The sequence below is a fragment of the Convolutriloba macropyga genome, chromosome 6 (genome assembly GCF_964194025.1).
Source record: "Convolutriloba macropyga chromosome 6, txConMacr16.3, whole genome shotgun sequence".
NCBI classification, from domain to species: Eukaryota; Metazoa; Xenacoelomorpha; order Acoela; family Convolutidae; genus Convolutriloba; species Convolutriloba macropyga.
The window spans coordinates 41887595-41992181 of record NC_134473.1 but is presented as its reverse complement, the minus strand read 5'-3'; the positions used below and the strand labels follow the sequence as shown (position 1 = coordinate 41992181).

General features: G+C 35.4%; 2 protein-coding genes and 1 non-coding gene across 3 annotated transcripts in view; 2 read left to right on the top strand and 1 right to left on the bottom strand.

The window, feature by feature from the left end:
- The window catches only part of LOC142341322 (uncharacterized), a 40128-nt gene extending 37562 nt beyond the window's left edge, over positions 1 to 2566 (bottom strand). Inside the window, exon 1 of the mRNA XM_075392247.1 lies at positions 2549 to 2566. Within this exon, the coding sequence (XP_075248362.1) occupies positions 2549 to 2566 (18 nt within the window). The remainder of the gene's footprint in view (positions 1 to 2548) is intronic.
- An 18413-nt stretch (positions 2567 to 20979) lies between these two features.
- Trnam-cau (transfer RNA methionine (anticodon CAU)) lies at positions 20980 to 21051 on the top strand. Its single transcript has one exon. It is a non-coding gene; the product is annotated as a tRNA-Met (tRNA).
- A 15527-nt stretch (positions 21052 to 36578) lies between these two features.
- On the top strand, positions 36579 to 102750 carry LOC142341321 (solute carrier family 23 member 1-like). Its single transcript, XM_075392246.1, has 15 exons — positions 36579 to 36811; positions 54252 to 54659; positions 62550 to 62710; positions 65535 to 65647; positions 66049 to 66052; positions 67486 to 67598; positions 82464 to 82495; positions 85125 to 85306; positions 85713 to 85815; positions 93043 to 93199; positions 94514 to 94767; positions 95379 to 95512; positions 99176 to 99315; positions 99966 to 100103; positions 102528 to 102750. Exons 2-15 carry the CDS (start codon positions 54432 to 54434, stop codon positions 102713 to 102715), a joined length of 1947 nt encoding a protein of 648 aa, XP_075248361.1. The 5' UTR covers positions 36579 to 36811; positions 54252 to 54431; the 3' UTR covers positions 102716 to 102750.
- The last annotated feature ends 1837 nt before the right edge of the window (positions 102751 to 104587 follow it).

Genomic DNA, 104587 nt, shown 5'->3' with positions numbered 1-104587 from the left:
GAAGGCGAACGCTATTTTTTGCAGAAATCGTGGTGCGGATATCTTAAAAAAAAATCTGTATAATAAAATTTAAAAATATTTTTTGTTGGCGAACAAGACAAGCAACATGACATGCCTCTAGAAAAGTTCAAAAACAATTTGAAACTTATTGCGGTTGAATAGAAAACACGATAAGTTGAAACCGTCAGCCCCTTCCTTTCAATTAATGTTAGGAAAGATCAATACCAGTACTCGTTTTCACCGAGTGAGGATATGAAAAAAACTAACTGCGAAGCAATTGAGGAATTGCAGATTTAAGAAAAACGAGATTCAGAAAATGCACCGAAGTTTTCAAATAAAAAAAAAGTGGCTACATTTTCATTAAAAATGACAACAAATTGGAATCAGCAAACAATTTGACGAATTTGAATGATTTTCCATCAGAAGGTTGATTAGGCTTGTTTTCATTGAGCATATGAAAGATAAAAGGAAATAAAATTTAATTGCAGATGGTAAGTAACAATGTCAGTAACAAAGCTTCAAAGTAACAATGTCAGTAACACTAAACCAGCTAAATTTTTAATATTTCTTTCAGTGTTAAGCTGCTAGATTTTAATGATATTTTGATTATATCGGAAATTGTCAAATGAACAAAAAAATTCACACCAAATAAGATTAACTCGACAGAAAAACAAAAGCAAAACTATTTTAACAATATTTAAACATTCTTAATGTTTTTAATACCCTGTTTGACAATCATCAGCTGTCAAATGAATAAAGTCAAAAGCTTCTCTTATGTTTTCGCAGAAAGCCAATCGGATTTGTTACAAATCAGGCGAAGTGACAAGACTGTAAGAGAAAAGATGAGTAAAGTCAGAATTCAGAATTTTTCAACAATTCACAAAATTGACTATACTAAGGTGCATATCTACCATCAGCAATAAAAAACTGATGCATAATTATATGTGCTTCAATTTCTTCTTGTTTTGCACTTTTGAGAATGAGTTAAAAATAAGGCAACTTAGGGAAAATACAACAAAAAAATTGCAAGAACTCAAAATTAAATTATATTATCTTGAAGCATATTAGTGTTTCTGTCAATAAAATTAATATTTATGAGCTCAAACAATTAATAAATTTCATATTTGACACGACAGCAGTTAAATACTTCTGTCATTACTTAGGTTTTGACAGGTCTCAAATTGCATTATTGTTGAAAATCAAAAACTTTATTTGATTTCAACCTTTATTATCAAAAACCTTTATCATCAATCTTTATCGAAAACATATATTTTCCGAGCGATCAGAAACATATTAACTGAAAACCTTAAAAAGGCTCATATAATCATCGTTACCCTGTCAGTATTGGGTCAGCTACAGCAAGACACGAACAATTTTAAATAATTTGGTTAAAAATACGGTCTGGAAAAATCATGGGCTGCCAACAGACCAATTGAGACAAGAGTATCTATGAACACATGTCAATTAATTTTGTATATTTTGCCCGCATGAAAAGATTGAAGAAGCAATTAACAGCACGTGAATAACGAAGAAACGAAATAAAAGGAAGTCAAATGACCACACGTGCATTAAAATTGCCCTAATGAGCAAGAAAGCTCTATATCAACATTCATATCCAAATCATTCTTCTCTTGAAAACAACGATGAGAACAATACTAGTCACGTTATCATTGTATGACTGCCTATACACGGAAATAATGAAAACCGTAACACATTTGAGTAAATATTAACAAAATTTGATTGAAAATGTTCATAAATATGAACGAAATGTTAATGCAGTGCCAAATGTTCACAACATTTTTAACTCCACGAAAAGAGGACAATTAAAAAAACTGTTTAATTCTATACTCTATGCCTTACGGATTTCCTACCAAGGCAGACCCGATATGGGCTCCTTTTACAGCCTTAAGATAAAAAGAGTAAGGGCTACTTATTTCTGTGAGCTAAGTAGGCTTACCTAGTTCTCTCAGACTAACTGACTCTATAAAGCAGAGAAGATAAACCTTTATTAATGCGGTGGTAATATAATACAACAACGGAGTCAAAGGTGTACACATCGTGCAACTATCTATTAGACTGATTGTAGTCATTAGAGCTCTATATAAAAGCGAATATTGTCTTCTCAGTCTCTGATTGGTTGGAGGTGTACACTAGTATTTCAACTGCTACATCCATCCGGGGTTAAGCGTTGTTCATCCGAATTTGTAGATTGTAGCTGAAATACGTTGGATATGTCATCCTCGTTGTATGTTGGAGTTGGTGACTTGTGTCGTCGTCTGAGGTCCCTGTCAGGTGAAGTGTGTGACTAGAGTCTTCAGTAGGTGATCAGCATTTTTTCATGTATGCTAGTAAACTTGCCAGTTACAGGGTGTGCTGGACAGTAACGTCAGCCCTGTCAAAGTATCTAGCTGTCACCCACTGTCCTGTACTGAGGATTTGTTCCCAGCTGGATGGAAAGTTGTAGTGTGTAGTCTCTCGGTTATACAACGAAATTTCAATTCATCTCCATCTCGTACATAGTTTGTTACGATCGGATTTATCAGCTTACCTTCTGGTAGAAATCCATCATTAGCTACAATGTGAGCTCATTAACGTTTTTAACTTTATAAGTTTAACTCTTACTGAGTAAGCTCCGACCGGAGAAATGAAGAAAAGAAAAAGATCCTGATCTTCAATTTGAGAAAAAAGGATAAAGAATATTGTCATAATAAGTGAACAAGGAAAAAATAGAATAGAAATAAACCAAAAAATTATATTGTTTTCGAGTTCTGGAGAACAGCGTGTCTCCTTTTTAGTGGGACAGCGACCCTGCGGGTGGGACTTCGAATTCGAAGTCCGGGGACCGATTGTGAGGATCCCAGAAAAACCGTTTTCCCGTGTGCAACAAGTGACGAGAGCTCTAGGATATAACTCAGCATTGCAGTGTGGCTGCATTGCCAACAGATTAGTCAATATTCGCTAGTAGTAATATAGTGAGCTACACTCCCCGGGGTGGGTGAGGTCCCCCATGTATTAAGATAGGGTATAGCGTATTTTTCGGGATTTGGGACCTCCCTTACGTATTAAGATAGGGAATGAATTAGCATGTATTAAGATTAGGTATAGCGGCGTTAATGTATTAAGATAGGGTATAGCCGCCATGTATTAAGATTAGTTATAGCCGGCGACATGTATTAAGATTATGCGCCGACATGTATTAAGATTAGTAATAGCCGCCGACATGTATTAAGATTAGTAATAGCCGCCGACATGTATTAAGATTAGTAATAGCCGCCGACATGTATTAAGATTAGTAATAGCCGCCGACATGTATTGAGATTAGTTATAGCCGCGGACATGTATTGATTAGGTGCCGCCATGTATTAAGATAGGGTATAGGTTTTGTGTATGTATTTGTGCATGTACATTTTCTAGTAGTATAGTCGGTGCAAATGTGGGGGGTAGGTTCGGAGACGCTCCTGATAGGCTGAAATTTTGAGGGGAAAAAATCAATGTTTGTGTAGTTATTAAGTGTTTACTTGAGAACAATAGAATTGGCGTGGGTAATTAATTGCTGTAATTATGTGAGGGGTAATTATGTGACAGGTTGAATTTTGTTTACAACTTTTATGTTATTAAATTGTGAAATTAATTGGTGGGGGTTTTCAATTACCCTAGTTATCTGAGGGGTAATTATGTGACATGTTGAATTTTTGTTTACAAATTTTAGGTCAATTGCAAAGATTGTTCCCCTAATTGTTTGAATCAATTGTGCAACAAATGTCTTTTGCGCGCTCATTAATTGGAAAAAATTCAATGATAGAAAAAAAAATGAATTAAAATTGTATAAAATTACAGACACAGTATAAATGTAATAGAGAATACTAAAGAATTGTGCTATAGTAAAAGCAATTAAGTTATATGTTGAGTGGTGCTGTATGAATACCGTCAGACTGAACAATGCGCTTAGGGTAGAAATAGGACAGTCCCTTCTTTGTCTGCTCATACGTAGCAACACAATGGTTTATTGTTCTGAACCCTCTATTTGTTGAAGTAAGATTGATAATTTCATCCATCACACGTCGATACTTCTCCATCGGTCCATCTCCATTCTCTTCTAGTGTTCTTTTATTGAGACCTTTACTGCTGAACTTGTATTTGTCAGACTGTGCATCGTAGCAACAATAAGTTTTGCTACAAAGACAAATCATTTCCGTACATCTGAATTCTTCCTTGAAAAGTCCTGGTTCCCGTTTATCATGCTTCTTATGCTTAGAACAACATGTTCTAGGGAAGAAATTTTGAATAGCATCTGCTTGGAAAGAGTCGTTACAGTCCTGCTTTCTCAATGCTTCCCATTCTTGTTTTTTAGCAGGTCGAATACAATCATACAAATTCTCATGAGCTAAGGCTAAATAGAGGGAATCTGTATCCATCTCTAACTCCTCGAATTTATCCACGTCGCAAAATCTGTCAAAGAAGTTATAGTAGAGCTCCAACATACGTAATTTAGCGTACTGAAGTATGAAGAATCCAACTATTATAGGTTCGCGGTGTTCAATTTTTGATTTTGCTAGCTCAACTTCGTAAAGCTCTTTTGAGACATTGTTCAACCGCTTAAACATTTTCCCATTGATTGCTTTGTGCGTCTTCTCATCGTTCAAATATTTGGTTTCTGTATGTTTGCTTCTGTCCATAATCTGATAACCGTAAGAGCTATTACCCAATAATTTCATAGTCTCAGCAACAACGCTGGAATCAGGATTTTCATCTCCACCTCTTCTAGCGTCTACCACTGACTGTACAAAGGTGTTGAAACATTTGCGCGGCGTGTACTGTACAAATCTATAAATTCTTGTACATTTCAGACCGAGGCTGATATAGAAATTTAGTAGGGGAGTAATAATTGTTCCATTTTCCAGATTGAAACTTGAAATTAGCATTCGCTGAGGTTGCTTCAGTAAGTTGTTTTCGACAGCGTAATCTCTCATATAATCCCCAATATCAGCTCGACTAACGTTGAAATTTTTAAAAATAGGCGGGAAATTCGAAAACTTGTACTTCAAACCTGTGGGAACTTCCAAATCACATTGTACGTATCCAAACATCTCCCCATCTCTTATTTTAGCTAGTAAAGACTCTTGCTTCAAAGGTAATTTGAAAGGAAAGTTCTTTCTCACGTGATTTCTGACATTTTCTTCTTCTTTAACACTTTCCCACCATTTACACTCCCAGATTTCAACAATCTTATATCCTTTACTTTTTAAGTAATCTCTTCTCAATTCATCATTGAAATGAAAGTAACAACCCATGGCTTCAAACAATGTGTGCAAAATCCGTCTACGCTAAAACAATCAATCTTCTTCTGTTTTCCGGTTGTGTAGTAGCTCTCAATTTTACATTCGGCACGTTGTGATTGAAGATATGACATAACCATGTTCTCAAATGTTCGAGATCTGTTTGTTCGAGCCCTGAATTTTTGAGAATCTGTATCAAATTCCCATCGAGTGCAAAGTCCAGTGGGCATTTCTTGACACATTGAAAAGGGATAGAGTTGGCTAGCGTCAATACCTATGATAGACTTGCAAAGGTTTTCAGAGTTTCGTATGAAGGTCTGATCAACTACTGCTTTTCTAGTAAAAACAATAGATGGACCACCAGTCATATCCTCACGTATTTTGTTATGTAAATCTTTGTCAGCTTCAACAAATGGAAAAAACTTGTGGTTTGTTGACTTGTGAAGACAGATATTAGCCAAGTTCGGAAGTGTACATCCAAGTTTTAACATATCGATACCCTTGTTGTGATAAAACTCCATCATTTTTTGCATTGCCTCCAGTGTTGGAACAACATCCTTGTTGTTGTACCACTTGACAAAATCTCTGAATGTAGCCATTTTTTCTTGCTCCCAGACCACTTTCAGGTAATTGTAATTGTCAATTCCAGATGGAGGAACATTTTTCAACCTCAACTTTTTTAATGACTGTTGTTGAGAAAATCCACTGTTAAGCAATTTAGTGAAATCAGTAAATTCCTTCTCCAGTGGATTATAGTTTCTCAGTTTGCTAAAGAAACGGTCGTAAGGGGGAGAAAAGTTGCATCGAGCTTTTCGGGAGAGTCAAACCACTCATAGGGGAAGAATCCTTTGGTCTCATTTGTCTTGTATGCTTTAAGGAAAGAATCAAGTGATGTAGCTCCACCGAGAAGGTTGAGGATATCGAGAAATTGTACATCACCAAACTTAAGAGAAACAAAGTGATTTGCTTTTTTAATAACAGTAGGTTGAATGTCGCGCTCATGAATAAGATAGGGTAGGAGATAGGACTTAATGAGATTTAAATCATAATTTCCACTATTGAATCCGAACACAGGTAAAGTGTTCACATAACGCTCAAAGTGCTGCTGTAAGTCCAAAAGCTGGTTTTTCTGCATTTGGAGAAATTGCGTAGACATATCAGCTTCATCATCTTCTTCGGTACGTTCATCTTCACACTCAAATGCTGAAGCGTTTTGATCCTTTCTTTTAATTAAATTTTCGCCAATTGCGTTAACTCGTGCTCTGATTACTGCTTCAATAGAGGAAAACTTTGTCCACATTTCAGTTTTACTTTTGTTTGCTAAGTCTTCAATAGCTTCAACAAAAGATATAATGAGAGCTTTCGGATCTTTATCGCATAGGAAGACAGGTTCATCAATTAAATTGGAGGAAATAGAGACAGAGATTGGTTCATGCTTTCCAATCCAAGTGGTTGTGTTTGTATCTTTTAATTGGTCGGAGGGTACACATATCGATTCAAAGTCAAAAATAGCCAAGTTCTTGAACAATTTTTGATCATCGTTGTAGGAAATTCCAAATCCGTCAAGCTTATCAAATAAGGTCTCGCGCAATGTATACACACTCTTTGGGTAAATATGCTGTACTCTATCTTTACACGTTTTAACATGGCGGTTGAAATTTCCCGCTTTCTGAATGAACGTATCGCAACTGGGACAACGGAATCGTTTAAAGAATCTGTTGATATCATCTACATAGCATATGTGGTTGTTGTAACGTAATAAATTAATATTTTTCTCATACATTTCAATACTTCTCCTCGCAAGTTCACCAACAAAATCTCCATCTACAATGTCAATATCGTAAATAAATATGTTGTGCTTTATCGCATTTTCAACAAATACAAGATGATCGATCGATACCCCTCTGAAATTGATTGCGTCTTGTCCAGATTCGTGGAGGAATGCACAAAACAAATTTTTTGCATTGGTCTCAAGCTCCGATGATCCATATAAGTGAACAGCTATAGCTCGGAATAAGCAAAGATAATCTTTGTAAGTCTCACCATAACCATTCGATACGAGACAATTCACATCTGGTCGTCTGAGTAACTGTTCAGGAAGAACAGCATCGATACATCCCATTGGAATGGATTTTAGGAGAGCGCAAAATATTGTTACATTTGTAGTCAGAGCAAATCGCCATTTTGTATTCTCCCGCTCCTGAGCACACGTCTCCACTAAATCCATCTTTTCAATCCTGTCCTGAAGTGAGACTAAGTCTCCTTTGGAACAGAGTAGATGAGATTTCTCGAAGAAAGTGTTGTTCTCGTGAGCGTAGAAGTATCGATACTCGTCCGTATCCACATTTCTTAATATAAATCCTAGAGCTAAGTTGACTTTGGCTGCACAGTTGAGTTTTTCGAATACTTCTTTCAACTTTTTATTAATTTCATGAGGATCGAGCTTGGACAGCTTGAAGTTGAACACTTGATGTCTTCCATTTTCCATCTCAGTATCGTCAAAAAAGTGCTGGCAAGCACTAAGTTCTTGTTGTAGCTGCTCGTTGTCCTTTTCTAGCTCCTCTGATTCTAGAACTTCTTTAAGCTTTTCACTCGATTTTGTTCCAACTTTTGTTGAAGTTCCATGCTTTCTCCTCTTGTGTTGTTGAAGAGAATAGAAACTCGGAAACTCCTCCAAGCATACAGTACACATAGTGCTTAGCTTTGTATCCTTAGGAGCGTGATGCTTAGCAATGTGGTAATTCATGTCTTCTTTCTTCTTTGTACTGAAATGTGGACATTTGGGACAAAATAAAGTCCCACTATCACAAGACTGCTTGTGCCTTGCCATATTCTTCTTCACCACCATTTTGTTGCACTTTGTGCATTTCACTGGGAGATTTCTATCGAGAGAAGGCATTGTTTTGGTACAAGATGAAACAAATTCGGGTATTGTGACGAGCAACTAATTGTGACAATAACAAAGTGAGAATGAAAGAAATTATTTTTGTACATTTATGGAACGCAGCTATGACGCATCACTCCATATATGGAAATTTATCATTTCCATTTTAAGAAGCTTGTTGTCATAAACGAACATTCTAGAACATAATGAATCCGGTGCTTGCAAACAAATCTAGTCCTATTGAAAATTGAAATTAGCACATGAATGTGCTTTTACAAAAATGTTAAAGATGTCGAAAACAAATATTCATCCATACTTCACGAACAAATATTTACTTTACAACTTAACGTTATTGTCTTGGAACCTCTCAACCAATCAAAATCCCGTGTTAAAGAAATTATTCTGAAGATTAACGATTTTATTTTGTGTAATTGTTTCTTAATTTTAATTTTCTTTTACATAAACAGAGTATTGCGTGATATTTTGCTCATTTGCGAAAAATGTTAATCAAAAATCATTTACAGTTGTTGGAAAAAATATATAAGAGGAAAGAAGGAATTGCCGATGCTTACAAAGTTGACGAGATTGATGTTGATTCCTATTTTTTCTACAATTTCTTGGACATTTGCGTTCAGAATGACAGAATAATCCGATTTAGTAAAGGATTCGAATATTCAACATTTTCCATTAAAAAATTCAAATATGATGATTATAAAACGAAACAATCATTTGATTTATCGTCAGAGCTACACATTAACAAGTACGAAATTTTATTTATTTTGAATTCTGTTCCCGAAATTTTAGAACAGTACAGAAATCCAGCACAAGCGAACTGTATTCCAATTCCTGACCCCATAGCAATCACTTCATCTGTACAAAGCGCGTTGTTTTTTCATTATTATACAGATTACAATTCTGAAGGAGTAAAAATTCGATTGGGAATTCGGCTCCCAAATATATATATACAAAAGTTCTGTTCCAAAAATGGAATACTTTCCGAGATTGATTTAAAATTTAACGAAGTTGAACAAATTTATCAGAGCTTAACATTTTTGGTAAATTATGTCACTTCGTTCCCAATGAGCTATCCTTATTTAGTAAACAAGTAGTCATATCATGTGATACATGTATTATTCAAAAACCATATTTGGTTTCTATTCACGCATTGATGTTCCTGCTTCGTATACGAGCATCATTTTATAACAAATTCTTCCATATTTGGATACATTAAATGTTTTCCATTTCCTGTTTCGGTTACTAACGTCAGTTTTTCTACAAAATATTTCCTTCTTTGGTTACTTTGTTCTTATTGGACGGAATTCACTATAAATAGGAGCGACAAAGTTAGACTTCATCATTCTCTTTCATTTCCTCAAAATTAATTTCACCTCTGTTCCTCATCGTCCTGCTAACTATTCTTCAAAACTTTATACAATTGAGTTCCTACATTCACATTCTTCTTATCTACAGATCCTACTTCAGTTGTAACGTTTATCTGTTTCTAACTTAGATATTCTTTTTGTCCTACTATAAAGTGAATTTTGTTGTTTTCTAACTTACTCTCTACTTGACAGTTTTCAATACGTTCATTTACAAACTGCTTTTGTTCCTAAAAAATCCACTTCTATCAATTCATCTGAACAAAATGGAGTTTACTGTGCAAAACAACAGTCTTCTGTACTCATTTTCCTTCACTGAGGAGACTGCTCGGATAAGTATTAAAGACTTATCAAACGGATTATATGAGTCTGTAATGACTTTACCCATCACTGTGTGGCATATTATTGAACACCAGCGACAACAGTTCGACACCTATCATCAGGGTCAGGTTCCAATTACGGAGAATCAGCTTAGAACTCAAGCGATGGGACACGAAGTTGCTGTTATTAGTGGGCACCACTATCCCCACGTTGCTGGGACAGAATTTCCACCTACCTACGTCGCTGGCAACATTCAATATACTTTCCCTTGGGAAGAAGGGCAAATTCCCAACTCTTGGTTCTCTAGCCCGGATGTAAATCAAGTTTTGAGTTCAGTGGAGGAGTCAGGGAATTTGCTTCAAACTGTGTCAAGCTTTGATGGGAGCGAGCTAAGTGTTGATACTAGCACTTGGACATCAAATGAACAGCAGAACTTTGATCCGACAAAGTACTATGGTTCTACTGATATGTCGACTACTCCATCAATGACAACACCTTCCATAGAGGATGGAACGGCGCACAATCCAATTTTGCTGACTGATGAAAACTCAACAACTTCAATCAGCGTTCAACCAACTGATCCTCCAGTAATATTTGAACGTTCTAGACCTTTTGGGAATGAGATTCAAAACTTACCAGAGTATGTTGTGAGAACTCTGTTTGAATAGATTCGAGTTGGTACAATTTTGCAGCTTCATTTGTAATCGATCTTAACGGAAAAGTTGTATGTTGATTTATACATTTTCCTGGTGATTTATTTAAACATTCCTTATAATATAATTTTTCTCATGTGAGCTTTCTTTTCTAAACCAGTCCACAAGGATATAATCAAACAAAATTTTGAATTTTGAAACTTCGTTACAAAACTTGATATTTAACGGAAATAGCATTATCAAAACTCGACATTTAACAAAAGTTTTTGATCAAAAATTTGATATTTAAGAAAAAAAACTGAGCAGAAATTTGATTTCTAAGAAAAAAACCTGTATGAAAACTCGATTTTTAAGTTGTTATAGAAAAAAAAACTTGTCATTTTACAAATTAAAAAATCTCTTCCTTTTTTGCGTTGAATTATACCGTAAACTGGTGAAAATCAGGAAAAAATTTGCGCTTTATTGTATCCAATTGGAAACTGTTTTTTGATATTTAAACAAAAAGATTGAATGAAAACTCGACATTTAACAAAAATTTCGTTGAGAAAACTCGACTTTTATTAAAATAAATTGTTCCAAAACCCAACAGTTAACAAAAATTTTTGTGAGAAAACTCGACTTTTAAAAGAATAATTTGTTACAAAACTTGACATTTAACAGATTAGAGGTATCAATTTAAACATTTAAGAAAAAGATTGTATAAAATGAGAAATTGAATTTTCTTGATTTTTAAACCAAATATAAAACTGATATTATGTAAATAATTTTGCTGCAATTACAAATTTATTACTCTCTAATTTCAAGATATAACAGAGGATTATCAATTAAGCCATGGCCGTCTAACAAACAGTCAACAATTTTTATCAATTCACCCTCATATTTTGAGTTTTTAAGAGATTGAATTCTGTCCAGAAAAGAAGATCCCATTGTTTGTGTGCTTACATTTCTTTGTTCAGCGCGTAGTAGATGTCTCTTGAACTTCTTTCTACTCAATCTTTTTTTAGACACACTAGGTAACTTCTCAACATATTTGTTCTCATAATTGTGTTGTACTGCTCTGTCTAACTGAGTAAAGACAAGTCCCGATTCTTCCAAAATATTGCCAAAAAATTGATGTTTATATAATGTATATAAACAATCAACTGTCTGATATAAATAGGAGAGATCTTCCAGTTTTTGAAGCAAGTCTCCGATGGAGAAAGAAATGAGAACAATGTGATATCGACAGGTTTTCAGGGGACAGAAACTGTTGTGTGAAGCAACAACATATTCACTTGTAAGAATATATGGTCTATAATCTTTGACAGATACAGATATAAACAACGCCTTTTCACAGAATTTTTTGTAAAAGTGTGGTAAAACCTGACACATAACTGCTGCCATTCTGTAATATTATTTAGTTCTAAAGAAATTGATTTCCTTATTTGAACTTAAATTCCAAATAAGGAAACTAATTTATTTATTAAAAATAAAACGAAATTCCAAATAAGGAAATCAACTTATAAATTATAAAGGAATTCAAATTCCAAATAAGGAAACCAGTGAAATTGTTATGTGCAATTTAAAATCTCATTTGAACTATGAATCAATTCAAGAAACAGCGGATTAAGAAATTTCGATGTTTTACTTGTTCAAAATATTTTCGTCACTACTTCTCTCTAATGCAACACAGACGTGCTAAACACAAAGACTCTTTTTCTATAATGATTCAAAAGTTTTCTTTATTGAAAATTTCTGATTAGAAATCCTTCTAAGGAAGAATTCTAAATAGACACATTTTTCTCTTCCTTTTTAGGAAATTGTGCGAAAACAATGATGTCATTAGCATAAAAGGAAATTCTGCGTTGTAGAGGCCCTTAATTTTTTAAGCAAATCATTTAATCAACTTCTCGCAGCTTACTCAAGTTACGTAAATGTCTCTCTCCAAAGTATCTCCTTGTTACTCGAGCGCTCCATCAATGTTTACAGATTCACAACCTAAATTGGGTACTGATTCCGTCCCATTTTATATTGACTTTGGTTCTCATCCAAACAGATTTGGGAGATTTACTGTGTCCCAAATATTTAGAAATGGACAAAATTACTCGGAACCAACTTTTCAAGTCTTTAAAAAAGATAAATGTGGAACATTTGAAAAGTACCAACAACTGAGAATTGGAGATTACGAATTCAAGAAATTTTGTCTTCTGAAGAACGATCTGCTGAATGGAGACTGGGAAATTCGAGAAAATCCAGCTCAATTTGAGAAGAACCCAAAAATGGAAGACGTGCTGCAACAATGTCACAAAGCAAGAGAGATCAGCATTGGAAAAAATCGAAGACTCTACGTTACCTTTATACAGTACGTTCAGGACAATCCAGCTTCAGTTTATGTCCAGATCCGACTATTTTGTCGCAAAGAGAGCAATGAGTTCAAGCAAGTGACTTACGTCAGCTATAAAATGGAAGAATTCAAGGAACTCATTGAAAATCTTAAAGACTTCTCTAATATTGAACAATGTTCATTTCAATAACTACTGCTGCGCAATATTATGATGTGTTTTTTATATTGAATGATGAATATTTGGTGATTATATGTATTTGACTTTCAGTAAACATTTTTTCATTTGAAACTTTTTTCTTCTCGGAATGAATTGGGATATTGGATGCTCTAGAAACATTTTCTTAAGTCTCAGAGATAAATCAAAAGTTTTTCACGTCAGGTTACATCACGAGCTTAAAAGGTATTCATATACAGTTCTTGAAGCGCAAAATTTTCCCAATTTGGATAATTTAGACGTAGAGTCCCAAATTTCTGAATTCAAGTGGGTTATTCATAATGGGCTGCGCAGAACAACTCTAACATATCGTTCTGACAAACAAGAAGTTTCCATTTCTCAACATCGCTGGAACGGATATCAGTGGAGTTTTCTTACAAAGATTGATTTGAAAAAAGAGGAGTATAAAAATCTAGTAGATCATCTACCAACACTTCTTTCCTATATAGAAAATTACAAAAAGACTTGCATTATTTTGGACGAAACAACTCAGAGTTAATGAATATTGTTACTCTGGTAAACATTTTCAATTGTTACGGAAGCATACTTTCAATGTTCCCTACGAACGAAAAACGTAAAAACTGTTTTCTCGCAGCGTGTAAAATTTGGGACCGAAATGTCGATTTGGACGAAATTGATCAAAAGTTTCCTCACGGAGGAAGAATTGGATATGGAAACTCTCTTTTGGACTTTTTCTTAGCTAGATCAAAAATTTTTCATCTACATGCAATTTTACATGATTCTGCTGGAGCTGTGAAAACAAAAACAGACGAAGGACCAGGTTATTGTTACATGCTGCCGCAATTACCCAGCTCCTGTCTTCTAGGTCATATAACTGGATTATTCTTTTGTCTCTACATCAAAGTTTGTCATCCTCATATTTTTAAAATACTAGATTGTTAATCATTTGTCAATTATCTCAGCTAAAAAGAGGATGACTCTCGTTGTGTTTGATATTGAGTGCTTGGAGGGAACAGTTGTCAAGGAGCTGGGAATTTTCAAGGACGGAATTGTGTTAGGATATACATTCCTCCCACCGAATGACTACAAGCCAACATTTCAAGCAAAGTGGAACACAAAGAATTTACATGGAATAAACTGGAATAATGGAAAAGTTGATTACTCAGATCTTCCAACCATAATTCATCAACATTGTTCTCCTACAACCGAATACTTTGCCAAAGGATTGGAGAAATGTAAAATCCTATCCAATTATTTGTGTAAGGATGTGGAAAATTTGGACGATTTTGGATGTCCAAAAGCCTCTAAGTTGATTTCCAACGAAGATACAATCTGGGAATGTAGTAACTACCCCTAACGACACAAGAAAACATTACACTGTGCAGAGAAGAAAGCTTATGCTTATGGAACTTGGGTTCTTAATTTTTTTGACAAAATTTAATATTTGTAAAAATTTTTATATACTTTGATTGTAATGTATCATATTGTCTTTTAATTAATTTTTAAAATCATTTTTTTCGCCTACAAAACATAGAAAAGTTGCTTCAAAAATGAGAAAGTTGAACAAATTTTGTCCTAGCGTTACACAGTTATTCTTCATTTCAATTCTGTCGTTTTTCTTAATTTTGAATTTATTCTCCTTTTTTATGCTTTCTGTTATTAATTCCTCTGAAGAGACAGTGTTTTGGCTGTCGCTGTTGTTTGTTTCTTTTTTATGTTTAGAAGCTTATCTCATTTTTTTATTTATTTACATCACAATTCAGTTGAAACATTTTCTCTATCGTCTCAATGATTACGTTTAAATGACTGAGCATACAGATAAAGGATTAAATTTGGGTAATTTTGTCTTTGATGATAATAATCAGGAACGACAATCATGGAAATGTTTTGGACAGACTTGTAATAGGTCTCTAGTCGTTTTTCTGTCCCAATTTTTTGTTATACTCGTAATTCTGGTCTGTTGTATAGTACGAATAACATTGGCTACAACGTGTGAAGAAGCAACAGTTTGGATTGCAATCCTTTCTAGTACAGTTGGTTATATTTTACCTTCACCTAAATTATGAACAAGATAATTTCCACAAAAGAACGAATTTTTATTTCATTGGTTGGTCCAAGCGGATCTGGGAAATCTCATCTTATACATGAATGGTTAACAATTGGAACTTTTCAACCAGAGTTCGACAAAATTTACTACTTCTATCAACATTATCATTCTCTTTATGGTTTAATGTCTAAAGATGTTAAAAATATTGAGTTCATAGACGGAGTTGACTTTGAGTTTATTCAAAACCTCCCAAATAACGGAACAAAGTATCTGTTAATTTTTGACGACTCTTGTGAGGAGATTTCCAGCTCTAAAGATTTCGTTAAAATTGCAACAGCTGGAAGACATAAAGGACTCAGCACAATATACATCAAACACAATTTATTTCATCAGAGTAGATTAGGAAGAGATATAGAGTTACAAAATACTCATATCGTCTTGTTCAAATCTCCTAGAGATGTACTGCAAATAAACACTCTGAGCCAACAGTTGGGATTAGGTTCACAATTAAAAGATTGGTATACCAAAGCAACTTCTATTCCTTATGGTCATTTACTTATTGATTTAACTCCCAAAACAGTCGACTCTCTTCGATTTTGTACAAATAGTGGATCGATTCCTTCAATTTTTTTCCTTCCACAACATAAACAGCAGACCACATTTTTGAGTGATGAGCACACAACATCTCTCTACTCTGACAACGTTCCAAAGTTATTCCCGGAACTTCAAAAGAACTTACCTAAAAAATTGTCCGAAAGAATTTATTCAGTTCCTAAACGAGTGCATCGTAAACATGCTCAGAGGAGAACTGCAAGATATTCAAAAACGAGACGTAAAAAAGTATCAAGACGAAATTCATCAGCTTATTCTAAAACGAACTGGAATAAATAAAAGGAGAGCAATTTTAAGTTCAAGGAAAGGAATAGAACTTATATCAATTCTAACTCCATCTATCATTAACCGTCTTTCTTGAAATGGAACAGTTTGTTTTGATTCCTCAACAGCTTTACGAACAAAAATTCAAATTACATGTGTATAAATTGGACAAGAGTGAGGAAAAAGTTAACTTCGTTCCACAAAATTTAGATTCTCTTCACAAGGACATCACCACTAACACAAAATCATTCAAAAACGAGTCAGTTGTAGATCAAATACTCAAATGTCCTCGAATCAAGCTGTCCCTCAGTGACTCCATTTTACTGGATGGAAGAGATACAAATGTAGCATTTACCGATTTTATTTACGCATTGAAGAGAAAAAATATTGCATTTCCTGATATATATTACACAATACTTGATGCTACAGGGATAAGTCCGAGCAAAATTGTAAACAAGGATGCCAAAAGCAAAGACAGAGGGAGTTGGATCCCTTTCAAAATCTGAAAAAGCGAAACTTCAACGATTATACAAAGAAGGAAAAGCTGCATTTGGATCGGTTAGAAATCTTCAAAAAGCGAGCGGTTTATCAAGAGGCAAGGTTATTTCCTTTCTCCACACTAAAAATTCCTATACAAAATACCGTCAAGCAAATCGACATTTTAGACGATTACCTGCATTTGCAAAGCGGATAAATGAAATTTGGTGTCTTGATTTAGCTTTTATGGACAAATTGTCAGAGTTTAATAACGGAGTAAAGTATCTATTAATCTGCGTTGATGTATTTTCTCGTTTTGTCCGTGTTCAACCAATGAAATCAAAGTATTCTACAGATGCTGTAGCAGCTTTCAAAAAAATGCTACGAAAAAACAACATCCCACAAAAAGTATGGGTTGATCAAGGAACAGAGTTTGGTGGCGAATTTCGGAAATTTTGTGGAGAAAAGAAAATTAAAATTTATTCAACGAGAAGTGAAACAAAAGCTGCCGTAGCTGAGAGAGCTATCAGATCTTTGAAAAACATTATTTATCGCTTCATGGAAGAAAACGGGCATAAGTACCTTGTAAAAATGGGATCTTTCCTAAATACAATGAATAGTAGAGTAAATAGATCTACAGGTAAAGCTCCAAAAGAAGTAAAAAACAAAGACTTTTTATCAATTTTTTACAAAAATCCGATCAGACAATACAAAAAACCTCGGTTTAAAGTAGGGGATAAAGTACGAATTTCGAAATACGATATTCCTTTTAGAAAAGGATACAAGTCACAGTTCACGAGGGAAAATCTTTGAAATTGTTAAGATTGCTACGTACAAACCTCCAACATACAACCTCAAGGGAGAGCAGGGTGATGAAATACTAGGAAAATTTTATGAACAAGAGCTCTCAAAGTGTATCATTTAGTGATGAACTCTTTTACGGTAGAGCTGGTTTCCAACGCATCCTTTGATTGTTATCCAAATAATACATTGAGTTCTTTTACCAATTTCCTTCCCGAACAGATTAACCTTGAAGGAGAATGGGAGGTGGCAATAACCGAACTATCATATCCATCTTTGTACCAGAATATTACAGATGGAAAATTTTTCTATCTAGATGCTGCAACTCCAGATACAAAACCTTCCGATTATTATACAATTGATGCAGGACTATATCCATCAATATCTGATATTGTGAACGAAATGAACAAACAAATTCAGGAAAGAGAAAAGTATGAGAAAACCCCAATCAAATTAAAAGTCAACAGAATTACACAGAGAATATCCCTAAGCCTTCCTAATGAAAACTCGTTACTAGTTATCTTCAGTACTGATCTCTGTCACGTATTTGGGTGTGAGGAAGTTGTTTACGGAATGGGTGTTTTTATGAGTGGTGCTGGACCACATTTTCCTAAATTTCCCTATGATATTGTTCGAATTCATACTCTCATGATATACAGTGATATTGTTGAATACAATATTGTAGGTGATACAAAAGCCGCGCTTTTGAGATGTATTCCGTTTATTTCTAAAATTAAGAATGGAGACATAATATCTACTGGACAATATATGAATTATCAAAACTTCCCAAATCTACAATTTAAAAAAATTCTTAAAAATTCTTTCCACAGCATTAAACTTGAGCTCCGCGACTCATACGGTGAAAAAGTTCCCTTCAATTCAGTAGGTGTAACAAGAGCTGTATTGATGTTCAGAAGAGCTTCAGACAATCATTTTTAAAATTAAGTTTACAAAAAATGGTTGCAGACAGTGATTTACCGTATTTTCGTGGTTATTCAAGACAAAGGGGAAGAGGATTTGGAGCTTTAGCACAAACAATTGGGAGAACTGCAATTCCTTTTTTGAGACGATATGTTGTACCAGCAGCTAAAAGAGTTGGTGCTGACTTGATTGAATTAGCTGCGCCAGAAATCGGAAATGTATTAGCTGGAAGGAAAAAGTTCAAATCTGCAGCCACAGATGTTGGAAAGAAAACTTTACGTAAACAACTAGGAGGAGGAAAACCTAGAAAACGACGTATTATTCGAAAACGCTCGCCAAAAATCAGTCGACGTCGTCGAACTAGGAGGGATATTTTTACCAAACTAAAATGAATACCAGATCAACAAATGACAGTAATTTCCGTTATGGACACTTTACAAATTCTTGCTTGGAGATTTTTGACAAAATTCCGGTTTTGGAACCAATTGAATCATCCCATATTCAAGAAGTTTATCCCAGCACTTCATTGGATGAAAGCAGCATTGAATTTGAATTTGAAACAGATAGAAGTATTTATCTCGATATGAGAGATATTCATTTACAAATTAAAGTTGGATTACAAAAGGGAAGATTATTTGACGATTTCATGAAAAAAGAGGAGCATGGAAAACCAGATATGGGTATGACTTTCACTGATGATGATTTACAATATTTGACTCATGTCAACAACTTGTTACACTCTCTTTTCTCCAACTGCGAAGTGTATTTGAACAATCAACAAGTGTACAACTCTAACGGACTCTATGGCCACAAAGCTCTGATATCCAATGAATTCAATGCTTCTACAATGAATAATGAAGGAATTTTGGCTTGTCATGGATACGAATTTGAGAAAGATCCTAGTGATTATGAAAAAAGTCCGTTCATAGATAGGGAAGAAGAGCTTTTGTTGAAAGATGGGGTTACCTTATATGGTAAACTTGCAATCGACTTATTTCAATGTGAAAAATTATTACTTCCAAATACAAAAATTAGACTCAAATTGATTCGAGCGAGACCAAATTTTTACATGATTTCCTACAATCCACATGTTTCCCTTAGAGTTCTTGACTGTTCACTTTTTACGAGACGTGTTGTCGTTAATGAGGTCTATCACCAGACAATCAAGTATCAACTAACACATCAACCAGCTTGCTATAATTTTATGGAGACAATTGCGCGAACATTTATTATTCCTTCTGGACAAAATCAATTTATTCAGGAAAATGTTTTCAATAATGCCCCAATCAGACGAATTGCAATAGCAATGAACACTAATTCAGCATTCACCGGACATTTTCAAGAAAATCCTTTTCATTATCGAAAGTTTGGACTGCGGGAGCTGAGAATTGTTCGAGGGGGGAGAGCTGTTGTCTCAATTGATACAACCAACAATTGTAGAGCTTATGTTACAACAATGAAGGCAATGAACTTCAACGAAGAAATTCTTGCGTTACCGAATGATTTCTTCACAGATCATTATGTGCTTGTATTCGATCTCACATCACTTCAAGATGCTGGTGAAAATGTTCATTATCCTGAACTCAGTGGGGAAAGTCTTCGTTTAGAAATGTTCTTTGAACGTCCGCTAACCAATGTTACCGAGTTAATTGTTCTCGGAGAACGAATCTCAACAGTTAAAATTGATCAGTTTGGAACAGTTGCTAAGAATGTCTGAAGAACTCTGCATTAATCAAGATTTTTTAATTTTCTTCTCAATTTTTTATGGTTTTTATATTATTGCCTTCTGCGTTGGAACATTTGTTGGATATGTACTTTCATCGCCCAGTTGCAACCCTTTCCACACTATAATATCAAGATAGGGAATGGATGAAAATTGGGGTAGACCTACTCCAAACTTATATGTATACCTTATTTGTGCAGTATTCCTGGGACTTTTAATCATCATTATTATCTTTCATCCCGATGTCACAGGTAATAGTGAAGACAGAGTAAGTAAATCTACAGGAGATCTGATACGTAAAATTCCCCAATCTAAAGATTGTTGCTTTATTGAAAAGAACGAATCATTTCAACTTGATTGTAATGTGAGAAATCCCTGTTCAAACGGAGCTTGCGAATTGAAACAGAAGATTATTTGTCATGGATAATCAATCTCTTCAACAAATTATTGAACGCATTCCTGAGCTAAAATTCAAATACATTGGATCGTTTCCAGCAGATTTCATTCCAAAGTTACCCAAATTCAGCTTTGCAATCATTAACACTGCTTCGAGTAAAGAAGTCGGTGAACATTGGATATTGATTGCTCGACTCAACAGAAGTTACTATTATGCGGATTCTCTGGCTCGATCAGTAACACATTACAAATTTTAGGTAAAAAGTACCAAAAGATAATACATCGACCACTTCAGAAGATGCAAAATTTGTGTGGATTCTACGCAATTTTTGCAGCATTTCAACTATTTAAGTTTTTCCAAACCAACTTGAACAATATTCATGATATACACGTGTTAAATTTTATAAGTAACTATATGTAGTAGTGTTCATTTTGGTATTTAGTAAGCTGAAGTTAATAAAGTCGATAGTATATGTTTCTCGTAACTGTTTCTCGTGAGTTTTCTAAACTTTTTTTATCGAACTTTATTAACCACTCGGCTAAGTGTACCTTGATGTTCATTGAAATTTATACAGTTTATTGTAAATGATTGAATAATTTTGTATTTTGATGCTCATAATTTGTACTGTGTCTGTCATTTTATACTATTTTAATTCATTTTTTTTTCTTTTATTTAACATCTTTTTTCAAATAATGTACAAAAAATAATGCATATATGCATGTAATTAGCAAGATGGCGCAGTGGGAGCGCGCTGGGCCCATAACCCAGAGGACGGTAGATCAAAACTACCTCTTGCTATCTTGACTTTTTCCAATTAATGAGCGCGCAAAAGACATTTGTTACACAATTGATTCAAACAATTAGGGGAACAATCTTTGCAATTGACCTAAAATTTGTAAACAAAAATTCAACATGTCACATAATTACCCCTCAGATAACTAGGGTAATTGAAAACCCCCACCAATTAATTTCACAATTTAATAACATAAAAGTTGTAAACAAAATTCAACCTGTCACATAATTACCCCTCACATAATTACAGCAATTAATTACCCACGCCAATTCTATTGTTCTCAAGTAAACACTTAATAACTACACAAACATTGATTTTTTCCCCTCAAAATTTCAGCCTATCAGGAGCGTCTCCGAACCTACCCCCCACATTTGCACCGACTATACTACTAGAAAATGTACATGCACAAATACATACACAAAACCTATACCCTATCTTAATACATGGCGGCACCTAATCAATACATGTCCGCGGCTATAACTAATCTCAATACATGTCGGCGGCTATTACTAATCTTAATACATGTCGGCGGCTATTACTAATCTTAATACATGTCGGCGGCTATTACTAATCTTAATACATGTCGGCGGCTATTACTAATCTTAATACATGTCGGCGCATAATCTTAATACATGTCGCCGGCTATAACTAATCTTAATACATGGCGGCTATACCCTATCTTAATACATTAACGCCGCTATACCTAATCTTAATACATGCTAATTCATTCCCTATCTTAATACGTTAGGGAGGTCCCAAATCCCGAAAAATACGCTATACCCTACCTTAATACATGGGGGACCTCACCCACCCCGGGGAGTGTAGCTCACTATATTACTACTTTCGCTGTTCTTTTTCGTTTGGCTCTCGACTGGCTAACATGTCTGCAATCCAGTCTTTGTAGAAGAGGTTGAAGGTGTGTCCATACATGCACCTCATGGCGCCTCCTTCTATATTCGATAGAGACAAGGATTGGTTAGTGTGTTCTAGCGTAGATGGCGTAGAGGAAGTAGTTTTTGAATGGAGCAAATATCCCCTGGTAATAGCTAGAATTGATTATATAACTATAGTTAAGGTAATAGGGGTGGTGATTTTTGAGTTGCCAAATTGAAGCCTCTAGTTTATGTGCATCAGAGGATACGAACGTTGGAAGTTGTGCTGGACGAACACGTAGTTGTGGATTGTTTGAAGCATCTTCATACAATTCACCTTGTGAGTCTGATTGTTTATATTCAATTGTGTAGGATGCAAAGATCCAAACTGCAAGTAAACGGTCGTATTTTTGGTAATTACGATATAGAGGGACATCTCGTTTGAACATCGTAATAAGGTAGTAATTTTGACAATCTGTCAAAGAAAAAATTACTTTGATGTTTACCAAAGGCGTTCTTTGAACCGCGGGTTAATCGGAAAGCAGGCAATTCAAGAGGAAGGTTCTTATCAATCTTTCCTCTAAATACTAATTCTCTAACTGTCCAAGAGGACAGAAACTGGCTGTCGGCTTGAGACTGTGCTCAGGAGGCGCGGAGAGGCAATTAGTCATCTTTGGGACGTGGATTCCGTGCTCGGTATTAATCCCCAGAGGACTCGTGAAATGGTGAAATATAAAGCTAGGGCCTTGTGGTCTGTGGAATGTGCTCTGTGTTGGCACGAAATGGTTTGCCTTAGCATTTGATGATGAGGGCTGTGAGCGTTGTGATGGGCTGGCTGTGTATCGAGAAGTGGCTGGCAATGGTGGGGCTCGTACTGGTGACACTTGAACAGGGTAGATCTCGTGTGCGATTTACTGGGAGCGTCTTCTTGGAGAGGGGTCCGTACACAGAAAATTATCCGCGGAGGTGGGACTATCATATGGAGGAGGTCGTGGAAAAAACGATCTGATTGCGTTCTTGGTGCAGGTACTGTGGGAGCTCAATGTCCCGGCATTCAAGAATTTACTCTTTGTGATGACGGTGTAGGCATCTGTTGTGGAGAATACATAAGTGGTTGTGATCGAGGACGAGGGCCTCGCACTCTTCTCTAGTAGGCCCAATTTCGGACTACTGTCTCAGGCGTCGAGTGGTTGGATCGTTCTGCCGCTACCTCATCTGTCCAAGAAGAGCTTTGTTGTGGAAGCTGTGATAGCTGGCGCCTCAGCTGTTGAAGAAGCTAAAGCTGCTGTGGCTGCTGCTGCCCGTAGAGGAGCAGTTCTTGTGATGAGCTGATTGGTCTTGCAATTGCCGTGGGGGAGCTTGGATTGGTCCCAATGCATAATGGCAGTTCTCCCGACGAGGAAGACGAGGTTTTGAGGGAAAGCCGAGGGCTCACCCGCGAGTAGTTTGCAGCATCCACATACTGTGGCTGTAGTGATACCTGGCCATCGTGATAAAAGGCCGGTGTCTGCATCTTGAAAACTGTTTCCGGTACTGGAGGGGTCAGCACCAGCGGCTTAAAGGGTGAGGGGAGAACGTCGTCGACGTGCAGCATGATGAGGTCATACTCCGCCGGTTCGCCATCTGGAGGGATTGGTGAGCCTCCATCCTGGGAAGTTGGTGGGTTGACAGCTGTGGTGTCACTGAAATTGAAATAAATGTTCAAATACGAGTACTTGGTAAACTCAGAAGGACTCCTTCGGGAATCTCCTGAAAATCAGGATCATCCTCGAAACAATCTCTGGAAAGTGAAATAGCGTGTGAGCGTTTGAGTCTATTAGGATTAGAAGTTTGAAGATGTAGTGGTTTAAAATTTGGCTTTAGTTATGAGTCTGTTGGTAATTCATGGCAATCATAGATTGAAGTGGGCAGAGTTGAGACTTTATGTTTGATATATTTGTTGTGTACAGGAGATGAAAATTTTTTATAGACATTCCCAAATCTTTTGTGTAATAAATTCGATTCAGATGGAGAGTGTGGAGTACTACTATCTACAGAGTGCTTTTTTTCTTTTCTTCGATGATGGTGAATTGTAAATGTTTGATTCTGTTTGTAAGACAAGGAATTTGGTCTGTTATAAAATTTCAAAATGTCCTGTGGTGATTATTTTTGCTAATCTGATATTAGGTCTCAAAAGGGCTTTCAAGTCATAAGCTTGAAGAGCGCTACCAAATAAGCCAAGTAGACACTGTAAAAATTAAAAACTGTCTATTTTTTGGTTATTTCTTTTAATACGTACCATGGCTATCCAAAGATTCCGTTAAGTGAGTCTTTTAAATTGTTTCGTTAATAAGGTCTATCAAATCAAGGCAATAAAGTGTGAATTATTTGCCGTTAGAAGAAATTTTATTCTAGTAATTTGTGTAATGGGATTTTGGCTTTTAATTATGCTTGACGAGCTAAATCTGCAAAATTTACTGCTCGTACAACTTCAAATTTCTCCGCGGCATCATCTACTACTTGGTTAAATATCCAAATTATCTCATGAGTTAGTCCGATCTTTTTCTATTGATGCCAAGTTGTTGTGCTGTGAAGTTAATTTGTGCAATGCGGTGTTCAATTTTGTCAGGTGCGAAAATTTTTACGTGATTTCATGCTTTAATTGCGTAAGGCGTTAAGCAATATGATTCATCGCTATCCGCGTTTAACGTGATTTGCTGGTCGAAATTATCAGCTTTGGTGTTTTAACAGACCAGGGAAACATTTTCAGTGTGAATGGGTCTACAAATGGCAGTTTATTTTGGTAATAAATGGGTATGCCAAAATATTGGTTTTCGAGTACGTATTGTGGTAATGAGACAGTTTTACAATTGCAATACATCCAAGTCGAAAGAATGTCCGTGTTACTAGAATAAAAGCAGTGTGTTTTAAGTCGCGATCGAGATTGCAGAGCTTTTTGTAAATCGATAGACTAGTGTGGTCGATTTCCAACATTACTTAACTAATCACATAATCAATTTTAGAGTCTATTTTTGCGTTGGGGTCTACTGTGCGCAACCGGTTCGGTTCACTGAAAAAATTATACTATTCTGATTTTCTTTAAACTTGTGATTCTTGTGATATAACATAACCATTTCGAATATTTATTTTAGTGGGAGTTGTAACAGAAGGTGCTTTAATTAGTAGGATCCTGTGAACGTCAATAAATTCTGAAGAAGATTTGTCTGTGGCAAAGTTAAATTCTTCCTTGTATTGGATAAAAATATCCTGATGTTGTGTAGCGCAGTAAAGGCAATCCTCATTGCATTTATAGAGTGGATTAGTGATTAATTAAAAACGAGAGAGAGAGCCGATTAATCATAAAGACGATACTGAAAACAATCAGAGTATATTTGAGCAAAATGGAAATGTCCAGAGTTAGTTCCGTTATCTGTGAGTATTTTAATAAAATATCATTTTTGAAAATTTATCTTTCGCGAATTTGATCTACCAAAGTCAAAATTGGACAGCGATCAATTGGTTCCAATTGACTGTACCTTTAATGGCATGATTTGTGAGACAGTAATTTGTTTAAATATTGCATCTATTGCGTGTTCTATTGTAATTTTTGATGTTTGTTAATACAAGTGACCATCCTAGTGTATGGCTGACGTGATAATCATATGTGGAATTTTTTCCTGGACAAATTGACCAAGCGTTATTGTTGGCGTTCGGGATCCAAACATGGTCCCTTGAATTAGAAACAAGTTTTCCGTGTCTGAAAGCAAAAGGGATATAACGGACTAATTGAAAACGGCCTTGTTTGCTTCTATGATAGCTTGTCAGCGTGGGTCGTGGAGTAAGTCAAATTGTTTTAACTTTGGATGATAGTGGAGTTTATTTATAAGTCCAATCCTCGAAATTTCTCTAAGAGTTTCACTTTCTGTTGGAGAGGAAGGTCTTTCCACATTGTTAACATAAAAATTGCCATGATCAGAACTGTAGCTTTATTTAAAGGAGATTTTGTGGCAAAAACTTTCTTTGTCGATGAGTTTTGCATATAAAACAAATGCTCGTTTCTTAATTGCTCAATTTTGTGAAACGATTGCAACTTGGGCAGGTAGGAGTTAAAAATCTGCGGGTTTAAACTTGTTTCCACCAATTTTTTGGAGCCTATAATACTGCATATTTGCGGTATTTTGTGGAGAACACTCATAATTTGTGACAATTAGGTCTTTTACCTCAAATTTTGGAGTAGAAATATTACGTTTATTAATTGTGATTGCTTTTTTGGAGGTAGTGGGAAAAAGGAATGAACTAATCACGAGTTTGTTTAAATTTGCTATGAAAATTTGTCAGAAAGTCCGGAGAGGAATATAGAAGACAAAATATCCTGGTGTTTTTTGTGTAGCGATAAGATTATAGTGCATTTCTTGACAAGTAAATTTTAAAGGATTTTTTTAAACTGTAACGATAGCCGGAGCTTCTGCTTGTGGATAAAAGATTAGTTTGTCTTGTTCAAAAATGATTTCAGATGAGAGGGTGATTTTTGATTGTTTGAGTAAATCGTGCGCTTCTCTTTTGGTTACGATGTTATTTTATGCGATATTGTTGTTCTTTGTTTAGCCCAACTTTATAGTTACTCTCCGTTATTATGATCTCCGAAGAGTGCAGAAATGGGGGCACTACAATTACTGGGTTTTATTTTAGTGTAAAAGTAGGTCCGTGTGGTATCTGGTTGTTTTCCAGTACAGTGATGAGAAGGTTGTTCTGGTTCAGGGTTTGGGAATTTGAATTGAATGATGTTAATGTTGGCTTACCGTGAAAACTGAGTGGTAAAAAAACTTTGGAAAGATAGTGATTAGCTAACTATATTGAATGAGTGATACCAATGAACTTTTGAAAGTATTATCTCAAAACTACTTACCGATCTTTAAGTTGGATTGAAAGGATTATTGCAATTTGTGATGGAGTTGGCGAAAAAAAATTGCAATCTTTTTGACTCTCTATTTGAGTTTTCTGAAATGAGACTAATATTCAGGTTCGTTTATAATTGATACAATGTGTATTGGTTGTAGAGTTCTGAGCTTTGAGTTTTGCTTTTGTTTGCAAAACTTATTGGTTGAGTTGCGGTAGAATTGCGGAGTGTTGCGGTAGAATTGCGGAGTGTTAGAATAGTTGATTAAACCTGGTTGTGCTGCTTGCGGTGGGGCAGGCTTAAGTGGTGTTTGTGGCAAAATTGTGATTGCATTGATGCTTGAGTACGGCAATAATTTTTGTGCGTTTACTTGTGACTTTTTTGTTTGTGCTTGGTGTACTTGCGTTTGACTCTGGTGGTGGGTACGGTATTACTAAATCTGGAGTTAAGTGGGGGTGACCAGTATGACCTGGTCTATCTGCAAAATTGGCCGTGGTAAAGACCGAGTAAGGCTGTTCCTCGTTTTCTTGTGCTTGTGATTTTTTTAAAGAGTTCGTAGAGTTGCCTTAGTTTATTGCATTTATAGAGTGGTTGAGTGATTTTTTGAAACGATAGAGGGACTATTCATCATAAAGATTATTATGAAAGCAATTTGAGTACAGATATGCATTATGCTGATGTCCAGAGTTAGGTTCGTTATCTGTGAGCGTTTCAATAAAAAAGCTTTTTGAAATTTTATCAGTCGGGCAATTGATATACCAACTTTGAAAGTTCGACAGCGATCAATTGGGACCAATGGATTGTACCTATAATGGCTTGATTTGGAGGGCAGTACTTTTTTAAAAAATTGCATCTGAAACTTTTTTTGATGTAATTTGTGATGTTTGTTAATACAAGTGACCATCCTAGTGTATGGATGACGTGATAATCATATGTGGAATTTTTTCCTGGACAAATTGACCAAGCGTTATAGTTGGCGTTCGGGATCCAATCATGGTCCCTTGAACTAGAAACAAGTTTTCCGTGTTTTAAAGCAAAGGGATATAAAGGGCTAATTGAAAACGGCCTTGCTTGGCTTCAAGGTTAGCTGGTAAGCGTGGGTCGTTGAGTAAGTCAAATTGTTTTAATTTTGGATAATAGTGAAGTTAGTGAATAGTGGATAATAGTAAAAACCCAATCATCGCAACTTCACTAAGATTTTTAATTTCTGTTGGAACGTAAGGTCTTTCCATATTGTTAAAATAAAAATTACGGTGATCAAACCGATGAGTGGTTCCAATGAAGTTTGGAAAGTGTTCTCTCAAAATTATTTACCGATCTTTAAGGTGGATTGAAAGGATTATTGCAATTTGTGATGGAGTTGGCGAAAAAAATCGCAAGATTGTTGACACTGTTTTTGAGCTTCCTGAAATGAGACTAATGTTGAGGTTCGTTTATATTTGATACAATGTGTATTGGTTGTAGAATTTCTGAGCTTTGAGTTTTGCATGTGTTTGCAACACTTATTGTTTCAGTTGAGAATCGTGGAGTGTTAAAATAGTTTAATAATTTTGTTTGCGTTGGGGCATGTATAATTAGATTTTGTTTGCAATGAAGCCTGAGTACGCAATAATATATGTTTGTTGATTTTTAGCTCTTCTGTTTGCGCTTGCTACTTGCGTTTGACTCTGATATATGGGTACGGTATTACTGATAGTGGGTTAAAGGGGGGTTATCCAGTAGGACGAAGTCTAGGTGCAAATTTGGCTGTAGTATTTTCCGTGTAAGTGTTTTGCTCGGTTTTTTGTGCTTGTGATTTTGTATTAAATGTTTTAAATGATAACTTTTTGGGGTGGATTGTTTGGTAGAGTAACTGTAGGAGACGCCTGGTGATTCTTTAACCGGGGGAGGGCCGAGATTTGTGTTGGATTGTAAGTTAGCGGACTTAATTGTGAAGTTCATTGTTGTTCCAGTGTAGGGCAATTATCACAAAGAATACTTTAGAGTGATTAGACCAAGGACTTACTATTATTAAGAGACTCAAGTGAGGTAAACTAACTCTGATTGCTGCGAAGTGTGATTCTGGTGAGAGGACCTTATGTAGATAGATGAGATCTTAATGATCAGCAGAAAAATTTGTTAATAGTTCTTCTATTAGATGAGATCTAAATGATCAGCAGATAAATTTGTTAATAGTTCTTCTATTAACAAATGATTCTGGTGAGAGAACATTATGTAGATAGATGAGATCTAAATGATCAGCAGATAAATTTGTTAATAGTTCTTCTATTGTATAGTCCTGGCTTCAAAAAGAGAAAAATGTGTTAATTCAGTTCTATTTTGTGAAATATTGTTGTTCATTCAATTCTAGGAAGTCTTTGATTTGTTTAATATAATGAGAAACCGGGATAGCATCTAAGTTTATTGTGTATAATATATCAATATAGAGTAACTCTGAGATTTTTTTGTTGCTTGTGGAGGAAAGATTGGTAAATAGAAAAGTGCAAAGTGATCTTTGTTAAAATCTCTTATATAAACAAGTCACTCGCGACAACTGTGTGAGTAGAGCATGTGTTCAAGATTTTAAAAAAATATTGTGGAATCTTATCTCTTTAGCCTTAAAACTTTGTATATAACTGAACGTGTCAGCATAAGGAGTTCTTTGAAATAAAACTTCTAGTCCTTGTTGAGAGGTTATTTGCATACATGTTGAAGTATTTACAGTGAAGAATGTTCAATACATTAAACTGAAAATTGTTTTTGTCGAAGAGAAGACGCTGCTGTGAGCTGGTTAGTGATACCTTTTTGATTGCTACTGTGAGCAAGTTGAGTCAATGTTTTGCACAAGAGGACGAAGTGGGACAGTGCTCGTTGTAGCTGATGCTTCAAAAACTTGAAATTGAAGAACTCTTCAGTGAGACCATTCTTTGAGAATTTTTGGAAAGAAATAGAAAATAATAGTTCTTAGGTTTTGTGGAAGACACAAAGAAACAACATTTGAAAAAGAGATTTTAGAGAAGTTGAAGATTAAAAATAAGAGTTAAATGGAGAAGGCAAGAGAAGTTTTTTCGGAAGAAGAGAAAGAACAACGGAGTTGCAAGCGAGAAGGGCTGTGAAGTGATTTCAGACAATGCTATTTGGTGTTACTGCGACTTTCTCTCAGGAAACAGAAATTTACCATGTCATACCTCGTTAAGTTAATTAGATTGGGGGGTTTCCTATACCGATCTGTGGGTTGGTTGTTAGTTTGATTTTTGTTTAATTGATTTTCTTTCGTAGTCTTGTTGAATGTGTTCTTTCCCCCTATTTTTCATTTCCTGATAAAGGGGATTTTATGGTTATGCTAATATAGCAGGTGAGAAATTAGTCCTGTAGAGTGTATATCGTTGGGTAATTGCTTTGTACTTATTTCCCAGTAAAATTAATTGCACTAAGGGGGAGAGGTATGATAGAACTATCCGAATTTTCCCTCTCGTTATGTAGAAATACACTTCATGTATTTTTATGAAGGTTTTATTTATGGAGTATTTTTTATGTTATGCTAAAATAGATTCGTTTAAGTAAAGCAAGAGGCGAAAATTTAAAAGCATCTATTTTGCTGTATATGTAGATTAAACGTTTGCTGTTTGTGAAGCCAAAGTTTTAGACTGTGGTTAAAAGACTCTGTAGTCTATTGTTGGACGTTTTCACAAGGGGCACCTCTAGTAGTGTAGTTTTGCGATTCAGTATCGAATATTCTAGACTGGTTATATGATGGTTGGGGGGATGGTTCATTTGTGTCTGACGGTTGAATAAGGCCGTCTGGATTGAACGAGACAGATTTCGACTTGGTGACAGTCGGTTTCTGTGAATGAAGTCGTAAAAGAGTGTTATCGGAAAAATATTTCACCATTTGTTTATCAAAAAAAATTCTTTTGAATAATATGGAACAAAATTACTGCGACACGAACAATTTGTTTGCCTGAAAAGTCTTCTAGCTTATATGTTACAATAATAAGGGGTATCTATTATTCTGTAAGGGCCAAAATTTTGTGATTGGATTTTCTTTGTACACCTAATTGTGGAGTTTTACTATCAATTAATACATAAGAGTTACTTTGAGTGATTGAGCCGTACCAAAAAGGCGGTTTATAAAAGATCTAAGGTATTTACTCTGATTTAAATCATTGTGTACTTCGGCATAGACATCTGAATGTGTCTTTTTGCTATTAATGAACCAATTTGTAATAAGTCCTATCTGTAATTTTTTATGCTGAGAATAGTGTCTGTATCAGTGGGTTCCGGTAGCGAATTACACTGAGACTGTTGCGTAGAGTTTTTACTTTTTGACCATGTGTCAAACTGAGTCTCAAAAAAAAGCAAAGAAAAAATGTTATGTTGGCTATTAATATATACTACCAGGCCATTTGACTGTGGTGCATAAAGTGTTCGTATTTTAAATTGTACGTTGTAAACGCGACAATAGTGTGTGAATTCGCTGCTATTTTTTTCATTTCCATTATGTTAGGCTAAGATATCTGGCATTCCGAACTTAACAATCCAATGTGTAATTAAAACAGAGATGGCATTTACTGCATCGTTTCTTAGTAAAGGGTGAATAGCTACATATTGTAAAAAGGCATCTACGATAACGTAAATGTATGAATTTCTATCTGAAGATGGAATAATAGGACATTTTGTATCCATTGAGATGCGGTGATTGAAATAACATTACTATAGCCGTTTTCGGCATTTAAGCATGAATGAAACGAGCCACATTTTATAATACATTCATGACACAAAACCACCCAAAGTTTTTTTACCACTTTCCTCAATTTTAACAATATTTCATAACCCACACAATCTTTCAGTTCACCCTGTTTGTGGAAAAACCCACGCCAGAGTCACAGAAGAAAACTATTTTCCTAATATTAGATCTTGGATAGCAATTCTTACTCAAGATTGCTTAGATTGCCAAACAAGCACATCCATGCCAACCTCTTAATGGCCCCTCAACAGCCACTCTTAGAAGTTTCACCAAGGAGTCCCGTGTTCGCTCTCATTGTTAGTGTGGGAGTTGCAGGACGATTTTTATATTGTTTGCAGAGAAAAAGTTGTCCTAAAACTCAATCTTGTTGTAGTGTTCCTCATAGAAAAGGTACAGTTATTTCCGTTTTTTTCTATTTGAAAAAAAATAAATAAATTTCTTGTGATTTGGGTATAAATTCTTCCATTGCTGGATGTAAGCATTTTTGCTATTGATTAATTCTGCATTTTGTGAGTGAGACCTAATTGGTTCAGTTTTGTTCAAATTTTATGTTACATCTGTATGTTGTACTATTGGGTATGTTTCTGTGTGGATTTCATTTTGTTGAGATTGTTTAGAATTTAGTGAGACTTTAGTGGATTGTGAATGTGTTCTAAAGAATGTGCTTTTGTTGAGTATTCAGCATAAGAGACAGGAATAAAAAAAGTTTTTTCAATCTGTACGTTAAAAGAATTGTTTTTTATTCGAAGATATTTAGGGAAGTGTGCTGGTTCTTCAGTTAATTCTGTAATTATGATTGTAATTTATTGTTTTGATACGGCGTAGTGATACTGTATTGGTGCAGTTTGTTGATTATATGTCAGAAAGAATTTGAGTGGCTCTTGTATTTCTAACGTTCTAGACTTTTCAGTGTTGTGTTGTTGATGTTAGTGAGCAACTTAATAAATCTGGAATTGAGAGATTTCTACCTTCTGTCCCAACGATCTGTAAGTTTGGAAATTTCATTAAATTTGTCTGAAACTTGGAAATTAGTCTGAGTAGAGTATATTAGGGCGATGTGACCTTTGTATAAGAAATTCATATTCTGAAAATGCGTAAGTCATTGCAGAGCATTCACAAAATAATGGTAGAGAGTCGAAGCTCTGCTGTTGAGAAAAGACGTGAACTTTATTTTCCGTAATTGGATTTTTTGGAGCAATTCAGTGCCTATACGATAAATTGTCGTATCGCATAAGATATAAATTGGTTTTTCTGCGTTATGGATAGCAAGACATAGTGTGCCGTCCGCGTGTTCTTTCTGACTTTATCAATAATCTATTTGGAGATAAAATGGTTGTAAAATTACCTGTATGTATTATGTATACTTACTTGAAGTTAAATTTGAGAACTCCAACATAATTTTGTATGTCATTTTTGTATATTTGTTGGTTGTAGTTTTTGGAATCTGTTTATTTTTTACTTCAGTGGATAAATGTTTTTAATTTTTATCTGATGTCCTGAATATTTAACTGATTTTAAAAAGAAGAAATATTCATTTGGTGCAGCTTTGAGATTTCCCAATTTCAGGTTCTGATGATATTTGTCAAGAATTTGTTTTATTGTGTTTGTTGTGGAGTCTTGTATAAAAATATTGTCTGAGTATGTGTGATTTCACTTTGGCATATGAGGGGGTTTAAATATATTGATCATAGAGGATCAGAATGAGGATAGACCGATAGAAATACCACTAAAAATGTTGTTTGAAGCATTATTGTGTACTGCGTTGACAAAGCTTTGATATACTGTGAGAAAATACGTTAAAATACGACGTTCAAACGGTAGGATATATAAAGAGTGATCTCAAAGGACCGGAAAAAATCGTGAATATTATTGATTTTTTGTTGAATCAAAACATTTCAATAAATTTTTTCGAAGTTGTGTTTTATCTCTAATGTATAAGATAAACATAAAGATTCAACATAATTTTCTAGTAAGTGCGCGTTCCAAGAATAATAAATTTTGTGTTCGAGGCATGAAATGTTGGTGTGAACTCTGTTTTTTGGTGCTTTCGGTGTTCGGTTAAATCTGGACATAAATCAAATTTCACCATTCCATGCGATTGTAGTTTAGTAGAACAAATATTGACGTTTTTATTTGAAACTTGTAATATTCTCTAATTTCATTCCAATCTCCGTTTTAAGTATATTTAGTGTGATCCCATAAGCAATTGTCAAGTCATATTGAATATATATATATATATATATATATATATATATATATATATATATATATGGTGGATATATTTTTCTAGTATGGTCACTTGACTGTTGTATATATAGTGTAATGGGTAGGACCCAATTATTGCTGTTGTTTCAGCAGTTGTTCTTCTGAAACTCTTTGGGATTCAGTACGTTCTGTATGAGACGTGGTGTAATCTGTTTTTTCTTGGTCTAATAGTGAGTTAATATAATTTTGCACTTTTCTAAGGCGACTTCTTGATATTGGACGTCTAGAACGATTTCCATCTCTAGAACGATTGTAATTAGGTGATTGTGTTTTTGAGTTATTAATGTTTTTATTATTATAAAGTGTTTAATGTTCTGAAAATTTTGTGGTCTTGGGTATGGTGTACCCGATCTGCTTGATGGTTTAAAAATATAATTCCCATGATATAGTTTTGAGTTACAGTTGGAAGTTCTCTTAGGGCTTTGATGTCGAGAAGTGTCTTGGTTATCCCTGCAGATAATTCTCTAACGATAGATGAAAGGTAACGATTTACCAATTATATTATTTGAAATGAATTGTTTCTGAGGTAGATTTTGGTTTCCCTTCTTAATTTGATCAAAAGTCTGCTTTTGGAGGTTGGGTTTATCAAGCAGCTTCGTGTACCTTTTATCAAATCAAGTAGATATACTATGCCCTGATTGTGAGCACTTCATACAAAATAATGAAAATATTGCTTTTTTACAAATTGGGTCATTTGAGTACTACGTTGATCCGATGAGCTATGTCCTGTTCCATAGTTTTGATAGTATCGATTTTGAGATAATTTATATCCGCAGAAATACTTTTTATTGATGATCAAAGCCAAGTTTATGCAATGATAAATGTGTAAGGGCATCAAATACTTCGTCGTCTGGTAAGTCTGCATCTTTTGGCGAGCTTAAATAAGTTTTCATAAGCCAATCAAATCCTTCTATTTCTTGTCCAGCTTTTTTTGTACGCCTTCTGCTCGTGATTGTACAGCAGGAGTGTTTAGTGTTGATGCTAATTATTTCAGAAATTCAAACTATGATTTCCTAAACGCGCATCTTAGGTAAGTGTTGTGTATTTCTTTATATACTCTTTTTAGGAATTCAAATAGTGTGGCTAATAGTGGGCTAAATAAAGTGTCCTAGATAATCAAAGTGAGGTATGCCTGTCTTTAATGGGATCACCAATAAATAAAATTGTGCCTTTTGTGAGCTGTGTTCCATATATATCTCTATGAGATATGAAAAATAAGCTGTTCGAGAAACTTGTGATGCCTTTTCCGGTCGAGGAGAAGAGGCTGTTGCTCAACGTTAAAGTAGTGGTTTTTTAGTTGCAATGCTGTGTTTTGTAATGGATTTAACTTGTCTGCGCTTTGAAATTTTGTGATCTCAAAGAGTTTTATATCAGCTATGAGGCGTCTGTTTTGTTGTTTAAGAATTTTAATTGTAGTTCATCGGAATATTTATCCAACTGAGATATTGTTTGGCCAGTGTGGGGGCTCATTTTGATAAATATTAGTGTTTTATATGTGAATTATTTTAATTGGTCATTTGTCAGAGTTGCAATTCCCGTTTTGTAAATTTGGGTATGTATTTAATAAAAAAATATAAAAAACTAGCTCTCAGCTTCTCTTCGAGAGAAAAGATTGTGCTTTATGTGAGCTTTTTTTATGGTTAGAATTTGCTAACTCACTGGTTGCACCAGTTAAGGCAGACCCGATATGGGCTCCTTTTACGGCCTTAAGGTATTAAGAGTTGGGGCTACTTATTTCTGCGCGCGAAGTAGGCTACCTAGTTCTTTCAGACTAACCGATTCTATAAAGCAGAGAAGATAAACCTTTATTAATACGGTGGTAATATAATACAACAACGGAGTCAAAGGTGTATACATCGCGCAACTATCTAATAGACTGATTGTAGTCATTAGAGCTCTATATAAGAGAGTATAGTGTCTTCTCAGTCTCTGATTGGTTGGAGGTGTACATCCAGTTTTTCAACTGCTACACTAGTGATACAACTCATAACTCTCTGCGATAAATATATTGATCGGCCAAAATTGATCGCACAAAAAAAATTTGAGAAAATAGTTCCTTCCTCTCCTGCTAAAAGTGTGGTCGGTACAATGAACCTTTGAATCTTTTCCATTTGTGCCCCCCCCCCCTCCAGTACGTACGTTATGCACACCCCGTTACAGAGCGCGTGCCAGTACATAGTAAATCTTTATGTTAAATTATGGCGCGTGCGTTGGGGGTGCAAATAATATGCACCCACCAAGGGTGGGGGGCTCAAACGTACCTGCGACTTGCTTTAGGTAAATTACTTTTTGTCTTTGTAACTTGCCTTTGAGGGCTACTACAAGCACATTCCAATTAAATTTACCTGAAATTGCGGGTCATGCGCAAAAGCGCTAAAATTCATGATCAGTTCAGGTAAATTTAATGCATTTTCATGTTTTTAAGAATGAACGCCAGTTAGTATAATTCTCCTTGAAAGAAATAGATTTTGTATATTTTCTTGGACCATATGGCCTTCCAGTACAAACTTTCATTATTCATGCTTGGATCGGGATGCTCAGTGTTTCAAACTGGCGTCATCTATGATAGTTCCGAACACCATTGCGACAGATACTTGGTTCGTTTGTAGACAATGAAGAATAATCAAATAACAGGTCGCGTCAAACACCCTTTGAAAGCAAAATTTGAACAGATTTGTTTTACTCAAACGACAATCGGGCTAGTGGCCTTCAAGTTAGGTGTAAATTCTGGTGTTGATTTAAAAGATTTACCCATATTTCAAACAACGATTTACCTGATAAAGTCTTAATTTAAAGTTAGTTTTACGTGGCTTCTAATCAACTTCGTATTTGTACTTGTAGCCTCCATCTCTACACATTACGCTAGAAAAGTGTTATTTAGTCACTTCATTTCAATAACTTATTTAAATTTGTGCATTTTGAACAGAAAATCAAAATAAAGTTTCCTGTTACATGATAACTTTTTCAAAGAACGCGAAAACTTCTTTCTGCCAGCTTTCCGCGCTCTGTGAAAATACACTAAATAAGTATAATCGAAGCAAGGATCTTTTCACCCCCCTCCCCCCACCCCCACCACCTCGAATTCCCAACCATTATTTTCGCAAGCGTTGACATTTTGGCGCCAGTTGCAACAAATTTTGCCAAATTATGATAAAAAATTAATTTCAAAATATGAAGATAGTGGGAGGATTGTTTTCAACTATTCATCGAGAGCTGTTGACGTGCACATATTTATAGAAATTTTGCTTCTTTACAAACTTTTTCGGCCAATTTCTTGAGGTTATACTCTTTCTCCAGCTTTTCTGTAGTTGTTTCAATAGTTGTTTCTGTAGTTTGAAATTGAAGTCTGAAAAGCAACAATACGCTCTTAAAATTTGACGTCTTTTTTCTTAGCATAGTAAATTATAATTGTGATGTTGATCACAGACCTTTAGTCTTATGGCAACAGCGTGCGGAAAATTTTTTGGCAGCTTTCAACAGAAACCGGTTGCAATCTTTTGAAAAAGAAGCAAAGCATAACAGAAGATTATTACGTCCTTCAATTTTTAATCTAATATCACACTTTAACAAGAAGGCTCGGTAATGTGCGTTTGCACCTAATGTTCCGACTTTGCTCATGCATTTTTTTATTTAATTGTCTAACAAATGAGGAAGAAATTGAAAACTTTCAAAAATTAACATATCATTCAACAAACAATTAAGTGAAAAAATCATGCTGAGTTAGTGGGCCGATGAAGCCTGCCACTGATAAGAGTAATGGAGAAAACAAACACAAAAATCAAAAGACAGCAAACATTAGTACAACCAAAAATCAATGTCTGTATTAAAAACAACACTTAATAACAAATTGAAAACTGAATCAGATGAAGAGATCTGTCCATAAAGAAACTCCGTAACAAGTCAACAAAAAGAGCAAAAAGGGGCCAAGTTCAAAAAAAACGTCTCTATTTTTGAAAACAAACAATCTCAAATTGATTAAATCCAATGAGCAAAAAATCAACTCATCAAATGTAATTTACTTCTCATTGGAAACAATTAAGACCTGTCATTGTCCAGAACATGTAAGGCGACTACAAAAAAAGACAAACACGAATAAGAAACGATTAAATTTAACAAGAAAACAATGTCGGAGCTGTTGTCGCAACACCACAAGTTATTCATTGAGAGCACTAATTATCTTCAATAGCACATTTTACGCCAATTGGGCTAACCCATTAGTGTGATAATGTGGCAAGGAATCGAAAAAACTAAAAAAAAAGCAAATATCGACAAACCACACGTTTGTTATGCAAAAGCGGAATGCGAAGTATCAGAACCAAGAAACCATTGGCTGATTATAGAACCGTTACAAAGATTCGATTTTGGTTCGCTAAAAAGACAATGCGTTCTGTAGCTGCAGAGACCAAACTACAAAATTGACGGAAAATGACAGCAGGGCTAAAATGATGGCAGGGCTAAACAGCCAAAATTTTTAGTAAACCAAAGTTTGCTTTTTAAAAAAATGATTTACAAGCAGCTGCTCGGGAAACGAGTTGTGCTTGTTAATATTGAGATTGAATCATAAGACGACAGAAAACAACGAATATGGACATACAATAAAACAATCAATTTTTCGAAACCACAGTTTTCAAGCCAGTAAAATTATAATAATTTTAAAACCATTAAAACTACTGATTAGCGAATAAGGATTAAATATATTGCTTGGGTCTTTTTTGATTTTAAATGGATCCACACTGTAAATTTTTCTGTGGAAAAACACAGATTTTGACTCTCATCAAAAATTCACCAAAATCCTGTGAAAGCTATTTTCTAAGCCTTAAAGACATCAGTCAAAACATTAAATTTTGACCAATAGCAAAAGTTTTGTTTGGACGGAGAGTTGATTAAACTTGTCAGTAATAACACTAAATTACTAGTTGACGGTAATAAGAACAAAAACTGGGAAGTTCAAAATTAATTAAATTCAAGAGAAATTTATTTGAAAATGATTACAATCGTTAACAGTTAACAAAAACTACTAAAAAAATTCATTTACGCTTTGACAGTAAGTAATTGTTTCATTTTGTTGTCAAGAATATACAGTACGACAACAAACAGATCATCATTTAGGGTCTTAATTAAGAGATCATTAAGGGTGAAAAAAAATTCATTTACGCTTTGACAGGAAGTAATTGTTTCATTTTGTTGTCAAGAATATAGAGTACGACAACAAAAAGATCATCATTTAGGGTCAAAAAAAATGTATTAAATTTTTGTCAGAGGATGGTTTCGCAGTCGTTAAAGCCATAATTTAATCAATGAAGTCTTTCCTTCAAAATATTGTTTTTGCTTTACATCAATGCTAATTGAACCCGTCCTTAAGGTGACAAATTTAAAAAGAATATAGAAGAAACCCAAATACAAGCAAACAATCAAAAAATCACAAATATTTGCGAAATTTTGCAGTGAGAAAAACAAGAAAAATTGTTTAAAGATTAAGAAAAAGTGTATTAGGAATAAGTTTTGCTTTGATTATATTGAGAGGAGGCGACAAAATTCAGAGAAAAAAAATGCAAACTTCAAAATATCACCGATATTTTCTTAAAAGAAATTTATTGAAAGTCGCAGAAGGCAATGGATAATAACTAAAAGTAGTAATGGCCCACAGGTTTATAGGTTCACTTATAACTCGAAAAGAACCATAACAAAAGAATTCAATTATTGTTTACGAAAACATTTTGTCAAAAGACCAAAAATTATGAGCTTTTCTCTGCAGACTTTATATACTCTTCTTTGGGCTCATTTTGTTGTGAATAGAATCTGTCATTAATTGGGCTTTGATTTCAAGTAATATCACCAGTCATTGGGACATAATGGAAAAAATACGAAAAATTTTTGAAAGATTCCGCGCCCCAACATAATCGGACTAGATGATTTTAAGAATACAAAATAAGTCCAAAAACAACTAGCCCTGAGTCTGCTGCACAACCAACACAACACTTAGCACTTCATAAAGTATGCAAAACAGAACAATTAGCAGATGAGTATTTCAATTTACCAAAAACAAATGACGCCTTGGGTATAACTTTTCAAAAAACGGCAAAGTTTTAATTCCAGAAGACTCCTATAGGAGGCAAAGGTACACATCGACCCTATTTGGAGTTTTTAAAGGTTGTCAGAGCCGATGTTAGGTCCCTACTTACCGCGCATTTATACAGAGTAAAATATAAAAACGTAACTTTAGCCGTTTTTGATGAAAGAAAATCTGAAATTCAAAAATCTTAGCACAAAGACTATCAAAAAGACTCAGATAACATCAGTTGTCAAGACTCCTCTATCCTCAAATATCAAACCGATAACATTCTTGTTTACAAATTTAACAAAATTTTAGCAAAATTGACGAAATTTTGGTCAAAAATGACGGAAAGTATGAAACCTATATATTTTCTAGTAAAAAAACAAAATCAAGAAATCTTTTTAATTTCATAATTTACAATGGAAGGACTCTTTAATGATACAGTCACAACTCATACGATGATTATAATGATCGGCCAAATTGACTGAGCATAATAAAAAAATTCATTTTATAGTTCCTCCCCTATATGTGGGTCGGAACAAAAAAAAGCTCTAGTTGCCCTAAAATTTTTTATTTGAAAATTTTTTTCAGCTGAAAAATATGTGACATCTACCAGCAAAATTTGGTCTGATAATATAAGTTTACAATTTCATATTATCTCCAAACACAATCTTAAATAACTTTTTTTTATTTCTGCATGTTTAGACAGCTTACTTTAAACTTCTGCACGTCAACTCTTGATTTGTTTCAAAAACTATTTATAAGTTAAATTAACAATTCAAACAGCTACCAACAGACCAAATGCTAAACAAACCTGCGGACTCTGCATAACTGCATTTATCTCTGCATTATAAAATATATTCGCTTGTAATTCCTTAGAAAGACAACAGGATCTGCCATTACTGACCCTATGGAAGCTGTCATTAGTGAGACTAACTCAAAAAAACAATAAATGCATGCAGGTCTAAATTGTTCTGTAAGATTTTAACAAACAAAACAGTGTTGAAGCTAATAACATATAAGCTATCATAATCTATAGGCCATAATTTTAATGGACAGTGCGAAGAGCTAAATAGATCCAAAACGTTGTCATAAAAGCAGCTAAAAACCAGCTAATAATAGTTGCTTTAGAAAAAAGTGAATGGAACCGGGGATAAATGAGAATACTTTACAATCTAACACAAGATGCAAAACGTCCGAGTTCAGGAAAAACTCATTAAAAACATTAAAAACTTTAAAAACATTAGCTGAAATCATTGAAAACATTAGCTGTCAACTGTAAAATCATTAAAAACATTAGCTGTCAACTGGAATTTTTAAACGAGTATACCATTGAGACCATAGAGAATATGTCGTTCCACTACCAAAAGATTATCAAAAAAAAACAAAAATCTAAAACCCTATAAAAAATTGAGAGAAAAGGGCTCCAGTTAATGAAAACTGACGGTATCGAACCATTAGTTAAAACAATGAACAAGAACAAATTTTGTTGCCCTCCAAAGAATAAGAGACCTGTTAATAAAAAACCTAAACTAAAATTTGACTCAAATCAGATTTAAAATAAGGACGTACTTTAAAATTTCAGTAATTTTCAATTAAAAACTTAATTAAAGGAAAAGGGGCAATTAAATATATAGTTTCTCATTGTAGCTTCATCTTTAGATAGCCAACTCAAACATTGATTTTTAAAACTATGCAATCAGATTTTGTTTTGCGCAACTGGTACGGAAAACTAAAGAATTGGTTTAACAGTTTTGAAAACAACTTGACGAAGTCGTTCAAAACCATGCTTTCTTGTCTTACGACATTATTTTTGCACTTCGAACCCCATTGAAATGTAAAGGAGATTTGCCATGTTTTGAATATGTAAATGAATAATTACTTCTCATCTTTTATTTTGATGTTCTTCTCGTGATGCGTTTTCTAACGACAACTCCTCTTGATGGGTTTTTCACTGAGAACTCCTTCTATGATACATTTATCGAGAGAAAGCAACTGACTCAACAAAAAATCAAAACCAGTTCAGCATGTAAATCCCTCCCCAACCAAAACGGATTCGCAAAAAAAATCGTCCTGCTTATAAACCATTTTTTGTGTGCACTTTTTATTTGTTTAAAGATTAAGAAAAAGTGTATTAGGAATAAGTTTTGCTTTGATTATATTGAGAGGAGGCGACAAAATTCAGAGAAAAAAATGCAAACTTCAAAATATCACTGATATTTTCTTAAAAGAAATTTATTGAAAGTCGCAGAAGGCAATGGATAATAACTAAAAGTAGTAATGGCCCACAGGTTTATAGGTTCACTCATAACTCGAAAAGAACCATAACAATAGAATTCAATTATTGTTTACGAAAACATTTTGTCAAAAGACCAAAAAATTATGAGCTTCTCTCTTTAGACTTTATATACTCTCCTTTGGGCTCATTTTGTTGTGAATAGAATCTGTCATTAATTGGGCTTTGATTTCAAGTAATATCACCAGTCATTGGGACATAATGGAAAAAATACGAAAAATTTTTGAAAGAGTCCGCGCCCCAACATAATCGGACTAGATGATTTTAAGAATACAAAATAAGTCCAAAAACAACTAGCCCTGAGTCTGCTGCAAAACCAACACAACACTTAGCACTTCATAAATTATGCAAAACAGAACAATTAGCAGATGAGTATTTCAATTTACCTAAAACAAATGACGCCTTGGGTATAATTTTTCAAAAAACGGCAAAGTTTTAATTCCAGAAGACTCCTATAGGAGGCAAAGGTACACATCGACCCTATTTGGAGTTTTTAAAGGTTGTCACAGCCGATGTTAGGTCCCTACTTCCCGCGCATTTATACAGAGTAAAATAAAAAAACGTAACTTTAGCCGTTTTTGGTGAAAGAAAATCTGAAATTCAAAAATCTTAGCACAAATACTATCAAAAAGACTCAGATAACATCAGTTGTCAAGATTCCTCTATCCTCAAATATCAAACCGATAACATTCTTGTTTACAAATTTAGCAAAATTGACGAAATTTTGGTCAAAAATGACGGAAAGTATGAAACCTATATATTTTCTAGTAAAAAAACAAAATCAAAAAATCTTTTTAATTTCATAATTTACAATGGAAGGACTTTCTAATGATACAGTCACAACTCATACGATGATTATAATGATCGGCCAAATTGACTGAGCATAATAAAAAAATTCATTTTATAGTTCCTCCCCTACATGTGGGTCGGAACAATAAAAAGCTCTAGTTGCCCTAAAAATTTTTTTTTGAAAATTTTTTTCAGCTGAAAAATATGTGACATCTACCAGCAAAATTTGGTCTGATAATATAAGTTTACAATTTTATATTATCTCCAAACACAATCTTAAATAACTTTTTTTTATTTCTGCATGTTTAGACAGCTTACTTTAAACTTCTGCACGCCAACTCTTGATTTGTTTCAAAAACTATTTATAAGTTAAATTAACAATTCAAACAGCTACCAACAGACCAAATGCTAAACAAACCTGCGGACTGAGCATAACTGCATTTATCTCTGCATTATAAAATATATTCGCTTGTAATTCCTTAGAAAGACAACAGGATCTGCCATTACTGATCCTGTGGAAGCTGTCATTAGTGAGACTAACTCAAAAAAACAATAAATGCATGCAGGTCTAAATTGTTCTGTAAGATTTTAACAAAAAAAACAGTGTTGAAGCTAATAGCATATAAGCTATCATAATCTATAGGCCATAAATTTAATGGACAGTGCGAAGAGCTAAATAGATCCAAAACATTGTCAAAAAAGCAGCTAAAAATCAGCTAATAATAGTTGCTTTAGAAAAAAGTGAATGGAACCGGGGATAAATGAGAATACTTTACAATCTAACACAAGATGCAAAACGGCAGAGTTCAGGAAAAACTCATTAAAAACATTAAAAACTTTAAAAACATTAGCTGAAATCATTGAAAACATTAGCTGTCAACTGTAAAATCATTAAAAACATTAGCTGTCAACTGGAATTTTTAAACGAGTATACCATTGAGACCATAGAGAATATGTCGTTCCACTACCAAAAGAGCATCAAATAAAAGCAAAAATCTAAAACCCTATAAAAAATTGAGAGAAAAGGGCTCCAGTTAATAAAAACTGACGGTATCGAACCATTAGTTAAAACAATGAACAAGAACAAATTTTGTTGCCCTCCAAAGAATAAGAGACCTGTTAATAAAAAACCTAAACTAAAATTTGACTCAAATCAGATTTAAAATAAGGACGTACTTTAAAATTTCAGTAATTTTCAATTAAAAACTTAATTAAAGGAAAAGGGGCAATTAAATATATAGTTTCTCATTGTAGCTTCATCTTTAGATAGCCAACTCAAACATTGATTTTTGAAACTATGCAATATCAGATTTTGTTTTGCGCAACTGGTACGGAAAACTAAAGAATTGGTTTAACAGTTTTGAAAACAACTTGATGAAGTCGTTCAAAACCATGCTTTCTTGTCTTACGACATTATTTTTGCACTTCGAACCCCATTCAAATGTGAAGGAGATTTGCCATGTTTTGAATATGTAAATGAATAATTACTTCTCAACTTTTATTTTGATGTTCTTCTCGTGATGCGTTTTCTAACGGCAACTCCTCTTGATGGGCTTTTCACTGAGAACTCCTTCTATGATACATTTATCGAGAGAAAGCAACCGACTCAACAAAAATCAAAACCAGTTCAGCATGTAAATCCCTCCCCAACCAAAACTGATTCGCAAAAAAAATCGTCCTGCTTATAAACCATTTTTTGTGCGCACTTTTTATTTGGTTTCTCGGTTGTGACCTCAGCGGATGATGCGTACAAAACTCGAAAAAAGAGCAAAACTGAGATGACAAAGCTTTGCCTCTTTCCAGCTGCCCTAGGGTTCAACACCAAAAAAAGGAAAGTGTTGATATCGAAAATCTTGGTCAAGACAACATGAACAATAAAGAACCTCCTCTTGGCATTTTTGTTCGAATCTCGCCTCAGTACAGTCGCAGTCTCCAAATTCACGTTTTTGAAATCATGCCGGTCATGAGGAAACTTGTCTTTCAATTAACTTGTTTCGATTTTTTTCTTTATTTATTTGTTGGCTGCATCGTATTTTGCACTCTTTTTTTCAAGCTTCAGTGAAAAAAAACAGTTTACAGCTGTAAAAAGACAACAGATCATTGATATAGATAAAGTCAACTTTTTGCAACATCATTTTCTGTTATTTCTTGCTTTTCTAGTGTTCTCGTGATTCTGATGTCTTTTTGACTGACCAGCTTCCACGATTCATTTGAAAATTGTAATTGCAAACTTTGGTTTCTGCGATAAAATAGGCTGGAAACAAAAATATCAAAAATTGAACCTTTCGGTAGCGATCTCAAGTTTGGATAGAATTATTTTGAGTCTGTGGTCCTCTTTTTAGTGTTTCTGAAGTTTTCTCATCGATTAGTTTCGACAATTGTGCTGCAGAGCGAGTCAGTTTACGTAGAAGATTCAAATTTTCCTGGTGTTCCCTCGGCTCCAAAATTTGTTATCCCTCCAAGGGGCCAATACGTTAACTCAGTTAGATTCCAAACTCAATCGTTTTTTGAGAGTTTCACACTGTTCACTCCAATTCAACCAGCTTAGGTCCACTTTGGTTCCATTGAAGTTTTTTCTAGTTTTGGTCCAAAATCCTGTGAGTATAGTTGAAGTCCTTCTTCTTGAAGATTTTCAGTTTTTGCAGTGAGAGTTGACAAAGTTGAGTGGGGGCTTCTTCATCGTGGGGGCTTCTTCATTGTCGAGTGGAGGCTTCTTCATCGTTGTTATCTGAGGAAACGAAAGAATTGGGGCGGGATATTAGGATGCCTTTGGATTGTGTGACAATTATTTCAAAAAATCGTGCTTTAGGTTGATAATTTCTAGGTGCTTCAGGATGATGATAAAACGTCTCCCTACTTTTTGTTTTAATTTATTCCATACACCTCCAAAACTAGGAGCAGGTGGTAAGCTCATATACCAAACTGTCTTTCTTGTGCTGATTGTAGAGCAATATTGTGGCTGTCATTGTTGATATTTAACAAACTGAGATTTTTTTTAGAACCTGTGAAAATTTTTCAGTTGTAAAAGATTATTTGCTCTTGTTATCCTCTCGGTCCTACAACTCATCAGATTGCAAGTAAATAATGGTTGTTTTCTATACAACGGCAAACTTCTCAGTGCACTGCATGACTTAATAAACATGTTATCAAGCATCCGATTTGTTTATCAAGCTCGCGAAAATGATCATCAATGAAGTTGGGTCCAAAAAAATCTACTGCTACCTTCACAATTTGGTATTGTTCTTGGGCGTCAGCAAAGAAAAGATGTGGAAAATCAGACGTAACAGGTTTTACTTTCTAAGCTCCCCATCTGCAGCAAAAAAAATTATTTCGGGCTGAGGCTTCCTAAGTTTCTTCGAAGAGCCATATATAAGAAATTTTTTCTAGGTACGATCTGTCAAATCATGTGACCAACTATTCTAAGTTTCAGTTGTGCGCGTCTTGAACACCCACAAAAACAAATCTGTGAAATGGTCTTTGTTGTCGAGTATGAACGAGTATCTATCAATGAAAGGGAATGGCGCGTATTTCAGTCTTGCTTTGGCTCGCAAAACTCCATTTTCGACAAAAAATGAATCGAATTGTAGAGTTTCAAAGCTACCTCCCATTTCCTAACACTTTTTATTCATTTTAGTGCTTTACCAAAGCTCGTTTATAGTGAGCTTTTTATCTTGATAACGTGGTCCTCGTTTTTGCAGTTTAGTGGGTTTCTTTTTTAAAATTATTTTTTGTTAGTTAGACAGTGAGTGATCTCCTGAGAAACTTTTTCAACGATGAGAAAACTGTCGGTTCCACAACTGACTTTACATATAGGTTGAACTAGGTTGATCATTTTTGAAAATTTTCTTCATCAAACTTCACATGTGCTGATAAAAAAAATGGCCTTATTGGCAATTTCTCTTCCAGTTTGGCTAGTTAAAAACCTCTATTTCAATAGTCTTTTGTTTCCAGGTATGTGTTCTGGATCATCTGCCTTTGACTGTTTCAAAATTTTGCAGACAGGGTTGGCATCAAAAAATTTTTGCTGTTAATTTCAATTTATCCTTCGTAATGTTGCGGTAGTGTCCGTCCAGAAACGAACTCAGAAAATTTTTTTTTGACGTTTCAGAAACTACGAAACTGACTCGATCACTTCCCATTGCCGCTACCTATAATTCAGATTTACCTGTTTTTGTGTGGTATTTGGTAGTAGTTAGTGAGCACGCTTCCGTCAATAGTAGTGAATCTTATGTAAATAACCACTGAAGCTGCTATACTTGCTGCATCTTCTAATAAATAAAGCCTCTAACATGTGTTTTATCTTCTTAAGACTAAACTTTCTGTTGTAATGTCTTGCATGCCGTTCAATTGTTAAATGTAAGTCGCCGTGGAATGCAGATGATATTTTTTGATCCCAACTTCTCCCACGATTATTGACTGCTTGAAGATCTTGGGGCTCGTTCTGGCTGCTTAGTTGTCTTTTTTGCAAATTATTTGTTGCTGACAGAAAGTGGATGTTCTTCTGAGCAATCGCTTTTTAGTTGAGAAATTTGTTGATTTCACAACTGGATTTCAATTTTGTTAAACCAGATCACGCACTGTTACAAATTTCGTCAACCAGACCTCACGTTTTCAGAGTCCCAATCGAGAAAATCTGTTCGTAGTAGCGTTTACTTTCAGTTGGGTTTGTTTTTTTTTCTATTTTCACGATTTACACGGTTCTTTTTTCCAGGTATGTGTTTACAATCATCAACATTTGACTGTTTCAAAAATTTGTGGACACGGTTTGCTACAAAACTTTTTGTCGTTAATTTTAATTATGCTATCCTAATTGATGCCTTTAATTCGAGTTAGGTGCAACTGTTTGTTTTTGGGTGCTATTGGAAACTAGTTAAAGACGTAGATAAGGGTCACATTTTGCTCAATAGTTTGGATCTCAAGTAAAAAAACCACTAAAAATGCTTTATTTGATGCATCTGCAATTTCATAAAGTATCTGACAGGTGGTTTTTCTGCTTACGAGGCAAATTTCTGTTGTAATGTTTGGCATGCCGATCAAGCGGTAAGTCTTGTGCTCGAAGTCGCAGTACAATTCGGATGGTATTTCTTGTTTCCAATTATTAATAAACTAAAGATATTAGACAAACGATTGTAGCCATGACTAATGACTGCCTGAATGTCTTGGGGGTCGTTCTAGAAGTTAGTGCATTTTTTTGTGAAAAATTTGTTGCCAGGTAAAAACAATTGTACTTCTGAGCAATCGCTTCCCAGTAGAGAAATTTCTTGGTTTTACAAATGATTTTACACATTTATATTGATCTAGATAAATCACTGTAATAACTGTTCTTGATCAAACTTTACGTGTTGAGGGTCCTTCTAAGTAAAATTTGGCCTTAGTAGCAGTTTTTCTTTGAGTTGGGCCAGTTCAAACCTGTTTCCATTTTTCACATGGTTCGTTTTTCCAGGAATGTGATTACAATCATCCGCGTTTTACTGTTTGAAAGTTTTGTGCGCACGGTTTAATACAAAAATTTTCGTCGTTTATTTCGTCTAGTCTATCCTAATGTTGCGGCAAAATACTGCGCTTCAGATACTAGGAAACTGGCTAGATCGTTTCCCATTGCTACTGCTTCTTACTCAAATTTGCTTGTTTACTTAATTGGTGCTACTCCGTATTTGCTAAAGACGTAGTTAACGATCACGTTGCCTTCAAAATTTATGAAGCTCACGTAAATAATCACTGAGTTCACTGTATTCTGATGCATCTGTTATAACATGAAGCTGTGGACTGTGTAGTCCACATACGAGCAATGGATGTCCACTTGGGTTTGATTATCTGGCATGCAGTTGAAACGGTAAATCCACTGCTGAAATTGAGACGGTATTTCTTGTTCCCAGTTTTTGCCATGTTTAATGACTGCTTGGAGTTCTTGGGCGTCGTTCGGGCTGTTTAGTGGAGATCTTTTTGGCAAATTGTTTGTGGCCAGGTACACAGTGGTGGTTTTTCTGTAAAATCGTTTCCACGTTGAGAAATTTGTTGCTTTTTGGACTGGTTTTACACATTATGTTGAGCGGCGTTGATCATTCTTACGTAATTTCGTGATCAAACAATTCACGTTCAGTGTTCTGAAAAACAAAAATTTTCCTCTAGTAGCACTTTCTTCTCGAGTTCTTCTGGTTTCCAACTCTATTTCCATAGTCTGCGTGTTTGGAGTTATGTGTCTCAAGTCATCTCCTTTTGAGTGTTCCAAAATTTTGTGGGCACAATTTGCTAAAGAAAATTTAGAAAATTGTTTCGCGTTGATTACGTTTTATCCATCCTGTTTTTGCAGTACTTTCCTTCGAGAATTGAACTTAGAGGTTTTGCAATGTCGTTTCAGAAACCTCTAAACTGGCTAGACCTGTTTCTGTTGCTGCTGCCCCCATTTCAAATTAGGGAGTACTTAGCTTGTTTGGTTTATGGGTGCTACTCAGTATTTGCTTATAAAGCACTTATTGATCACTTTTCCTTCAATTGATGTTGATCTCATGTAATTAACCTGATGTGCTATTTTTGACGCATCTGTAAATACTTCGAACTTCTGACTGAAGTATGGTCAATTGCAATTAATCTTTTGGTTTTATTGTCTGGCATGCCGTTAAATTGGTAAATCGTGTGCTGAGAGTCGCTGCAAATTCGGATGCTATTTCTTGTTCTCGTTTTTTGATTGTTTAATGATTGCTTGAAAAAAACATAAAATCCGTATTGCAAATGGCGTTATCATCCCTATTGTGCCAGAAAACTAAGTTTCTTGAGACAAGATCCGCAATTAATGATTTCGTTTGAAATTCATGACTAAATTGGGCCTCCGAAATACAAAAGTGTCGTTACAGGTAAACCACTTTGTTCCCACAACTCTTTGTTACACTTTTCTTACACAAATTTACTGGTTCCCTTTAAAAGGAAGCTTGATTTGTGGCCGAAGATTAATGTTAGATCGAATCCACCCTCTTAGTGTTTTTTTGGTGTAAGCTGTCCGCTGGATTGGTTGCTCTGTTGTCTTGAAACTCTGTAAGAAGTCGTCCAATTACAATTTGTTTGCAATCAACTGACTGGGTTCGGGTGTTGTGTGTTAACTATCGATGGCCCTTTTTTGAGTTACACAAAAAACACAAGAAAACCAACACGTTGCTCCCAGTTTGAGTAGCTTCATTGTGTTCTGTTTCGCTGTTATTTTGTACAACAGAAACCTTAATGTGCCTTGGGATTCTTTTCGTATTACTATCTGCCTAAACATGGCTTCTATTTCTCCTGGAAATGACACGGCAAACTGTCAAAAGTGAAGTAGAAGTGCCGAAAAGATCTGGTTCGGTTGGAGGCGCTTTCCTAATGGAAGACTCTTTATAGGTGGATGCTGCGTCTGTAACACGACGAACACTTTTCTTCTGCTTATACTGCAATGGATAGTGAAGAAGATACCACTATCTGTTGTTTGGTTTCATATTGGTGTTTTTTAATCTGTTTTGTCAACGTATACTTTTACAATGTTTTGTTCTATTAGATTGTTGTAATGACCAGCAAACTGTCCGTTTTTATTGAAATATTTCTGCTAATATATTGGGTTTCTGTCAGAAGAAAATTTTTATAGAGCCATTTTTTTCCATTGTAATCTGCATAGCTTTCCTTTCTTCTTGGTTTTAGCCTCATTAATTACAGTTTGCTCTCGATTTCTCCACAGGTCAAAAATAGTTGAAACACTTCTTCACTCAGGCCCGTTTCTTCTCTTCTTAATTGTACTCATTTGCATTGGTTTTTCACACTGCAATGTTTCTTCTCATTTTCTATTCATACACATTTGTAGATGGACCTATTTTTGTCCATACTGATCGCGTAAAGACTCCGTAAGGTGGTGCTAGGGGTCCTATTGTGTATTTCAGTTAACTGTTGCGGCATAAGCAGCTACTTCTATAAGAGAATCTATTCTGATTTTTCTAATGCGTGGGAAGTTGACACCACTTAGGTGGCTGAATTGATTAAAACTTGTGTTGAGCATCTGATATCGACGCCTTTGGTAGAAGTTGCAAACACTGATAAATTTACCATTGGTCTGCTATTGTCCAGGGCTTCAATCCTTGTTGCTGTTCTGATAACAAAAATTCTCTGCTATCTATTGGATGTTCTTCGTAGAGCGTAAAACGGGGATTAAAACTAATTTTCCGTTGCAGATACGTAATAAGTATGCAATTGTCTTCGTTATCCGTGCACTTTCACTTCCACTGTCAAGAAGAGCGTACAATTCTAAGAGCTCAAAGAAAGCACTGTTGCAGTTCTAATCTGCAATTAAGTATGAGATTGGGTCCAACAGCGAGGCTGGTAATAACTACAAGTGTATCTCTGCTGTTCGTTTTTTTTGCCTGAGAACTCTCGCTAATTTCGTTCTTCCTGGTACTGCTGCTGATGACAAAAATTTTTCGAATTTGCTGCTTATGTTGATTAACGGATATTCTCAGCATTAGATAGAATTGTCCATGTTGAAATCGCCGGTTTTAGCCGTGGTAGCTTCTAGTATCGTTTTTATTACAAATAAGTCGTTGTTGTTGCTGCTGCTGCTGCTGCTGCTGCTGCTGCTGTTGTTGTTGTTGTTGTTGTATCTGCTTGTGCTGCAATTTTTTGTCGTAATTGCTGCTATATTTTTATCTAGTGTTTTCTTGGTTGTTGTTGGAGTTACTGCAGTTGGGGTTTTCATTCCAAGAAGTACTGTTTTTATTGCAACTGAACGAATTTCTTTCGATGCATTCCTGTTCTTGGTAATGTTGATTAGCTTGGTCCTTGATGGCCTACTTTTTTGCGTTGTAACTGGTACGGTGTAGTGTTGGATGATAGAAACCATTAGAATTGTCTAATTGTTCTCTATAATTGCTGTTGCGTTGTCCCTTTTACGAATTCCGAAAGACAATTGGTGCATAAGTGCAGTAGTAAGAATATCTGTTGTCTTCCAAATACGTTCACAATTAAAAACTGCCGACATCTTCCTAAGTTGTGGTTTTGCGAAAACACAAGACAGTTTCTTCTATTGTTGGTTTTTTTTGTTGGGATTTACCAAGTGAATGAATTGTCTCGTTGACAAAAATCTATTGCATGGATTATGTTCACATACTTCACAATGTTTTTCTATCGATTGTTTAAAAGGAGCTAGCACCAGGTTGGGTCAAACAATTTGTTTTACGACGTGATGCCCATTTCCGTTCTATTACCATTGCGAGAGAAATTTTTCTTTGACAGAATGGCGGATGATTGCAGGTCGGGCTTAAGCTCATGAAAAAAATTGCTCTAATCGTTTTAGACTAGCTCAGGAAGTGAAATTGTCCCGGTTGACTGTTGAATGTTTGGTTTGACGTTCAAACTTTTATAAATATGGTGTTCCGACAAATTAAAGTCTTCAAAATTGTCTCTCGACCTCAGTTATAGCGTCGTTATAAAACAGTAATAGCGTCGTTTGCGCCATCTGTTGGATCTTTCCGAGTTAGATGATTTTCTGTTTCAAAGAATGGGAAACATTTTTACGTATTGTTGGCTTAAATTAACAATAACGCTCGCGCCATTTTAGGGGGCCCTATCCTATGATTTCACCCGATTTATTTCACATATCCGTTAACACCAGTTGAGGCACAGCCAAATTTGCTGATCCGTCTCCATACAGCCTGCCAAAAAAATTTAACGGCCAAAGGGCGAACATGTGAGCTTGATTATCTCATTGTTGCTTGAACGATTCCTATTTTCAGATGAGAAATTGTTTCTATGTTTTTGGTCGCTTTTAGTTGATTGATGTTGAAAATTGTTCAATTGTTATGCAGTTTTTGTGTTTATGGCTGTTGTTGAGTCTAATGCCGTAACGATTGGGGGTCCAATACTGTTCATCAACTAAGTTGGCTGCTTCATCCCTCTCAACTTTACGTCTCCTGATCAACTTCTTCCTCTTTTTCTTCTTTGTTTTTCTCTTGCTATGTTTGACCATTTTTTTCTTTTGCTGTGTTGGAGAAACCATCTGTGGTGGATAAATCTTTATTGAGTCCCATTTATTTGGAATTTTTTTCGCCAAATGTTGGGAAAAATAAATTTTTGAGGTTCCACACAAAAAAGTTATAGTTTTATCTCAAAAGTTTTAAGTAGGTTCGCTAACTTGATCCAAAAAAAATGAGTAGACTTAGGATAATAGTAGTCGGAGCATCACCTGCAAATGCTCATTACGAAATCTTGTTTTCTACTAATCTTTTTTGTTGATGTTCTCTAAATTTGGCCGGCTGTTGTATGCCAGCGCGGTGATTTTAAGGCCACTCGGCAAAAATGACATGATCCAACTTCTGCGGAGAAATTAAGCGGCATATTATTTTGACAATTTTATACTCAGCTCTATAGAATACTAATCTCCTGAATAACGGACTTCGCCAACTGTTTCAATCAAAATCTAATTTTTAAATACAATTCTTTTCCTCTCATACTTTCCTAACTATTAACGATAACGCACACTTTTCGCAAACTATTTAGCCGTTTCAGAACTTTAGTTGAAAGTCAACTAATATTAAATTGATAACAACTTTTAGCAAAAAAGTTTTTACACCATTATCACTTGATTACTCATTACAAAACTCGATTTATGAAAAATCTTTAAGATTATAGAGAGGGTAAATATTGCTTTTTTCAAAGCCTTTTATAGTCTAGCATTTGGTTTTTTTTCATACCTGGCTTTATCGTTGAGCATGGTATATTCATGTTGAAGCCTAAACCTGGGTACCTAAATTTATCATTAATATCTATTACCTCTGAATTGGATTAATACACTGTCGTTCATCACTCCTTTCATCTTCACAGCAGCATCTAAGCAACTTCAATTTATGTTTATCAGGAAGTGCGGCCCACAAAGGGGCACCTCTGCAATAATTTGAATTCCGACAGGGTTCTTAGCCAGGAAAAAACTTTAAATAACTTTAAAGTTAAATATTGAAATGGGTCCTGACATCACCTCAAAGTTCTTAATTGTTCATTCTTCGCTCTATCAGCTGTCAAAAAGGAAACTCAATTTCTGATCAGTCAATCGGTTATTCAAAACCAACAATGCATTAAACAATGATATCGACCATGATCAACTTGATAAAAAAAATTTGCTAATTCTGTTCACTGGCTCACTTTTCGGCTTTTCAAGCGCTGGCAAGCGTAAGAACCGCCTGCTAGATTGCGTCTTTTTAGATCTTTTTGTCAGTAAATAAAGATCATTCAATCTGTTGGTATCCCCCCCCCCCGGGTGTTTTTTTGCTTATCGATTATCAGACGGAATTTTGTCGCTATTATCTAATCTTTGTATTTTCTGTAGCTTTTGTTCACAACTTTACCGTCACGTATAATCATATAAAGATTTGTCAGCCTTTGACGGCAAATCCAAAACAGCTGTAAATTTAGTGCAGAATTTTTATCAGCGAAGTTCATACGAACATCTAACTATCCTATTTAGCGTGATCTTCATTTATCCTAAATTTCTCGAATCTTATCAGCAATGACGGAGGAAAATGAAACAAAATTAGGCACAAAAACTGCATCTCTTAATGTGAAACTGTCAATTGCACCGCCGGAGGTTATAGATGTGAAGATACAAGACACGAGTACTTGTGAAGATGGCTCTACGGTGTCATCTCACGAAAAAGGCAAAGCCGGTGTCAATTCCATGTCCTGGTGCATTGATGACAAACCCCCTGTGGCTCTAAGCCTCGTCCTTGGATTCCAGGTATGATCAACACACTCTTTTATCTTTATTTTTATTGTTCCCATGGGTCGTAGGTGGGAGAAACTATATGCTCAAATGGTTTTTCTTGTTCAGTTAAATCTTGTGGATCAATATATCTGACGAAAAAAGACATAGGAGGTATCATTAAAAAAACCGTGGAGTATAGAATGATTAAATTGAAGGGTTTTCCAATACTCTACTTCTTCGTGGAGTTACCGACGTTAAAATCTCCGTGAACATTTTGCTGATATTCACTTGTTTATACTATCCTCGTACTTCTCTTCCAATTGCTATTGTATTTTGCTAAAAAAGGAAAAAGTTGGTGAGTATAATAATGTTCTTCTCATTTCAAAGCAAAAATGGTTAATCAAGAGTTTGGCTCAGACTTTTTTATTCAAATTTGTCTAAAAGTTTGAAAACTATGTTTTTCCTCTTAAAAAACAACGTCAAAGGGTTTTCACGGGATCAAATCAATTTAAGCTACCATTGATTTTTTTTGCCATAATACACTGGTAATTTAAAAAACTTTCGACAATGATATCAATTTAAGCTACCATTGATTTTTTTTGCCATAATACACTGGTAATTTAAAAAACTTTCGACAATGATACCCAAACAGAATGTTTGACATACAATTTTTAGACGTAAGCTTGATTTGTTGCCATTGCAATAATCATATGTCATATTGGTTCTTCTGAGAAACTTTCCTCGGGCCTCCATATAATTATTCGCGCAGTAGCTTAAAAAAAGTTTGCGGGAACACCTCCCAAATCTGATGCACAGCAGGTGTTTTCAACAGATTTTTTTCAATTGTTGTCGAGACGTGATTTGCGACAGTCATTTTTCTAATGTACAGATTAGCTTTCAGTAAAATAAATTTGTAACAATTGTTTCATTCGAATATTACAGCAAAATCATTTGTAGACCTTTGCGCAGTGACAACACTAAATAGGCCCCTATCACAGGTTAAATTATTCTCTCTGGTTCTACTATAAAATATTTATCCTAAGAGTATGCTACAAGAGTTTTTCTGGCGGCTACGTTGACAGTCTGGCTTCTTGTTACGGCTGGTTTCTTGACAGTCATTTTGTAACAGGTCAGTACCGATGGTCAGTTCCTGAGGCTTCATCCCCTTTATAATATCTCTGACAAACTAGACAAGAATTTTTGCTATGTTTCCTTACGAAAACTCAGTCTCGTGAGAAACCAAACCTTATGCTCAATGTATCAGTTGGTTTCTGATAACTTAACACCATTTGCGGATCCAGCGCACTCTGAAAAAAGACTTTTTTTGTTATGTTGATAATCAAGATGAAGTATTCCGGTGGGTCTCAATGGATTTCAAAAGACAGTCTCGGTCTTTGTAGGAGCCAATTCCAATGATAGCTCCCATTCCTCGGTATGGTCTGCAGACAGTACCTAGATAAATATTCAAAAAAAATTAAGGACTTCAGAACGAAATATCTTCAATTCGTTGTTTTTCACTTGATTTGATTTTCGACGGAAGATGATTTTACTGAGTGCAGCTCGCCATTCTCCCTCCAAGTTGAAAAAGTTTTTGAATGAGGACAAGTTGTTTTGAGGGAAAATGTTTATGGAAGCCAAGGGCACTAAGTACACCGTAAACTCGTTAGTTTAGTGTTATGACGTAACTCTTGTCTCTAACTTTGCACAATTTTAGTGCATAATAATTTCTTTTGACTGATTCCTGAGGTTCCTCGATGACACTATAAGCAGAAAACTTTAGTCTACGAACTAGTTTTGCTGACGCATGCACAATTATTGATACAAAATATGATAAATTTTTTTCCGAAACTTTATTGGTATTAACATTGTTACCCTCTTGACTCGGAATTTTACAAATTGTATGAAGCTCTGCAAGTGAGTAAAATACAAGTTTGTCCATTTCTCCTCTTAATACTTCTATATCAGATTCTTGAGCGATCGTATATTTCTTTCCTCAAAAGCTACTTCTTCTCGCTGGCGGTTTTATAAACAAAAGTTTGACTTTTAAGGAGCGTCGAGAAATATCTTTTAGCCTGTGTCTCTGCATCTATCCACACTTTTTCAGTTCGCTTGTATTTTATCAGTGTTTTGAATGCATCGGCTCTTGTTGTTGCATAAATTCATTTCAATGGTTCAATACTTCTGAGAGATGAGTTGATATTCTGAAAGACTATCGACGGCAACAAATAAATAACTTTTATCATTAATAACGTTTGCTTGATTGTCAATATACTTCGAATCTAGTGAGCAGATTCAGTTTTTTTTAGGCAAGAGCTTTCATTTTTTTTCAACTTGCTATGCTTTATGGGGTCATATTTGCTCTCTAGAGAAAATTTCACATTACTCGACTTCAAATTTGTGCCTTTTTGTAGATTTTTCACTGTATAGTGCGGGGCCTTTCTTCTTTTTAATATAAAAAAAAACTTTTTTTTCGTTCAACCGAAAACTCCCAGTTTTTCACCTCCTGCTGAGTTTGGTCTTCTCTTCGTGCCTCAAAGCTTCTTCCTCAGTCTGTTGATTCGTCAATAATTGCTGAGAGTAAACCTCAAGGTTGCGTGGTTTCTTTTGATGACCTTGTTTTCATTTTCTTTGGTGATTCTTTGGTCTTCAAAGAGAAAACCCTAACTTTTGGTGATTTTTCGGTCTAGTTTGGTATTTTCGGTGCAAACGCAAAACTTTGGTTACTTTTTTCCGTCTTGCTTGTGGTTGGCAAACCTTTGCGCTTTTTTCCAGATCGAAATTTTATCATTTCTGTTGATTACAAAATCTTTTTATTAGTTTATTGGCTCAAAACTTTGAAAAACTCTAGAATATTGAGTTAAGGGATTATTAAGTTCATCGAGGAATATTTAATTCATTGCTACAGACCAGAGAGAACAACGGAAACCTTTATGCCTGCTTAAACTCAATAAACACTTTAAAATTTGTTTACGTATCAGGCTTTCAGATTATTTCTAATAACGTTGGCTATTTTTCTGTCCTGATAAAATTGCCAGCGCACGAACCGTGCGCTTCAGTTTATTGAATTCTTTCCTTGTTATTGTTTAAAGGGTTGTTTTGTATGGGTTGTTTGGTATCGGTCGGTTTCGGAGGGAAGATAAAACACTGTACAAAGGGGCTCAGTAGTATTTGAAAAGTATCGCAAATATTCAAAAATCTTAGATCCATATCGATAAGCAAATGCCAAATGGTAGCATACTTTTGGAAGCAAAAATTCAACTGGATTGATTTGCCTGCATCATAACTCAAATTGATCAATATCGCGAGCTGTTTTCAAAAAAATGGTGTATGTTGTAATGAACTCTCTTGTTCGAGAACACTTGCTCTTCTGATAAGGATTGTGTTATATATCAAAAACATTCATGATTTGTGATGCCATGCTGTGGCCAATTTGTAAATATCTTTGTTGTGATAGGTTTCTTCGTACTGGTTATAGATCACCAAAAAAACTTGATATATTATTTGAGAAAAACATCAGGTTTTTGCTCAATTTTGATGCATATTTGTTGCATTTGCCGGTTTAAAAAACGCAGTGCATTTAAATTTTAGCTGAATGGCATTATTCTGGAAACTAACTGTGTTTTACCCCAGCCTGGTGGAACTAGAACAGCCAGAGAACCCGATCTTGAGTATATGTAATACTGTTGATTGTCCTGGATTTGGTAAAATTTAAACAACTATATTTGGCAAAATGGAAATCCGACCTGAAGTTTCTTCACAAACTGCTTTTAACACGGTTGATTCAACAATGCAAAGTAAAAATACCAGTAATGTGACAAAAATTTGCGTGGCAAAATTCTTAGAACAAAATTTTAATGAAGATTTGCTGCTACTTCAATTTTTGAAAATTAAATTTCTCTACAATAATGTCATTTTGATCGACCGTTATTCCCCCCCCCCCTCTAGCGACAAAAAGAATGTTAAAAAATGATTCCAGTAACAATCATTTGAACAACCGGGTTCTTCTACATCAGTAAGTGTTTTAGAGGACAGACAATAGGCTGAGCATTAATACTCTTTACTCTCCACTGAGAAACAATTCAATATATTATACAAAATGAGCAAATATTAGAAATTTTTTCTAGGTCATCAAAAAGATAAATTTTCTCTGTAAAATCTAGTGCCCAATTTTTATGATTTGGTTGTTATGGAACGAAAGACTCAGAGTCGCTTTCCTCGTAATCAAGCCACAGTTTGTTGATTTCAGTGACATTGTTACTTCCAAATGTTGAAAATGTTTTTGCCCTTTGATTTTGAATGATTTTGTCAAATTTGAGTGAATAATAAGATAGTTAAGACAAGTCAAGTGAAATCAGATCAATAACAGGGCATTCGAGTAACTCTGAAAACGTACTCCTCTCCGGTAGTGTAAAATATTGAACCCAGGTTTCTCAAGAGAACGCTTTCAATATCTTTTGTTAAAATAAATATGGATAGCTCTCTCTCTCTCTCTCTCTCTCTCTCTCTCTCTCTCTCTCAATCAACACACCGCAAATTTCTAGTCAACCAACTGAAAGATCGTTTTTGTTGAATTGTTAAATCACTATAACTTGTTGCTGGTAAAATGGGACTTAGTGAAGGTGGTCTTCGGTAAAGTTAGCCACTTTTTAACAATGAGTTTTTTTCTGTGACGAAATCTTTCAACGCCTAGGATAATTGTTTTGCTGCTCAGTACTCCAATAACTAAAATATTGACGAAGAAAACCCATTAAGCAAAAACAAAGCATTTTTCAAAAACAATGACCGATAAAATAGTTGTTGCTTTTTCACGGGCGCATATAAGAGTGTTCAGGGCATGTTTAATTTTTTGTTTATGAAGCCGCTTTCGCTGTCTAAAATAGTCATTAAACTTAAAACTTTTGGTAATTTCAAGTAAATAATTACTGAAGAATTATTCATGCCAATAGTTCTGCCATAGGGCTTCAGTTTCAGATGATGGTAAACACTGGAAAAGTGTTTATTCTGTAAGATAAACAAACTTTTTACCAACTGATAAATTAGGAGTTGATTTAATAGGCATAGATTATACCTTGATCACACATAAGCAAAACACTTTAAGCTCGTTTCAAAATAAGGTAGCAATAAAAGAAAGCTCCCAACAAACCTATTAATTAGTTTTCAAGTATCCTTTTTTTCTGGTTTACCCAGAACCACAAACGACACACGCATGCACACATAAATACACCCAACAGCACACAAGCACACCCGAACATACAAACATGTACACAAATGACGCTAACAATACGTTAATTTGTGTATTGCTGTGAATGGGACAGTACTAAAGGTATTGTTTATTGCTGTAGATGGGTTGTATTAAAAGTATTACAGTACTATCCAGTCAAAAAAGTATTCTAAAAGCGGAATTCACTTTTGTTTTAACGCTTATTTACACGAGGGAGCTATTAAACTTAATGTGAACACCAGTAAAAGTGAACTTGTCCCATATAAAAACTGAAAACGATCCGAGAACACATAAAAAATTAAAATAAAACGAGCCAAAAAACCCAAAATTACATTTGCTTTAAAAACCGCTCAGAATATCAAATTTTTTGCTGTTCGAACAGCCTAATTTCAAATCTCAAGATTAGAAAGTAATCAATTTGGGTAAGTTCACGCAACATAGATAGCACTAAATGATTGAATAAAAATGAATACTACTCTAAGGTTTATTTAGGTCAAAAGATAAAAGTGTAATAAATCGTTTTGATTAATAGTTACTTGAGAAAATTTTTACAACACAAACGCAGCGAATTGATTTATCAAACTTTTGAATAAGATTATTTTTTTACTTAATAAACTGAATCTTTTTACTTCAATCTTTATTTGACGTATACCGCAAACCATCTAGCCCCATTGTTACAGGAACTCAAAAGCAGATATTTTTGTTTTACTGTTCTATCACAATTGTGCTACAACCAAAAAAATAACTTCAACTGTCTCGTCTCAATGTCAATCTAAATGTTGAATCAACGCTTGATAGCAGGACAAATGCTTATCAAACGTATAGAAAACAGGCTGTTATAATTGTACCGCAAGAATATCAGTTAGATGAGGGGCTACAGTAAATTAAGTGGCTGTGTCTGTATGTCACTTTTGGCGAAAACTTTTTTATCGTGACTTAAGTATCTCTAAATTCTTTTATTTTAAATTTTATTTTGATCTGTCTCAAATCAAAATTTTATATCATTTGCTTGGAGTGTTCATTCAGTTTTTGGGTCTTGCAAAGTTCAAAATCGAGTCAAAAATGCACCTACATACTACCAAACATGCAAAAAATCACTTAGATAATATTCTGTAATGAAACCCATTTTCTTCCGGATAAATTTCTCTGTTCTGATAGGTGTTTTTTGACCTCCTTTGTTTTCTGGCCTGTTGGATAGAAATAGAGTCATATGCCGATCTTTTTCAAGTGTTTGGTTTTCATCTCCTAATGAAAACTTCATTACTTAATATAGATTATTAGTTTTTTTTAAAACTGTGGAATATCACTTTTGATGCTAATGAAGGATTTTTGTTGTCTAATATCACATATCAAATGAAACCGAAGACAATTGAGAAGAAGTCCTTGCGTCAGCAGCATTATATTTTTTTTGCCAATATTGGGTCCCCGACGTTTGTCTGTAATTTTTCGCTGCCTTCCTTCAGCAAACAGTTTGAGACATTTTTTTATATTATGTGCTTTAAAGGTTAATGATTGCCTATAGGATAAAAACCAGATGTTTGAAGTTGGCGACTAAAGGACCTCTGAATACACCTGTTTTATTTCTGCCTAATGTTCTGTGTTAATTTTTGAAATAGTTGTTTAGAGGGTCATGTCTTTTTAATTTTCCCAAAAATGAACTATTTCGGGGATCGAGTAAAATTTTTTCCAGTTAAAATAGATCTTCACAAAGAATTTTTTGAAAGTTTTAATCCTGAAGTAATAGAAGTTTTTGCTTTATATTGGTTATTGTTACAAATATTTAGATTTTTTTGAGACATGGTTTATCAATTTTTTTGTGTTCGGAATTATAAAAAACAAACCTTTAGATATTCTCACCCCTTCTTTTCCTCCAAACTAAACAACTGGTAACAAATTCTTATAATTTCAGGGATTCTATATAATATTTATTTCAAGTCTCAAGGCGAAAGGTTTTGAACGGTAACACAGGAATCAATAGTTAGATTTTTGTGACACATGTGCACTTCTTGAAATGGTGGTTGGAACAGATAATATTGTTTTGGACGCCTTATAAAATTGCTCTTTACTCATACGGCATATCAGTGAGATTAATTTATCTTGGGTTCTAGGATCACTTCGAGTGGTGTATAGCGAATTCATGTTTTCTCACTCTCTGTATGCAATGACTGCAGGAAAATCAGGTGTGAAATTGAGATTCGCAAATCTGATCAATTGATATTATTAATGTCCAGGCTGAGGTCCCGACCGAAAGTCGTTATGTCCAGAACGAAATTACCAGCAAGGAAAGTGGGGATTAATGCTTCAAAAAAAGCTATCTGAAAAAAGAAGAATAACCGAAAGTCTGAACTTCTTTTGCATCTGATACCTTTGTATGCTCTGCGTGCTCAACCCAGGCTGAGGTGTCAGAGGCAAATCGAGTGTGTCCAGGACATCCCATAGGGAAGTTGCCCACATCCACACTTCCGTTTGTCCAGCATTTTCCTGCGTTCCCACTCCCACTTTCCTGCGTTCATGTCCAAAATTTTGAGTAATCTAAACAATTATTTCGTGCGCTCAGAAATCAATTTTTTCTGTTCATATCCATATTTTAAATAAAATGGTTTTGCGGAAATTTGCATATTTGCATTTCTGGAATTCTTGAATATCGCCCCCGTAGCAAATAAGTATTCCCTCATGAGTACCACATATTTTTATGTTTATAGCACTACTTGACGATGTTTGGCTCCACTCTGGCTCTTCCATTTGCACTCTCAAAAGACCTCTGTATTGATCAAAGTGACTTCCTGCCCATTGCACAGCTACTGGGCACTATATTGTTCGTGTCAGGGATTGCAACCTTCCTGCAGTGCACATTCGGTGTCAGGTTCGATTACTTTTGCTATTATCATTTCAGTATGGTCGTCTGAAATTAAAATGACCATACTGGATCATTTAAATAGGGATTGTGTCGATTGAAGGTTCAAAATTGCCCTCACGTGTCTATTAGTTAGTTAAACTGTTAGTTTTTTATTCACTTGTACGTCTCATGCTGTCAGGTGGCATTCCAGTTACTTAAAAAACAGAGGATCAGAAAATTCGCCGTTATTTTTGATTATTAATTGTCAGAGCTTGACAAACAAGTTTGAAGAGTTTTAAAACTTTTTGCGAACAGAGCCCATCAATACGTTTGTCGCTGAAACTGAAATCTGGTTGAAAACTGATTTCAATATTGAAAACAATTTTCTTTTTCAACAGCAACGCATAATTTTCTTAGGAAATGTAGATCAGAGAGAACAGGGGCTTCAAAGTGTGGAGGAGTAGGAATTTGTGTTCAAAAAATACCGCCAGTCAGTATTATATCAAGCATTGAAACGGCTGATGACAATTTTTTTGAATCAATTTGGGTTGAAATAAGCGACCCTCGAATCCATTTTGGTTGAAATAAGTGAACGAAAAATTAATTTTTAACGTTTCCCATTGCTCAAACTAACGTCCTGTGGACTATTTTCTTGATCAAATATTTACAGACTATCGGGGAAATATAGTATCACAACGTTATGTTGCTGGGAGATTACAACTTGAATTATCTGAACAAGACAGAATATATAAAAGAGACGTTTCTGCACCAAATTCAAGATTAGAAATATTTAACATCGGTGATGCAACCAAATGTATTGATAAAATATTTATACCTATTGATTACTGTTTCATTTCGAAAGATCACATAATTGCCTATAATGTCAAATCAACCCCTTTTAACCATTTTCTTGTTATCTTTGAATCCAACCTCTCATTGAAATCTGAGAGTGATAACATCATAACGACCGGAAGTTTTCGATTTTTATTACGTTCTAAATTTTGTCAATTTTTTTGAGAAGCTCCTTTTGACTCATATGACGGATTTCATTGATAGACATAAAACTTTAAATAAGAGCTATTCGGATTTCAGAAAAAAATGTCAGCAACTGATGCAGTTTTACAACTGGTTTAAATCGTTTCGTCTTATTTAGATCAAGGCAAATAAACTGCTGCGTTTTTTAGATCTCGCAAAAGCCTTTAATTCCATTTGGCATGAAATTTTTCTTTAAAAAAATTGAATTGCATGGTTTTCCCCAGGAAGCCAAAGAATTGTTGTTTTCATTTTTTGCCAACCAGTTACAAAGTAAAAATTGATGGTATGTTCTCTGATTCCAAATTGTGAATCACAGAGTGCCACAGGAAACAGTTTGATGATCACTCATTTTTCTTTTATATGTGAACAATTTTTCATCTATTATGCACACAATGAAGAAAGTAATTCGATTCGCAGATGTTACAAGTATTGTCTGTTGTGGAAAGGAAACTAGCTTAAATGGGGAAAGTCAGGGAAATTTTACAAAAGAAACAGAAGAATATGTTGAGATGAACAGACTAACTTTGAATACAAACTAAACCGAATTCTTCTTCTTCTTGCGCAATATTTTTTAATTTGGAACTATTTTCTATAAAAAATCAGTTCTCACAACACAAAAATGTTGCAGATACTTTTGTATTCAAATTGACAGGAACCTTACTTTCGATGAGCAGCTGAGTGAAACTTTAAAAATATGGCTCATGGTATATGATCAACATACATAACAAGACATCATATTCCCCTGTTGTGACACTAATTGCCGCTGATAGTAGGCTTTCTGTCAGTCAAATCTTTTAATGTTTAAAACTAATATAACTTTTCTTGTTCCAGTGAATGGAACTATATGTCCATTTTCTGTCCACGCTTGAGTTTAATTGACTAAAACTTTGTCGATGTTAATGTTTTGTATTCCGTATCAATTAACTGAGTTGTTTACGCAAAAAGTGTGACAAAGCGAGAGATATGCTTATACAGACAATGATCGTACCAGTTGAGCTTATAATAGCAAAAGCGTCGCTAATCAGATTTCATTATGATATAGCCAGACCAGAAAATTCTGAAAACTTTCACGGGTATCTGAGTCTTCCTCAAACACTCAATTCAACAAAACAATTCAAAATTAGACAGAATGTCAAAACCAACTTTGGAATTAATTCGATTGTTCGTCAATGCGTAAAAAAATGGAAAAAGTTATCACAGTGGCTTTGATTGGTTTTTAGAAAATGCTGAATGATTTCTTGCTCTCACAACATGAAACAATTCTTTTGAATATTAACGTAGGAGCTTTTAATAGTTATTTTTGTAAGAAGAATACAATTGGAAAAAATATTATAATGTAATTCTTTACGAAATATGATTGATGCTTATTATTTTGCTTGAACGATTTGAAGTATTCTGAGTTTTAATTATATTTAACCATAAGGATATAATTTTAATTTACTTGTTGCGAAAAAAATTGATTCTATCATGATTTAAATTGAATTGATCTCTCCGATTAAAAAGAATGTTAAAAAAGACGTTTAACCAAGGAAATTAATTAAACATGTCCATTAGAAAATTATCTCAATGAAGTTTCAGCCAAGACTGAACATAGAAACTTGAATAAAAAGAGATATCAATCATTCCGCCTCAAGCACTCCCCCCTCCCCCTCCCGCAAAATGACGCAACTTTTGGACGCAATCCCATTAAGGGGTAAACTAAGTGTGATTTGAGATCAAAGGGGTTAGCGGTGTAAGAGTTGGCGGCTATTAGGGGTATTTGATTGAGAGAGGGGGCATTTAATTTTGCGGATATGAATGATATGTATGATTGCAGGTTGCCTATTGTGCAAGGGGGTACATTTTCATTTCTGCCTCCCACTATCGCCCTCCTGAGCCAAGACCACATTTCATGCGCAGCTGCTGCTTCTGCACTCGATCTGCAACCAGGTAAGCAGCGCATATTGACAGATTCTGTTTTGATTTATGGTGGTGACCGTTTGTGCTTATCAAGCTCATATCGCATCTTGGGCCGATTTAAATGGGCGATGGAATCGCGGATCTAAAAAAATCCCTAAAGCATGTCTCGAAAGCAACGTTTCGATGCGACTTGGCATCGGGCTTAGTATGGCTTATTTTCACATATTTTTATCTTTTCATTTAGTAGGCGATAAAGTTTTTTAATCTATTCTGGGCCTCTGTCAAAGATATGAGGTCAAAGATATGAGGGGTTTTCAGCCAATTCTGTTTGAAATTTTATGTGCTGTAACATTTCGACATAGCACATTTTAAAATCGGTCATAAATTGTCAAAAATTTGTGGGAGCAGATCGTTTTTATCGGTATTCTCAGGAAGGTACCATTTTTGATAGCTTTTTACCCTTCTCGAGCACCTTAATGGCCGTTTTGACAATAAGGAAAAGTTAAGAGTTGACCGTCTTTAACCATAATGTTTTTAGAAGCTGGACTTTTAAAGCCATTTCTATGCTATGGCTGCAATTTTTCAGCGTTTTATTTAAATGATGACCAAACATCTTGAAGAAGAGCCACTGCTCAAATATATGGATGGAGAATAGCCAAAAATTTGTGTACAACTCATAATTTCGTCAACTCAAGAGAAGCTCAACATATATGAGCAGAATTGTTATCCGGATTGTTTTGCTCTTTTTTCCAGTTTTTGGGCCAAACAATTTTTATGCATAATATCACAGGTCCCTGTCAATAGCGGTTGATTATTGTGTTCGGAAAATCATCCGAGGAACCATAGTAAGAAACTACCCGTAAAAACCGAAAGGGTTTTAGGAATGAGACCCATTACGAGCCAACGGTCATAACAAAATAAATATCATTGCCTTTATGCTAATCGTTGCAAATTTTCGATAAAGGCATTTTAAAGTATAAGACAAACAAGGAGGCTCGGTAATGTGCGTTCGCACATGATGTTCCGACCCCGCCCATCCACGTTTTGATTTATTAGTCTACCAAGAAAAACAAAAAGTTCAAAAAATCATATATCACATATCTTTCAACAAACAATTAAGTGAAAAAAAATGCTGGATTAGAGAGCCGATGAGACTAGCCATCAATGAGAGTACTGGACCAGACACACATACAAAATAAAAACAAACATTAATTACGACCAAAACTCGATGACTATATTTAAAAAAAAGAAAATAACAAAAAGAAAAAGGAGTCCGATAAATTCCGGTCTGAAGAAATCAACCTGAACTTCATAAGATGCCCATTGTAAAGGAATTAAGACCTCTCAAAAATGCGACATGGTGACCGGCCTACAAAGAAGATCAAAAAAGACAAAGTTCAAAAGTACGTTTATCTTTTTGAAAACAACCTATTTCAAATTGATGGAAACCACTTCGTATCAACTCGGCTCATAGGGAAGGCTGATTTATACGTAATAGGAAGCAATTGAGACTTTTCGTTATTCGTAAATTGAATTGATCTCTCCGATTAAAAAGAATGTTAAAAAAGACGTTTAACCAAGGAAATTAATTAAACATGTCCATTAGAAAATTATCTCAATGAAGTTTCAGCCAAGACTGAACATAGAAACTTGAATAAAAAGAGATATCAATCATTCCGCCTCAAGCACTCCCCCCTCCCCCTCCCGCAAAATGACGCAACTTTTGGACGCAATCCCATTAAGGGGTAAACTAAGTGTGATTTGAGATCAAAGGGGTTAGCGGTGTAAGAGTTGGCGGCTATTAGGGGTATTTGATTGAGAGAGGGGGCATTTAATTTTGCGGATATGAATGATATGTATGATTGCAGGTTGCCTATTGTGCAAGGGGGTACATTTTCATTTCTGCCTCCCACTATCGCCCTCCTGAGCCAAGACCACATTTCATGCGCAGCTGCTGCTTCTGCACTCGATCTGCAACCAGGTAAGCAGCGCATATTGACAGATTCTGTTTTGATTTATGGTGGTGACCGTTTGTGCTTATCAAGCTCATATCGCATCTTGGGCCGATTTAAATGGGCGATGGAATCGCGGATCTAAAAAAATCCCTAAAGCATGTCTCGAAAGCAACGTTTCGATGCGACTTGGCATCGGGCTTAGTATGGCTTATTTTCACATATTTTTATCTTTTCATTTAGTAGGCGATAAAGTTTTTTAATCTATTCTGGGCCTCTGTCAAAGATATGAGGTCAAAGATATGAGGGGTTTTCAGCCAATTCTGTTTGAAATTTTATGTGCTGTAACATTTCGACATAGCACATTTTAAAATCGGTCATAAATTGTCAAAAATTTGTGGGAGCAGATCGTTTTTATCGGTATTCTCAGGAAGGTACCATTTTTGATAGCTTTTTACCCTTCTCGAGCACCTTAATGGCCGTTTTGACAATAAGGAAAAGTTAAGAGTTGACCGTCTTTAACCATAATGTTTTTAGAAGCTGGACTTTTAAAGCCATTTCTATGCTATGGCTGCAATTTTTCAGCGTTTTATTTAAATGATGACCAAACATCTTGAAGAAGAGCCACTGCTCAAATATATGGATGGAGAATAGCCAAAAATTTGTGTACAACTCATAATTTCGTCAACTCAAGAGAAGCTCAACATATATGAGCAGAATTGTTATCCGGATTGTTTTGCTCTTTTTTCCAGTTTTTGGGCCAAACAATTTTTATGCATAATATCACAGGTCCCTGTCAATAGCGGTTGATTATTGTGTTCGGAAAATCATCCGAGGAACCATAGTAAGAAACTACCCGTAAAAACCGAAAGGGTTTTAGGAATGAGACCCATTACGAGCCAACGGTCATAACAAAATAAATATCATTGCCTTTATGCTAATCGTTGGAAATTTTCGATAAAGGCATTTTAAAGTATAAGACAAACAAGGAGGCTCGGTAATGTGCGTTCGCACATGATGTTCCGACCCCGCCCATCCACGTTTTGATTTATTAGTCTACCAAGAAAAACAAAAAGTTCAAAAAATCATATATCACATATCTTTCAACAAACAATTAAGCGAAAAAAAATGCTGGATTAGAGAGCCGATGAGACTAGCCATCAATGAGAGTACTGGACCAGACACACATACAAAATAAAAACAAACATTAATTACGACCAAAACTCGATGACTATATTTAAAAAAAGAAAATAACAAAAAGAAAAAGGAGTCCGATAAATTCCGGTCTGAAGAAATCAACCTGAACTTCATAAGATGCCCATTGTAAAGGAATTAAGACCTCTCAAAAATGCGACATGGTGACCGGCCTACAAAGAAGATCAAAAAGGACAAAGTTCAAAAGTACGTTTATCTTTTTGAAAACAACCTATTTCAAATTGATGGAAACCACTTCGTATCAACTCGGCTCATAGGGAAGGCTGATTTATAAGTAATAGGAAGCAATTGAGACTTTTCGTTATTCGTATTATGTCAGACGACTGCAAAACTAACAGCAAAAGCGAAACAAAAAACAACTGTATTTAACAAGAACGCGTTGCAGCGACCGTTGAAACCACAAGCTATTCATGGAGCATACTAAACATCGTGACGTTTGCATTTTTCCAACGCCAATTGGGCCAACCCATTATTGTGATAAAGTGGAAAGGAAACAAAAAACTCTGAACGAGCTAACATCCAAAAATCACGCTTTTCTTTTGAAAATGCGTAGTACCAAAGCCAAGAAACTATTAATTTTCAAAAAAACTATTAAAAAAATTGGATCTTGTTTTACTGGATAGAGGATGCAACCTGTCGTTACGGAGACCAAGCTGAAAAATTAAAAGAAAAAATATAAAATTGAAAAAGCTCAAAAACCCACTGATTTTTTTAAAGATATATTTTCAAAAGTAAAAACAAACAATAAGCTTTCAACTAAAAACAAAAACAAAAAAGTTTGCAACATGAGCAATCCAATTGTGCTTGTTAAAAATGAGATTATATCTTGGGGGACAAAAACAGCAAATACGGAGAGAACTCAAAATTCCACAAACAATTTATCGAAGCTGCATCGTTGAAGCCATTATACATAAAATATATTCAAAACCATTAAAAACTTTAAACTGACGAAAACGAATAAATGAATTGTTTTAATGCTTTTTGATTTTAACTTTGTCTTTCAAGAAGTTAAGCATCGTTGTGGAAAAGACAGCAAATTGAACCACAAATATTGACCATTTTCAAAAATTCACGAAATTTTTATGAAAAAACAATTCCAAGCTCTATATACATCTGTCAAACCACAACTAGCAGCAAAAATATTGTTTAGGGCAACAGAAAATTATTGAGCTCTGTCATTAATAAGACTTAGTTTCTTGTTGACGACAAAAAGAACAAAAAATGGGAATAACAATTATTTTAAGAAAAAACTAATTGAAAGTCTTTAAAACTGTTATTTTTGAAAAAATTAGAAGATAATTTCAATTAATCAATCGCGGAAGCAATCAAGGCCTTTGATTGACATAAATATGCCAAGAAGAACAACATTTAAAGCAAAAACAAAAAAAAATTAGTAAATTTTGGGAGAGCACGGATGCGGAGCCGTTAAAATTGTAGTCTGTGCACTGAAGTCTTCACAGAAATTCGTATGCACTTTCTTTCAATACCTTTTGGAACTGTCTTTAATGTGATAAAGAGAACAAACAACAATCTCAAAAACAGGAAAATATGCAAAAATTGGAAAGAATGAAAATATTTGCTTAAAAAAATAATTTGAAAGTCTCTTAAGATTTAGTTCTAGTCTGAAATCAGTAAATCGAAACTCTTAAATATCTATAGAAGCAATTAGGGCCAACGATTGACAGAAATATGCTGTATAGAAAACCAAAAGGGTCACAATTACAGACAAAGACAAAAATACAATAACTTTCGTGGGAGAACGACTTCGCAGTCTTTAAAACTCTCAGCTATTCAAGGAAGTCATTAAAATTTTACTTTGCGCATTTTTTTTGAAAACCAATTTGAGCTACATTTAATATGATTAGTTCAAAAGAAAGTAAATAAGCACCTCAAAAACAGGAAAATATGCCAAAATGCACATAACTTTTATGAAATTTCGTAGTAACCAAAAAAAAACAAAAAACATTCTTTGAATAAAACATATCTATAAAGAGTAGTTGTTCCTTCACTTGGAACAATTTTTGCTTTGTATAATCTGACACTAATCTACATGGGGACAAAAAAATATTAAAAAATGACAAATTTCAAAACTTCACTAACATTCTCATAAAACAAATATATTCAAAATCATAAGAGGCATTAGATAACAACTGAAGGCATTGTATAACCTGAACTGCAGCTCTCTAAGAACCCATTTGAATCTTTTATTAATAAAACGTAGTCATAAGGCTGCAAAAAGAATGAAAAATGAATCCAAAACAAAAAAAACCAATTAAACTTTACAAAAACACATCGTCAAAGCCATAAAAACTATGTTTTCATGTTAAAATCAGGATCTTTTATTGATTGGGTAGTGATTTGAAACAATTTTTGTCAGTAATCAACATAAAAAAAACAAAACTGCAAATAATTTTTGAAAAAGACCGCAACCTAATATAATCCGAATAATTATCGATTGTAAGAATCCATGATGAGCTCCAACCTCATCCATGATGAGTTCAAAAGAGTTTATTGTTCCACGTGTTTGAAGAATAGATACGTTAGCAAAGAAGTATTTCAATAAGTCACAAATATTGGTTCTGGCCACAAGCATTTTGTATAATTACTAGGTATGTTTTTTGAAAAACCGGTAAAAATTGAATTCCAGAAATTTCCTATAGAAAGCGAATGTACAACTATCTTCGAAGTAGGAAACAAATGCATATTTAAAGCATTTTTTCATTTAAAAAAGTCTCAAATTCAAAAATTTTAGCAAAATTATTAACCAAAACACTCGGATAAAACAAATGGGCGAGTGTTCTCTATCATTATCCGTAACACCAATAATGTTGTTTTTAAAAATATTTACATGTGTTAGCAAAATTGACGCAAATTTTGTCAAAAATTACGGAAAATGTGAATGAAAACAACGGAATTCACTCTAATTTTCTCGAAAATTTAGATATCGATAACTCCCTGTAAAAAACGAGTATCCAAAAAAAAACTTTTTAATTCCATATTCTAAGCTGGACGTGCTTTCTAATGATACCAGTCTCAACTTTCTACGATGAATATATCGATCGGCCAAAATTTTCAGAACAAAAAAAAACCAGTTGAGTATATAGTTCCTCCCCCACAAGTGGGTCGGAAGAATTATAATGTTTCACTAAAGTATAATTTACAATAAAATATTGTATAAAAAGTAAAATCCAAAAGGTATAATTCCTCCTTTGTCGCCATATCCGACACTGTTAAGGCCCGTGTTAGAGGTTTTTAGATACGTTTCGAGGAATTGAAGAGGTAAAATCTGATGGTAGGTGCACTGCGGGCCAAAAATGATTATCTGGGTCAGAAAAAAGTAAGGACATGCGATACAAAATTAACATCACATTTTTCATCTTTAGAAGTTTTTACATGAAAGACATGATCTTGATTGTTTGCCTGGTTTGTTCCAGCTTCTTAACGCACACCAGCAAAACTCTTATAGGAAATGAAAAGCTTTGGCATAATATTGGGTAGCATTAACACAGTAACTTTAACAGTTTGTGCCAGAGCTGGTTTGGCTATGACCCCTATAGAATAACTGCCCGAATTATAGTGTTTTAGAAAGAGTACAATTGCGGGGTTAGAAAACGGGTTGTGTTAGTTTTGATTTCGAAAATTAGCTTTCCGTGTGATCTGATCTTAATTTTTTATTTTTTCCTTAACCAAACAAACACCGTTTTCACTGTAAACTTCCTTTGCGGTGTCGCTATCTCCTATTTGGACGAGAACGCGACTGGTAGTTCTTTTCCCCCTCCGTTCACTTGTGAATTTTGTCGAAGTAAAAGACTCGATAGAATTTGAAGCAGTCAAGGAACAAAGGGTTTCATTTTTTGAGTTTCAAGGCGGCAAAGTGCGCTTCCTTCTTTTTGGCCACTTTTTTTTACGTAGTTGAAACCGAACGTGAACATTGTGTGAAGCATGAATTGAGGGTTGACGCACAATATCTTCTCTGATTGCTTGCTTATCTTATGAGTAAGCTTTGTTTGATAAAAGTGTGCGCGCTACTGAACAAATTTTTTGGATTCTCCTTGCACTCGTTTAGCAAACGAAGAACGAAAAATCGTATATGGTGGCCGATTTTGACGGAGAAAATGTTCTGTAATTCATGAATAGTCGTTTTTAGTAGCGCCATCTAACGATTGATAGAACTAAATGACGCCGTTTCCTAAACGCAAGTAGACGGAATTATCGTGTACTTCTATCAATGTTAACCTTCTGGACGGCACAAAATACTTGCCGAGTGACATCGGTATTGAATGCTTTTCAAGACAAATTTGAAGCCAACTCCAAAGTTCGAAGGTTATGTCGTACGGTGATAGATACCTTTCTTGTATCTACACTCGTACTTTAGTCTATGTTTGTTTGAATACTCCATTTGAAGGGCGAATGCCTATTTAGTTCATTTTGTTGCTAACTTCTTACTAACTTCCTCCCACTTTGCAAGTAATGTCTGTTCATGCTGTCTAATGATTTCATACTGTAAACAAATCTAATTTTACTTCCCGGATGTTTGATCAAATGTTGAACAAATCCTTTTCTTCATTTTATTTAATTTTAGTTGTCACTCTTCTCATTTCAGCGCTATCGCTCAGTTGAATTAAATCTTTGTCAAACGCTTCTCAATTGAACTAACTAAATAGAAATCAACCATTCGCGACGCGATTGCCTAATCGCCAAGTAATCGACAAAAGATAGATAACACATTCGCCATTCGCGACACAATTGCCACTTTCTAGTTGGATAATACCAATCGCGATACAATTGACCCAACTCACATTGATTGAGCATAACATGGCGCAGTCAGCAGCGGACTCAAAGAAAACTCCACTACACATAGAAGCCTTTTGGGAGAAACCCACAGCAACACCCACTCTAACGTGGGACAAATGGACACAAAATTGGAAACTTGCTCTTCTCGCCAAGGAAGGAATACAACTTGACACTCTCTTAGATGATCCTCCTGCATCAGTAAACTATATAACAAGCTACCAACAATTGTACCAACAAGTATACGATTCAAACTATGAAAGTGACTCAGACGACTACGTGGCAGCTATATCTTCAGATTCAGTTCATCAACTGGAACCACTGAATGTGGCAGTACAGATTGGAGAAATACAAACATCGGCAATGATCGACTCTGGTAGTGCTGTGAGTATTATAACAAAAAGTCTAGCAAACAGAATCCTACAATCAACTAAATCTGCAAGATGGACAGATTCGTCAGAAAAAAGGAACCTAAAAACGTTCTCCAACGAACCAATCAAAATCATCGGGCATTTGGAAACTGCAGTGACCTACAACCATTGGAAAAATGTATCAGCAATGTTGACAGTGGTAGATGACGGCCACAAAAACATAATTGGAAGAGATCTGTTTGGCCCACTGAGGATTGCAGTTGTCCAACAACAACCAGAAACTGGTAAATGTGTTAATAACATCACTAATTCTGCATGTAAAATTAAAGAGACAGTTGCGACGCGATTTCCACATTTAGTATCAAGAATTGGTCTATCTAAAACACATGTATCAAAATCAAAGTTTCATCAAAAGTTTACAGCAAAGCATCAAAAAGGCCGACGTGTTCCGATAAATCTCCAACCGCGAGTTACAGATGAATTAGAAAGACTACAGACAGAAGGCCATATTGAAAAATTATCTAGTTGTTCGGATGAAAACTTCATATCCCCAATCGTAATAACCGTAAAGAAAGACCAGTCAATAAAGCTAGCACTAGATTCAAAAGTTCTAAATAAAGCAATACACAAAAACAAATATCAAATGCCAAATATTGAAATGTTAATTGATACCATCTCACAACACTTAACAAGTACACACAACAGTCAACAAGCCTATTTCACCACATTAGACCTTAAATACGCATATAGTCAATTAAAATTACATCACGAAACAGCAAAACATTGTAATTTTAATATAATATGTGGTGAATCTACTGGTACATATAGATTCAAAACAGGTTTCTATGGTCTCACAGACATGCCGGCGGAATTTCAAAAAGCCATGGACTATACTCTAGTTGGTTTGCAAAACACATACTGTTTCTTGGATGATATAATAATCGTTAGTACAGGCACTGAAGCAGACCATTTAGCTTTAGTTTTCAAATGTCTTCAAAAGCTAGATGACGATAATTTGAGAATTAATTTACAAAAATGTCACTTTGCAAAACCAGAAATAGAATGGCTCGGTTACAAATTTACACAAACAGGTATATCACCATTAGAAAGCAAAACGGCTGCAATTCTCACAATACCACCACCAACAACATTAAAACGTCTTAGATCATTTCTAGGATCAGTCCACTATATCGGTAAATTTATACCACACCTAGCACAATTATGTCACCCTCTTAGACCACTACTAAAGAAATCAGTAAAATTCGTCTGGACAGATGAACACACAAAACACTTTAATCTAATTAAAGAAAAAATAGCAAATAGTACTGAAAATAGTCATTACAATCCCAAATTAGACATTCGAGTAAAATGTGACGCTTCACGCTCAGGATTGGGGGCAGCTTTAGAACAAAATACACCAGAGGGTTGGAAACCAATTGCATTCGCGTCACGATTTCTCAATACAACAGAAGAACGCTACAGTGTCAACGAATTGGAACTACTGGGGATAGTGTGGTCAATTGACTATTTTAAATATTATCTATACGGAAAAAATTTCACGGTAGTAACAGACCACAGAGCTCTATTATCAATACTCAAAGAACATCGCTCTAATAAATCATATAACAGCCGTTTGTCTCGCTGGATAGATAGACTGTTACCATACAATTTCACAATCGAACATATGCCAGGTGCAAAAATGGGACTTGTTGATTACATTTCCAGAAACCCCTTCGCTAGAGCTAAAAAGATATCTACTTATGACGAACATTTTGTTGTAGCAACAATTTCTAAAATTCGTGATTCAATGAAACATCTTATAGCGAATAAAGAAACAACAACTAAAAAATTTCAGACTCTATTAAAGTCAAATATGCCACCACAACAAATAAAACCTCCATTCGCACCGCGATTAACCACACAGTTAAACATTAATTCGACAAAATTTCAATTACCATTTGCACCGCAATTAACAACTTCACAGTTGAAACCTTCATTCGCATCGCAATTAACACTTAGAAATTCAAATGTTAATACTCATTTTGATCATCCATTTGCGTCGCAAATGCCACTCAAAACCAGCAAATTACAATTCGTACCAAATCAGCATAAAGTCAATAATTCACATTCCATTAGCAAATTCGTTGCAAAAGAGGTGCAAATGTCAGACAGTAAAGAATGTGAACAATCTGAACAATTAGTCCCAATTCAACCCATTAATGGCAATAAAGCAACTAATCCACCAAATAACACCAAATTAAGCGCGAAAATACCCAAATTCGAGTATAAATACTACACACCCAAAAACAAATCGCTTTTTGCCCAAATTCAGCGTTCAAACAATTACTTCGTAAATAAAGAAAATAAACCTTTCAAATCACAAAATACTATAAACAGCCTCAGAATTATGTCAAAATCAAAAGCAGTCCGTTCAAAATCAACACCAGCAAAAGCACGAGTCACCTTTTCTGATACAACTCCATCGACCCCAGAATCAAACAATACAAGCCGTACTGAAACTCCGACAGGTAGCATGATCGATGAAACAGATGACCTGATGTTTAACGAAACACTTCAGAAAGTGTTCAGCAAAAAATTCCTCGCAATATTAACGGGGAAGGATGCAATCTTAAAAGAGGTACGAGATTGTGTATTACGAGACGACGCCGAAAGACTGCAGGAAATTAGTCCGTATCTCCATTCATATTGGAGAGACTTGAGTGTAAAAAACGGATGCGTCTGTCTAGACGAAAGAATAGCAATCCCCAAAGCTATAAAGGATGCTGTACTCGAGGACATACACTCTACTCATCCGGGCAGTTTTGCAATGTTATCGTTGGCTCAGAATATCTGGTGGCCTTATATCCACAGGGATATATTGGCAAAAGCTAGTGAATGCAAGGCATGCACTGAAATAGGTAAGAATCTTAAACCGGTGATTTCGCACCGCAAATGGACACCTTTACCTAAGTGCAGTGAACCGAATGAGGAAATACAACTAGATTTTGGTGGACCAATTTTAAATGAGAAAGGCATAGAACAATATTTTATTACAAGTATAGACAGATACTCTAAATACCCTACGGCAGAAATAGTAAACAACGCATCAGACCCAAATGTAGTTAAATTCTTAAATAATTATATATATCAACACGGAGTACCCAGAACTATTAGATTAGATCAGGCTAAGTGTTTTACAGGAAAAAATTTTGAGACATTTTGTACTGAAAATAATATTACACCTATATATGCACCAGCAAATGACCATAGAGCAGTCGGATTAGTAGAACGTATTATTCAAACAATTAAACGACAATTATCTTGCATGAAATCACAATTAAATAAAAAATTTCATTTAGAAAATTCATTGAAAGCAATAATACAACGATTAAGAATATCAAAACAAAAAACATTAAATATTACACCATTTGAGGCACATTTTGGCAGAAAATGTAATACAGCAATATCAAATATCACTACTAAACCTAATAATAAAAATTTGAACTATAATGCCATAATTAATTATTATTTAGACGAGGACACAATCCCAGGTCGTTCGTACCTAACGGAGGAACAATGGGCCGACACTGCGTTATGCTCCGACACAGAAATAGAAAAGGTCATTTGCGCTGCAAGTTCCCGCGCACGATTGGAACAAGAAAAACGCAAGGACGGAGAAACAAGATTCCTTAAACCCGAAGCCATTTGCCGCGAGATACCATGCTCCGAAAGAAGTATTCAAGTTAAATTGGCCAGAAAGCGTCACGAAACCCAACGACAGAAAAAGAATTTAGACGGTCTCTATGAAGTACTAGCGCCAGGGAGCACCGTCTGCAAAATAAGTCCGACAACGAGCGTTATAAAGGAGCCATATAAACAGGAAGTTAGAGTCAGGAACTCTGACATCGCGAAATTCGGGACACGAGCCGAACGCGAAACAAAATTAATAGAATATATAGATCGCCGCCCGCAGAAAATAACAGAAAAAACATTAGAGCAGAAAATTCAACTTCACAAAAAAGACCTAATTCGGAAAAACACCGGGGACAAGAAAATTAAGAGGAATAAACGACAAGCCGACGATGTAAGTATAGTTTCTTCTGGACGTTCATGTATCTCAACAACAAGCAACATCGCACGATCACTAAAGATGCGTATTCCGAAAAGGAATCCAAAATACGACACAGCTTTTCAAAACAGACCTGATTTAGTACAAGTACTCAACATAAGTCCAATTGCGCCGCAAATGGATGATTCGACTGTAGCAGGACCATCTACAACACAAACAACATCACCGACACCTATACACCCAACACCAATTTTGAAGAAAACTTCAAAACGTAATTTAACCATAAGCGACACATCGGATTCTGATACTTCATCTGTCAGAAGAAGTAAACGAACGTTAAAGAAAAAGAAGACCCAGACAATAGTTGAAAAGGTTCGCAATACCGAAGGATATGTCGACGATCAAGACATCGAAACTGTAGGAGATTCATATCAGAGTATTGATGACCGACAAGAACAGCCGAGAGAGATGACTGTATTACAAGCGGAAACGGCTGAGCAAAGTGACAGTGAATAAAAACTTTATTAAAACAAACTTTCTCTCTCAAACTTATATTTTAATTATTATTTAATATTTTACTACTTACTAACCGGTGAATATTTACTAATTTTCTGATTTTAATTAATAATTTATTTTCTTTCCAAGAGGGGAGAAATGTCGTACGGTGATAGATACCTTTCTTGTATCTACACTCGTACTTTAGTCTATGTTTGTTTGAATACTCCATTTGAAGGGCGAATGCCTATTTAGTTCATTTTGTTGCTAACTTCTTACTAACTTCCTCCCACTTTGCAAGTAATGTCTGTTCATGCTGTCTAATGATTTCATACTGTAAACAAATCTAATTTTACTTCCCGGATGTTTGATCAAATGTTGAACAAATCCTTTTCTTCATTTTATTTAATTTTAGTTGTCACTCTTCTCATTTCAGCGCTATCGCTCAGTTGAATTAAATCTTTGTCAAACGCTTCTCAATTGAACTAACTAAATAGAAATCAACCATTCGCGACGCGATTGCCTAATCGCCAAGTAATCGACAAAAGATAGATAACACATTCGCCATTCGCGACACAATTGCCACTTTCTAGTTGGATAATACCAATCGCGATACAATTGACCCAACTCACATTGATTGAGCATAACAGGTTATATCAGCTTGAATATCGCTAGTACCATTACAAGGCTCCGGTAGATCGAAGATTATATAAACCTGAAAACAACTGGTACCATTGAAAGCCTTTAGTAGAAGAAGTTTTGCTGCACGAGCTGCGTCAGCTATCAATTTACTTCACAACAACAAACTGCTGGCATAAGGTTTCAGGCTTGAACTCAGAGCGCCGGGTTAGAAGAGAGCAGTTGTCACAATTTATCGTACCAGAAACGGGTGGCTAAACAACATGGATCTCTCTAGTTTCTCTTCAGAATATCAGGTGTCCTGTTGATACCGTTTCTTTACTTAAATAATTGACCAAACGTCATCGCAAAGAAGGCCATGACCAATACACAGACCTAAAATCTAAAAAATGGTTTACATTTTTCTACTAAGGTTCTGAAATTTTCACAAAGATTGAAGACTTTGAGACCAAAAATAAATCTTGAAATAGTCAACAATATACCAACCCGACTTGAAGTATTTTAGAGAGAGTAAAATTGTGTCCGTTGTTTAATGATGGGTTGTATTGATTTCGATCTTCATAATAGCTTTTTATATGATATAATCATACTTCTTAAGTAATGCTCCAACCAAGAAACGAACGAAATTACTTTAGTAAGATTTAAATTGAGCAATGTGACAAAAACAATAAAATAGTCAGTGAAACAGCTTGACTCAACTCCGAGTCACAATTGGTCCGACACAGATATGAGTATCGCTTTCCTTAGTAATGTGGGTTTTATTCACCTATGTAATCAGTTCACAAACGCCAGAAAAATTTTGCCCTCAAATGCATTAAAACAGCAAAGTAACTGTTTTAATATAACTGAGATACACTAAGGTTTAAAACATGAATATGTAATCATGAAAAAACAGTAATCAAACGTTGACCCCATAGTCGTCTAAGGAATGGGTGGTTACACTAACAGTTTTTCAAGTAAAATCAGCGGTCACGAGCGGTCAATAAGTGTGTTGAAAACACATCCCAACAATCATAGTCGGAAAATACCGGTCAAAAGCAACATTTTTCGTCTGTAAACCATTTAGGAGCCAGGGGTACTTCCAATTTAATGGAAATTGTTCGGGCGCTAATGTTAGGTGTTTTCCGAAAAAAGCATTGTAAAGTGTAAGACCAATTATAATGTTTTACTATAGGGTAATTTACTATAATCTATTGCATAATAGTATGATCCAAAAAGTATAATTGCTCGTTTGTTGCCATATCCCACACGCTAAGCCCCGTTTTACATGTTTTCAGATACGTATGAGGAATTGAAGAGATAAAATCGTATGATAGGTCACTGGCTTGTAAGGACGATTATCCAGTTAAAAACTATTGACTTTGAGTGTTTGTGCCTAAAAGTATAGATCAAAAGTGGTATTTTTTGTTTTTTTAGACAAATGGAAACAGAATAGATGGCCCTCGTCTAATTGGGTGCTGCACACAGAGCATTCGTGAGGGCACATTTAACCACTAAATTATCCTCTACTCGTTTCATAGATAAATACATTTTGAAAAACGCATTTTAATATTTGCAAATTAATTTTTCGATATTAGTCAATTTGAAGTTAGCATTAAAGCTAATTTCTCATTTAAATGCTTGCAGCAATTGTGGTAAAATTTATTTTTACAGGCCAGAGTTTAAAAAATGAATGTCTAAAAATATCTTATTCAGAGGAAAAGCAAACGAGACCTATCCATTTATTGACAACTAACATAAAGCTTAAAATCAAAGCCATAAGGTGAAAACAATGCAGACCTCCATTTGCCCAATTTTTGACCACCCACCTGCAGGAGTCTTGCTAGATCTGATAAAAATTTTGCTTAGTAATGGACAGTTTATAACACAGTATTTTCAACAGATGCCAGAGCAATAAGTTTAGTAATAACCCATATTACAATGTTTTAAACAAGTGGATCTAACAATATTTCAACATAGTTTAGAAAGTGAATTCTGAATTAGTTTTTTCAGATCTGTTTGTATTATTACAAAATACTTTGCGTTTGAAAGTTGCGGTGTCAAAACAAATGACAACGGCTTCTGTACAAACTTTTTTAATAGACCCGTTTACTTTAGCCACAACTGTAAGTCGACTACATGTAATAACAATTTTTGACGGATTTTAATTTTTGTATACATGATTTTGGAGGCCTTTTGGAGTGAAACGCGACGCAGAGATTGGATGCGTGGAATAATTGATCTACTCTTGCAATGAGGGTGACACTATATATGTCTGCAAATGCCATGATCTTGGGATATCAAGACTAAATACCAGACGCCAAATTACATCCAATATATCAAAGTGCCCAAGATAGACCTAAATTTGTACTTAACCGTTAAAGTTGCCGGAAAGACCCTTTAGCTTAATAATGATTAGCTAGGTGAGATAAATTTTATTTTGCTGAAAGTCAGTTACACTAAGTTTTAAATGTAAGACTAGTAAATTTAGCCAAGCCTCGCGTGCAATGGATATGCCTCAAATGGTTCTGTAATGTGACATATAAATCTCAAAATTGAAATTGAGATCACTTTATGAACTCAACATTTTGCACAACATGTCGAGGGATGATCATATTAACCTGATTCTGAAAAAATTGTAGTCAAAGACACTTCTTCAGCGGGTTCTGTCAGCTAAAATAAAAATTAATGCCAACTGTGTTCCAATCAAAAACTTTGTCCCCTTGACGCTTCACTTTGGTTCAAACGTTTTCCGTCCCGGCAAAGTATTATTACAGTGCTCAGAAAAAAAATGCAGAAACGCACTTTTCAGCTCATTGAGCTCAAGTCTTTCACGCATTACTGGCTTCTTCAAGGTCTTGAGACGAAATCTCAAGTTTGTAAGAATTGCGCTGAAAGATTAAGCGCATTTCGTAAATAGTTTCAGTGCATTTTAGCGTATTACCATATAACTTCTTGCGCTGAAACTTTAAAAAATCTCACGTTTCAGCGCTTTTTAGCGCCTTCAGCGCATTCAGCAGATTCATCTCATTCAGTGTATTTATTTAAAAAAAATGCGCTGAAATGGCACTAACACCTCAGCCTGGGCTGTCATGCTATAGGTCATTGATGATCAACTGATAAGAAAATGTTGTTTCGGATGTCCATTCAGTTAATAAAACGCACAATACACCCCCCCCCCCACTACATTAATAAGCTATCAACAATATGCATGGATTATCAGCAAAATCCTCTAAATAGTTTCACCAAAACTGCAAAAAAGCAGAAGAGTTCGTATTTATATCTAGTAAAGCAACCAAATTTTTTAAGCTGAATATTTTTTGCATTTGTTTCAGGTGAAGAACTATGGCACAGAAAAATTCGCAAGGTACGTTTGAGATATAAAATTCAAAAAATAAAAAATAAAAAATAGAATTCCATAAACTGACGGGCTTTTCATAATTTTTCACAATGTCTATAAATATGGTTTAAGTAGTGGTAATTAGGATTAAAATATGTACAGGAAAAGGTAGATTTAAATTTTTATCCCTGTTGTCAGAAGGTAAAGATTGAAGGTGATTCCACTATGGTACCAAAAAGCTGCGTACAACTGAAATTTTTTCTATGACGTCAAGACCTGCTAAGTGACCCAGGAGATCGTTGACACACCTGCTAAGTGACCCAGAGGGTCGCAATAAAACTGCTCTGATTATAAAAATATCTGAACGCGCGCTGCGGGTTGAACCCAAAACAGAACCCAAACACACCACCAACGCACCCCAAAAGTCACCCCGAACGCACTCTTTTCGCCCCGTATCAGTATCCAGTATTAGTATCAACAGCAGTATGCGCTCAGTATTCAGTATGTCTGTAGGTGTTTTAACTGGCGACTAGTCCTAACAGAACGCATGCATTTCGTTTGCATTTTGCTTGCATTTCTGACTAGCTAAGGCAGTTTCATCATTTTCGAAAATATCACAGCGCTGTTTTTACTATGGAATTTTTCTGAACGGTCTTAATAGTTGTTCTGGACATAATGACCAACTTTTTGGTTTAGTACAGGTTTTAGAAGTTAATCTTGAAATGGGCAAATTCAGTACGGAAAACCTTGGGTGGTTACCCCGGGAAGACAATATTTTGATTTCAAATCGTTTCTCGAGTAACACCTCTTTGTTTTTAAATTTTCCGGTGGACCGTTTTTTTAATTTCTACCACCAGCTGTATTTAACTTATATTTTACATTTTTCCTCTGTCCCTACCTCATGCATCAAAATTTGCCTTAAATTTTTTAAATTTAAATCAGTACATGCTAGTCATACCAGAAGTGGCCTTAGATTTTCGGGAAATCAAAGCCCGAAGGTCTTCCTAGATCCAGTCTGTTTATATGTCAGAAACGGATTTGCGCAGTACCAAATTCTGAACCAATAACGTTTTGAGTATGAACACATTAAATAATTTTCGTGGGAATTGATGATTTTCAATTTTAACTGCAACTGTAACTTATCATTGCTTTTATTGCTTGAGTTTTGTATTTTTTCTTTCAATTTTTTGCTTTCTGCAAAAAAATTGTTCTGCTCTAAGCTTAAGAAAAACACGACATGGATTTTAACGCTGTCCTTAATAATTATTCCTACAACATCAAAGTGTTGAAGCTAATACATTATCAGCAATTCTTCACTTGACGAGAACTTTTTATCCGCGCGCATGATCAAACAACTTTGGGTAAATTGAGATTTAAAAAATGAGACAGGGTGTTCTGGAAAAAGTACTACTTTGTTACTACTTACTGAAAAACGGCCAATTGTACGTAAAAAGCTTGGTGTCACATGAAATTTGTTCAAATAAGTATTAAAATTCCCTTAATTTCAGACAACAAAACCTTGCTTCAACTTATTTAGGCATAAATCGAACAAACTCTCGCATGAGACTGAACTTACTAGTTCTAATTTTTTACGGTTAACTGGTTATTTTCTGTCCTTGCATTCTCCTTGCATTAAAATTCCGTCTGTTTACATTCGATTCGTATAGATTTCAAAACAAACTAAAATCGGTTTTATGAACAATATTTTTTTGTTAACATTTTCCATGCATGCAAAGTTCAGATTTGACTCTTCACTTTTGCCAATGAGTCTAACCTCTGTAAGTGGAGAACATTGTGCGCGGTGCATTGGGAGGAGTTTTTAGCAAACACAGATCAAAGCTCTTAAATCTTTTTGAAGCCAACTCTTATATCGCACTTTTGGTAAGGGAAGGGGGTGTGATTCCTCAAAAGTTGTCCAATTGCAACACACACTTTCATCCCAATTTTGGTGAGGGGGAGGGGGTAAGTCCTCAAAAGTCCTCTCATTGCAGCCCACTCTTACATCGCCATTTTGTTCGGGGGGGGGGGTAGTTTCTCAAAAGTCCTGCCATTGAAACCCACTCTTACATCGCCATTTTGTTAAGGGTGTAAATCCTCAAAAGTCCTGCCATTTGCAACCTACTCTGACATCGCAATTTCGCTAAGGGGTAATCAAAAGTCCTCCTATTGCAGTTCACTCTTACATTGCAATTTTGGTCAGGGGTAGGTCCTCAAAAGTCCTCCCATTGCAGCCCCACTCCTACATCACTTTGCCCCCTTCCAAACCAAATTATCCCCTCATTCTCATATCATTTTACCCCGCTCATAGAGAAATTAACCCCCCCCCCCCCCCACACACACACACACACACACACACACACACTTACAACAAAATAGCAGGACAATTCTCACATGTATGAGGTTGTGCCAAACATTTTAACCTAAGAAATGCAAATCAAGTATAAAATTAACTAATTTTTGGCGAAATTGATCCAGAAACGTCCGTCCCAATAAATATTTCGTAAACAAGCTTCATTCTACAGAAACCGGCGGTTGGAACAGTTAGAACATGTGAATATGAAATGAAATCCGGAAATGAATGAAATTCTCGTTGTGCAGAAATATATGCGAATTCTTATTACTGCTGAGGTAATCTACTTCAAAGGTTCTATTCCAGGTTCAGGGGGCTATTCTGGCTGCCTCTCTGGTTCAAGTGTTGGTTGGAGTAACCGGAGTGATGGGATGGCTATTGAAGTATGTGGGACCCCTGTGTATAACCCCCACTATCACCCTTGTGGGACTAGCCCTGTTCGAAGAGGCCACCTACTTTGCACAACAGAACTGGGCCATATCATCCATGTTAGAACACTGTTACCAATTCGTCTGTTTCATCCTTTTTTCGTTCATCAGAATGCAACATATCACTTGAAGCGATTGGGGTTTACTGGGGTTAACTAAGTGTTCTTCCTAAACCATTACCTTTTAGGAACCATTACGTGTGCATAACAACTTTTTACTCATTCTAAGGAAACAGTTCTAAACATTGTACACTGGCTGTTGTATTTTAATGAAACGTCTGAAGTTTTAACACATTGATGACAGCGTAACAAATGACATGGCCAAGGCCTGCGAGGCATCACCAAATGCGCTGAAAACAGCTCTGCTCTTTAATAGTCAAGTGGGAGTTTTTTCTTAAACCAAAAGCAGGAGCTTATTTGCGTCAAGTTTTTAAATATCAATTGTTGATACATGTCACGTGTTTCAGGACATTCGTGTTGATAGCTTTGTTCTCGCAGTACCTGGTCCGATTCTCGATTCCTCTACCATTCACCAACAACACTCGATTGCCTATCTTCAAATTATTTCCAGTAACTTTTCAATTTCTTTTATTCACTGACCAAACCCACATATAACGATGTGAAACACTGAGAAACAAGCGTTTATTAGAACAAGTAGGCTCAGCAATGAGCCCTTGCGCTTCTAGCAAGAAAAAAAAAGGTAGAAGATAAACAATTTTTGACAAAATTCTTATTACACTCTGTAGTGGTCAAATATCGGGAGATTTGCAACTTCAATTCAGGATGAGTTCGTCAACAAAAAAAAACAAAAAATTACCACCTGATTTTAAATAAGAAAACAATATTTCTTCTAATTTAATCGCGAGCAGTTGCTTCCTTTTGAGCTTGAATTCAAAGCATAAAGCATTGAAGAATTTAACGTATTTAAAGCTAGTCTAATCAATAAAAGTAAGTGTTGCACCTCAACGTTTGATGATCCGACGAAAAACAGGTTAAAAATAAAATTGTTTCTTGCTTTGGGTACTTTAAGCACCTAAAGCATTACCGCTCTCAAAAAAATATAAATAACCTAGAAGGAGAAACTTAAAGGAAAATTGAAACGCGAACTCCCTGGATACAAACATAGCCCAAATTTTATTCAAGATATTGTATTCATTAACTTAACCAGGGGGCCCAGTTGAGGACAAGAAGAAAAGATGCGAACATCACTTAATGTGAAAAACACGAAAGATGGCCGAAAACATGAAGAACCCTTCGTACAGTTCCCCATCAAAAAAACTGGAGAAGTGGTATAAAATCAAGCACTAGGAAGACGTAGAGGTCTTGTGAACGGACTTCCACAGCAACCATTTCTGCGCCACCAATGAGCAGATTTTATCAATGAGTTCATCGACATCGATCGCAAAAAAGACGAATCCCGAAGCAAAATTTTATCAGCAAATCAAAGAAAAGCTATTAACTCAGCCGTCAATGCGCAAGATTCCAATATATCTCCCAATTTTTGGGTAGTTCAAGGTGATTCAGTGAACTGAACAAGGGGAATTTCTTACAACGGTTGCTTCTATTCAGCACCATTATCCGTTTTCGGCATCTATTCGGCATCATTATACGTCTCGTTTTTCATCTCGAGGCCCGTTTAGCAGACTTTGCAAACTTGTATGGTCAACTGGACACACAATGTTCGACCGGACACTGGAGATTTGGATTATTGTCGAATACTTTGGAGGGAACTACACACGACAGATGGGAAATCATTCTAGATGATTCGACCAGCGTACGAGATAGGGTCATCAACCTTTCATTCAGGTCCTCAATTACAAGTATAAGCGGAACAATTTGTTGACAAAAATGTACAGCTTAGAATCTAAACCTACTAAGTGTAAACATATACACTGACGACTTGTTGAAAAGAGCGCCTGATGTGGAAAGCGAAAGGAAGCTCCAGGACTCAACCTTAGCAGTTCTCTTGCAGAAAAATTTTGAAATTGGCAAGAGCAATGCAGGACTTGTGGAACGTCCATCGCCAATTTTTCCAGAATTAGAGAACGAAATGTCAATTGAAAGCGGCAGGTTTAGAACGGAAACATAAAGAGTTAAGTGGAAACTTGATCCAGATTAATTTAGTCTAATAACGAAGCTGCAAAAAACACACCAGCAACCAGACAGACAATACTATTAGAAGTCCTCCGGCTTTTTGATACGTTTGGGATGGCTTATGTCGACAACAATAGAGCATTTTGTGCAAATAATTTCAATTGACGGACTTGGATGAGATATCAAAATAACTTACTAAAGCGGCAGTGCAGACGACTCAAGTGTCAAGTGAGTGATTTAGAAAGTATCATAGTTTCCCAAAAAGTGTTATCAGTTTCACCTACAATGTCAGACTTGGAAATTTTGTTTTTTAGGATGCATCAGCGACAATGTATGCCGCGGTGGTATATATGCCACAACTTTTCGACAGTTTTATTCGCACAAGGATGTTGACAGCAGAGACCAGAGTCTCTGCTATTAGGAATTTATGTTAACACTGATTGGGACCTTATGCAGAAGAAAAAGGACCAATTTTTGTAGAAGTGGTAGCATCAAATCTCAACAGAAGTGTACGCCTTTAAGCCCTTATATATTCAACGGTAGCAGTTGCTTCGCCTCCAGACTTTCCATGAATATGAAGGACGTCCGATGCCAACAATGTTGAAAAAATATAGAACATCATTCCATCAAGCAACTGGAATTTTGTGCCAACGGAGGCGAACCCTGCTTATTGCGCATCAAGAAGGATCTCAGTGGCACTTTTTGTTCAGTCCAATCGAACCTTTTATCATACCAATCTGACTGGCTACAAAAAAAAGATCAATGACCAACGGTCGTGTCAATTGCGAAAGATCCGCCAGCATTGAAAGATGAAAGGCAGACAGAAGAATTGGAGATAATGACAATGGTGATAACTTAATTGACTAAGTCAAAAATGGAGCAGACTTATGGAATGAGCTCTTATGGAAAACTGGTTCAAGTTTTTTGTTACGTCAAAACGTTCACTCAGAAGGCTAAGTGGCAGTATCAAAAAACTCTTGCCAGCGGAATTCCGCCACGACAATCCTAGGTCTAATGCTATTCATTGAAGAAGAAGTGTACATCGCCAAAACAACGTTGGCAGAAGATGGACGCTGCAACAGCACCTAAAGTCCACTCATCTCAAGATCTATCTCTCCAGATCTTTTTCAGGGACGAACTGTCTTATAATATTTGGTCCAAAATTCGTGACGGGCTTAACTGTCTCGTCAATCGTTTTACCTAATGGAAAACGGAAGAGGCAACAACAATTCCAACAATGAGGGTTGTCAAGTTTGGCGGGGACAAAGAATGTGGATACTGAGAAACTTATTAAGGAGAAAACTGGTAAAAACGAATTAGTCATGATTGAAAGGTTCAAGAAAGAGATTAAGGTTGAAATTTATAAGGATTATGTAAGTACAATTGGTGAGGTTCAGGCAGAGAAGTGGTTGTGGATCGGGTAGATAATTTGGATAAGCCAGGAGGTTTCAAATAATTATTTGAACAAGTATTAAGTACAAGTGGGAAAATTCTGCTTTCTTTGACCGAGACAAAAGAGTTATTCGCATGGGCGGACGTCTAGCATGTTTTTCATAGAATAAAGAACAGAAAATTAGAAACCCAACTTTTAAAATTTTAACATTCGCAGTTCTTCTGATCAGTGAAGCTCATGTGAGAAAGAACACATTTGACATTTTCTACTTTTGAAGTTTGTTTACCCGTAGAATTACCAGCAGGCCGTTCATATGGAATCAGTGACAACACTGAATCAAAATGATTGTCTGGATGCCACGAGCCCTTTACCAGCTCAACCTAGTTAGCTCAAATTTATTTAACGTGACAACTCAAAAACCTCCATTGGAATCCGAGGAAAAGTTGAGTTTCAGAAGTTACTGATTTTCAAAGAGGACGTTCGATGCCAACCATTTTGAAAATTTAGAACATCATTTCATCTGTCAACTGGAAATTTGAGTCAACGGAGGAGAACCCTGCTTAGTGCGCATCAAGAAAGATCTCAGAATCATTTGTTTACCAGCCCAATCAAGTTTTTTATAGTATTGATCTTACTGGCTACAAAAAAAAAGATCAATGGCCAACGGTCGGGTCAGTTGAGAAACATCCGCCAGCATTGAAAAATGAAAGGGATACAGGAGAATCGGAGATAATGACAATGGTGATAACTTGTTAGAAAAAGTCTATAATGGAGTAGATTTATCGCATGTCCTCATATGGAAGACTGGTTCAATTTTTTTGTTACGCCGAAACGTTTACTCAGAAGTCTGAGCTGCAGTACCAAAAAAAACTCTTGCCAGTGGAATTCAGCCACGACAATCCTACGTCCAATGCTATTCACAGAAAATGGATACATCTCCAATACAACGTTAGAACAAGATTGAGGCTGCAATGGAACATAGGGTCCACTCATCTCATGAAATCATTCTTCAGACCTTTATCAAAGAACTGTGTTGTAAAATTTGGTCAAAAAATCTTGCAGGGGTTTAACTATCCAGTCAATCTTCTTCATTGATGGAAGACGGAAAAAGCAACAACATTTCTAACAATTGGGGTTGCCAAGTTCAGTGGGGGACAAATTACGTGGAGACTGAGAAACTTATTAAGGAGAAAAGTGGTAAAAACTAGTTAGATATGATTGAATTTTTCAGAAAATAGATTATTATTAATGATTATTAAGGATTATTAAGGATTGTTAAAATTATAAGGTTTAGGTAAGTAAAATTGGTAATGTTCATTTAGATAAGGTTGGGTAGGTAACTTGGATCAGCCAAGAGGTTTCAAGTTCGACAATCACAGTACTTCTGATCAGGGAAGCTCATGTGAGGAAGACCACTTTTGACATTTTCTATTTTCAAACTCCGTTTACCTGTAAGACTACCAGCGGGCTCTTCACATGGAATCAGCGACAACATTGACTAAAAATGATTGTCTGGATGCCATAAATCGTTTACCACCTCAACTTGGTTAGCTCGAAAACATTTACCTAGACAACTCAAAAACCTCCATTCGAGCTCGTCGAGAAATTGGGTTTCCGAAGTCACCAATTGTCAAAGAGTTGAAAGAAGGGCTCAATGCTTTCACTACTATACAGCAGATCAACTGGATGACAATCTCCAACTGAATTACCGTTTCGGAGCACCCCGACAAGCAGCGAGAAATACCTTGAATTGTGATTTCATAGTACTGTAGGAAAAAGAAAGATTTTGAGAGCTTAAGCTTATTGGTCACACAAATTTAGACAATCTTCATTTCCCGCATGTTAAAACCCACTGTACAGTGATGTATATGACCCCTTTACGGTAACACTAACTCATGTTTTTACGCCTGTTAAAACCATTTTCCGATTTATCTCTACCGAACAGAAGTATCAAGGGCATTATGAGAAAAATTTTCAAAAAGTGTTTCGTGGAATACTTGACAACACTTCAGGGGCGACTAAAATGGCAGTGCTACGCCGTTAACGACCTTGTAACTGTCAAAGAGACAACGCAACTCAAATGCTATTGGCTATATCAACATTAATTAAAATCTTCGACGGAAATGACAAATTTGTAAAAGTGGTTCAAGTCAGAACTGTAACCCGGACTCTAAACACAATTTTTCAGCCATTTTGAGGCATTGGAGATGAAAAATCCAGAAACAACAGTTATCCAAAGGAAGACAACAGATGAATGAATGGACGAGAATTAAAAATGCACGCTATCAACAGCAATTACAACGAATATATTAAAAGACCGTTAAGTCTAAAGTATTTCTCTCGTGTGATCAACACGCGATCACTTCGGCAACAAACAAATTCAAATTGTTTAAGCATATCTTTTATCGTTCACCTTCACGGAGACAAAAATGATGATAATGAGGACATCAATACCGAAATGGCAAACATCACAGCCAGTTTTCAACAGCCAACTGTGTAAAACATTGCTCAAAACAACTTCTGGTAAACATTTGGCGGCAAAGGAATCAACGCATCTTCAATATCAATTTCCGTTGAAAATAGCGCAAATTGAATAGGGTATGCTGCGGTAAACTTTTTTTGACTTTCAAGTAGCGGGAGCTTCACAACCTCAATTCAAGATGACCTTTTTAACAGATGCAACAATAAACTATAGCGTTACTTTAAATAGGAGGTCACAATTTGAACTGATTTTCATCATAAACACTTGTTCTCTGTTGCGCTAAAAGTTAAACAATGAAGCTCAGTGATGTGCAGTTGCACATAATATTCCGAGCCCGCTTATCAACAATTTTGTTCTAATTGTCTACCAAATGAGGAACAGATAGAAAACTTTCAAAAAGTCTTACATATTGATCAAAAATAAATGGTGTATGATTTAAAAAAATGCCTACAAATCAAATCACTTAGAAAGGTAAATATTGCCACATTAGTGATCCGATAAGACCTGCCACTTTTAGGACTACGAGAAAAATCAAATAGCAACAACAAACATTTGCGTCCAAAACTCAATGTCTATTTTTTGAAAAAAAACCAAACGATAACATAGTCAAAGTTTCAGATAAAACCTAAACTAAACAAACTGGTTTTTTCTTCACTAAAAACATGGGACCTGTCCTTGATGAGATTCAGTAACAAATAGACAAAAAAGAAAAAAACTACCAATTTGTATATATGTTTCTTGAAAAAAAAATTCAAATAATGAAAACCCTCAGTTATCAAATGAAATCTTTAAATAGATTAGTGCTCAATCATCCCCCAATATGAAAACATTGAGACCTCCCCTTTGTCCAGAATATGTAGTACGTCTACAAAAAAAAAAACGAAAAAATGAAGACGAGAAACCCAAAAATTGTATTACATTTCGCAAGAATATGACGTCGAAGCCATTTAAAACAAAACCTATTCCTCAAAAAACAAAATATAATCAATTGTGCGTTCTTTGGACTCTGATAATAGAATATCTGACTTCTGTTTTTGTAAGAAAAGCGTTCAAAAATGCCAAAAATAATCTCAAATTTTTTTCCTTCTTTGTTTCTGTATAAAATCTTTTTAATATTTTTTATTATTTCAGTCATAGAAAGGAATCTTTTTCAAAGAATTACAATCAGATTATGCTCCATTGATTGACGCATGAAGCCCGCGAATTCGTTCATGAAAACTGAAAAAACTTCATAAAAATCAAGTTTCTGGCAGAACATTGCGGCTAAGTTTCATTTCGAAAGGTTTTCCCCCAAATAAGTCAGAACTATCAACACGTGAAATCTGTGTCTTGAGCCTGATGCTAAACAATATTGTTAATTTCCTCAAACAAACCTAAGAATTTAGAGATTGATTGTTTCCTCGGAAGCTTTAAATGGTAAAAGTTGAATAATTAAGGAACAAATCACAATTTTTATTTAGAAAAACAAGTTAATCAAAGAATGAAATAATGAAAAACTAGAATTGATTTCTTTTGATGATGTAATTCATTTCAATTGGTTTTGCATCCTTCAAAATTTGCTGCAATTTCGTTTTCAAAACTTTGATTCGGTTTTAAGCACATCGTTCCAAATTATATATTAGGGGTTAAGCTAGTTCATTTTGGATAGGTTTCTGATACATTGTTTTCCTCATATTGTTTTTTGCATCATCTCAAGCTACAATTTTAAAGTTCAATTTGTCTTGCATTCACTTAAGACGTTTTCTGGAAATCAATTGGACTAGTAACTTCGACTCAGTAGCATTTTGTTAAAAAAGATTGAGATCTGAGAGAACCAATTCAACTGCAGGTGATGTTGGCAATATTAAGTTCGTGGCTTGTGTGTGTCATTCTGACAATGAGTGGTGTCCTGCCATCGAGTGGAGATAGCGTGTGGGTTGCAGCCAGGGTAGACACCAAACTGGATGTGATCAGACAATCGCCCTGGATTCGAATACCTTATCCATGTGAGATTCATGTTATGACCATTTAAATTGAAAGAACCTTAAGCTTAGCTTCTTAAGCTTCTTTAATGAAAATGTAGTCTTACCGACAATTGTTTCCGAGTGCTTTTAAAATAACTGCTTTTGTAACAACCCAACTCGAACCTACTATCTCCAGAACGAACCTCGGCCAGGCATGCTACCGTTGCACCAAAGCTCTGTTGAAGTAGCAACTTTGTTAGCTTGATATACCACAAGCTGGGTTATTAAACTTTCTAGTCCTGGCTGAAATTATCATTGCTGTTTCAGCGCATGATTTTTTAAGAAATGCGCTGAAATTTGCTGCATGCGCTGTTATTCTATTAATTCATCATATATTTCAGAGCATTCCTTATTTCAACCCATTTTCAGCACAATTCCTGAATAAATTTCAGCTACAATTGAGCTTGTTTACTACAATAACTAAGCGCACTTCAGAGCATTCCTTTGAAAGTTTCAGCGCATTTCAGGACTCTTCTCAAAACTTCACCAATTATTTTCTTACATTATTGTCAGAACTTTTCCCAACCTGGGTTGCAGTCCACCACTTAATCATTATTTAGGTCTGTTAGCGATAATTGAGGGTTGGGATGTTCTATCCATTTTATGTCCACAAAGCTAAAATTAGAGAAGATTCCAAAAATCAATGCTGACTCTGCTTCGGGTTAATTCTTCCGATGGCATCATGCCCCTATCTGTCATCAAGGTTAGATGCTCTTAACAACTCTTTATACAGAAATGTAATTTAAGAGATTAAAAATGAAACCAGTCGAACAATTGTCGAAAAAAAATGAGGAAAAAGTTGAAATTAGAGCAAAACCAGCTTTTGTTTTTTTTCTCAGGACAAGTCACCCACAAAGAAAGGACCTCTGTTAAGAGCCAAATCGATCACACACATGGTGTTTCCAGGCCAAAATTACAGGGTTTGAAAATGAGTTCCAGTACAAAAAGTCTGGACAATGGTCTGATTTGAGTTTGGTCAGAGGCCACTTCAGAGTTCGTACGCCCACGTTTTTGAGTGAAATGAGTTCCTTATTTCGTCGTTTAGGAATCCCAAATTTCCTTATTTTGCTTCTGATGAATCCCAAAACATTCCAAAGAGAAATGACATAATTCTTTGAGGCGGAAGCCATGTCTACATTCAGATACTACTGCTATCCTTCTGGGTGGGATTCATTAGAAAACCTTAATCAAAATTGAACCTACGCTAAGGGGGCAAAACTGAGATAGTGGAAACCATGTTTGGTTTGAATTCATTTTTATTATTATTATAAAAAAAACAATTCCGGTTAATTTCAGTCCAGTGGGGCTTGCCCATCTTCACGACAGCAGGTACAATCGGTATGATGGCAGGAGTGCTGGCCAGTATGTTGGAGTCAGTGGGTGACTACTACGCCTGTGCCAGACTGGCCGGGGCTAAGAAGCCAGAGCTGCATGCAGTGAACAGAGGCATATTCGTGGAGGGCGTGTGTTGCATGGTGGCAGCTATATGGGGCACTGGGAATGGGACAACTTCGTACTCTGAGAATGTGGGGGCCATTGGAATCACAAAGGTCACATAGATGTCTTAATTGTGTTTACTATACCTTTGTTAATACACAAAGGGAACTGTTTCCTTTTCCCACTGTGAACAAAGTTATTTCATCACTATGTGTGAACAATTAAAGCTTGTTTTTACATTTAACAGATAATGGTTGGTTGGTGTAGCCTATTAAGAGATGTGATCAGCTATTACAACTTAACGATACCGTTACAAAATTTTCCAAAGATCAATTACAGAGTCTATTAATTTACCGGCGATCTACCATGGAGGTCAAAGCAAAAAGCTCATTCGGATCACAAATGAAATAAATTGCATTGAATATCAGAGGGCGATAAAGTGTGACGATAAAGTATCGCCCCTGGATTTGTTGTAAATCGCAGTTGCAAAATTTTTCCGCTGCAATGTGCAATCAATAAATGTGATCTACAATTTGACAAAAAGTCCTTATAGAATACTTTCTTCTTGCTGTGAGATGGCTCTGAATTTTTCAAATATGAACAAATTTGTGTATTCTTTATTTTTGTTACGAATTAAAATTAGAAACTCTTCTAATTTTTTTCTACAATTGGAGGTAGAATTTGCGCTTTTGGTTTGTTTTTGTCATATATTTTGATGACCTAGGTGGGCAGCAGGCGAGTTGTGCAGTGGGCTAGTGCAATGATGTTGTTGATGGGCTGTCTGGGCAAATTTGGGGCAGTCTTCACCACCATCCCCTCTCCAATCATTGGAGGTGTTTTCTTCACAATGTTTGGCATGTAAGCGCTCAAGTGAATCACTTTCAGACCCATGATCAGACACGCATGTAGACCATGATCAGCCATGACCATGTTCGCGCTATTTCGCGCAAATTCGATTCATACTTCAAATACTGTCTGGACTGTCGAGTCATGGCTGTTTTGTGTCTCGATCATGTGGTTCATACTTCCACCACCTCACCCCTGGCAGACAGTATCTTGTTATTGATCAGCTACTAAACAACTTTGACTAAAGCCCCTGATCACGTAACACGCGCCCTGATAATCCATCTGATTATGAACAAGGATATCAGCCTGGCAACCAAACGAATTCGTTGATGGAGGTACGGAGATAACACTGAAAACTAAACGCTTACTCTTCCATAGTTATGCGTCATACAGTATAATACATTAAAGCTTTTAATCAACTCTCGTTGCCATAACAACAGTTGCATAACGTTCCGATGAATAACTCGTTAGCGTCCGATGACAACGAAAATCTAAATAATGGCAAACTCTGCATTCAGATTACACTAAACAAGGAGCCTCGGTAATGTGCAATAGCACATAAGGTTCCGATCCCGCTCATCCACACTTTCGGCATAATTGTCTACCAAATGAGCAACAGATAGAAAAACCAAAAATTTCAGGTATTTTTCAAAAAAATATGAACGAAAAGATTGCCTCCAAAGCAAATAACTCAGTGGACCGAAAAATGATGTATTAGATTGATGAGATATGCCAATATCAAAAAAGCGAGTAAAGACGAACTCAAAGTTAAGAGCAAAATCCCACAACAACTACAAACATTACTTACATCAAAAACTTTATGTCCGTTTTAAAAAACAAAAATTAACAACAAAGTCAACATAGCGTCAGATAAAACTGCAACTAAACAAAATGAATTGTAATTCCACAGAAATGCTATGTGTCCCATCCATAATAAGGCTTTGTAACAATTAGACAAAAAAAAAGAATAAAAACAGTAAAGTTGAAAAATTCGCTTGTTTTTTTTTAACAATTGATTTCAAAGTGATGAAAGCAATTAGAAATCAACTAAAATATCCTATAGGTTTAGAATTATCAATGCTTCTACAGAACGGTAAGCAGACCTTTTTACGCGGTTAAAAAAGAAAAAAGAAAAACAAAAAGATAACAAACAAAAATTCAATTTAAACTTACCAGAAAAAGGTGTCGAAGCCGTAAAGCCATATTTTGGACCTCAAAATATGTTTGATTGCGCCCTCTTCGAACACCGATAATGTAGTATGTATGTATGTAAACTCTCATTAAAGAGACTAGGTAGCAAGTAGACAAAAAAAGAGAAAAGTGCAAAATTAAGTATTACTATTTTTTTTTTTTGAAACAAAATTACTTCCAAAGTCATGAAGGCCATAAATTACAAAAAGAAATAATAAATTAGGTTCATTTATTTGTCCAAAGGATGCCCTTGCGCTTGGCAATTATCAAAAATTTGTTTTACGTCTACAAAAAGAACCTCAAATATGACAAAAACCAAAAATTAACTTACTTTTTTTGGGAAAAACCCGTGTCGAAGCCAGTAAATTCATAACGAATTCTTCAAAAACATTAATTTTTGTGACAACAATCTTTTTTTGGCACCATTCCTTGAAACCAATAAAATCATAATTGACCTGTACTTAACGAGTCTAGGTAACAGATAGACGATAAAAAGAACAAATTGCGAAGTTGAAAAGTGTTTTTTTTTAAAACAATTGTTTTCAAAATCATGAAGGCTATCTACTAAGCTCAGAATATCGGCTAATCTATCTTCCCGTGAAGACCCAATGCAACCTACCATTATACCGAGATTTTCATATGACTAACACGACAAATTAAAAACGAGAGTTAAAGACAAAATTTTAAAAATTCAATTGAATTCTTCAATATAAGTAGTGTCGAAAACGCTAAAACATAATCTATATATTTGAGGATTTTAAAATAGTGGTGTGTGTTTTTTGAATGGCAACAATGGGATATCTGAACTGTCAACAATGTGATAATGTGACAAAACTAGAAAACTTGAACAGAGCGGCAAATACTTGAAAATAAAAAAAATATGAAATCTAGTGGTATCGAAGCCAGAAAAACCATAACTTAAGGCGTGAAACCTCAATAGATGTTAAATTTTAATCCAGTAGAGAGAAGAGGCAGTCTTTCTTTGCTGACACTAAGCTACAAGTTGACCAAATTCAGAAAAAAAATATAGGCAATGTTCAGTAAGCCATTATTTATTTAAAAATTAAAATTCGTTAAAAGTGAAAACGACCATAAGCTTTCAAGTAAAAAAACTAGATGCATTAAATTGGAGCTGCTTAGGAAGCCAATTGCAATTATCACTACTGGGCTTTGATTTGAATTGTTCTGTTCTTTAGTTAATTTAAAGAAGATCAATTTTTATATAAAAAAAAGCGACCGACTGATTACAATCCGAATTTTTTTCATTGTATCAGTTCAAGATTGGTCCAAAACCAGTTCTGCTAAAGCTATTCGTCCCTTAGGAACACTTAATTTTCGAATGTTATAGATATACATAATTTGTTAGATAAAAAATCAAAAATAAATGCTGCTCTATATAAATAATCAACGAGTAAAGTTAGCAAAAAACGGCAAAGTTTTAATTACAAAACACTCTCAACGAAGTAAGAACAGCCCCATTTTGAGTGTACAAAGATTGTGTCAGTGGTGTTTGGGTCTGTACTTCCGGCAAATTTAATCAAAGTTCACTAAAAACGCTAATATCTTGCTATTTTTGATGAAAAAGGCTGAATTTTGAAATTTTTAGCCAAAATTTTGACAAGAATTTATAATAAAAATAATCGATTTTATTTTTTGTCTTTTAAAAAAATCAACTACACTATTCTTCAAAAATTTAACAAATTTTAGCAAAATTCACAAAATATTAGGCAAAAATTCCGGAAAATATGAATAAATAGAACGGAGTTCACTCTACTTTTCTCGGAAGTTTAAACCTCGATAACTCCCTGTAAAAAACAAAAATAAAAAAATCTTTTTTATTCCATATTCTACGCTGGACGAGCTTTCTAATGATACCAGTTTCAACTCTCTACGATGCATATATCGATCGGCCAAGATTGTCTGAACAAAAAAACCCATTTGAGTATATAGTTCCTCCCCCCTCAAGAGGGATCGGAACAATGAAGAGTATCAAGAAAAGAATGGTGGAAAATGATGTTCTAATCAATTTCAGTGTAATGTTTGTTATACGACTGTTGTAATCGCAACGAGAATTAATTGAAAACATAACCACACGGTTGTTGATCAAGAAAATGGAACAAATGAGCAGAACGCCGACAAAATGTGCGCAAAGTGAGCGGAATCTACAGAGAATGGGCGGAAAGCTGAAAAATTCCGCTCAAAGTCCTTATTGCTGCAATTAATGACTTCCGCTGATTGCTCTTACCATCCACCCACTCCGTTAATTTCTTACGTTTGTTACGCTCATTTCTTTTTCGCTTTAAAATTTCCTGACCTGGAATTCTTTGCTCATACGTTCATGTGACAACTGTGCTGATGCTGTTTTGCTATGTTAAATTATTTTTGCAATGTTGGAAATGTTGCTCCAATTTTAGCAATAAAGCTTTCCAAAGTTTTACTCATGAGCTCGTGAACAGTTTGCTGAAAAGTTTGTTTATGTTGCAGGATCACAGGAGTTGGTCTGTCCAACCTACAAATGGTGGACTTGAAATCAACTCGCAATCTGTTTGTCTTAGGCATTTCCATATTCGTGGGTATCGCTCTCCCCAAGTGGGTCAAACAGAATCCAAACGCCATTGATGTAGGTCAGTGCAGAAATTTACCTTGGCCCTACAAATGTACCTGCATCACAGGCAGTTTCAATGATTCAATTGGCAACTTTATGTGTACCGGAATTTACTTATACCAAAGCGGTTTTGATTTAATTCCGTTAATCCCAAATTTTGCGGATCTTCCTTGCACAATACAGAAAATTCTCATCAATTCCCGTATATGGTAATAGTTGCTCAAGGGTGGCAAAGATAAAAGCGTAAGAGCAATCCGATTCAAAACACTCTCTCCCATGTATTAAGAAGACAAAACGGACTGCGCTAAGTATCCAGAGAAAATATACTCGCCTCTTATTTGTACCAATTCATACATGGTAATACAAAAACAATAGTGGAGCAATGGTGTCCATTCGTTTAATATATATGAATAATAGATTCAGAAGATGGAAATGTTTTCTTGTAATATGAGGATCCATAAACTTATGCGTAATTTTTTATTATAGCAGACTGTCAAAAGCGGCAGCGATACCATTCAAGCCGAGTCGAAAAACTGAGATGGCCTTTTTCACTAAAAATTGCTATAATTTGACACGAGAACCAAAAAATAAGCGCAAATGTTTGAAAAGCAGGTTGTCTAAGTAATCAGGGCAAATCTTATGGATCTTATCCTCCGAGTCTTTTTTCAGGTAATGAACAGCTGAGCCAGATAGTGAGTGTGTTGTTGAGTACATCCATGTTCATCGGGGGAATGACTGGCTTCATTCTGGACAACAGCATCCCAGGAACTAGGGAGGAGAGGGGACTAGTTGCCTGGAATGAATCAGGTTATTTTTCCAAACAGGTCACTGATCAATTCAAGTTCATTTTCCATGAACAAACCTTTGCACAATAAACTGATTTTGTAGCTCTCGGAGCTTGCTAAAATTCATTGATGGAAACAAACATAGGAAGCAAAGCCACCATACACTAGTTTTGTCTTTAAAAAATTACCGAATAAAGAAGGCAGCTACAAAAACCGATTCAACCTGCCTTTTTTTGCTCTTTTAAAATTAACTCTTTATTTTTTGCTCCCTAAGATCAACTAAAATTTTAGTAACAGGTTTGATATCGTCACTTGTTCTTTATAGAGGTAATAGTTCTTAATATCAAATTTTCACAAACGATAGCATTTATTAAACTACAGCAGAACACTACAGCAAATCGATGAAAGTCACCACTGACTCTCTCCTCGGAGTAAATGGAACAACTCTGCGGTTCAAATTCCCCTAAGAGCAACCTGGGAGAACAAAAAATGTCACTCATCAAGGAAAACAAAAATAGAAGCATAACCCCGCTCCTGATCTGGTGCCCAGGCCATGTGGGGTTAGACGGAAACGAAAAAGCTGATAAACTGGCATTACAGGGGAGTAAGTTGGAACAGACTGCCGAACACCCCATGACACCGCAAATAAAACCACCAACAGGCACCTGAAGGAGGAGGCACCCAAAAGAAGAGGCATGGACGACACCCCTAAGCCGAAAGGAACAAGCGGAAATCAAAAGGCTGCGTTCTAGCCACCATTCGGAGCTACAATACTGGCGACACAAGACAGGAAAAAGCGATACAGAACAGTCCAGATGGTGTCAAGAAGGGCCAGAAACGTTTGAACACAACCTGCTAAACTTCCCAGTCCTAGACGACGTCAGACAAAAACAATCAGACTGGAATGACCTAGAAAAACCCAAAAATAGCACTCAATCTCTGGAACACCTGGATCGGGAGCACACACACACACACACACACACACACACACACACAAACACACACATACACAGACACACACAGCAGTAGCAGTAGCAGACTACTACCATTATTTTTTGACTTCAGCTTTAAAGTTTTGATTTATTGAGTCTCTAGAATCCTTGAAAAAATTTAAAGGCAGAATTTTTGTTGGTCATATATCATCTGCCATATTAATATTAATATAACTTGCTATCTCAACTTATTTTGCCAGGATGCTAATTTTAAGGTTCCATGTACTTGACTTGCAGTGTTCTGTTACCGTTCTTGACAATTTTTCAATTCCCACCACGCAATTAATCCAATTTCTGAGTTCTAAAAAAGAGGTCAATTAAGAGAAAGCCCCTCGCCTAAAAGGGTAGTCGGTAAACTCGGGGACAGCAAGTCAACTCCTATGTATATTTATAAATCCTGACAGTAGTCAAAAATTAAAACATCAGATGCGAAAGATAGAGAAATTAAAGCATCAGAATTATAGTCAAAACAGATATGATAAATAACAATCAAAATACAATGCGTAGTGATTTTGAACCAGGATTGGGAAATATAGAACCATTTATAATAGCCTCATTTCCTCTAGAACGGGTCCTACTCACGGCTCCGCTGCAGGGCGCCGGCGCATGGAGCGCGCTCTACGGAGGCTGAGTATGGAGCTACGCAAGAGTGCGAAACTTATTTTTGTCCTTATGTACGTTATCACGTCCGAATATGAACCTTCTTTCTTATCGCTGATCCTGGAAATAAATCTCTGTATGGCTTTTGATGCTGATGGAGCAGCTCTTCCTGTACATGAGAAGATTAACGGACAGAAGGTGGCTTTCACTTCATTATCCTTTGCTTGTATTTCAACTTCTCGATGGACTCGTGATTTTTTGTATGAAGACGGTATGCTTCTTGGGAAACTCTTAGCATAAGGATTAATCACTTTCACATCAAAGAACGTTCTGCTGAAACGTGAATCGAAGAAGCCATTAGCTTTGATATCTAGTCGAGCGTCGTCATCATTAGTGGTACTTTTATTTGGTACTTCCGAGTTATAAGATATTGTTGCAATTTAACACCATAAGCGCTCATGTTCCAGGAAATCCGGCTCCACAATTTTGACCAGAAAACTTCCGGTAGTTCAAACTTAAATTGAAAGGTTCTAGGTTCGTCCTAGATTGTAAAGTTACTCGTGTGCCATTTTAATCTAGCATTCGAATAATTACTTTAACAGATAGAAATTTATCTACTTCACAACTTCGGCAGCTGTGAAAGGAAATCTGCGGAAAAAGATTTGAAGGTTCTTTGAAACAACCATGGGTCTAGACCAGAGTTACGAAAGTTTGCTTCCAAGTAAATAAAAAGAAGAGCTGCGCGCTTTCAAACTTGTCAGCTTCGCTTTCATTTTCTACTTTTGGGGCGTTCTTGTTCTTTTAAATTTTTTCAATTAAACTCGCTTTAATGAAAATATGTTTGCTTTTTTCAGCCGAGGATGAAACTGATGGAATTGGTGCAAAATCCTCCTGTAGTACTTACCAAGTTCCCTTCCTGAACAGAATTCCTGAGAAATTGTCTCCCCTCGTCAACTATCTTCCCATCTGTCCCGACTACTCTTCTATTCACCGCACAGAAGATGTAAACAATCAAAAGAACAACTCGGAGAGCTCAGTTTAATCGTAATTTAAAGTTCAATTTAATTTATTGAATGATTCCACAAATGCAGTAGCTACTTTGACACTTTGACAAAACTTCGAACCTACTAGAAATTGCGCTTATCTGTTTTACCAAAATGTCTAGCTCATGTCTGATAAGATTTGACCGCCCTAGTTGAGAGGTCGAAATATGCAATGAAATGGTCGATTTTGCGCATGGAATAAGTATATTCATCCGGTTGCAGAATACTTAGAAAAACCCCCGCGAAACCCATTTCACTTTAGATAGGAAATAAACCCCCGCGGAAATAAACCCCCACGAAAATAAACCCCCACTTTTCTATTAAAGGGCTGCCCACTTAGCGCGTTTGGCCATGCCTCGCGGGCCATGAAAAGAGTTTGGGTCAACCGCATAAGTTATGAACGTTTGTCGATTTATGAAAAAACAAAACTACAGGTCGACCGTATTTGGTATAAAAGAGCGTGGTTGTCCAATTTTGGACAGAAAAGCCGCCGTATGTCGACATATAAAAAGACAGTTCTTTACCATTATCAAACATGCATTTCTGCATATATTGAATCAATGTCTTTGGTTTCCATTTTTGATTCTTGCTCGCACGAAAAGTTTCGCCACAGAACTTAACAAACTTCTTAAAAACTTTTTGGTTACTTGACAAGGATTGGCATAAATCGGCAAATTATTTCAAAGTTAGCAGCAGAACGTCAGTTAAGTTATTCTGTCTGCCCTAGTCGATCTTACACGCCTATTTTGTAAAATCTTCTAAGAATCCAGCAGGCCTCTTGTACCAAATTGTATAATCTTACAAGAGTCTTGCAAGATTCTTACAAGATCTTGCAAGATAGGCGTGCAATGCAACTCTTTCGAGAAAGGCGTGTAATCTTGCAAGACTCTTGCAAGATAGGGGCTTTCCCTTGCAAGAATCTTACAAAAATGGTCACAAAATGTAGATGCAGAAATTTCTCTACATATATATTTTTTGAACAAAGTTGTAACTGTCAAATTAAAACAGATGGAAACAAAAATAAACAACTGTTGAGTATGGAGTGACTGTGGTCGCCGATGTTGGGTGTGAACAGCGCATGTTCATCCCATGTTGTTTATGAAAATAACAATATTAACTGGTATTCGGTATTAAACAAAAGTCAGTCCTCATCTTCATAGGAGAAATGACCTTTCTTTGGCTTTTTTCTTCATGGAATGGGAAGCTAAAGACAAAGAAAAGATAGCTATTGTTTTAATCTAATCAAAAATTGGCACCACAATTATCACTGCTACCGAAAAACTGATAATTAACCGCCAAATATACTTATTTAATCATGAGAAGGCGAAAACTTAGGGCAATAAATAAAGATCTCCGATTATTACATCAAGGCAAAAGACAGCACAATTCACAGGTAATGCTGCCTTATACTAATATGGGTCGTAGGATATTAGGCGAACGCTCGATTATGCCAATGGCCGGCAAAAATTCTGAACTAAAGTTTGTGGAATCTTGGTTTTGTGGAATCAATTAAAACACTTACAAGAGGTACTGCAATATTCGATTGGTAATATATTGTAATTAAGTGACTATAACAATTGACTTCGAAAAAAAAAATTAAGATATAATGAAAACTTGACCAGAGTTTTAAACATTTGAGCATTTTGTGATGTGGTTTAACCCCAACTACCCCAAATTTTTGCGCGTTATTTTTTCAACTAGTATTATCTATTTTATATGCATAGATAATAATTTTTAAACAATCTCTGTTCTTTGCTTGTTTTTATTTTTAAAGAAAAAAATTGTCTGTGACGACTTCGAGTAAAGCAGAACATTAAAAAAAAAGATACAATTGGCGTGTACTTTTAGCGACTCTTTTGCATTTAAAGACG

What these genes read in the sequence shown, in the direction of transcription:
- LOC142341321 (XM_075392246.1), top strand. Translation starts at nt 54,432, where the DNA reads ATGACGGAGGAAAATGAAACAAAATTAGGCACAAAAACTGCATCTCTT. An exon ending in AACTGGGCCATATCATCCAT is followed by an intron (nt 85,307 to 85,712) that starts GTTAGAACACTG and finishes CACGTGTTTCAG; the next exon opens with GACATTCGTGTTGATAGCTT. An exon ending in GGGCCATTGGAATCACAAAG is followed by an intron (nt 94,768 to 95,378) that starts GTCACATAGATG and finishes TTGATGACCTAG; the next exon opens with GTGGGCAGCAGGCGAGTTGT.